At 31.9% G+C, this 144,179-nt stretch overlaps 13 protein-coding genes across 15 annotated transcripts; 4 read left to right on the top strand and 9 right to left on the bottom strand.

The window, feature by feature from the left end:
• The first annotated feature begins 4,257 nt into the window (after positions 1 to 4,257).
• LOC148575548 (uncharacterized) lies at positions 4,258 to 4,947 on the top strand. Its single transcript, XM_088502348.1, has 2 exons — positions 4,258 to 4,401; positions 4,453 to 4,947. Exons 1-2 carry the CDS (start codon positions 4,258 to 4,260, stop codon positions 4,945 to 4,947), a joined length of 639 nt encoding a protein of 212 aa, XP_088358474.1.
• Positions 4,948 to 9,475: 4,528 nt separating this feature from the next.
• On the bottom strand, positions 9,476 to 17,158 carry LOC107635198 (trans-cinnamate 4-monooxygenase). Its single transcript, XM_016338632.3, has 5 exons — positions 16,616 to 17,158; positions 14,525 to 14,886; positions 13,536 to 13,669; positions 11,250 to 11,637; positions 9,476 to 9,857 (listed from the first exon to the last, which is right to left on the bottom strand). Exons 1-5 carry the CDS (start codon positions 17,036 to 17,038, stop codon positions 9,647 to 9,649), a joined length of 1,518 nt encoding a protein of 505 aa, XP_016194118.1. The 5' UTR covers positions 17,039 to 17,158; the 3' UTR covers positions 9,476 to 9,646.
• Positions 17,159 to 22,222: 5,064 nt separating this feature from the next.
• LOC107615976 (ubiquitin-like protein 5) lies at positions 22,223 to 23,036 on the bottom strand. The gene is made up of 2 exons (XM_021115624.2): positions 22,649 to 23,036; positions 22,223 to 22,419 (listed from the first exon to the last, which is right to left on the bottom strand). Exon 1 carries the CDS (start codon positions 22,883 to 22,885, stop codon positions 22,664 to 22,666), a length of 222 nt encoding a protein of 73 aa, XP_020971283.1. The 5' UTR covers positions 22,886 to 23,036; the 3' UTR covers positions 22,223 to 22,419; positions 22,649 to 22,663.
• Positions 23,037 to 36,256: 13,220 nt separating this feature from the next.
• On the top strand, positions 36,257 to 37,108 carry LOC148575547 (uncharacterized). The gene is given in 1 exon segment (XM_088502347.1): positions 36,257 to 37,108. A coding segment is annotated over 1 exon segment (852 nt).
• A 7,173-nt stretch (positions 37,109 to 44,281) lies between these two features.
• LOC107635283 (DEAD-box ATP-dependent RNA helicase 20) lies at positions 44,282 to 52,341 on the top strand. 2 transcript variants are annotated; one of them, XM_016338751.3, is made up of 15 exons: positions 44,282 to 44,760; positions 45,913 to 46,005; positions 46,128 to 46,292; positions 46,410 to 46,505; positions 47,049 to 47,123; positions 47,521 to 47,682; positions 48,053 to 48,133; positions 48,543 to 48,641; positions 49,389 to 49,484; positions 49,920 to 50,051; positions 50,444 to 50,518; positions 50,742 to 50,831; positions 50,917 to 50,991; positions 51,191 to 51,419; positions 51,987 to 52,341. In XM_016338751.3, exons 1-14 carry the CDS (start codon positions 44,404 to 44,406, stop codon positions 51,365 to 51,367), a joined length of 1,773 nt encoding a protein of 590 aa, XP_016194237.1. In that variant the 5' UTR covers positions 44,282 to 44,403; the 3' UTR covers positions 51,368 to 51,419; positions 51,987 to 52,341. The 2 variants fall into 2 exon arrangements, with proteins under 2 accessions (XP_016194237.1, XP_020971279.1); XM_021115620.2 differs by having other exon boundaries at positions 44,295 to 44,760; positions 50,699 to 50,831.
• A 1,352-nt stretch (positions 52,342 to 53,693) lies between these two features.
• NET4B (Kinase interacting (KIP1-like) family protein) lies at positions 53,694 to 54,988 on the bottom strand. Its single transcript, XM_021115606.2, has one exon. The coding sequence runs from the start codon at positions 54,986 to 54,988 to the stop codon at positions 53,834 to 53,836; it is 1,155 nt and encodes a 384-aa protein (XP_020971265.1). The 3' UTR covers positions 53,694 to 53,833.
• A 5,726-nt stretch (positions 54,989 to 60,714) lies between these two features.
• On the bottom strand, positions 60,715 to 64,404 carry LOC107635596 (eukaryotic translation initiation factor 2 subunit beta). Its single transcript, XM_016339149.3, has 10 exons — positions 64,256 to 64,404; positions 63,751 to 63,800; positions 63,448 to 63,553; positions 63,310 to 63,365; positions 63,175 to 63,229; positions 62,996 to 63,084; positions 62,012 to 62,157; positions 61,718 to 61,860; positions 61,433 to 61,518; positions 60,715 to 60,982 (listed from the first exon to the last, which is right to left on the bottom strand). Exons 2-10 carry the CDS (start codon positions 63,793 to 63,795, stop codon positions 60,905 to 60,907), a joined length of 804 nt encoding a protein of 267 aa, XP_016194635.1. The 5' UTR covers positions 63,796 to 63,800; positions 64,256 to 64,404; the 3' UTR covers positions 60,715 to 60,904.
• An 8,784-nt stretch (positions 64,405 to 73,188) lies between these two features.
• Positions 73,189 to 75,003, top strand: LOC110263602 (uncharacterized). Its single transcript, XM_088502346.1, has 4 exons — positions 73,189 to 73,459; positions 73,545 to 73,857; positions 74,115 to 74,364; positions 74,605 to 75,003. Exons 1-4 carry the CDS (start codon positions 73,189 to 73,191, stop codon positions 75,001 to 75,003), a joined length of 1,233 nt encoding a protein of 410 aa, XP_088358472.1.
• Positions 75,004 to 108,602: 33,599 nt separating this feature from the next.
• Positions 108,603 to 110,410, bottom strand: LOC107635685 (pathogenesis-related genes transcriptional activator PTI6). Its single transcript, XM_021106078.2, has one exon. It carries the CDS (start codon positions 109,803 to 109,805, stop codon positions 108,957 to 108,959), a length of 849 nt encoding a protein of 282 aa, XP_020961737.1. The 5' UTR covers positions 109,806 to 110,410; the 3' UTR covers positions 108,603 to 108,956.
• An 8,345-nt stretch (positions 110,411 to 118,755) lies between these two features.
• LOC107635868 (ubiquitin-conjugating enzyme E2-17 kDa) lies at positions 118,756 to 121,686 on the bottom strand. Its single transcript, XM_016339503.3, has 5 exons — positions 121,496 to 121,686; positions 121,336 to 121,415; positions 120,828 to 120,955; positions 119,508 to 119,612; positions 118,756 to 119,100 (listed from the first exon to the last, which is right to left on the bottom strand). The coding sequence occupies exons 2-5, from the start codon at positions 121,403 to 121,405 to the stop codon at positions 118,957 to 118,959; spliced, it is 447 nt and encodes a 148-aa protein (XP_016194989.1). The 5' UTR covers positions 121,406 to 121,415; positions 121,496 to 121,686; the 3' UTR covers positions 118,756 to 118,956.
• A 2,509-nt stretch (positions 121,687 to 124,195) lies between these two features.
• LOC107635777 (ubiquitin-conjugating enzyme E2-17 kDa) lies at positions 124,196 to 127,386 on the bottom strand. Of its 2 annotated transcripts, none has more exons than XM_016339375.3 (5): positions 127,165 to 127,386; positions 126,991 to 127,070; positions 126,396 to 126,523; positions 125,168 to 125,272; positions 124,196 to 124,645 (listed from the first exon to the last, which is right to left on the bottom strand). In XM_016339375.3, exons 2-5 carry the CDS (start codon positions 127,058 to 127,060, stop codon positions 124,502 to 124,504), a joined length of 447 nt encoding a protein of 148 aa, XP_016194861.1. In that variant the 5' UTR covers positions 127,061 to 127,070; positions 127,165 to 127,386; the 3' UTR covers positions 124,196 to 124,501. The 2 variants fall into 2 exon arrangements, with proteins under 2 accessions (XP_016194861.1, XP_020971259.1); XM_021115600.2 differs by having other exon boundaries at positions 126,991 to 127,085; positions 127,165 to 127,302.
• Positions 127,387 to 133,693: 6,307 nt separating this feature from the next.
• LOC107644109 (uncharacterized) lies at positions 133,694 to 137,276 on the bottom strand. The gene is made up of 6 exons (XM_088502345.1): positions 137,130 to 137,276; positions 134,461 to 134,540; positions 134,224 to 134,299; positions 134,073 to 134,145; positions 133,913 to 133,977; positions 133,694 to 133,822 (listed from the first exon to the last, which is right to left on the bottom strand). Exons 1-6 carry the CDS (start codon positions 137,274 to 137,276, stop codon positions 133,694 to 133,696), a joined length of 570 nt encoding a protein of 189 aa, XP_088358471.1.
• Positions 137,277 to 141,571: 4,295 nt separating this feature from the next.
• On the bottom strand, positions 141,572 to 143,359 carry LOC107644116 (Late embryogenesis abundant (LEA) hydroxyproline-rich glycoprotein family). Its single transcript, XM_021105990.2, has 2 exons — positions 142,529 to 143,359; positions 141,572 to 141,798 (listed from the first exon to the last, which is right to left on the bottom strand). Exons 1-2 carry the CDS (start codon positions 143,278 to 143,280, stop codon positions 141,783 to 141,785), a joined length of 768 nt encoding a protein of 255 aa, XP_020961649.2. The 5' UTR covers positions 143,281 to 143,359; the 3' UTR covers positions 141,572 to 141,782.
• Between the last annotated feature and the right edge of the window lie 820 nt (positions 143,360 to 144,179).

The following is a 144,179-nucleotide window of genomic DNA, read 5'->3' as shown; positions in this document are numbered from 1 at the left end:
CTAATACTACTCATAGGTAAATTTTCTAACAATACAAGCACAAGAAGAAATTGAAGTATATCCAATGAAGATCCGTAAAGGCAGGTTGGTCCACAAAAAACCTCAGCTTATAAGCTTCCTCTTCTAGAAAAATACAAATTTTAATTCTTTTAGCAAAGTATACCACTTTGTCCTCTTTAATTCTTTTAGCAAAGTATACCACTTCGTCCTCTCTTTTTGTATTTTTACTGCAAAGATTATGAATTCACTTTTAAAAAGACTAGTGAAGTTTTATTGGTCTTTAATTTCTAGTTTTTACCATCACATTTGGTCAATGTGTATTCTAAAAAAGTTCTATTTGTTTGAAAATATTGAAAATAAATACAAAAAAGATCCAGATTGAAATATACACGAGAACTAAAGTCGTTGAAATAGATCCAAAATAGACATATTTATTGTCCACACACAAACAAATCATCAAACACTTTGAACGCATATATGTAAAATGGGAAAAATAATATAGAACAAGTTCCAAGAACATACAATTGTGATGAATCAACTATGAGAACCAATGTAAAATTGTTACCCTTGTAACTAATTCACTTCCATAATATTAAGATATCATCATATGCTTTATACAAAGTAACCAAAAAACATTGATATTAACATATATGGTCTTCTTAATTCTAAATCGATGGATGAGCATGGCTTATTTTTATCTTTTTAATTATTACTCTTTTAATTTTTAATCCACACTTCTATAACACCTGCAGTTTTCAGTTTCATTCATCACTACTTAGTTAAACGGTTAAACTTATGAAATCGGGGATATAAACCATTAAAGTTATGAACTTGGTTTGTAGCAACTACATATATTAAGCACCCTATTTCTTTTAGGTTGGGACATTTTTGTAATGTTTTTAAATATTTACAAGGTATTTTTGTTAAAAAATAATGGTAACTTTTTACGGCATTTTGATAATTGGATGGCGAAATTAGTAGTTTATTCTTTTTCATGGAATTAAAATATTACTAGTCAACAATACTTAATCAGCGACTTTGTAGCAGATTAAATATTAGAATGGTAGATACTTCCCTTGTAAATCAATTTGGATTAGTCGAGTGGTCAGTTCATGCGTTATTTAAATAAGTGTTACGTGTTCGAATTCCGCCTTATACATGCAGTAACCCATTGCCAAACGACAAACCCTTAAATAAAGTTCAGATCCACAACAGATTAATCCTTGGTTATGATTGGATTATAAAATTTTTATTTATTACATCAATAATTGGACACAATAAAAAAGGATTTTTTTCGTATATAAAATAAAATAATTAATTATTTTTTCAAAAAAGATTTTTCAGTTTTATTTTCAAGGATACGATTTTTTTTGGAATAACAGCAAATTTGCCGTACCCCCATCAAGTCTGTGCATGTCGTCAATGTTTAGTGGCCTAGTCGAAATGGGCTGCAGGCCACCAAACTGACATACTACCCGATCCACCTGATGCCACTCGACGATAGCGAAGCAAAGCAGTGGACATAGAACCGCCGCTGAGGCCTCCGCCTCAGCTATCGCTGGTGGAACAAGCCCACTAAAAATTATAAAGTTTGCCGGGGGTTCGGTGAACTTGCTGTTATTCCAAAAAAAAAATCATATCCTTAAAAATAAAGTTGAAAAATCTTTTATAGAAAAATAATTAATTATTTTATTTTATATACAAAAAAAATCCTAATAAAAAATAACAGGAGTTATAAGGCTCAGTTTTGTATATATTATAAACTAACGTGCGTTATTCAATGATATTTGGTTGGTATTGTGTATTACTCTGCTATGGGCCTGCTTCAAATTTTTGAAAGAAACAAAACGTTTTTAACGTTTTGTGGGAGGGTGACTTTTTTTTTAATAAACAAAGCAAAACAGCGTCGACAAATTGAATAAATTTTTTTTGAAATTTTGCATGAAGAAAACGTTAGCGACGTATTGTGTGAATTTTTTTATTTTATTATAGGCAAAACGTCAGCAACATATTGTATATGGATTTATTTTTTAATTGTCATAAAAGAAAACGTCAGTGACGTTTTGCTAGAAGATATATTTTTAAAATATTTTTGGTCAAAATGTCGTTGACGTATTGCTAAAAAAGTAAAAACGTTAGTGACGTTTTGTAAAAACGTCAGCGCCGTTTTGTGCTGGGGGAAATAAAAAAATATAAAAGTAACTATAAAAGAAGTTCTGGATTGTGTTAAAACATAAAAATTGAGTATGAGACTAAAGTTTAAATGAAGTAACAAGAGTTTTGTTCTACAAAATGTTCTCAGTTTGAGAGAGTGAAAAAAATTTGTGAGTGAGTGTGATTAGTGTATAAAATGGAGGGTTATATTAATTTAAAAATATATTACAATGGTCAAATTTTATCTCATACACATGAAGGTGTGTGTTTTTATGTGAGAATCCATGTGTTATTGTTGTTCCTCTTTCAATAACATATGAAGAACTTAAGAGTATACTTTCTCAAAGTGTAGATCATCAAGTGCAAAAAAGAGTCATAAATATTCTGTATAGGCAGCCAGTGCTAGTATTTGGTGGTTTCGGCCAATTTTAAAGAATGCATGTGATTGATGAAGCTAGTATGCAAAGAATATTTTTTACCTATCATCAAACTAGAGCACAGGCCTCACTTATCGAGTTGTATGTTGAGTTCGAAGAAATCGATAATGTTGACTTTCCAGAACCCAACATAGACTGGGTGGGTTATAATACTGAAAGTGATGAAGAGTTTGAAGGTAATTATGAAGTTGTTGGTCCAACTGAAGATGTAGAGGAAGATGAGATAATGGTTGAAAGAGATGTGGCTGATGTTGCAAATGCACTAACCGGACAACATCCATATGGAGAGTCATCTTTTATACATGCTTTGAATCTTGATGCTATGCATGCACCAGAATTTCCTGAATACGTCAATACAGGTAATTTTGTTGTTGTTGTTGTTATTTACTTTTTTAATATTAGTAATATTATTATTTGTTTTGCTTTTATGTTAGTATTATTTTTATTTTTTAAATTGTTATTACTATTTATTGTTCTCATTATTATTATTAATAGAATATTATTTAGATTTATTTTTGTTTTATTATTGGTGTAGCCCCAGCTGTTGTAGCTGCCGGTGAATTTGCCGTTGGAATGGAGTATAACTCTAGAGAGGTTGTTATTGCATCAGTTAAAGAGTATACCATTCGAAGAGCTCGATTACAGGGTATATGAATCGGAACCAACAATATTCTATGCTAAATGCATACAGTACGGAACAAGTTGTGATTGGCTTATCAGAGTTAGTCTTATGAAAAGACAGTATTGTTGGGTGATAAGGAGGTACAATGGTAGTCACACGTGCACCAGAAGTACCATATCTCAAGATCATGCTAAACTGGATTCTGAAACAATTGCAGAAGCAATAGAGCCATTAGTTGAAGCTAATCCATCCATAAAGGTGAAATCTGTCATTGCTGAAGTACAATTGAAGTTCAACTACACGATAAGTTATCGCAAAGCATGGTTGGCCAAGCAAAAGACAGTGGAGAAAATATTTGGTGGGTGGGAATCTTCATATGAAGCTTTGCCCACATGGTTTGAAGCAATGGTTGCAAAAGAACTATCAGTAGCTGTTGAGTATGAAACTGCATATGGCTATCGAGGGGATGAGTTAGTTGAAGATCTCCGGATTCTAACACAAGTCTTCTGGACTTTCTACCCATGCATTAAAGCATTCAGAAGTTGCAAGCCAGTGGTTCAGATTGACGGCACACATTTGTATGGAAAGTATAAAGGAGCTCTTTTAGTTGCAGTATCACAAGATGGCAATGGAAATATCGTGCCTCTTGCATTTGCCATAGTTGAAGGTGAGACTGCCGATACCTGGCACTTTTTTCTTAGTCATTTGCGAACACAAGTAGTTAATCGGGATGGTGTTGCCCTTATCTCTGATCGACACGAGTCAATCTTCTCAGCTGTGGGTCGTAGTAATGGAGCATGGGAATATCCAAGAGCTATTCACATGTTTTGCATCCGACATATAACATCCAACTTTTTGAGGAGCTTTAAGGCACCACTCCTGCAGAGGCTAATTGTCAACATTGGCTATTCTAGAATAATGCGTGAATTCGATATGGGTTTCCAGAGATTATGTGAGCGGGAGGAGGCTTACAAGCAGTGGTTAGACCGGATCCCTCGATAGCAGTATGCCTTGGCATATGATGGTGGACATCGTTGGGGCCATATGACAACTAACCTAGTGGAGTGCATTAATGGAGTATTGAAAGGGGCACACAATCTTCCGGTTACAGCCCTTGTTAAGGCAACTTTTTACAGGCTAAATGCATTGTTCACAAGGAAGAGAGCTGAGCCTGAGGCTCGTATAAGTGTAGGACAACTATTCTCTGAATATGCAACTTAGAAAATTCTGTCAAATCAGTGTTCAGCGGGAAACATCCAAGTTAACATATTTGATAGGCAGAACGAGGTTTTTGAAGTGCGCAAGATGCCAAGTGGGTTGGAGTTTGCAGTAAACTTGCGCCTTCGGCATTGTGATTGTGGTGAGTTTCAGGTGGATCGAATTCTATGTCGCCATGTATTTTCCTGTTGTGCAAACCAGTGCCTAGATTGGAAACAGTATGTGCACGAGGTTTATACGATGGGTGAGATCCGAAAGGTATACAAGACCCGATTCAGGCCAATAGGAAACCCAACAATATGGCCTGTGCATCAAGGACCAAGACTCGTACCCAATCCCCACCTCAAGCGAGTGACCAAAGGTCATCCTAAGAAAACTTGCTTCTTGAATGAGATGGATATTTGTGACCTACGTGGTCCTAGGCGTTGTAGGCTTTGTGGCAGTGAGGGTCATAGCCGAAGCAGATGCCCGCGCCATGGTGAAATCAGTGCTAGTGGATTAGCTCCAAATTCGTAGTCTATGACCTTAGTTGTTTCCAACATCTTATTTAGTATGATATTCAGTTGTAGTTTGTGATCTTAGTCATTTCTGTCATTATATGTTGTATTATGTTCAATTGTAGTTTGTCATTTGAGGTGCATCCAACACTTTATCTAACCTTATGTTTGTATTGAGTCATGTGACACTTACTTTGCTTAAGCTAATTTACAAGTTTGCTTTGATTAGAGAATTAAATAAAATAATTAAATAAAATAACACAATGGGTACTGAATTAAAACAATAACATAAAATTACATTCTCTGACCCTAAACCATAAACAACCGAGCTAACTCATTTAAATATACTTTTCTTAACGGTTTCGGCCACCTTAGAGCATCCCTTTTTTACCCTCTTCTTGATCAATAACGGGCTCCATCTAGATCGACTCTTACGGGCCGGATCAACCCTAAGGTTGTAACCTTTACTTTTACCTTGGACATCTATAGGATAACACAAATATAGTCATGCTCAATACACGCCAACACAAATACTGATATAGATCAATGATAAATACAATTCTAGTCAACAATAACAATTAAATTACCTGAACCAGAATCGTCACCCACAACATCATCACCTGTACCAGGTTGATCAACCTCATCCTCATCTGCAAGAGTCTCATCAACCATATCCTCACCTCCAGGAGTCTCATCAACTGCATCCTCATTCTCCGCCTCGTCACTCTCTGACATAGAAATTCGTGCCGGACTTTGGCGACATCCAATCCCTCTATGGACACTCCTAACTGAATCAATAGAAGTTCTTTTTGGTGTAAGTGTCTCATGTGCAAATTTTTTGAACCCTGAAAACAAAAATTAATCATTAATAGTAAATTACTATAACCAGTTCATGACTACTATTATATTCAACACTTACTAAATCACTACATATTCTAATAATTGATTATTACTAAATAAACTACTAATTATTAACTACTACAGTAAACATAAAAATTATTTACATATACAGGATGTCGAAGATATTTTACAATATGATCTTCAGCACGTATGATGTCACGTTTTCCCATCTTCCTTTTTTTAAATTCTGTATTAGAAAGAACATATTTGAATAATTAAAATATTTTTTTTAAAATATTTGAAATGAATGAAAATTTATTATTAATATATCTTTAATAATTCTATTTTCTTTTATTAAAAACACATTCCAAAATAAAACCAAGATTAAATCTATCCTAAAAATTAATAGTAATAAAAGTAACGTAACTATATAATTAATTCTATTTTCTAATAAGAAAAAGTATATGGAACCAAGAGGTTACCCGCCAAAAACTAAACAAAATCACATTAATTTATATTAATAATTAATTTTAAATTTTTTAAATTCAAAATTTAAAAAATTTAAAATTGATTAAGTAAACCTAATTAAAACCTATAAAAATCTTCATCTTCTCTCTCACGTTAACCTACCCACCTCCAACAATCACACACACAGACCTCTCTCTCTCACCGTCAGGCCCTCTCCGCCTCCCCACCACGACCCACTCCTCTTCTATTACCGACATCTGGCTCGTCGGATTCGCCACCGTCGACAAGAACCGCTTCCCTTTCGTGAATCAGATGTGTTATCGAAGCCGCCGTTGCAGTTGGAGTTGAACTTGAGCTCGATCCCTAAGGCGGGAGCGATTTCGAGGGCGGGAGACAGCCGAAAAAGCCATGGCACTCCAACAAACAATATCCCTCTCAACCATTCCATCAAAAACCTGCCGCGCCTTCTCCATGCTCCCGCACTTGGCATACATGTCAACCAAAGAAGTCAACACAAACACATTCCTATGGAAACCACTCTCAGTTATATACTTATCAATTCACTGTCCACTGGCCAAGTCCCCTAACTGAGAACACGAATACAAAATCCGAACAAGAGTGAAATTATCCGGCTTCACGCCCACCTCTAACAACTCTCTAAATAAACCAACTGCTTCCTCGTGAAGGCCACACCCAATATACCCACAAAAATATTAGGTGTCGTTTTGATGATTAAAGAGACTGCAAACTACACAATTACAGAAATATAAAAAAAACATTTATTTAATATGAAAAAAAATATCCTAATACTTAACAAAAGAAATATTCAGTTATATTTTAATAAAAATAATTAAATAGCTATAAAATTTAAAAAAAAATATGAAATTCTTAAAAAAATAGAGACATTCACATTTGCAATACAAAAAAATTTTAAAAATATATAAAAGAACATCAATTTAGTATGAAAAAGAAACATTCTGATACTTAGCAGAAAAAACATCCATATATATTAACTTGTAGAGATTTTGAATTCACCAAAAAGTATTTGGCTGATTTTTTGCTAATACCGTTTTGGTTCCCTAACATTGTTCTTTAATTAAATATTTCAAGCAAAACTAAAATATAAATTAATAATTGCTGAAACTAATTTTTACGTAAGTTAAAAAAATTTCTGAAAATTATTAACTAATTATTTTTTAATTCTGTTTTTTAAATTAATAAAGTCATAAATCAATTATAAAGTAAAAAAATTTCTTAGAGAAAAAAAAAAGAGCAAACATATATCAATAATAATCAATTATTAATACATAAATAATTATGTTTTTCAAAATAGCTATTTCAAATTTTAAATAACACTAACCTAACCTAACGCTAACAGTAATCAAGTCACTAACGATAATTAATTTACTAAAACTAATCCTAACACTAACTAACACCTATAGTCCTATACTAACGCCGATACTACTACTACTAACAATTAATTAACTTACTATTAATTAATAGTAAAATAACAAAAAAAATACAAAATCTTAGTCTATTTTTTAAAAATTTTTGTTCATACTTTCAGTTAAAAAAAAAAAAAACAATCACTAAATTATTTACCTGAATGACTTTGGTTTAGTTATGGTGACTGATATGGATGTTGCCGTTTTACTTTGTAGGTTTCTTTATTTTTGGTGGGGTAAGTTTGATAAGGATGAAAGCTAGCTATTTTGTAGTGGAACTGAGAAGAGAAGATGGAAAAAATAGAAAAGAGAATGGATTACTAAAGTTAAAAATTTTCACGCCGGAATGAGGGAGAACTTTTCATCCACGTGTTAATTATGCACATACAAAACGTCACCGACGTTTTGTTGAAGATGAAAGTGACAAGGTTGAGAAAACGGCGATGACGTTTTCTGTAGCAGTCAGTGATCCCCCACAACGGCGTTAAACACATATTTTTAGGCATTTCAGTAGATTATACCAACCTAGGCCCAATATTAAAAATAAAAAATTCGAGTTATAACACTAGATCGTTTTTCTTTTAATAAAAATAAATAAAAAGTATATTTATTCTTGACATATGCATGGGCTGAAAGGTGGCTAAAAATGGACATCACCCATTTCGCATGAGGGATCAGTTATCACACACAAAATGGGCCATTTCACACACTAGGCCCGTGAAATGGTTTCATTTCTCAAACGACAATCACGAATTGGGCTGGTCTAACGTATCTTTTGTGCTTGGAAGTTGGGCAGTTCTAAAACTATTTCCTCTTGCAAAATGAGACATCAATACCAATGTAGTACACACGAATTGGTCTGTATTTAAAAAAAATATACTAGAAGACATCAAAATTTAATATTTTTAGTTATTAATATTTTTTAACATTTTTTTTAAATGAATAGTAAATGGTCAAATTATTATTTATTCTCTAAATTGGTATTCAAAATTTTTTTTAATTAAATTCGTTCTTTAAATATTTTAAATTGGTCATGTTAGTCCTTTAGTTACTTTCATCGTTAACAACGTCAGAATTTGTTAATATGGTACGTTAAGTAACATTATAATACACACCTAATAGTTTTAATTGACAATAACATGATTTATTTATAAAATTAGATCAAATTAATCCTGAATTGAGAAATTTTAATGCCTCAAGTTCTCTTCTCATTTAAATTTTAATTTGATCTAATTTTATGAATTTATTATGTTAATAGTCAATTAAAATTCTTAAGTATGTGTTACGGTGTCACTTAATGTGTCACATTAATAAATTTTGACACTATCAACAACAAAAATTAGAAAAAGATTACTATAACTAATTTAAAATTTTTAAAAGATAAATTTAATTAAAAAAAATTTAATAAATAATTTGAAGAACGAATAATTTATCAAAAACTAATTTTACCATTTACTCATAAAAAAAATCGTACGCAAAATGTCAAAGATATTTAGAATGGGTAGAAATTGTGGCTCAAACAGTGTATGAGTGCCAAACATGCTTTGTCTTGTAGTTGTAAGTAGCCACGTCAAGAACCAAGGTTCGATTCCCATTATAGCTGGGTTGTAGTAGAAAAGAACCTTTAGTTGAAAAGAGAAAGTCTAGAGGCCAGCAGATTTTGTAGTTTTTAGTCATCAATGATGTTTTTAATAGTGTGAGATTGCATTTAAAGATGTAGAATTATTCAATTTTTTTTTTATGATTAAGTGCTGGCCAGAATTTAACAAAAGTGATGGCCCTCTAACACTCCTAAGTGGAAAATCATCATTTGAAGCTCATGATTTACAATAAGAGGTGCAAAGAATAACAATACACCCTTATATATAACAAATTAACAACATATCCCCATTTTTCAAACAAACCGATCAGTGTAATACATGAATAAGTTGGATCATTAAAAGAATACAAAGAAACTAACAGGAATCAAAATGATCTGGGCTTGGCAACAATGGTGGAATGCTTGAGAATGTGAAGACTAAACTGCCCTCCTTTCTCAGTGGTGTCAAGCTTGGACTGTCCAGGTGGAGGTAAAAGCTCAAAGTTTTGCACCAAACGTCCCAATGTGATGCCAAGTATAGGCAATGCAAGAATGATCCCCGGGCAACTCCTTCTCCCCACACCAAAGGGTAGGTACCTGTATTTTTGTATATACACAAATACGAGTATTAAATACAATACAATACATAATTAAATATGATTATTTTATCCTAAATGAAAGTTCGTGCACAAGATTAAAACATTTTGTTTTAATTACTATGTTGGTCCTATAGTTTTGTGAAATTTTCAATTAGATCTTTATATTTTTTTTTTATTAATTGGGTCCTGCACCAAAAATTTTTTTTTAATTAAGTCTTTTTTAGTAGTAATTGGCTTAATTTTACAGGGATCCAACTAATAAAAATTGGTACAAAGACCTAAATAAAAGAAAAAAAAGTGTAGGGACCCAATTTAAAAAAATTAATTTGGTGCAAGGACTCTATTAAAAGAAAAAAAAGTATAAGAATCTAATTGAAAATTTTGCGAAACTATAGAGACCAATGGAGTAATTAAACCAAAAATTTGTAGTGCGACAGAAGTTTAGTCAAATCATTATTGACTTATAAACTAATAAGGTCTCCTTTTTTTCTAAAAAAATTTATGATTTTTGAACTAGATCTTATATGTGACGGAGAATTTGATGTAGAGATTAATTTGTTTAGAATAAATATTATTTTTTATCTCTAATTATTTTGTTTGTTGTAATTCAAAAATTCTTATTCTGTCTCTAATTATTAAAATAATTTATCTAAATAGTCTCTGTAAATAATAATCTACTGATGTGTTAAGAGTCATTTAGACTCGTAATAAGATCTACTTATACTAATTTTTTTTATTGTTGGAGACCGTTTAGAGATTTTTAAATAATAAACGAGCGTTTTGTCCTTTAGATAAATAATCAGTAATCAAAAAAGATATTTACTCATTTGCTTAACTATTGGATTGGAACTAAATTACTAATTTGACTAAAAGTTTCTTAAAGAACTTATTTGAAATATTATTTAAAGAAAAAAACTTGTAGTGGTATAAAAAAATAGAGTATAAACAATTGAGTAAAACATTGAAACAAATTAAATCCTAACAAATATAAATGCAGCATTAAAATATAGAAAAAATTTTAAGTGAACCGGAAATACCGGTGTTCCAATTGTTTTAATCGTTGATTTTAATTAATATATATTATAAGAAAAATTTCAAGTATACCGAGAATACCGGTATTGCATTTGTTTTAACCGTTGATTTTAATTAATATATATTATATATTTTTTATAATTCAGATCAACAGTTAAAACAACTGAAACACTGATGTTTTCGATACACTTGAAACTCTTTCTATATTATATATATTTTTTAAAATTTAGATCAACGGTTAAAATAATTAGAACACCGGTATTCTCGGTACACTTAAAACTCTTTCTAAAATATATACTAGTATTGATATGAGATGGTAAGATGGTAATTTAGGGTTATAGGTAGTAGAAAAAATTACCTGAAATCATTTCCGTTAGCTTCAACCTTGGACTCTTCTTCCAAGAACCTCTCAGGCCTAAACTCTTGAGGGTTGTTCCACTTAGCAGGGTTGTTAGCAAGCCACCATGCATTGACCAAGATCTTGCTCTCAGCAGGGATATCATAGCCACCAAGCTTTGCATCATGGAGGTTCATGTGTGGAACAAGGAGTGGAATTGCCATTCTTAGCCTTAGTGTTTCCTTGATCACTGCTTGAAGGTATGGGAGTTTGTGTGTGTCTGGCTCAGTTATTTGGTGTCCTGCTCCTAAAACTCTATCAATTTCATCTCTTACTTTCTTTTGGATTTCTGGGTGGTTCACTAGCTCAGCTATTCCCCACTCAATTGACCATAGTGTTGTCTCTATTGCTGTTTCAAAACCAAAAAAAAAAAAAGTTTTTAGTTAGAAATATATAAGAATTGAATTTCATTAATAAAAATGGCATAAATACAAGTGATCACAATCAACATCACAACAATGCATTGCAAAATATGACCAACAATTGCACCAAATAACATACAAACAAATACTAAAATGCCCAATTGTGTATCCCAAATTATATTGTCGGTGGAAACTCATGCATTGTTTTTATAAAAAGTTGATTATTTAATAATTTTTAATTATTAACTTTATATAAAAATAAATATATTTGAATATCAACTCAACTTTCATTATTACTACTACTACTACTACATCTAGATCCTTAAATTTCAAAATTAGCTCCCTAAATTCTTTAGTTTTATACATTAGTCCCAAAACATCACGTGTATTCTAATCAAACCCTAAGATTAACTCTAATTATAGATCAAAACCTAGCTACCACCCCATTTAGGGGTATTTATGGATCGGATCCGATCTGCATATTCACGGTGTTTATTCGAATTCGATTCGAATATTGCGAATATGGATCCGATTTGCAAGGCTATCGGATCAGATCCGCACACTAATCGGATCGAATTGCGGATTTTGTGTTGGTATCCGCATATCCGCAAAAATAAAGAAATAAATAAGTAAATATTCTTTTTATGTTTTATTTCAACTAATAATTATCATATATGTTATATTATTTTAATTTATTATTTAAGAAAAGTATGTTTAATATTATTTTAAGAGTAAACATATTTAAAAAAAATAGAAAAAATAAATTTTATTGATATTTTTTAATAAAAATAAGCTTTTAAAAATATTTTTGTATTTTGCGGATATATCCGATATCCGATATCCGATCCGATCTGCAAATGTGTGAATCGGATTGGATCCAAACTAAAAAAATTGCGGATATTGAATCCGATCCGATCCAATAATTTTAGTGCGAATCGGATCAAAATTTTAGCCATATCCGATCCGCGTTCACCCCTAACTCCACCCAAAAAAATGAAACATATACACCATAATTAATTGCTTTTAAAAAATGTTGGACATTTGTTTTAATGTGCACTAGGGGGTTGGTAGTGATGAGAATGCTAAATGAACAAAAAAAAATAATAATAATCACAAACAAAAATAGAAAATATTTTTCCACTATGGTGGAGGTAGGTAGACCAACTAAATGATCACTTTCATAGTTTTATAGTATATATATGGTCACCAATATTTGAAGTCAGAGTTGCTTTTTCAAATAATTGTACAACAAGAAAAAAAAATTTCAATGAATTGTAGGTTAGCCTGAAAGATAAGTTTTTTTTATCAATACATTCTCTAAAAAATACTATAATTAGATATTTGTAATAATTTTTCTTCTAAATTAAATATATTAAAAATTAAATTCAAAGCTTAATATTAAAATAAAATTATTCCCGAACGTGCTAATATGGTCAAGTGGGACCAAAAAAAATTACCATGGTCACATGCATGTGCATCCCAAAAACCTTGTTCATTACATGTTTAAATCTTAGATACAGAAAACAAAACACTCCTAATAATTATTGTTCTGATCATTTTACCTACCGTTCTGATTAACTTTATATAAACGTGATTAGGTAGGTAAGAAAAAGGCATTGGTATGAATTATATATATATATATATATATATATATATATATATATATATATATATATATATATATATGTATTATTCGTATACTAAAATTTGTTACTAAAATATTTGTATATAAATACATGTATAAATTAATTTATTTTTAATGTATATTTATATTTTAATATATATTTTATATTAATAATTAATTTTGATAATTGATTTTAGTGTACACTTAACATAATAATTTGCAAAAATTAAAAAAAGAAAAAGGAAAGTTGATTATTATTACCAGCAACGTTAATATTCTCAACAATGTAAAGAACGTTGTCCTCATTGATTTCGCCTTTTTTCTGTGCATCCAAAATGTGATCCATTGCGCACTTTAGGCCTTCGTTGTGGGTTCTCTTTGTGCTCTCTAGTTTCCTGTTGTTAATTCCAAAATCATAATAAATAATAATCCACAGCACTTTTTGAATCCTAGTACTAAAAACATTATTACTCATCATTGACATGCACATGTAGTAAATTAAAAGGAAAAGAAAAGCATAATTAAAATTCCACAATAATTATGATAATCTAAATAGTAAAATTCTACTTAAATAAAATAATAGAAATAATTATAACAATTTCATTACCTAAAATAATATTTAGAAAGAATACTATAGAATTAGCACTTTTAGTTGAAAAAATAGAAAAATTTATTAATATTGACTCAAATATATATAAGTCAAATATAAAGAAGAAATATTGATCCATCTTCTAACATTCTTCTAAACATAAAAAAAATGAAATAATAAGGACTAATTTACTTTTAATTTTATTTAAGAAATCACTATAATTAAGTTTCATTGATTAAAAAATTATGATAAATCAACCAAAATGATAACAAGAGTGTGAAAATAATTATATAAATTTTTAACACTAATACATTTTACAGTGAACTAAAAAAATCCCCGAGTAATAATTTTAAGTAAGATCTTGAATTTTATGGCAAAAAACACCTATTTATTGTTGATATTTAATAATAAAAAAATAATAACTCAAAATTGTCTTATTTAATTTAGATTTAGGTTTATATTTTATGGTGAAAGTTCATGTAGAATCAACTTTATGTAAAATTGATAATTAACAACTGTTAAATAAAAATTTAGTCAAATTAATCAAATTATTTAACTCAACAATCAATTTTACGTGAGATTGACTGCACTTAAGTTTTCACTTTATAAAGTGCATTATGGATATGAAAGAGAAAGGGAAATTACGAAATAGGACACATACTTTCTCTCCTCAACGAAATGGTCCTTGAAGAGCTTCAACCTAGTGTCCTTAACCTCCTTGCATATTTTCAAGTACCCTCTCAATAATGGCCTCAAAATGGGAATGAAGTCACCGTAGTTATACTCAAAGCTCTGAGCCAACCTACTCCTTTCTCCGTTCAGCAGCCGAAGCTTCTGGAACACTGGATCCTTCTCGCTCTCGAACCTTCTGTCGAACATTATCCTGAACATATTGTTGTACATCATCAGCTGCAGCCTCCGCCGCAGAACCGTCCCGCTTGTCGCCGCTTCCGGGTTGTTCTTAACATCCTCCACCACTTTTGCCGCCTCATCCTCCCATCCATAACGGTACTGCTGCACCACCTGTTCGTTATAAAATAAAAAGTGTTGTCCAAATTATGAGTAATTGCCTAGATTAGTTCCAACGATTTTAAAGTCTCATTAAAAATTAGGGAAATGCTAGGGGACAATGATTTTATCGAACAATATGAACAACTACCAATCAAATAAAAATACATTACATTTTCAATTTAACCTTCTAAATTTTAATATTAAAATAACCATCCGTACACTAATAAAATGAATATCCGATATATCTATTGTTTACATTGTTTAATATTTTCATTGTTTATCTATACTTTTTCTAAAAATTAATAGACAGATTAATTCAAAATTTTATTCTAATATATAAATCAGTTCCAATTCAAGATTTTACTCTAAAAATTTTAAAAACAAATATTTTAATTTCTAAAAAATATTAATACACAGATTTTTAATATTTTATTTAAAAATTAATTTTTTTAATAATTAAAATATCCAATTTTTTATTATCTTCATAGAAAGAATTTAACTCTTTGAAAACACCACAACTATGAAACTTTTGTATTATCATCTAGAAAATTTTTCATATGTTATCGATACTCATGTGCTAGTAATTTTAATTATTGATTTTAATTAATATTATATATATATAACTTTTAATCGAGATAAAAAATTAAAACTAAAATATTAGTATTCTAAAAATATTTAAATTTTTCTTATCAAATAAAAAAAAGACAAAACGATAACATAAAATTATTTTATTTAATTTTAAATTTATAATGTTATATATGTTATATTTATATTTATATATTTATTATATTTAAAATTATTTATGGTTTTCAGATATTTTTTATATGAAAAGATGATATAATTATTATTTGATAGAAGTTTTTAATTGAACATTTGTTAAGGTTAAATATTTATACCAAAACTTTAATTTTTTATTATAAATTATTTAAATAGTTTTAAGAACAATTATTACCTTTTTAATAGTTATTAATATATTAACTATTAAATGCGCAAACTTTTAATGATAAAAAGTTAAAAACGAGTCAACTAGCCAAAAAGAAAATAGTATAAATAACACGATTTCTGCAACAAATTTGTGAAAAAGCACGTGAGATCTATATTAATTGGTCCCACAGAATTTAAGAAAAAAAGAAACAACGTGAGAATTGAGGGGAAAACATTGAAAATATTGTTTTGGACTCCCTATATAATAATAGTATTTTTTTAAAAATAAAAATTCACGTGTAATTATTATTTAAAAATTGTTAAATAATAATTTTATAACTGCATTTATTTATAGATATAGAATGAGACGGGATATAAAAATATAAAATTATATTTAATAAATAAAATATAAATAAAAATATTATATTTAAATATATTAAATTAATATATTTTATGTTTATTTAAATAAAAATAATACAAAGACTAACAAAAAAATTTTTATTTTTTATTATTTTTAATATTTTTTATAATTATATATTTTTTTATTATATTTTTTTCAATTTAAAAAAAAATAAATTTTTATAATTTGTATTAATTTATCACTTGTTTTTAATGTCTTATTTTATTCGGTTTTTCATAACCAAAACAGCGCATATGTTGAAAGTCGCAGGTGAATCTCCACCTTTTTTAAAACAAAAATGTTCTTATATACATTTAATTTCGGATTAATTACTCTTGTTTAATAACAAAGAAGATTAACGTAAAAATCATATAACTCAAGTAATTTCAGTAACGTAAATCTGTTATAACATCTAACCTTATTGGTGAAGAATGGTACGGTCATGATTCGGCGCATCTTGCGCCAATGTTCACCGTAGACGGTGAAGACCATGTCTTGGCCTTTACCGGTGAAGATGTCGAACACAACATTTCGGGTTCGTGACCCGAATTCAACGCCTTGTGTGTGTAGAACCTCTTTCGCCAGCTCCGGCGACGAAACCACCACCAGGTTTCGCTGCCCCATGCGGAGGAGGAAGATGTCGCCGAATTTCTTCGCCAGTTCCGTCAGGTTCCGGTGGTTCAGATCGTCGCCGACTTGCAGCCAGTTGCCGAAGATCGGTACCGGGAGTGGTCCCGGCGGGAGCTTGAATTTCCTCCCTCGGAGTTTGGAGACGGCGATGGAGACGACGGCGGCGAGGAAGAGTGCCAAGAGGACCTTCTCTAAGAAAAGGAGGTCCATGTTGATTGTGAATGTCAGTGGCAAAATGGTAATTTTATGGGAGTTTGATGTTTCGGTTTGGTGTAGTAGAGTGCGGGTGGGTTGAGTGGGATTTATAGGAGGTTAGAGACTTGGAGTAGTGATTTATTTTATTTATTTTTTCTCTTTATATTTTGCTAGTGACATGTTTATTAACTTATTTTTTATTACTGTTTATGAAAAAACTGGTATCAGAGTTGAGCTAAAGGAAAAATATTACGTTAAATATTAAATATTAAAATAATAATAATTATAATATAATCTTTTAACTAAAAAATTAAAATCTAAATGATAGAAATAATAAAATTTAATTTTTATAAATGTATATATAATGAAAGATATTTAATATATTAATGTCTATTAATACACTATTAACTATAAATTTATGATTATGATATGTGTATATTAAAATCAACTATTAAAATTAGTCTAATTAATATAAAATATATGTTAAAATATAAATATATATTAAAAATAAATTAAACTATATATATTAATTAGTGTACGAATAATATTTTTGATAAATTTATTAAGGAGAAAAACTACGGTTGGATTGGTGATGTGAATTTAAAAACATTAATAAGTGACACATAATATTAATGCAATGGATAAAATTTTTAGTAAAACCCTTCTTCGGGCCTTGATTTTTTTTAATTTAGATAATTTATACTTTAATGATTAAAAAATAATAATTTATTTTTTATTTTTTATGTTAGATGTATGAGTTTTTTTATGGAAATTTAAAAAAAAATAAAAAAAATATTTATATATAATATTAATTTATATTATCTGACATTTATCTGTTTTACATAGATAATAATTATTTGATTAAAATTATTTATTGTCTATATAATCATTAAAATAATATTATAGAGAGATGATAACCATCTAATTTAAGTATTTTTTTTAATAATTATGTAAGAGTTAAATAGTCACAAATAAATAGTCATTATTAATGTAAAACTGATGAAAGCAGATCACAAATTATGTCACAGGTATTTTTTGTCATAATTATTTTTTGTCAAAAATTCTCACACAGAAATTCATACGTCTAATAAAAAGAAAAGATAACGAATAAATTATTATTTTTCAATCATTAATATGTGTATTGTTTAAACTATAAAAAACTAGAAATCCAAAAAGAATTTTACTCGAAATTTTTTATGATTGTGGTGTGTGAGTGAGGGAATATGGGGAAGTTATTGAGAGAGAGGAATCAAGAATGGAGGGTGAGGGTGGCTAAGCGTGTGTGTATGTGTTTGGGGGTAGGTGAGGACTGAAGGGGGGTTGGTGGCTAATAATTATTAAATTTTAGGAAATTAAAAAAAATGTAAACAAACATTCTTTTTAATAAGTTATAAAAAAAAAAACACTTTTGATAGAAATCCAACAAAACTTTTAAAAAATGTGAAAAATTCCCTCTCCCTTTTCAACGTCACGTGACTAACATGGAGGTAACGAAATTTATTATTTAAAGAAACAGTAGTGTGATTTGGATTTCTATACGGAAAAAATATGAAGAGTCAATGAAATATTTGTATAATATGAATAATGAAAGTTTAGAGAGTATTAGAGATATAACAATTAGTGCTATTTTTTTCCATTAGAGTAAGCTTCTGGGATGAGTAGTATCATGACATGGTATTAAATCTTTAGATCCGAGAAATCAATAATTCGATTCTTGGTGAAGCCCAAAATCATTCTGAATATTATGGGTAAGGTTCATTTTGTAACTCATATAACTCATTGTACACATTATACAAATAACTCATATATATAATAGTATAGAAAACTTATCACATATTCCTTTGTACTTGAATGAAATATTTTACTCTATTTTTTTAACCATTCATATTTAATTTAAAAATATAAAAGGTGAAGATTCAATCTAACTTTCTTTTGTTGATTTAAACTAAAAATAAGGCTCATAACGTTTCTTATGGAGTGTTACACTTTTTATTAATTTGTTAAATTTTAATTTTTTATTTATTATATTTTATATGAATGGTCTAAATTTAAAAAAATAATCTATTAATAAAATTAATTATTTTTTTATAAATTTTAATTTTTTTTTCAAGTTTTAGATATTAGATTAAAATCCAAAATATAATATATATATATATATATATATATATATATATATATATATATTAAAAGCAATGTGTCTATCTAAAAGAAAGCAGTTAGATTTTGGAATTGAAATAAATAATGCATAAAAAATGAATTGAAAATTCATATACCAAACTCAAAAGAATCATGTTCATACAATTGCTAAAATTTTATCACTTCCAACATCCACAATTAGCAATTCAATATGAAAAGAAGCTTTATCAAACTTATTTGAAGAATGTTGCCACTATAGTCCTTTAGTCTTGAAGATGGGATGCCATCTTTAACAAAAGAGGCCGAGGTAGAGATGAATCGAAGGAGCCGTGTTGTTTCACACAGAATGAGAGAATACATGACGGCAAGGGTTGATGAAGGAAGATGTTAAAGACTTTGGGTTGGCATCAATATAATGGAGGAGCACCATCACATTGAAAATGAGCTGCTAGTTAGGAAAGGGTGGAGATGTTTAAAGACATTAGATCCGCAACTATGGAGTAATGGAGGAATTCCATCAAGTTCCGGCTGAGTACTTCGCTGGCGTAATAGTCGTTCTATCTCGGTCTGTGTCAGCTTGTTCGTTTAGACCATGACAAAATATAAAAACCCAAAAGAGTCAGAAATATAAAAAAAATTACTTACAAGAAACAAGTTGATACAGATATTTTTTATGGTTAAAAGCCTGATGACACGGGAAACAAGTACTCATAAATGGTAGGATGCATGGCATGCTCTTCGAAAAGCTGGTTTAGTTAGCCTAGGGATGGCAAAATTTCCCGAGACGCGGGGATCCCTACGAAGACTGCTCCGAATGGGGATTCGACTGTGGAGAATTTTTTTCGCGGGGATGGGATTGGAGGACGGGGACGGGGGACACAATTCCCCCGAGGCAAGCGTGGGGACCCAAGCGGGGATCCCCATCCCGTCCCCATTAATCCCCAAAATTCATAAATTTATTGAATTGTCCTTAATAGTTGAATTATTCTAATCATCATTTGCATAACCCTTCTTCAATTCAAAGATCCATAATGCTGTCCATACTTCATATCCAACCTCTCTACAACCACCCCTCGCCACTCTCTCTTCTCGCCGCATTGTCACACCTCACCGTGTCATCATCTTCACTGCGTCGTGCCCTCTATTTGCGGTGTTCTTTTTCGTAACTCTGTCGTCGTGTCCATTCTCCTCTCTATTCACGCGTCTCCCACCTCGTCCATTGCTTTGTCCTCTGACTCATCGTTGCGTCCCCCCACTGCCTCATTTCGAACGAAGTCACTATCTTGTCGTTTAGACTTTTTGTATAAAATCTTGTTGTTTTTGTATAAGATACTTGCAGCTCTATTCATATGAAAATTAATAATTAGTTAGAAATATCAGATAGATGGAGAATGGGATTCTTGCAGAGGATAGGACTCTGTGGAGAATAGAGATGGATAGCAATATTCTTCTACGGTAGAAAATAAAGACAAAAACAGAAAGCAAATCTGGGGATGCGGATAGAGAGCAGGGAGGCATCCCCCGCTCCGCCCTCGTCCTCGCCCTGTCCATCCTAAGTTAGCCTTACCCAAATATTTATAATGTAATGAGATTCTGTCTTGTTATGCTACTTAACGGAATTAGAGTGAATTAGACAAGTCTCTCACCGTTGTTTTATTTCAAAGGAAAGCATAATGTATAATTGATATCCAGCATGAAGCAAAAAAAAAAAATAATAATAATAATTAATAAGATTTTTTATTTTTAAATGTAAATATAAAAAAACATTCTCAAACCTATCATAGTAATATCAAAGAATTAATGATAAATATTTGGAGAATAATATTAAATATGTATGTATGTGGGGACAGTTGCCTTATTGAATTTTAAAAAAGAATATATAAGAATCTTAGAAAAAAATAATATTAAAAATATATATTATGTATATAATATTAAAATTTAAATAAATTTTATTACGTGTAAAACAAAATTATAATATTAAATATAAATATAATAATAAAAAAATTTGTATTATATAAATTTAATTAAAAAATATGTATACTCAAGTAAAAAACAAACAACAACAACAACAACAATAATAATAATAATAATAATAATAATAATAATAATAATAATAATAATAAATGAAGCTAGCTGGATAAATGAGTTTTCAAAGATCTAAAGAATAATTTTTGTTTTTACACCAGTTGATTATATTGAAGAACTCTACCATTATCACAATTCGTTTTGTACATTGTAAAAATACCATTTCGTTTCAACAAAAATATTGCAAGGCACACTAAAAATCAACTACATTGGCCATATTGTATTATACGTATTGAACAAATCAACTACATTAGTCATATTGTATTATACATATTTCAATACGTATTCATATTAACGGATTCCATATAAATAATTCATTAGTTTAAATGTGTTTTTAGTGAACAAGGTAAAAAATATCAATATCCGTCCGATTGGAGGATACTAAACGGGGATGAAAAAGAAAAAAGAAAAAGCCAAACAAAAAGGGCTAATTTTTTTAGTTATGAAAATTTAAAATGTGTTATGTTTAATTATGAAAAAATGGTGTGTTTTTTATAGATATAGAGATCAATTTTTTTTAATTAAAATTTATAAATCAGAGGCTCAGTTTTGTTTTGAAACAAAACTTATGATCTGATTTGAGATAATAGAAAAATCTGAGCCTCAAATTTATATGGACTAAAGACTTTTTTTTAACGGATAAACAAATCTATAAACCACAAATCTAACCTTGGGATTTGTGGTATCAACAAAAAAATAAAATTAAACACCACAAATCTGACAATCTTAAAAATACAAAAAAACGTACTTTTGTTAAATGAAACGTTAACCCAAACGCACAAAATTTAAAAGCAATGATAGTTCTAGAACAAAAATACTACTTATCTTTTTAAATTTAGTCATTGATCAATTTTTTTAAAAATTTATTATTATTTAATTAATTTAAATATCTATTTTTATATACTGATTATTTAAAAAATAAAACATTATTATTTTTTTATTTTTTTAAAAACTAAATAAAGAATAATATTTAAAAGATACCTAAAAATTATTCCATATTCATGACCAAAAACACGTTAAATTACAACAGATTGTTCCAACAGCAAATTAAACCCAATATCATTGGGTATGGGCATTATTCCAATCAAAGGAGTCTTTTCTTTTACAAGTCAAAAATTACATTGGACACATTTATCCAGTTCTCAGCACATACTATCTTACGCCATTAATAGCACCTGAAACAAACAACAGCATAAGATCAGTCTTAAGGAAGCAGCATGCACAAAAACAATAACATGAGCGCATAAATTGTGCAATTCCTTAAAGAAATAACCTTTACTAGTGATGAACAAAATTATGAATCCACAATGTTCAGCAAAGATAAATTCCAACAAGTCAATTGTTAAATAAACGCAAAATCATGAGGAACCCTAAAATAAACAATATAGAGAAGAAAGAAGAGACCTTTGAAGAGGGATTTTAGTTGTAGTAGAGCTCGAGGCCCATGCCGTCGTGGATCTCGTAATCTTTGAGGGTGATATGATCCTTGTAGATGGTGTACCACTTCTGGATGCGAATCTTGTCGGCCCTCGTTCCTGTCTGAGCTGCAACCAGCTTCTTCAGGTCTCCGATGGTGTCGTCATCGTTGCATTTCACGCGAACCTTCTTCCCCAATCGATCGTTTAGAACCACCTCGATCATCTTCTCTTCTTAGTTAATCGTTCCCTGAAACTTGAAACCGAAACCCTAATCCCCCAATTCCTTCTCTTCTTTAGCCTAACCTTTGTAAGTTTGGGAAAAGAATGGTTTATGAGGAAGATGCGTGATTGCGTGGATCCTTGGAGCGCTTGACGCCTGGGTTTTGACACGCGAGACTTAGAAGGAACAGAGGAGAGTGAATTAATTAGAGGTGTTAGATTATGAGTTAATGAAGATGAATAATATGTTGGGCTTTTTGGTAATGTTGGACGTTATGTTTTTGGTAACGGTTGGTTATGTGTAGTCCTATTGATCAATATAAAAGAAAGATAAGAAGTTTTTTTATTTGTTGGCTAGAATTGAATCTATGTTTTTGTAGATGGATAGTCCTTATATACAGGGATTGACAAAAAAAAATGTGTTTAGGATTGTAGACTAAAAATTTTGAGAATATAAATTTTTTGGATAATATTATATATATATATATATATATATATATATATATATATATATATATATATATATATATATATAAGAATATAAATTAAAAGATAAGTTTAATAGTATTATTAGTGTGAAATTATAAAATTTGAAATAAACAAAAGTAGTAGAATGAATTTTAAAATTTGAAATGATTAAAAATTAAAATTTACAATTTTTTAAATTTAAAATTATTGATAATTAACATTGTAGAATAAATTTTAAAATAAGTATTTTTAATTAAACAACTTAAACAAATGTACTACTATAAAAGTTATTTATTTAGTATTTTTATTTTGAATTAAGTATTTAGAATTTGTAATTTAGGGTTTATAGTTTACGATTAGGTTAGGATTGGAGTATTTTGGATTTGGAATTTGGGTTTAGGATATGTTTTTGAGGGTTTAGTGTTTAGAGTTTAGTATTTAAGGATTTAAAATTTAGAATTTAGTGCTAGAGTTTAAAATTTGGTGATGTATATTTAATTTTTTTGTTTTTAAATTAGGTTATAAATTTTAAATTAGTGAATATTAATTTAAAATTGACAAATATTTAGTATAAATTAAATGACTTGAAAATAAATACTCTAAAAAATTTGATATTATAATTTAAATATATGATAAATTAAATTGTGTTTAGTTAATTAAAATATATGCAGACATTATTGTTTAGTTAATTTTTAACTATTTTATAATGATAAACTAATAAATGGTTAATTTTATTTTATCCAAATTAATATATTTTAGAATAATTTATTTAATTTAAAATAATGCAAGGATATTTAATATTAAATTGAAAATTAACATAGGCAGACATTTTTTTATTTTTAAAATTGATCGTTGGGTGAAGTAGCATAGCATCTAATACCCTACCAATTTATTGTTCTTATTATAATTCCGCATATGCATATCTATATTATTATTGTTCATTTTTTTCTGGTCAGAATTCTTGTTCCTTTGTTTTCGCCAGGCCTAACAATATAAGATGTTTTAGACCAAAAAACTCATACCCGACCCAATTAGCATCACAACTCCATATGGTAGCAAAATCTGCATTCTTCTTTTTTGATCTACTGTAGTATCACATTATCTGAATTCTATTATGTAGAAGAGAGATTTCTTTTATATGTATAAAAATTTATTGTCACTCTTCTAGTAGAATAAGTATGTAGAGAAAGAGTGCAATTAAATTTACAGTAAAAGATAAAAGCTGATATTGGTGCAGGATGTGAATCTCACTGCAGTAGCTGAATTAAAATATTTAATGATGTAAAATTGTTAAACATGTGATTAATTATTAATTATGAATGATAATGATAGGCTAGTTTTTATTTTTTTTCTTCAATGGAGATAAATTTTCAAGTTTTTTTTTCCTAGATTTGGGTCTTAATTGAAATTTATTTATAAAAAACGAAAATAATAAACATAATATCTTGTGTGTTTGGGGGTTATTTGATTTTTTTTTTGGAGGCCATTCAGATAAAGACGCCTAAAACATCTTTTTTTAAAGATGTTTTCATGTTGTGTTTTAATTGGTTTCTGTATAATTTATTCGGTGTTCCTCATCACATATTATTAAATTTCTCAAAAGATTTTCTTTCCAGAAACAATAAAAAATATTTAATTTGGACTAAAACAAAAAAGGTAATAAATTAACTATTAGATTTTTTTTAAAGATTATTTACATAAAAAAATATATATCACTTCATCAAAAAAAAATAATATATATATAACAAGTTCTTAAAATTTTTATAAATAAAAAAATAATTAATTTATATTTGTACAATATATAAAATAATTACTATATTATTATTATATTATATATTAAGATTCACTAATTTAAATTTTATTTTTATTTTTAATATACGCATTAGAAATAAATAAAATTTTTATAACTAAATGTACAAAATATATATAATATTAATTAGTTCTTAAAAAAATCTAAAAAAATAGTTTCTTTCATTTTAGTAAAATAACTATTTATTAAAGTAGACAAATTAATTATTTTCTTCTCATATACAATTTTTTTAAGACATAAAAATAATTAATTAGGACATTGGTTAAGATAATTAAAGTCACTATTTCATTAAACTTTTAATTTAAAGAAAAATCCTAGTTAATTTTGGTATAGAAATTTCGAATTTAAAAACATTGATAAAAATTATGTTGAATTTTGATTTATTTGATTCTCATTTAAATTAATCACTACATAAGTTAAAATTCTGTTTTGAAGTTATATTCGAACTTTAATCTGATTTTTAAAGTTTCAATTTACTTAGTTTGATTTTTTAACTTAAGTATCCGTGACTCATATTAGGGTTTTAAGTGTTTAGTTGAAAAAAAAATAAGGTAAAAAAATTTCAATTGTCATATCAAACAGTTGCTAGAATGTATAATGTAACAGTCGTTAGTCCATCTCAGCATGTTATTAACGATTTTGTGAGACAGTGACAAAAATAAGATTAGGAACCAATGTGAGTCATAACTATTAAGTTGGGAGACTAAATTGAGTAAATCGAAATTTTTGAAATTAGATTAAAACATAGTTGTTTGAACCGAACCAGTGATCGAACCGGTCAAACTACTGGTTCACTGATTTATTGGTTCAACCGATAAATTACTGGTTGAACCGATAAAACTGGTCTCACGTAAATATAAAATATAAAATAGTTAAAAACTTAAAATTAAAATTTGAAATACATATCTTCACTAACATTTTATGAAGAATCAAGTCTCAACTTCTAAAAATAACTAATATAAAAAAATTATAAAATTTTAATACTACAATAGTATCTTATTTTGACACAATAAAAAAATAATTAATTCACAAAGCCTATTATCTAACTATAATATCAGTAGATTTTAACACTAACATCAAAACAAATAACCTTAATCACAATACTAGTAATAAAATAGATCAAGTAAATTAATAAATTTTTAGTGAAATTTATATTTATATTAATAATGGTATATAATTAAAATATAATTATTTTTAAAAATAAAAAAAAAACAAAAATTAAATTAAATTAGATATTTATGTATACTATATAATTAGTATTTGTCAAATATAATACTTAGAAGTGCAATGGCTAAGTGGCAAGTAGAGGTTGCTTTTACTCTAAGGTTCTTGATTCGGACCTTGTGGAGACATTTTAAAAATTTTTTCAAGCAAACCAGTTCGGTTAGACTGGTTTGTACCGGTTCTTACCGGTTCACACCGGTTTTATTCCTTAAACGGTCTAAAGAGTAAACCGAACCGAACTAGGATTCGGTTCTAGTCCGGTTCACTAGTTTTTCGGTCGAACCAGCCGATCCAGTTTGGTTTTTACAACTATGGATTCAAATACGAACATAATTTCAGAGACCAATAAGTATTATCTCTTTGTTGACAATTAAGTTGTTTTAATGGTAATTAAGATCTAATAATGGTTTATAATAAAAGAAGCATTCTTTTGCAACAATGAACCTATAGTAGTAGTTAGGGGTGTTCATAGATTAGATCATATCCATATAAATCCACAGTATTGAGGATATGATCTGATATGTAAGATGATCGGATTGGATCGAATCGGATCCACACTCTAATCAGATAGAAGTAAATATGTTAACAAAAGTAAACAAAAAAAATTATTGACCTTTTTTATAAAAATAAAATTTTTTTATATTTTTTATTTTATTATTATATTTGATATCTGATCCAAACATAAAAAGTGCGAATATCGAATTGATCTAATGAGTTTAGTGCGGATTAGATCGAAATTTCAGCCATATCCCATCTGTAAACACCCCTAGCAATAATAACTAAAAAATTATAATGATTATATTCTTAACTAAGAGGAAGTGCAAAAAAAAAAAATACTAAATACAAGAACATTTAATCAAATATTAAAAGAAAAATTTACTTTAAAACAGTTGGACTTTTTTGCTCATACATATAATAATAATAATAATAATAATAATAATAATAATAATAATAATAATAATAATAATAATAATAATAATAATAATAATAATTGTTTTATATATCACACAAATATAAACGTTTTTTTTCTATGATCTTAAGAAAGGTTTTGTAAGTCCCTAACCTTGTTATCGATTTTTGTAGTGTTAGCCCTCATATTATCAATTTGATTCATATATAATTCGGATGATAAATTATTTGGTGACGTGTTTCTTTTTTATCGTGATATATATACTTGTTTTATTTTTATTATTATTATTATTATTATTATTATTATTATTATTATTATTATTATTATTATTAAAAAATAACAGGCCAAATTATTGCCATAACATAATAGAAGTATGGAAGTTTATCATTCTTCTCTAATGGAGGAAACAAAATTCTTTTCAATAGTTTATTTAACGTTTAGTAGAATAAAAATAAATTTGATTAGACTAAATTTTAGTACGAGTTTAATATTTTTATTCATCATAAAATATTTATAGAATTACTCGTAGCTAAATTTTGGAAAAAAGAAAAAAACCATGATTTTTAATTTTATTTTTAAATAAACTTTATTTTTAATTTTAAAATAAATTTTATTTTTATTTTTTAATAATATTAATTTTTTTACCTTATATAATTATTCAATTATTTTTTAATCATATATAAATAAATTACTCTTAATAAGACTTTTTTGTGTTATTCAATTATCTTTTTTAAAAAATAATTAATTATTAAAATAATTAAACTTTTCACAACAAAAATAATAAAAAAAATTATGAACAAAAAAATTAACTATCCTGATAATTTTTTGTATTTTTATTCATATTTTAATTATAAACATAAATATAATTTAATTATATTATTTATGAAATGTGACTATAGATGTAGATAAAATTTAGTTATATTATTTATATATAGTTTTATTGTATTGTATTACTTATAAAGTTAGATTATAATTATGACAATAGAATTGTTCTTGTATTTTTATATGTGTGACTAATTGGTGGTGTTAAAACATTACTCTTAATTATAAATAAGGTCTATAATTTAAAAAATCAAAGACTCAATTAAAAAGATACGAAAAAAATGATGTTAAAATATTCTAACTCTTTAAAATAAAAATATTCGAAATTCAACTAAAAATTATTTAAAATTTAAAATCAATAAAAATTTATATTCAATGTGTTTTGTATTAAATATATTTAAGAACCTATTATATCATATTGGTTGAAATTAGTTTTTATAATGTTAATTTTTTAATAACACTTTATTAGAAAAAATCATCTTTTCAGAATTTTTTAAAAACTAACTAATATTATATATATTTTGTTACATTACATCTTGTTATAAAAAATTTATTTATTTATAATGTTTATATTAAAAATAAAAATAAAATTTAAATTAATAAATTTTAATCTATAATATAATAATAATATAGTAATTATTTTATATATTATATAAAAATTAAATTATTTTTTTATTTATAAAAATTTTAAGAGCTTGTTATATATATATATATATATATATATATATATATATATATATATATATTTGATGAATGTGATATATTTTTTTATGTAAATAATATTTTAAAAAAAATCTAATAGTTAATCTATTACCTTTTTTGTTTTCTAAATTAAATGTTTTTTATTATTTTTGGAAAGAAAATCTTTTGAGAAATTTAATAATATGTGATGAAGAACACCGAATAAATTATACAGAAACCAATTAAAACACAACATGGAAACATCTTTAAAAAAAGACGTTTTAAGCGTCTTTATCTGAGTGGCCTCCTTTTTTTTTTGTCTTAATTGATTTGTTTTATATAGATGTAGGTGTTAATTGATTTTTTTTTATGAAAATTGGACATTTTTTTGTTATGAAAAATGTGTTTTTGTATTTTTGAAAATATTAGTTTAGTTTATTTTTACATGTTATTTTTATTCTAATACTCTTAATAATTTTATTCTTAATAATGTTTTAGACTATAATCATCCATTAGTTATGATTTTATTATTAGTTAAGGTTAATTTTTGTAATAGGATGAATAATTTATGTTATAAAAAAATTATAATAGTGCACAAAAATAAAATGCTTTAGCATTTAGAATTTAATTTTGGTTTGTTTATGGTTTATTTTGATAATAATTTTTTTGGTATGTGATAAAATTTTTGTATTGTAACGATTTTAAATCGATGATAGAATTTAGTGTTTAATTATAATTATTTTCGTAGAATATTGGTAGAAATTTTGAATATATTTAATTAATATAGTTGTTAGAATTTCAAAATATAATTTATAATTTTTACGAAAAAATGAAATATGTATGCTTTTTTCATAAGTATTTTACTAAATGGCATCATGTTATTTAACAAGTTATATTCATGCTTGATAATAAATAATTTATTGATAAAAAAATAATCACAAAAAAAATGTGTTAGATGGATGCTAATTTAGAGTGATTCTTGTATATATATGTGTATGTGTCACCAAAAGGATTAAGACGAGGGTAAATCACATAAATAAACTGAATAAGTTCTAAATTTATATGAATGTCTAAAATGCAAAGAGGTTATATGAATTTATTGCAAATTTTTTAAGGATTAAAATTTTTTTGTAAGTATTTTTTGAATTTATTGTAAATGGCTTAGAAGATGTTATGAGCACTATAAAAATGTGTAATGCACTCGTCAAAATCATTAAATCGAAACCCATGAATTTGATTTACCTTGAGTGTGGTTTGATTTCTTATAGTTTCGATTTATCTCCATGGAAGCTGCTCCTACTGAATCGAAGCTATTAGCTTCGTTTTACATAAATTGAATCCAATAAATTCGATTTACATGAAATAGTTTTCACTGGAATGTTTTTTTATAAAAAAATTGATTCCAATGAATTCGATTAACTAATACACCTACTAATTCGAATCATATATAATTGAGATATTCATATAATCGGTTTGCATGTAGGACATTTATGTAAATTTAAAAGTCATTCAATTTATTTATGTGATTTACCTTTGAAATAAATATGGCCACTTTTATACATTCAATTTGTTAATATAGAGATTAAGTAGAGTATTATCTATTTTCGGATATGATCTGAAATCATTTATTCATGATTCATTTAGGTGAATTTTATTGTTTTTTTTTTTTAACTCTTTCTTTAATTTTTATATTTAATTCATTCTAAAACTATGAAATGATAAGTATTGTTATAAAAATGGATCCTTTTAAAAATGAGTCTTATAAAAATTTCTAAAAAAATAATTATTTACTTTGTATTCCTGATATTTAAATAAAGTCTAACTTATTAAAATTGAATTAAAAGTCATTTAAATTCTTTTTGTTGTTTAATTTATTTTTAAACTCGTGAATAAAATGGTTTAGTTATTCAAATTTATTGTTATTTGATTTAAGGTTTAGTGTAAGATGCTTTAGGATTTAGATTTTAGTGTAAAAACTTTAAAATTTAGAGTTTAGAAATATATTGTTTAGGATTTATGATTGGGTGGTTTAGAGTTTATGATTGAATAGTTTATGTTTCATGATTAAGGAATTATAATTTGTGATTTATTGTTTAGAGATTAAAATTAGATGGTTTAAATTTTTCATTTTAAAATTGAATTGCTAAGAATTTTAAGATTTAATGATAAGGGGTTTAGAGTTTAGGATTGACATTTTGGTTAAAACTTAAAAAATAGATACATTGTTAATGACCAAATTTTTTATACTTGACAATGTTAATTTAGTTGTTATTTCATTTATGTGTAGGTTAATTTAATGATAACGTAAATTATGTGTAGGTCAATGGTTGATGTGAACAAAAATATTTAAGTAATTATTATTTAAATTTTTACTTACTAGTAAATTATTTTTAAAATAAAGATATGGTGAATAACTGAATTTGTAAAAATTATTGTTTCATGGATCAAAATGGTTATTTGAATTTGGAATTTAATTTAATGTGTAAGGTAAATTTAAAGCAGTTAACAGGTGATGCTTAGGTCAAAATTTTATCTTTGCGTTGATAGAAGATTGCTGTTGGGACGTGACAAATTATGATGGTAGTAATATGTTGAATGTTGTTGACGAAAAAATACTCAAAGTGATTCTCGTTAGGTAGGATTATCGACGCTTGAATTAATAAAAGAAAATATGTTTTAATCAATAATTTATATTTGATACATACAAGATTAATTTAATAACGTATAAATATTTTAGTATTTAACTATATATAATTATGTAGGTATTTATTTTGGTGTCTAAAATTTTTGGTCAAATTGTCAAAAACAAATTAAATGGTTTATTTTAGATTTAAAAGGATAAAAGTAAAATAATTATAATAATTTAAAAATTATTAGCAAAAATAAATCAAGCGAAATTAGACATCAATTAAAAAAATATCATATAAGTGGCTAAATTATGTATATATTAAAAATTCAGACAAAAAAAAGTTGGCTTGGCCTAAAAACTTACTTCCATTAAAGAAATAAAACAAAAACAAACTCAAATTAACTGATTCAGCTACATTCTCTTCTAGGGAGCTCTTCTTCTCTCAACAGGAGAGTCTTCTAAGAACTCCGGGTTCTTCTCCAAAAAAAGGGAGTTATTTTCAATCTTACTTCAGTATCCATATTCACTTTCTCACCTAACCCTTGCTCAAATCGAACCTCCAATACCATTGGGAAACCAGAATACACAACAACACGGCTTCAGCAACCTACAACATGAACAATATCGAAGGTAAAGTCATCAAGCTCAACAAGCCTGGAGAATTGGGATATAAGAAAGAATGCCTAAATGTGGTGGGTAAATTAATAAGTGACAAGGAGATAAACTTCAAAACATGTAAAATACTTTGCTGGGAATGTGGGAAAACCCTCAAGGTGTTGTAGTTACAGACATTAGATGGAAGAAGATGTTATTCAGTTTCAAAGACATGAAGAAGGGGCTGCAGATCATGCAGAACGGTCCATAGAATGTCAAAGGAAACATGGTCAATCTCAGGTTATGGAGGGAGGGTGAATCAGTTTTTGAAGTTGATCATGACTTCATAGAATTTTGGATTCAAGTGCACGGCATTCCACATGACTACATGGACAAAGAGACAGAGATTCTTATTGGTAAAATGCTAGGAGTCTTGACAGAGGCTGAAGATCCGAAAGTAGATGGAGTCCTTAGGAGACCATATATGAGAATCAGGGTTAGCATCAACATCACCAAGGCTCTACCTACAGGATTCTGGTTAGACAGAAAGAAGTTGCCACCATTGTGGGTCTTTTTCAAGTATGAGAGGCTGCCGGATAGCTATTGTTTTAACTATGGTATATTGGGGCATGAGAAGAAAACATGCAAGAATCCAATGGCCATGGCATGCTGGGATCCAACAAAGAAGAAATACTCATTGGGATTGGGAGTAAGCCAGGGACGACAAGGTCCAACCATGGGAGAAGGCAGCTCAGAACAACAAGGATGGAGAGACAAAGGGGAGGAGCAGGCGCGTGAGCAACAAAACCCTGATAGAGAGAGTGGTGAGGAACAAAGCTCTGAGGAGAGTAGGATTAGGGCTGAGCGAGCACTGCAGCAAAAAATCCGGGAGGAAAGCGTCCGGAAAAACCAAATGAGGAGAGAAGAAGAGATGGCAGATGCCGAAGAGCAAGTAGAAGAAGTACCAAAAATTCCTGATTTTCAGGAAGAGAGAGATACGCAATGTGACCTTGGAGCAGCCTATAAGCTCAGCAACCTAATTAAAGAGATAAGAGAGAGGAAATATGAATGGGCCAATAACAAAAAGGCCCAGAAGGGAGAAAGAAGGTATGAGGCACAAAAATCAAGTGAAAACGGACAAACAAGGAATTTTGGGCCCAACACAGGGGATTTACATCAACAAGGAAGAAATATTGAAGGAAGTGGGCTGAATAATTATATAACTAAAGAAGAAGAAGTGAACAGCTATAAAATGAAAGATGGGAAGATGGGCCAGGGAAAAAAAGAAAGAGAAACCATAGGCCAGGAATTAAAGAGACTTATGCTAGCAAGAATGATGGACAAACAAACGTGTGAAGCCAGAACAAATGAAAGGGAAAATCAAGAACTATTGAAGGATGGAAAGGAGGAGAATACTTTAAGAAAGTTATCCAAGGAAGCTCAGAATGGAGAACACGAATTTGTGGGTCAGCATGTCAAGCAAGGTGAGAACGCCTACTATGTAGAGTTAGCAAGTGATGAAGAAGAAGATAAAGGAACGGAAGCTCAGACAGATTAGGAAACGCGACTAGCTAAGAAGCTGGAATTAAAGCTGAACTTGAAAAGGAAACGAGAGAACAAACAGGTCCCACTGCTAACATACACAGAATGGAAGGAGGAGCAAGATGATAGGGAACCCAAGAAAGGAAGGACCAGCATCACTGCCTTGGACACAGGGGAGTATCAGTTAGCTAAGCATGTCTCTAGTCAGATTAAGGGAATACAAATGGCTGAGGAGGCGGGCCTTAACATGCCCCAACCTCAGCCATGAGTATAATTTGTTGGAATTGTCGGGGAATAGCGGCTGCCCCGACAATTTCGGAATTGTATAATCTATGTAAAAAAGTAAAGCCGCTTATAGTGTTTTTAATGGAAACTAGGGCCAGTCAAGAAAAAATGAATAGAATAAGAAGAAGGCTAAATTTTGACAAGATATTTTGCGTAGAACTCCGGGGCTTGTCCGGTGGGCTATGTCTGTTATGGAAATCTAATACTAATATCGATGTTTATAAGTGGTGTGCCAACTATATTAAAGCTAGTATTAACATAAATAATGTTCTGAAATGGCAGGGTGTTTTTGTGTATGGTAACCCAGTTTTCCAAAAGCGAAGGAAACTATGGCAGGAGCTTACGGTAAGTAATAGGTGCTGGGAAGAACCTCAAGCTTATTTGGGGTACTTCAATGATATTCTAAGTCAAGACGAAAAGGTAGGCATTCATCCACAACCAAGAATTTATTTATATACTTTTAGAAGGTTTGTAGATGATAATGATTTAATGGATATTGATCTTAAAGGAAGTAAATATACATGGTGCAGCAATCTTAGAAACAACTTTATCACTAGGGAAAGACTAGATAGGGTGTTAGTAAATTGGAAATGGCTGCATATACATCAAAATGTTATTCTTAAAGCGGCTCTGGCAATTAGTTCAACCCATTGTGCCTTAATTTTGGAAACACAACCGCGAGATCAGATAAAAAGAGAATTCAGGTTTGAGGCCTTTTGGACAGAGCATGAAGAGTGTGAAGAGGTTATTAGGAGGAGTTGGCAGCAGGATGATGGAAACATAAATTGTTGGAATCAGTTTATTAGAAAGAGAAGCAGATGCAAAAGGAAGTTGATGGAGTGGAGCAGAAGAAAATTTAAAAGAGCAGATAAAGAAATAGAAAAAAAGAAAAGTGAGCTACAACAAATACAAGAGTGCGATATGACGGATGGAGATCAAAGAAGGGAGAAAGAGCTGAAGAATCAGATTTCAGATCTTTGGAAACAAGAAGAAAAATATTGGGGACAAAGATCAAGGTTGAAATGGTTAAAATGGAGCGACAAAAACACAGCTTTCTTTCATGCAATAACCATACAGAGAAGAATGAGGAATAGAATTGAAAAATTGAAAGATGAGGCAAGACATTGGATACAAGGAGAAGTAGACATAATGAGGTTAGTAGAAATACATTTTACTAAGCTGTTTACTTCTGAAGGGGATAGGAACCTGGAAGAATGCACAAGAGAGATACCAATGAGAGTCACTAGAGAGATGAATGAAGAGCTTATGGCAAAGATCAATGATGAGGACATTAAGGAAGCAGTCTTTAGTATGAGAAGCTTAAAAGCTCTGGGGCCAGATGGTTTAAACAGAATTTTCTTCCAAAAGCATTGGGATATTCTGAGTAAAGAAGTGTGTGGTTTGGTGAAACAGATTTTTGAAGACAGCAACTTACCGGAGGACTTAGGAGAGACAACCGTTGTTTTGATTCCTAAAGTGAGTCAACCGGAAAGCCTGAATCATCTCAGACCCATCAGCTGCTGTAATTTTATATATAAGATTGTAATAAGGGTCTTGGTTGAAAGGTTAAGGAAAGTGTTAGATCTTATCATATCTTCGGTTCAGAGCGCTTTTATAAAAGGAAGACTCATACAAGACAATATAGTAGTAGTACAGGAAGTGTTTCATAAATTAAACAGGAAAGAAAATTATGGAAGCAATGACATAGCTATCAAATTGGATATGAATAAGACATACGATAGATTGGAATGGAATTTTCTACAAAAGGTCATGGAAAAGTTCGGTTTTAGTGAAAAATGGGTGAAGTTGATGATGAGCTGCGTGAAAAGTGCTACTTATAGATTTAAAATTAATGGAAAACTATTAACCAAGATCTATCCTCAAAGAGGGCTTAGACAGGGAGATCCTCTGTTGCCCTATCTCTTTATCTTGGCAGCGAAAAGTTTTACTGTTCTCATGGAGAAGGCGTTGAGAGATAATCTTATTTCAGGAATAAGATTAGCTCCAACTGCACCAGTTATAACTCACCTATTATTCGATGATGATTGTATTATTTTTGCAGGTGCGCAAGAAGAAGAGATATATCAACTAATTCAGATCATAAACAAATACACCGAGGCATCAGGACAAAGAATTAATACAGAGAAATCCGGTCTAATTTTTGGAAGTTAGGTATCCATCTAGAGGAGGGTGAGCATTGAAGAGATCATCGGAATGGCGTCATGGGAAGATCTGGGAAGATACTTAGGGCTACCAGCGATATGGGAAAGATCCAAGAACAAGGTGCTGGAGTGGATACAAGAGAAGATTCTAGATAAAATGCAAGGATGGAAGGAGAATTACCTGGAAGCCTCTGCCACACAATAGGACGAAAGTGAACACAGACGCATCTTTTCACAGGGAAACTAGCATGGCAGCATCCGCAGCGGTGGTCAGAGACTGGCAAGAAAAAATCATCATTGGGACAACATCAACATTCAAGACAACATCAGCTTTAGCAGCAGAAGCGCAAGCATATAGAGAGGCTCTAATTCTCATTAAAAATCTACAGATAAGAAATTGCATAATTGAAACAGATTGCTTACCTTTGGTTCAAGCGATTAAGGCAAGAACGCCCTTAGCTAAAGCAGACGCAATCATCAGAGATATTCTCCTACTGCTGGAAGAGGCTCCGGATGTGGGAGCTACTTGGACTCCACGAGAAGGCAACAATCTAGCTCACCAACTGGCAGCGATGACAGCGGGAAATCAGTTACAGAGGCAATGGTCAATTATTCCACCTGTACAGGTTAGGAATACAATCATAACAGAAGCAGGATTCTCAATTCTTCAGCATAATCAATACAATCGAAATCAAGACAATCAGGTTTCAGTTTCAACCAGCTTTCAAGGAGGCCAAAATGAAGAGAGATTACCTGGGAGGGTGGAAACAGAAACCTGTCACAGGCACGCAGCTAAAGGGGAAGAGCGATCTCAACCCATGATTCCACAATGGCCGATTAATAGAATCAGCAACAGCACCTTCAACATAGTGAGAAGGGTCAACACAGGGGAGGCTGACAGACTTACTACTTTGGAGGAGGTTGCGCAGCAGAGGAGCAGCAGCGGCTGTGTCATGGCCCTGAGACCAGGAATTTCAAGGCGGAACCAAGGTTACAACTAGGAAAGCCATTAAGGCAGGTCTGCGACGCCGGGGGAATACGGCAGTACCGGGGCAGAAATACGGCAATTTCGGGCGGGTGTCTTCGTTGAGGATGATTGACCTCGTCATCGGCTCCATGCATCAAGTTCCCGAGCTTTTGACGGATGTGGCGATGACAAAGGCGGAGCGGTGAGACAGTGCCATCGACGAAGAAGAGAGGAGCTTCGTTAGGTCGGGTTCGGGGTGTTAGAGGGTTGGGTTGCTTGGCGAATTCGGGTTCTGGGTGTTTGGTCGGGTCAGTTCTCTAGCCCAGAACCAAGTCCAAAAAAAAAAAAAAACAAAAACCAACTCATCATTGTTATTCATAATTAATAACATACGTTTAACAATTCTACATCATTAAATATTTTAATTCACTCACTGCAATGAGATCCACACTCTACATCAAGATTAGCTTTTATTTTTTATTATAGATTTAATTACACTCTCTCTAAACTAGACATTTGTTCTATTAAAAGAGTGAAATAAATTTTTACACATATAAAAAGAATCTCTTTTTACATAATAAAATTCACCATCATATTATGCATGAAACATGCCAAGCTAACATAACTCACTCGCAAAACGTTGTCAACTCCAACTGTATTACAAATGTTGTTGATTATTGGCTTAAAACTTAAAAAGTTAAAACTACTCAAACAAGAGGAGAAATAATCACATACACAAGCAACTTTTTTTTTCCCAAAACTTGGAAGTTGTTACGATAAGAACAATAATGAATGACTATGGGTGGCTAACATTTTCCATACTGAAGTTCATTATTACCAAAGCCTTTGTATTTAATAACAGTGGAATAAGGTGGCCTCTTTACTTGTATAAATAGAGGCTAAACCTCAGTACGTGATACAACACAAGCAAGTAATAATAAAATCACTTCTCTCTTTATGTTGCAATCAAATACTCTTCTCTTTATATTTTTACTACAATTTTTTCTCTTCTTTTATTTTATCAGTATTCTAAATTCTCTTTTCTATTACTCTTTACATATAATATTAATAGCAATACTAATCATCTTTATTATATTGAGATAGTAACAATAAACATATGCAATTCTCTCTCTCTTTATTTTTAATACTTCTTTCTATCTTTGTATATATATATATATATATACATTACAACATATAATATTATTATATATATATAAATTATTATTGAGCTAATTATTTTAATACTAGAGTCTTCTATTTATACATATATATATATATATATATATATATCTTTTATTTCACAACACGTTATCAGCACGAGACTCTGATAAAATTTTTAGGAAGATTCAGGTAACAAATTTTCATTATGTCGAAGCTCTCTCATCTTGAATTCAATGCTCTTGATATATCTGGAAATAATTATTTATCATGGATACTAGATGCTGAAATCTATCTTGATTCAATGGATCTTGGAGATACCATTAAGGCTGAAAATAATGCATCCCAGAAGGATAAAGCTAAAGCCATGATTTTTCTCCGTCGTCATCTTGACGAAGGATTGAAAAATGAATATCTTACATTAAAAGATCCTGCAGATCTTTGGAAAGACCTTGAAGAAAGGTATAATCATCAGAAAACGGTGATACTTCCTCAGGCCCGATATGAATGGACGCATTTGCGTTTACAAGATTTTAAATCTATAAATGAATATAATTCTGCAATGTTTCGAATCACCTCACGAATGAAATTGTGTGGAGAAAAAATAACTGATCATGATATGTTGGAGAAAACTTTCTCAACCTTCCATGCCTCGAATGTGCTCCTGCAGCAGCAGTATCGAGAGAAAGGGTTTAAGAAATATTCTGAGTTAATTTCTTACCTTCTTGTTGCCGAACGCAACAATGAGTTGTTATTGAAAAATCATGAAGCGCGCCCAGCTGGCGCCGCGCCATTTCCTGAAGTAAATGCGGCAAATCGTTACCCCAGAAGAGGTAAATGGCAAGCTTTTAATAACAAGAAAAATTATGGAAGGAAAAAGAATTATGTTCAAAAGAGAGGATCTCACCAGAAGTAGGACAAAGAAAGGAATATCGGGCAGAATAAATCAACCGAGGAGAAGTGTTTCCGCTGTGGTGGAAAGGGCCATTGGTCACGTATCTGTCGTACCCCAAGGCACCTAGTCGATCTTTACCAGGCATCTTTGAAAAAGAACGACAAAGGAAAGGAAACAAATTTTGTTTCAAATGATGCTGAGAACTCCACCACTCATTATGATGTATCTGATTTCTTTGAGGACCCTGAAGGAAATATTGGTCATTTGATCAATGATGGAATAGTTTAATATGTGGGATTGTGAAGTATATATGTAAATAAATAATGTAAAGAACTTATTGTTAAGTTTTATTTTCTATGTATTTAAGTTTCAAATGTGATGTACATAAATAATGAAATATTAATATGAATTTTGAAATTATTAAATGTGTCAAATTTTAAAATAAAATTTTAGTATATGACATTATTTTATGTACAGTGTTTCTTAGAAAAATAATTCTAATCAAGTATTCAATTTAACTGTGCATACTACTCATTTTATTATTATTTGTTTTTGAAGAATGGCAAGGATATGTAATGAAGATGTATACCTTGCGGATAGTGCAAGTTCGCACACTATTCTCAAAAGTGATATATATTTTACCCATCTTGTGCCAAAAGAGGAATATGTTAACACTATTATTGGCTCAGGCAATGTGATAGAAGGCTCCGGAAGAGCTATAATTTTGTTTCCTGGAGGAACAAAATTTATAATAAATAATGCACTATTATCTACCAAGTCTCTGAGGAACTTGTTGAGTTTCAAAGATATTCGCCGAAATGGATATCATGTTGAGACGATGAATGAGGAAAATCATGAGTATTTATGTATCACAACTCATGATTCAAATAAGAAAGTTATATTAGAAAAATTACCCTCACTTTCATCTGGGTTGTATTATACCAAGATTAGTGCAATTGAATCACATGCCACTGTAAACCAGAAGTTTATTAGCCCAACTGAATTCATAACTTGGCACGACCGATTGGGTCATCCGGGAACAACCATGATGAGAAGAATTATTGAAAATTCTCATGGACATTCACTAAAGAACCAGAAGATTCTTAAAACTAGTGAATTTTGTTGTGCTGCATGTTCTCAAGGAAAGTTAATTTTAAGGCCATCACCAGTAAAGATTGGATTTGAGTCTCCTGAATTCCTGGAAAGAATTCAAGGTGATATATGTGGACCTATTCATCCACCATGTGGATCTTTTAGATATTTTATGGTCCTAATAGACGCATCTTCGAGATGGTCACATGTGTGCTTATTATCTTCTCGCAACCTGGCGTTTGCGAGATTATTGGCTCAAATTATTCGATTAAAAGCACAATTTCTAGAAAATCCAATCAAAGCAATTCGTCTTGATAATGCTGGTGAATTTACTTCCCAAGCTTTTGATGCTTATTGTATGGCTAATGGAATAAGTGTTGAACATCCAGTAGCTTATGTTCACACGCAAAATGGATTAGCAGAATCACTTATTAAGCGCCTCCAATTAATTTCTAGACCCTTACTTATGAGAACAAATCTCCCAACCTCGGTTTGGGGGCATGCTATTTTACATGCCGCAGCACTTATTCGTTTGAGGCCAACGAGTTATCATCAATTCTCTCCTATGCAATTAGCTTTTGGCCAGCAGCCAAATGTTTCCCATTTAAGAATATTTGGGTGTGCGATATATGTTCCTATTGCACCACCTAATCGCACCAAAATGGGACCCCAAAGAAAATTGGGAATATATGTTGGATATGATTCTCCCTCTATAGTGAGGTATCTTGAGATACAAACTGGAGATGTATTTAAAGCCCGGTTTGCGGATTGTCATTTTGATGAATCAAAATTTTCAACATTAGGGGGAGAGGATAAGCTTCTTGAAAAGGAGCTTAACTGGAATGCATCATCATTGATGCATTTAGATCCTTGATCAGGGCAATGTGAACTGGAAGTTCAAAAGATTATACATTTGCAAAGAATAGCAAATGAATTGCCTGATGCATTTTCCGATACAAAGAGGATAACCAAATCTTACATACCAGCGGAAAATGCCTCAATTCGAATTGACGTCCCAGTAGGACAAGTAGCCACTGAAGCAAATTCACGCCAGAAGCGTGGCAGGGCGGAAAATGCCCCAATTCGAATTGATGTCCCAGTAGGGCAAATAGCCACGGAAGCAAATACACGCCAGAAGCGTGGCAGGCCTGTCGGTTCCAAAGACAAAAATCCTCGAAAGAGAAAAGAGGTAAATAATATTCCTGTTAAAAAAGACATAGTAAAGACACCTGCAGTTGTCCAAAATTCTGATATAACGCCAGAAGACGTTCAGGTACCTGAAAATTGTGAAAATGACGAGATCTCAATAAATTATGTCTTTACAGGAGAGAAATGAGACCGAAATAAGACAATTGTCAATGAAATATTTGCATATAATGTGGCATTAAATATCATGCATGAAAGTAAGGATATTGAGCCAAGATCAGTTGAAGAATGTCGACAAAGAAATGATTGGCCAAAATGGGAAGCAGCCATGAAGGCTGAATTAGACTCACTTGCAAAACGTGAAGTCTTTGGACCTGTAGTCCGTACACCTGAAGATGTAAAACCTGTTGGATATAAGTGGGTATTTGTGAGAAAACGAAATGAGAAAAATGAAGTTGTGCGCTATAAAGCCCGACTTGTGGCACAAGGTTTTTCACAAAGGCCCGGTATAGATTATGAAGAAACGTATTCCCCTGTAGTGGATGCGATAACATTGCGTTATTTGGTCAGTTTATCTGCATATAATAAACTGCATATGCATTTAATGGATGTGGTAACAGCCTACTTATACGGCTCATTAGATCGAGATATCTATATGAAAGTCCCTGAAGGACTAAAGATATCTAAACCATCCAATGAATATTCGCAAGGGTTATACTCAGTCAAATTGCAAAGATCTTTATATGGTCTAAAGCAATCTGGACGAATGTGGTATAATCGTCTTACTGAGTATCTGGCCAAAAACAGATTCAAGAATGATGATATCTGTCCATGTATTTTTATAAAGAAATCTGCATCTGGATTCGTTATAATTGCTGTGTACGTTGATGATTTAAATATCATTGGGACTCTTGAAGAGATTCCAACAATTATAAAAACTCTAAAAGAAGAGTTTGAGATGAAAGATCTTGGAAAGACTAAGTTTTGTCTCGGCCTGCAGATCGAGCATATAAAAGGTGGGATATTTATTCATCAAACAACATACACAGAAAAGATCTTGAAAAGATTTTATATGGATAAGTCACATCCATTAAGTATCCCATCGTAAGATCTTTGGATGTGAAAAAGGATCCATTCCGTCCTAAAGAAGAAAATGAAGATATCCTTGGTCCTGAAGTACCATATCTTAGTGCCATTGGAGCGCTAATGTATCTTGTTAATAATACGCGACCTGACATATCATTCGCGGTGAATTTACTAGCAAGGTATAGTTCCTCTCCAACCAGAAGACATTGGAGTGGAATCAAACAAATTTTTCGATATCTTCATGGAACGGTTGATATGGGATTGTTTTATTCCTATGGATCCAAGTCACAACTAGTTGGCTATGCAGATGCTGGATACTTGTCTGATCCACATAAAGGGAGATCTCAAACAGGATATCTGTTTACATATGGTGGAACAGCTATATCATGGAGGTCCACGAAATAAACGATAGCAGCAACCTCCTCTAATCATGCTGAAATACTGGCGATTCATGAAGCTAGTCGCGAGTGTTTTTGGCTGAGAAGTCTAATTCAATATATTCTGTCATCATGTGGACTAATTGATCATAAGATAGCTCCAACTGTCCTGTTTGAAGATAATACAGCATGCATTGCTCAACTTAAGGGTGGATACATCAAGGGTGATAGAACAAAGCATATTTCTCCCAAATTCTTCTTCACTCATGATCTTCAAAATCAAGGGACAATTGATGTCCAACAGATCCGCTCAAGTGACAATCTGGCAGATTTATTTACAAAGTCACTCCCAAAATCCTCCTTTGAAAGATTAGTACATGAGATTGGGATGCGCCGATTTCGAGACATTAAATGATGTCGGCAAGAGGGGGAGACTGTACTCTTTTTTCCTTGGTCAGGTTTTTTTTCCCATTGGGTTTTTCTTGACAAGGTTTTTAATGAGGCAGTCCCCATCACAAAGGATATTATACTCTTTTTCCTTCACTAAAGTTTTTTCCCATTGGGTTTTCTTTAGTAAGGTTTTAACGAGGCATATCCTAAATGGTCATTCAAGGGGGAGTGTTACGATAAGAACAACAATGAATGACCATGGGTGGCTAACATTTTTCATACTGAAGTTCATTATTACCAAAGCCTTTGTATTTAATAACAGTGGAATAAGGTGGCCTCTTTACTTGTATAAATAGAGGCTAAACCTCAGTACGTGATACAACACAAGCAAGTAATAATAAAATCACTTCTCTCTTTATGTTGCAATCAAATACTATTCTCTTTATATTTCTACTACAATTCTTTCTCTTCTTTTATTTTATCAGTATTCTAAATTCTCTTTTCTATTACTCTTTACATATAATATTAATAGCAATATTAATCATCTTTATTATATTGAGATAGTAACAATAAACATATGCAATTCTTTCTCTCTTTATTTTTAATACTTCTTTCTATCTTTGTATATATATATACATTACAACATATAATATTATTATATATATATATATAAATTATTATTGAGCTAATTATTTTAATACTAGAGTCTTCTATTTATACATCTCTATTATATATATATCTTTTATTTCACAACAGAAGTCACCGAATTTTTGTTTTTTACCCATATGAATATCTCTTCACATAAAAATAGTATTTTAATATATATTAAATAAAATAATTGTTTTTGGACAAGAATTGCTTTTTTTTTGTTATCTACAGTCTTTTTCAGCCTGACAAATTATGAATTAGTCTGTCGTGAATGAGTTTCATTTAATGGTCTGCCGTTGACTAATAGATTGTTGTATGTACAAGAAAAAATTTGAGTCCCACTTGGTTTACGTACTTTTTTTTTTGTCAGAACTTTGATTCTTTTATTTTTGGATCTTCATGTATTGGGCCTAAAGAAGAGCTCTCAATCCCAAAAGTGGTTGATGAGACGAAAAAAGCCCAAAACAGAAAGGGAAAAAAAAAAGGATAGTGATGATGACTGATGAGTAAGTCTATCACCTCATCAACACAGCCACCTCTCACTCTCACACACACTTTTCAGTTTCACTCACTTCCTCGCTTCCCTTTTTCTTCTTCTATCTGCTTTTCTTTCTCAACGCGAGGAACCTCGAAACGATGTCGTATGTGCCTCCACACCTCAGAAACTCAACCACCACAACAACAACCACTACCACCACCACCACGACGGCGAAAACCTCCTCCGTAACCCAAGAAAACAACAACGACAATATCAGCAACAATGTTAACCATCAAACTAAGCTCGCATTCCCTTCTTATTCAAACTCACACTCTCACTCTCACTCCAACGGCACCAATGGAACCAATGGCAACGCCAACAACCACAATTCTGTGTCCCATGGTTCTCGCCGCCCCACCGCCACTCCGCAGCCGTCACGGATTTTCGCAGCTCCCGAGCCAGTTTTCCCTCACTGGCAGCCATCCGAGCGCGTTTCACGCATGAGCCCCGACCAGGTCCATTTTTCTCCATTTTTTATGTTTATTTTTTCATTTTCATTGTCACAATCTTAACCGTTTCCTTCTTTCTTGAGTTTTAATCTTTGAGCTGAAATATTTTGATTTCGACGTTTTCATACATTTTGTTGTGTTGTTTTGTTCAATTCCTGTGCTTAGGGTTTTCGGAGTAATTTATTTATTTATCGTCGCGGTTCGGTGGTGTTAATTTGGTGCATTTCTTTGTATGAGAGTTTTCGGAATTGGAGGGTTTCTGTTATAAGATTTGGTGCGTCTTTGGTAACAACTTAATTTTTGGGATATAATTGCCGTATACATAAGATTTTGATTCTGAACTGTTTTGAACTTAATATCAGCTTACTCTACGAAACACTTAAAATCAAAAGCTTTCTAGAAAGTATTGTATCCACAAAATGTTGTTTTTCTAAACATGCCAATGCAGGAGAGTGGTGTTTGAATTGAATTTGAAGTGTCATGTATTGAGGGTATAGATTACGGTATAGGGGCAGTTGTCATTCGTTTTCAGGTGGCTTTATTGGAATTGGGAATATGGTTCTGGGCAATGTGCTGATAGTGAATGTGAGCATGTGAAATTGTGAATTGTGACTTGCAACAATGAGCATGAGAGGAATGGTGGGTGGCTTTTATTTTGCTGGATGTTGTAGACTTTAGATTTTGTAAAAGTGAGTGGAATTGTGAGTTTTGGCTTAAGCATTAAGACAAGGCCTTAGGTTTCCCGTTTCACTTGAGTTTTTATCAAGTTGTGAGAGTTGGCTTGAACTCTGTTTTATCCAAGGCTGTGTAGATTTATTTATGTTTACGCCAATATCCTCATCCCTGATTTCCCTCGTTTCATTTTCAGTTGTTCTAAGTGATCTCTGCGTCATTTAATAATATTTTTAAAAACTGAAGGTGCAATTTCTCTAGGTCATGGTTCCATGAGTTTAAATGGCTACATTGATTGTTCAACCAAGCTATTACACCAAAATAATGGCCAGTTCATTGTATGAGTGATTGAACTGGGTACTCCAGTCCAGTTTTTAAAACATCATCTTTAATATAGCTATCATTATTTCATTTCCTTTTTTCATTACAGAGGCTTTCAAACTCTCTAGTTTTGTTGCTTAACTCTAGGGTGCTTGTTACATGCAGATTGAAGAGGTCCGCCTCCGACTTAACCTTGATGTCACTATTGCATCAGACTCTCCAGCTGCTCCTGCACCAATTGAATCATTTAGTGATATGGTTCTCTCTCTCTCTCTCTCTCTATATATATATATATATATATATATATATATATATTAAATGGCTAGTTAATTTTGAGCAACTATTACACGTGTGTTAAATTTTGATCCCCTTTATTTCAGTGTGTCCATCCAAGTATCATGAAGGATATTGCATATCATGAATACACCAGGCCAACTTCTATCCAGGCACAGGCCATGCCAATTGCTCTCAGTGGAAGGGATCTACTTGGCTGTGCTGAAACTGGTAGTGGGAAAACTGCAGCTTTCACAATTCCTATGATACAGGTCCGAAATTATTATAGCTTGCATGTTTGACTTAACCATGTAATGTTTTCTTAGATATTATGTTCTGAAAAACCAACCTATTTTAATCATCCTTTTTTTCTCCTTTCAAATTTACAGCATTGCATGGCTCAATCTCCTATTCGGCGTGGTGATGGTCCTCTGGCATTAGTTTTGGCTCCTACTAGAGAACTTGCTCAACAAATAGAGAAAGAGGTGTTATACATAATTTTATTTGGGTTATGACTTATATGGGAAGAGTTTCTTCTTAATTTCTTCAATTAGAGTTGATAATTCTCTGTTGGATCATATATATTATTTGGATTGTCTCCAAATTTTTTATACAGCTTAGTTCACATAGTTCTTGAGTTATGATTCACATGAAGTTTTTTACTTTTTCATTTCCTTTTGAGAAGAATTATTCTATACTCGATAGTGTTAGAGAGAGAGTTCATGCTTAAGTTAGTTATGAGGCCTATTCTAGACTCTTACTTAGCTCCCTCTATTAATGCTTTTTCCATTGAAGGGAATGGTCTATTACTTTCCCTTTATGTCCATTCTTGTTCAAATGATTTCTACTATTTATTTTGTACTTCAAAGCTATTTGCTGCCATCTGCCTTTTTTTTTTAATATTGAATTTTTGTTATCATGTTTCTGTTTAGAGTAAGGATCCTTACAAAAATAATTGTCTCCATGAATAGAAGAATCTTTCTATCATATTATTAAGTATCTCTGTTGGTGTTCTGAATCTCGGGCAGGTTAAAGCTTTTAGCAGATCTCTCGAGTCATTGAAAACTGCCATAGTTGTGGGTGGAACTAACATTGAAAAGCAGGTAACTAAAGACATATTTCTGGTCTGAAGCCCCTTTTGGGAAGTTTAATTATCAAGGAATGCTGGTTATCACTTATCTGGTTTGCATTTAAAAATTCTTTTGGTGTATCATACAAGTGCTTTTGTCTGAAATTGGTATTACATGTTGCTTGATGATCATTTTTATTTGTATTGGATAGGAGTTAAAACTTCTATTTTAATATAAATAGTCCCATTGGTTGGTTCATGTTAAGATGCATGCTTTATGTATGCCTAGTTTGGAAAGAGTTGCCCAGCATTGTCTTATTGTTTTAACAAACTATATCTTTTGGGACACAAGGATCAATAAAGCTTTTTCATTGTAAGTTTATAGTTCCAGGATTCCAGCAAGTTTGCTTAGTTTCTGTTGTGTACGACAGAGGTCTGAGCTAAGAGCAGGAGTTGAAATTGCTGTTGCAACCCCTGGAAGATTTATTGATCATTTACAACAAGGCAATACTTCCCTTTCTAGAATTTCTTTTGTTGTTCTAGATGAAGCAGATAGAATGCTTGATATGGGTTTTGAACTACAGATACGAGAGGTTAGTAGTATTGGTGTTTTACTTCTGTATATGAAGTATCCTTTTATATATTTCATGGAGACTCACTTCCCTAATGTAGATAACTAGTAGGATCTTTACTGTAGCTTTTATGCTCTCTTTCACAGTTTTCCAAATTAGATTGTTCCATGCTCCCTCCTGTTTTTCTCTTTTGTAGCTTGTAGCAGTTTCATTTGTCTGCTGCTTATACGAGTTGGGTTTTGTCATATAACTGTGCAATACTTGAATATCTTATTCTTGATTATTGCACACATATGATCTCTGGAGAATAAATTCAGCATTAAATAACCTTTGATGGAATCCAATTATGTAGAAACTGAAGGAATTACACATCTTCAAATTTTGTTTCCAGATAATGAGAAATCTTCCAGAGAAGCATCAAACACTGCTGTTTAGTGCCACTATGCCTGTGGAGATTGAAGCATTATCAAAGGTCAGGTTCCTTTTGATTTCAATACCTCAGTTTCTTTGGCTTGGTTATTTTCTCCACTGTCCCATACCAAAATACAATGTTATTCTGTTATTTTGAAGTGATTTTTTTGTGCTAATGCTTGGCCAAATAACAAAATCTACTTCATTCTCTATTTGCTTCTCATATTTACTGGTAGCTTCCTAACTACTGCTTGATCATCCATGTTAAATTTTATATACATCTTTTGTGATTCAAGTGTCATTCTTTGTTATTTGGCTCTTATTTAGCTATTTATCTTTTTACATACTGTTTTCTTCTTTACAATTAAAACAATTAACTGATATCGCTAGTAATATTTTAAATTTTGTTGTAAGCTTAGTAATTGAAAGAATTTTTTTGAAGTTCACCAATCTATTCTCTCAAATTTCAGGAATACTTGGCTAATCCTGTACAAGTGAAAGTTGGAAAAGTCAGTAGCCCAACAACAAATGTTTCACAAACACTTGTGAAGGTCTCTGAAAATGAGAAGGTACATCTACGCAGATGACAAATTAATTATAGTTTTGTTCAGATCTGGATTAGTAAATAGCAATATACTGTAGTTTCCTGTTCCCAAGAATATTTGTTATCATTAATTTTTCTGAATTTTTTATTCCTATGTTTTGGAGGAGTGTTTTCGAGAAATGTTATATGCAGTTATACACCACCTTACGTGCAACACTTTCCACTTCTGGTATTAAAGTGATTGATAAGAAGTGAGGAAAGATTAAAAAATTGTCTTTTACACCATAAAGGGAAGGTGTATACAACTTAGTGGTGTACCAAAGAGTGATGTAAATATAATTTCTCTAAAATAATTAAGGAGTGGTGATCGAATGGACTTTTTTTTTATCAGAGGGAACAAATGTAATATAGATAAGAGTGAACTAAAATGAGAATAACAAATAAAGTGGAATATAATTTTTTTTAACTTAGATTAGTTCCCTTTTAGAGCCTTGGAGCAACAGTTGAGCTGTTTCCGTATGACCTCAAGGTCACGGGTTCAAGCCGTGGAAACAAACATTGATATAATTATCAGGTTACGTTGCGTACATTACATCCTTTGGGTGTGGCCCTTTCTTGGACCCTATGTTAATGCAGGATGCTTTTGCACCAGGTTGCCCTTTTATTTAGATTAGTTCCCGTTTGACCGTATGTTTTTTGAAGCTTGCATCGTCTAAAGTTTCTGTTCTTCTGTCGTTTGATTTCTGTTCTGAAATCTTGTCTCATGTTGTAGATTGATCGACTTCTAGATTTGCTTGTAGAAGAGGCGTCACAGGCTGAAAAATGTGGTCATCCATTTCCACTAACAATAGTGTTTGTTGAAAGAAAGGTATGCTTTGTTCTGTGCTCATGCCATATATTAATATCACATCTAAATTTTTGTTAGTTGTATACAAGAAATCAAGAGTTAAAAAATCTTGCATGTTTAATGTTCGATGCACATAATGATCTTGCATGCTTGACATTTTATGTCTTCACATTCTTTGCTAAGTCTTCTCAATTTTTATTGCAACCTAACCTAATTACACCCCAACCCCTCCCACCCCCTGTGCCCATCTTCCCCCCTTAGTATTTTAATATTGTAAAGTGAATGATTACAATTTATTTGACTTGTGTGCCTAACTACCTATTAGTATTGGAATTTGGAAACCCTAAGTACTTTGAAATTGTAACGTATTTCTATTGTAGCATAAAATTATATAAGTGACCTCTCTGAAGATTTGAATTTACATCTTTCTCATTAATTCTTTTGGGGTAACTGTAGACGAGATGTGATGAAATTGCTGAAGCACTTGTAGCTCAAGGATTATCTGCAGTTTCTCTTCATGGTGGCCGCAGTCAAAGTGAAAGAGAGGCTGCCCTGCATGACTTTCGGAGTAGCACCACCAACATTTTGGTAATATCTCTCGTACATTGCTAGAGCATATGTTAGTAGCTGCGCAAATATTGTTGAGAAATATAGTGAAGCTTCCTGTGGCTTTCTAATTGCAGTGAAGCCATTGTATTCCTTGGTGTGTTGTATTCCCTTGTTCCTTAAATGTCAAATGGAAAAAAAAGTATTGTATGGTCCCAAATGATTGTATTTATATCCTAAAGATTCTCAGTAAGTTAATACCATTCTTGATACTAATGTCGGCTAGACACTTAAATATCTTGTATTCATGTATGTTGTACATCTGTTTTTCCTTCTTGTAGTTCTAGTTCAAATTTCAATTTTGTTTTATTGTTTGCAAAGTTAACTTTTTTTCACCCACTAGCTATCTTATTCATTGATATTGTATCACACAGGTTGCCACTGATGTTGCATCTCGTGGCTTGGATGTCACAGGAGTGTCGCATGTCATCAATCTAGATCTTCCAAAGGTACTTTGTGGCCAATCATAAACTAATTGATCACCGTATTTTATCTGTTATACACTAGGAAATGGGTTATCTGGAACTGTGCGGGGATTTTCCACAATTAGTGGAGATAGGCCATTCTGCTACAGCTACTTTGGCATCTCATTAGCCTGGTATTTTTTGTTCAAATTTTATTTCATTGAGGAATGCATAATTGAAGCTTCAGTTCTGGCTGCCTCAATTATAGACCATGGAAGATTATGTACATCGGATTGGAAGGACAGGGCGTGCAGGAACAACAGGCCTATCGACTTCATTCTACACTGATCGTGACATGGTGATTGCTATGTTACTTTATTTCAACATGTGTATATATTGAACTATGCTTTTTGTTGATTTTAACATATGGTTCTGCACTTTAGTTCCTCGTTGCAAATATAAGGAAAGCAATTGCTGATGCTGAATCTGGGAACACAGTGGCATTTGCAACTGGAAAGGTAAAATATATTTTTTCTGCTTGAAAAATGTTATAATTTGATATACCATCAACAATGAGTCAAAGCTATGGTGAGTCTTTGTTTTTCAATGAATTCCATGTGAGTCTCACTTATGACTTTTTATATATACAGACAACCGGTGTTTATCCACGAAATTCAACAGGTTTCATTTTATTCTTTTTTTTCGCTTGACTTCTAGGTTGCTAGAAGGAAGGAGAAAGAAGCAGCAGCTGCACAAAAAGAGGCAAATATTGCTTTATCCAAACACTTTGGATTGGGACCTGCTTCAATTAACATCGAAGATAAATATAGATTTATGATTACTACCTCAAACATTAAAAAGGTAGGCGCAGCTGATAGTGCTTGGGATGATTAGTGGAGTGCCAGGTGCTTCCTGAAGATTCATGGCAAATGTCAGATCCTCAAAGGTTGTTAACATAACATATTCTCCCTTCCTATCACTTTCCATTTTCCTTTTTTCAAGCTTAATGTTTTTTAGAAAATATTGCATATGTTGGTTTTGGTCCTTGTAAATTTGTTTTGTTGGTATAGGATATATCAATCTGGGTAATGATTGGGAGTCCTAATCCTCCTATATTTAAATAAGTAAAAAATTCACATATATGTTATATTTTGAAACTATCAAAAATAAAAAAATAAAAAAATCAAAATTTTCTTTATTTAGAAATTAGGAAGATAAATAATTAATTAAGACTCAATTATTTTTCTATCAATCCGTACCATGGTTTGTTTTGCTAAAAATTATGATAATTTTGTTTGTCTTTTCAAATAAGTATTTTTCCCAAACCAATTTATCATAATCTTTCAAGGACTAAAGCTAGATGTTTTGAGAAATGTTTGGATATCAAACTTAAATATTTGCCATTTTTGAAATGTTTGGACTAAACAGTTATGTCTAATTGTTCTTCTTACAACTAGCGACACCATCTTCCCTCACCATCCAATTCTGTTGGTTTTCCTTGTCTATTTTGTAGGTGTTCTGGTTCTTATACTTGGACTGAGTAGATCTGCAGAGTTGTTGCTTCTATGATGTTGGAGATGGACATGTTTCTACGTTTTTAAGTGGACAATTCTACCCATTGTTTTTCACAACAAAGTTGTAGTTTACGCACTTGAAACAAGGTAGCTTGCTAGAATGCTAGATGCTTTGTAGAGGTACCTAACCCGCCTTCAAATGTATATATCCACACATCCTTTGTGTATTCCACCCAGATTTTAGTTTTTTTTTTTCAGTGTCGACTTTATTTAGCATTTGTAGAAAGTCGAGAATTACTTTTATGGAATTTCTTGCACATTTGATGATTTGAAAGGTTATTTGCCGTTTGTCTTGATGACATCTCTATATGTGAGGAGTATATCTGTAAAATGGTAAAGGCCTAAACTTCAAGAGTTATTCAAGAATTTGGTCATCTTGTTGATTATCTCTATTACAATGACGAGAATATAGAAATATTATGATATATTAATATGAGCAATTGTAGCCTGATAGGTGAGATTGCAAATAAAATTCGAAGTGAAGGAAATCCGTCTTCTATTTTTTTTTCTCTTTTTCTTTGTTTTATTTTGACAATTTTTATTGACTCTTAGTTATTATTGGCAGTAAAAATAAGTGTCAATAAAAGTATTATCAATAAAATAAAGGTTCTTTTGATAATTAAATGGTCCCTGACAATACTAAATATTGGGTTGACTGTTAAAATTATTCTATTCAAAATTACTTATTTTTCTTTTAGGGTGGCAGTATCTAAGGTATTGCTATTCCAGCAATGATATTTTTTTGGTATGATGGCTCTTATGGGAATACAATAGATTAGATCCAAAGACTTGACTAGTAGTTGTAGTAGTTTCATCTAAGGTTATAGTCACTTGCTAGAACATAAAAATTCTTATATTGTTATTTTAATCACAACATATATAAGATTTTATTTTATTTCTACAGGTTGAAATGGGTATCAAATATAAATGAAGTTTGATTATTATGAATTATATTGAAAATGATTTGATATGGGAATAAAATTGTGTATATAAACCCTGGTTTTAATTCTTTTGAAATTCTACTCTTTGTATTTAAAATATCAAAACTAAAAGTTTCTGATGGAAAATAATTTAATTATTCATAGTTCAAATATAAATTCTTGGAATAGCACTATAGTCTACAACTTATTAGCTACAAACTCTCTCATAAATTCACCATTTGTTTTACTCTCTACTCACAATTCAACATTGTTGCTATCAAAGGTTATATATATACTTACTAAAAGTGAATCAAATTCAAGATAATAATCTTCATATATAGAAGAAGCGAGAACATACATAAATTTAGATAAAACAAAGATAGAGATAAAAGGGAGACTCAACATAAATTAAACGTTGCAATAATAATATTTCACCAACCCTTAACGTCAAACACAAGATGGAGACACAAACATCTCCATTTTTTTTCTTTATTCCCTATTTTTTGATACATTTTAAATGGCTCCAAATATACAGCAGCCAGCAGGTCCCAAAGACCAGACCAAGCAAAGTTCCCAGTCTCTTCTATTCATCATTGGAACCCCCTCTAAACAAAAGGGTGGTCCCATACACACAACCTTCTCCTAACCTGAATCGGATGACACGTGGCATAAACATATGCACAGGAAAAACACATATCCACCTTCTTATCCTGGGGTCATGTTTATTACAATTATACCCCCTAAGTATAAGAAAGTCACACATCTCAGATACAGAATTAGAAGGAAAAAAATTACAAGAAGATTATGCTAGTATTTTACAATAATCAATGATGCATAATTATTCATCATTAATTATTAATCATGATTTATGAAGCCAAAACTGGGAACCTCTTGTGGCGTATGAAAGCTTGCCTAAGATCATTGTAACCATTCCTGTAATGTTCAAGTGAGAAGCATAATTGTCTTATTGCTTCTCTTTTCTCTTCACCCCCTTCAATTATTTCATCTTTCAACCTTTCATTCTCTTCCACCATCTTCTTAATTTCAACATCTTTTGAAACCACCAATTCTTTTAGGGCACAAATTTCACCATTCAGTTCCTCTATGTTCCTTTCTCTCCCCTTAATTTCTCCATTCAATAACTCCATTTCGCATTCCATCTTCTTAATTTCTTCCTCCAACTGAATCTGTTCATCCAAAACCCTTCTCAACTCCGATTCCAATTGCGATTTCTCCGCCATCTTTTCTTTCAGCTTCACGCGCTCTCTTTTCTCGGAGTTGAATTTCACTTTCCAAAACTCGGATTCCTTCGTGGCCACGCTAATCTGATCCTTCAACAAAGAAATTTGCAGTGTCGGTGATAATGATTCATTAACATTATTGTTATTATTATGCAAATTATTCATCAATTCCATTGATCTATATTTCTCAAGCTCAACCTTGAGCTTGTAAATTTCTTCCTCATAAACCCTAAATCTCTCATTCACATTCCTCAATTCTTGTTCATCCCGAGGAAGATCCATTTCCACTTCCAAGATCCTCCTATTCATACCGCTATCACTGCCACTACCACTGTAGAATCCAGAATTAAAACTCTGGACAGAAGAATTATCCGAAGATTCATCGTCGGAATCCGTCAGAGTCGAAGATCCGTCTCCATCTTTGTGAATTGCATCGTAGAAACAATTGCTGTTATTCACAGCATTGGAAGAACCAAGGAAGAAATCAAACCCTGGGGCTCTATAGCTGGAACCGCGGCGAGGATTCATTGGTGCGTGTGATTCAGAACCGTTATCTGAATGACATGATTGAACATCATGATCGTAGCGTTCTGCTAAAGATTTGTATCCTCGATAGAATTCTTCAACAAGTGCAATCAACTCTGGCCTTTTCTGGTAATACATCTCAGCCTTTTGTGCAAATGAATCTCCACCATCTTCAATTAGCTGCAGCATTCGCTTCACATTGTGTTCCATCTCCGAGGTTAGAGTACATCGCTTCTTCAGCTTCTTGAAAGTCATTTTTTATTTTATATATATAAATAATTAATATCTTAGCGTCGCACTGCGTTCGAAAGATTCAGATTCAAAGATAAAAGTTTCCGCAGAAAAAAAAAATGGTGGAATGTTGAGTTTTTAAAAACCTTCCCCCAACAGATTTTATTTTTTTTTGTTCAGGTGTTGGGGGAAAGAGGAAGGGGAATCAAGTGTTGTTTGTATGAGGATTAGGAGAAAAAATGATGATTTTTATATGAAGAAAAGAAAAAAAAGAAACAATGTGAATGGTCTTCTTTTACTTTTTTAACATTATTTCTATGTTTAGAATGTGGTAACAATAACAAACACGGTCATAATGATGGTATGTTAAACTTAACTTTGTTAAAAGCAGGAATGGATTTCCGTTATAAGAGGAAAAGATAGGGTTTTGTTAGAGACTTTTGGTTTTCTTTTTACTAAAGAATTGAATTTTCTTGCATGGATACAAAAGTTAATATTTTCACGTAAAATTTGATGTTTGTTAGATATAAGTAAAGCTATGTAGTATGGAAATTATTATTTGGTAAGCACAATTAATTCGTTAATGTTGGTACGTTAAACTATTAGTTCTATTAAGCAAGATGAACTATGTGTCATGTAGATTTACATAAGATTATTGGTGAAATTAAAAGTTTAAAGATTAGATTTAATCAAAATTCCTTTATTATATATAAAATATAATAAAAAATTCAGTTCCAATTGAGTTAAATATAATAAAATAATATATTATATATTTTTTTAAATTCCTTTATTTTTTAAATCGTTTTTTATTAAAAAAAAAATATATGTTCAAACAGTTAAGTAGTTTTTGACCAATATTTTTAACATATTTTTTTTGTTTAAACTAAATTTCCAAGTTGACCGATTCTGTTAGTTCAGTTTTTGACCAAATTTTAATGGATTTTTTGTTTAAACTAGATTTGCTAAATGACTGATTCTGTTAATCTGATTAAATTGATCAGTTGGATATTTCGTTACAATTGTAATAATATTCTCTCAGCTTAAATTAAAATGTATGAATAAAATTAGTTAAAATTTTTATCGTGCCGAAACAATCTAATTTTATGTAGGATATCATCATTAGTATCATTGTATGAAGGAAAGAGCTTTGTCGATCGCTCAAGTGGTTCTATATAGCTCGAGCATGTGATTACTTCCGATAGAAGAATATCTATGTTTTGAAAATGATACTAATAAAAAATCACTCAGACAAATTTAATTTAAATTAGGTTCGTTCCTTTTAGTTGCAAAAAAAAAAAGCCTCAAAGCAAACTAATTATATCGAATATGTTTGCAAAAATGAGCAGATTTATTTGTAGGAAAGTGGTTAATATATTTCAGACATTATCCTTTTGTCCAAGTAATGCGACACAATCATTGTATTCCACGTCTTAATTTCGGACAAAATGTTCTTTCCTCATTGTTTTCATATTGTCCTTGATCAACGCTTCCATCTTGTTTTGTTCATAAAGCACAATAATATGTATCCTTGTTTATATCAATTATCAAATGTTTTATTCCATATTCTTAGCATATGCGTAATAGAACAACTTTTCACCTAGTTTTGAACATCAAGAACCTACTATGTTCCATATACATATATAAATATACCTTCCCAACAGCTTTGTTTCTTCAATGCCAAAACTCAAACCAAACAAATAGTCAACAAATTATATTGTTCACATAATAATTTGATTAAGCAATAATGGAACATGGCAAGAGCAAATTCCTTCTTTCCTTTTCCCTTGCAATATGTTTGATGTTCTTGCTTAGTCCCACTAATGCTGAGAGTTAGTAATCCTTAATTATCACAAGATTATATAGTGTGTTTCTGAGTTGAGATGTTGGAGAAAATTTTTTATTTTATTTGATTCTTTTCTTTTTCTTCTTTGCCTCCAAAATATTATCTCACAAACACATCCTTAAAGAAAAATATCATCATATGTCATTTTTAGTATTTTAATTAGTTGATGAGCTTTATTAGATTGAAACAAACAATAATTACTTAATTATCCCTTCCATGTGTATTTTTCCTTTGCAGACAAAACTGAACCAAGGAGAAATGCCAATCTGAGCCCCTTTGAGAGTTGGAGGAGCGCATACTTCTGTATTATGAATAATGTAATGAGCTATGATTTTTCTCATCTTATTTTATGAATTGCAATGCATTGGTCCACTTTAAAGATTTCACTTCATAAATAATTTTATTTAAAATTCGTGTGACAATAATTAATCCCCCCCCCCCCTCATAAATATACCGCTATTTATTAACAAAATGACTGAAAGAAAATTGAACGACAAAGATATTAATATTAGTAAAACAACAATAAAGGCAGAGATATTAGTAGAGTGATATAAAAACTAGTTAATAAGGACAAGTCTATAAAATTAATTTATGTATATATTTAAAAGTAGATAATAATTATTTAAAAAACAGAGAAAATATTACTAGTTATAAAAAAGAGAACAAATATAAGGAAAAAGATTGAAAAAACAATTTTGTAAATTATTTATTTATTTTTGGGGTAAACTACCAAACTTTAAAAATAACAAGTCAAAAAAATTTTCAAAATTAGTATTATTTTGAGAAAAATAAAAAAATATGATTCATTTATTGTCAAAAAGCTCTAGAGAGTAGAGGCCGAATCTCCAAAGCAGCCTTTTGCATGTAAGTATGTCTAAAAAATAAATTCATGCTTAAAATTTGGTAATTTTAAAGGTTGGTAATTTTTTCTATACTAATAATAACAAAAAAGGAAAGAAAATGAACAAAAAAAAAATCTAAAATCGAACTTTCAATTAGATTTTGCATGATTTTTAAAATAGTTATTTAAATATTCTTTTTATTTATATAAAAAAAACTAGCGTTGTTTAGAATTTTGAAGGTGATGTATATGAAATTGTGCAGCATTCAGAAGCTTGCGCTCAACATAACACGTTGACATTCAACGGTACAGTATTTGTGAACCAAAATGAAATCGTTGACTACTGCATTGGTGGATGTGCTCAACACACCCTTGACGTCATCAGCTGCGTCCGTGACGTCAAGCCTCATGGCTTCAAATTTGAGACCGGTGCTTCCCTCTCCTTCGTTCAAAACGCCATTCAAACTGCTTGCAATCAACATACAGGTTACTTGTTAGATATTATGATGCCTTTGGATTCTCTATAATATTTTGTTCTTAATTTTATGAATGTAAACAAAATTTTAATTGTTAGATAGATAAATATTGTATGTGTGTCATTTTTTTCCATAACCAAGTTTATTGTATATCTTAAGGTGGAAACTCAGGTGCAGTCGACTTCACGCGAAGTTGATACCTGAGAGCCGTTAGATAATTTGACTGATTTGACTAAATTTTTATCTAACGGCTCTCAAATATCAACTTCACGTGAAGTAAACTTCACATGAGTTTTCACCGTATCTTAAAGCAGTTATCAAAATGTATTTTATGTACAAACTATATGTATATCTCATAAATTTTAACTCTTATATTCTATTCATTGTAATCGCTAGTTATATCACTTATATCGCTTATTTTTTTTTAAGAAAAAATTGTTTTCAATCAATCAAAAGACTGAATGAAATTATTTTGATTATAGCATCTCATGTTTTCAATATTTATGCAGCTTTGAATACATCTTACACTAAACCCAACGGTGCCACAAGTTTGTATGGGAGATTATACATGCCACTTGTTTCAGCACTAACAACATTGGCCTTCATTTCCACCTTCAATATGTGATACTCTTTTCAAAGCCATATCTAGAGTGGAGTAAAAGGGGCAGAATATGAAATGCAAAGAAGCTACGTAAAAAAATAATAAAATAAGCTTCCACATAGATATTGCAGGGTGCCAAGAGTCTTGATTAATGTTATTCTATAAATATAGAAATGAATAAGCAGTTTCATTTTTATTTTTCCTTTTCCTATTACCAGTATATAGGGTATATAATTTCTGTAGCCTATATATTTTCTATTGAGTAGTAGAACTATATTTGTGTTAATTTCAATTTTTTTATGAGTTTAATTTTGATATTTGTGTAAACTATTTTATATAGCTGTCTAATTATATCTACTTTTTGGATGACTATTTACGTAATAAAAGATATCTATTTTTATCGATATAATATTACGTAATTATATATATATATATATATAATTGTTTACACTGAATTAAAATTAAATTTTTTTAATATAATTTCTTTTTTTTTTTTGAAGGCGTATTAATTGCATCGTGATGTTTCAATTTGTAAGGAAGACTGCAAAGGCAAAATTTGCTATAATCCTCAACCACAAATGCAGAATTCAAAATTATTAAACCTTGTAATGAAATTCATTATCACTAATCCTACATCGTTTCAGCAATTTTATTTTATTTTAAACAAAAAATAAATGAAATCAAGCTTGCAACTGTAAAAATCAGACGAACAATTTTGATTGATATCTTTAAACTATCGAGATGTTGGCCAAATCCGACCTGAACCGACTTGCCTCTCCCCGAATGGGACGGATTTTTCAAAAGTTAACTAGTTTTGAAACAGATATGAATAATATCAAACTATAATTGTTTGAATATGAAGCGGATATGAATAGTGGTCACTCTACTTCATACCTGTTCGAAATATATACAAATAATAGTTTGAGATAGATTATTCAATTTGATAAATTTAATTTAATAAATTTAAACTTCTTTAAGATTGCTTATAATTTTTAATTTGATGACTTTAATTATATTTGGAATTTACCTAATCTTTTTAATACTTTATATTTTGTTTTCATAGTATATATGTAACATTTTATAAAAAACGAATGTTATATAGAAAAACAGAATATATTTGAAGCACGATACAACAGATATGAGTCTATAAAATATCTGTGAATATGAGTTTAAGATGACAAATAAAATACATGTTAATAATAGAACAAAGCAAGTAATTAAGGTTTAGAGTACTAAAAGATCAATTTGGATAGGTCCATAAGTAATTTTTTTTAACTTTTAACTTAAGAAAAGTTATAACATTAATATCTGATATAATTTTCAAAATCAAATTGTAATTTTTTAAAAAATTATTAAGTACTTATAAAAGAATTAAAAAAAAAGAACTTTTTATAATAAAATTTTTATCATTCTTCTTTTAAAATAAACACTTTTAAAATTAAAAAATTAAATTATTTATAATTTACTTTTAATATAAATTTATATTTATTTTTAAAAATAACTTAATTAAACTATTTATCAAACTCGACCTAAATATTAAAAATCCCGCCCGTCCTGCCCCATTGTGATCTACATATTTTCCGGTCGAAAAAGTCTAGGGGGCCAGCAATTTTGGTGAATTTTAGCCAGCATGTAACCAGCAGAAAAATGTGAGTCATTGGATGAAATCTCACACCAATCTCACACAATTAGATCATTATTGATGGCTATTTAATGACTATCAATCACAAAAGTTGCTGGCCCCTTAGTATTGCTCTTTCCGGTCAATAGAAGTTGAACATCTTAAATACCCGTTTTACGATTTTACCAAAAGTTGGATAGCATTATTATACAATGGCTCCAATTGTGACAAGTAAATAGGTGCCAATGTTATCGATACTTAAATTTACACGATTGTGATATACTACATACCACATAAATGCTTCGTACTTCTCGCTCAGATGTGATTTTCGTTTAATCGGCAAAAATAAGTAGTCCAAGCTCAAAACAAGAGACAAGACTAGTTTATGTATCATTCTCTAAAGATCATGATATAACGTTTAAACCCCGGAAAGAGAAACAACCCTACAATGTAGTATAGCAACCTCAACGGAAGTAACGAATCCATCATACATAGCCAAAAAATTTTGGGACAACGTATCATTTTCCCGGCCAGTCTACATATATGTATCAGGTCAAATCATGTGCCCGCATTCCTACGGCCAACACGAGCCACGAAACCAGCCTTGATCGGAGCAACTGATCTTCCGGATCCACACTGCAAGACAACAAGAATTATAAGATATCCAGTGCAATGCCTATTCTGTACATATAAGTCTGCAACTAATTCCTCAGCAGATAATATGGTTCACCTATCTAATTTGTAAGACAAACAACCAAAGACATGGATGATAAAGATAAGGGAGAATATTTTTTTAAATAGCAATGGAAATCTGTATGCAAGGTTCTTATGTATCTAACAAAAAATTGTGTATTTAGTTGTCAAAACCCAACCCCACCAAAACGAAAAGAACTGATTAAGCATTATGAACACCAAAAACATGTTCACTGATCCTAATTTGAATTTTGAACAAGCAAATTACCAAAATACATTGAATTCAATAGAGATCACCTTTGGCAACATCATTGACCACAAATTGAATGAAAACAAGATATCAGAAAGAAGAAACACTAATGTCATTTGATGATTTGCACATGGGAATTTTACCTTCTCACATCGAAGGAAGAACAGACGATTCTCCTTAGAAAGTATTGTGTCAGGACTTTTACACCCAAGGCAAATGACATATTCATCTAGAAAAAACAGAAAAATAGGTTAACCTTTGACCCCAAAACCAGAAACACAGAAATGCAATAACCAAAAGATACATTAGGACTATTGGAGATGCAAGGAGGCATCAAACAAAATGTAGTCAGTTGAATTTATTATAGAAATAATACTAGAAAGTAGGAGTGATATAATACAGCATCATATATTCTAACAAATACTTACTGATATATCGTCGCAGAATTCCTTCAAAGTTCTTTGGTGCAAATCTTCCCTTCACAACCAGTCTTTGCTGTCCATCCAAAGAGCCACTTGTACCCAGTTCAGCAAGCAAGAAAGCCATAACATGGTCTGGCTGTCGATGCATCCTACAAGATTGGGGAGCAACAAAACATTAAGAGAAGAAGAGAATGGATAGTGTAAAGATTAGTTGTTGATGCAATGAAGAAATAAAAGAATAAAGAAATAGTTGGCCAACTGGCCATAAGAGATATCCAACAGATGAGTAAAATAACATACGTTTTGCATAGGTCCATAAAATTCACGAACACAGTTTTCTTTGTCCCCTCACGAAGAACCTGTGGAGGTCTCATAACAGTTCTCCGCCTGTCTCCAGCAAGTTCCGGATTATTCTCGCGTAGAATGTTGAACACCCTGCCAAGAAGCTGCACAAAAATATTCGAATAACAAAAGGATTACAATAGGACATATGAAATTAGAAGACATTTGTAAAACTCATCAAACAAGAAGCAGCAAACCATTTTAAAAAAAAAAGGCTTCAGGGACAAAAGTACAATGACACTATTTGATCACACAAAAAACGGCACACCTTGATCCAATAAGGATAAAGCACCCTTAAAACATAATTTGATGACAGGAGTCAAGGGAAATAGAAAAGGAAATAAATCCCCTTGTTTGAATGATAACTAAGCCTTATCCAAGTAGGTGGGAATAGAATGTGCAAGAACTCAAGGGAAACTAAGATTAGAGTGGAAAAGAGTAAAGTAAAAACTATAATCTCCAAGCAATATTAATGCTTCCTTTTGTTCATTTATAATTACTTCCACATAAGATTAACAAAATTTCATTTCATTCCTTCATTAGTATCCCAAACATGGGTTAGATGCAGAACTTATGACACCTGAACATTGCATAGGCATGTGCAACTAAATGGTCAACATGCTTATGAGTTGAAAAATCTGCAGCAAATATACCATTCCTAAAAAATAACCCATTTTAAAACCTCAAAGCCAAACCACAGCCTATGAAACTAATGTCATATAGAAAAGGGATCCACAACCACCAATAACTTGTTCCGTTACTATTAGATGAGGCAACATGAATTAGGCAATACCATAGTATTATATCATGAATGATACGTAGTTTTAACCATTTATTAATGCTTTTGCCTAATGGTTTTTCAAGGTCTTCATCTACCTCTAGCTATTTGAGCTGTTAAGTCATATTTGTAGTATAGCAGAAAACATATAAAATATCATATACCTCCTCATATTGATAATCACGGTCACTCCCTTCCCAAGGATAACGAGGCTGCAAGGAAATTGGGTCTCCTTCATCTTGTTCAGCAACATCTAGGCAAAGAATATATCAAATATTCAGCATCCAATTAGCTTTCTTTAAGACTTGTATGTAGAACTAAGATGAACAGACCAACTACTTACCATCCAAATCTTCAACTGCATCTCCAACCTCTTCATTTAAGTTGCTGATTTCAACCTATAAACAAGACATTACAGAATTGTTTCCAACCATAATTGTTCATTAATATAAGCACACAAAAAGTCAGTATGACTTACAGGCTTCTTCTTCTTCTTTTTCAAACCAGCAAATGTACTCTCAACCCCTTCAGCCACTATAAGTGAAAGGCTAGAAATCAGCCATATATAACCACAATTATAAACTAGATACCTGACAGCTTTTTCCAATTGAGGTACCTGTTAAATTTTCAGTCTTCTCAGCCAACTTGTCCAGATCATCTGCAGGATCTATGATTGTGGTTTTCTTTTTCTTCTTCTTCTTATTAGGATCAAATGGGGTAATCTGCCACAGATCAAACTACCAATTAAACCAGATTCCTAGCAGAACCAGACATGGCATTTAACCGTCTAAAGCTTGAAATATGTTTGCAACTTTGAATAGACCTCCACACATAATCAAGTGAAAAATATATAGTAAATCCTAGCATACATAAATCTACAAAGGAAAAAAAAAAGAAGTTGAAGGGAACATAGATTTACCTCTGCAACCTCCTCCTTCATATCATTTTGTGGTTCATCAGCCATGGTTACTGAATCCCAAGTAAAATAGAATTAGCAAAGTAATTATTATGGGGAATATCAGCAAAATAAGTTGATAACCAAATTAAGATAAGGCAGTAAAAGAATCCCTAACTCCAAACCCACAAGATTCCTGTTCTTCTAAGAAGAATCCTCAAGTATACCACCAACAAAAGAATTAAATAATGGTAAAACCTCAACAAAGGATTTATCGATTCAACGATAAACAAATTATTAATATAAACATTTTTAAGCATGTAAATGAGAAATCACTAGAAACTACTTTCATACAACAAATGAACAAGCATAACAAGAAATTGCACAAATCGAAGATCCATACCCATTAACAACAAACAAATATCGAATCGTAAAACTCAAAAAGGGGGAAATCGACGGAAATGAAAAAAAAAATGAGGTAAACTGAATGCAAAACAAAGGGGGCGAAAAAGTAAATGAAGAAACGAACCTGCGAGAATGAGTATGAGTATGAATTTGAGAAATGTGAGCGGAAGAGTGAGACCTCTTTGGTTTGCGGTTATCGTTTCTCTCTTTCTCTCTCTGTCTCTCTGCTGATGGAATCAAAAACCCTTTTATTTCTTGTTTCTTCAAAACGCTGCGTTTAGTTTTCACGTGGGTTTTAGATTTCTTCTTCTTTCTTTTTTTGTTTTGAAGTATTGGGCTCAACTATTGGGCTTCGGCCAATTTCCCAAAAAAGAGAACCATTAGTTGAGCGATTAACCAAGTTGGGTTGGTGCAAATGAGCCTTGACTCTAATGGTATTTCTCCTCCCTCCCCACCTCAAGGTCTAGGGTTCAAATCCTAGAGAATGCAATTGAGGAAAAATATGATAAAATATGTGAGAAGTCTGTGGGTGTATTGTGTACCTAGGATTGGGGGTTGTCCAATCCATTGAGATACCTAGGATTGGGGGTTGTCCAATCCACCGACCAAAAAAAAAAAAGTTGGGTTGGTCTAGTGATTAACTCACTAGTCCGCTTAAACAAGTGTCGAGAGTTCGAATCTCGTTTTGTGCATACAACAAACCATTGACCAGCAGCAAATCCTTAAATGGAACTCAGTACTGCCGGATTAGTCATTGGCCTGCCGGACTGACGGGCCGAGAGATACCATTGAAAACAAATAAAAAAAACTCACTCGTTCGTTTATTTAAACAAGTGTTAAATATTTAAATTTGTATACAATAATTTATTGACAAATGATAAACCTTAAACATAGCTCAAATTTAGATTAGTCCTTCACTAGCTGGACTATGAGATATTATTAGAAACAAATAATAATAATAATAATAATAATAATAATAATAAAACTGTACAAATAGATTAAAGGCTGCATTAAAAAGATGTAAATTCGAGAAATTTTAATGGGTGGCATCTATTTCTTAGATTTTGACTCTAATTATTTTTTTATTTATTTTGTATGTTTAATAAATTGTCTCCAAATATTATATAAAATCATTATTATTGTTCTAGCCTCCTTAATATAAAACAATTTTTAAGCATAGAAATGAGTAAATGACAATAATTTTGCTAAGGTGCATGCTATGATGAAGAAATAAGGATTCTCTTAATAGAATAATTAGATATTTATATAAAAAAAAGTGTGTCATTTTATTTTTATTAATTTTTAAAAATAAATTATACAGTTTTATTTATTTTCTTGCACAAAAAACTTGTGAAAGATGGAAGTTGGAAAAAGGTTGCAGAGTTTAAACGATAGAGAAGAATGGAAGGGAGAGTAGAGAGAGAGGATTCTGAAATCTGTTTTTGCAGAGAGAGAAAGTGATATGGATAAAATGGCAAGCTAACAAAATCAGTTAGTAAATCCTGCTTTATATACCAACTTACATGATAAATATCTTAGACTAATTGAATATGCTAACTAGTAACTAACTATCAATTACAAATGCTAATTAAGCTAAGTATGCCAATCTGCTATAGCTAATACATTCAGGTAACATGTCCCCTCAAGCTGGCAGTGCTTGGTTGATGAAAATCAAGCATGCCAAGCTTGGACACACAAGAATAAAAAGGAGCAGGAGATAGAGGTTTGGTGAACAGGTCCGCCACTTGATCTGTAGTGGTGATTTGTAGGAGATGAAGCAAGCCGCTGAGAAGTTTGTCTCGAACAACGTGACAGTCGATTTTGATATGCATGGTACGTTCGTGAAATATAGGGTTAACTGCAATATGCCTGGCTGACTGACTATCACGGTATAGGGAGATTGGGAGTTTGTGATCTATGCCGAGGTCCTTCAACAAGTAGCCGAGCCATTGAGCCTCACAGGTGGCCACGACTAGTGACCTATATTCAGCCTCAGAAGACGATCTGGAAATAGTAGATTGCTTCTTACTCTTCCGTGAAATGAGTGAAGGGCCCAAGAAGAAACAAAAATCAGTAATGGAGTGTCACGTGTCGGGGCATTGTGCACAATCCGAGTCAGCAAAGTCAGAAATGCGAAGCTCAGAATTTGCTGCAAAGAATAGCCCCGAGGCCGGAGCTGTTTTGATATAACGAAGGACACGATGTACTGCTTGGAGGTGAATATTAGATGGTTTGCTAAGAAATTCACTAAGTTTACCCACTGCAAAACTGATATCTGGACGCGTGTTAGTGAGGTACACTAATCTACCAACCAATCTGCGGTATTGTGATACGTCAGAGAGTGGCGTTTCTGAGTCCTTAGAAAGCTTAAGACTACATTCCATTGGTGTGCTCGCTAGTCTTGTGCCCAATAGGCCACACTCATCCAAGAGATCTAGAGCATACTTCCTCTGATAAAGAGCAATTCCTTTGGCAGTTCTTGTAACCTCAAAGCCAAGAAAATATTTCAAATTTTCTAAGTTCTTAATCTTGAATTGGAGATCAAGGATGGTCTTGATGGATTGAATCTCAGCGAGATCATTTCCAGCAAGGACAAGATCATCAACATAAGCAAGTATCACAATGAAGGAGATCTCGGATTTGTGTTTTGTGAATAAAGAATAATCATTCTTCGATTGTTGGTAGCCATGAGCACAGAGAACAGAGCAAAGCTTAAGATTCCATTGCCTACTAACTTGCTTGAGTCCATATAGGGACTTGTCAAGTTTGCAAACCAAATCAGGAGAGGAGAGCGGTAATCCCAGGGGAGGCTTCATATATACTGTTTCCTTCAACTCACCATGAAGGAATGCGGTGCTTATGTCCAATTGGTGGCAGTGCCAACCCTTGATTGTGGTGAGAGCAAGTACCAATCATACAATAGTGATCTTAACCGCTGGACTGAAAGTGTCCATGTAGTCTAAACCATATTGTTGTGTATAGCCCTTTGCAACTAGGCGTGCTTTGTGCCTCTCCACTGATCCATTAGGATTAAACTTGACTTTGAACACCCAACGACAACCAATAGTTTTCTTCCCTGGTGGTAAAGGGGTGAGAGTCCAAGTTTTAGTTTGCTCAGGTGCCAAAAGTTCTGCATTAATGGCATCTTTCCAATAGTCTTCTTTGACGACTTCTTTATAGGTTTTTGGCTCATTGTGTGTGGAAATAGCAAGAAAAAAATTCAATTGGTTAGTGGACAGAAAAGAGTAAGACACTGAATCTGAAAATGGATATTTGCATTTTAAAATTGGCATAACTTGTTGAACAGTGGTATTATTTGCACAATAAAAATTATTTAGATATACTGGTGCTTGCCTAGTCCTACTAAACTTCCTAAGAGGTGCAGGGTGAGCTGATGCATAAGTGTCCATGTGAGTATGTGAATGAGACAAGGATGAGGTTTGTGCATTAGAAATTGAGCTTGCAGTGTTATGAGAAATAGAATCAGTGACGAAGGTCGGTTGATGCTGATGCAAAATTGGAGTTGAATGCATATGTTGGTAAAACGAAAGATGATCATGATATACAAAAGGGTCTGTTCATGGGACATGTGATGTGGTTGTGACAGCAGCAGGGTTAACATCTAAAGAGGCAAGGTTGGTTTTGAATGGAAACTCAAATTCGTAAAATATGACATTTCTAGAAAGGAAAGTTTGCCTTGTTTTTAGATCATAAAGAAAAAATCCTTTGATCCCTTCTTTATATCCGAAAAAACAACATTTTTGAGCTCGTGCATCTAACTTTTTCCTATTTTGAGTGAAAGTGGATGCAAAGGCAAGACAACTAAAAACTTTGATGTGGTTTAGATCAGGTAATTTGCCATGTAATTTTTGAAAGGGTAAAGATTTTGTAAAATGAGACTAGGGACTCTATTGATAAGATGCACAGCGTGTGCCACTGCTAGATCCCAAAAATTTTTTGGAACCTTTGATTGAAAAAGTAGAGTTCTAGTCACCATAAGAATGTGTTGGTGCTTCCTCTCAGCTATCCCATTTTGGTTAGGGGTTTCCACACGACTTTTGCTGTAAAATTCCTTTAGGAGCAAAGAAATTATGCAAGCTGAATTCCGGACCATTATCTGATCTGACAGATTTGACGGTTTTTGAAAATTGGGTTTCAACCATTTTAATTAAGTTGGGCAGAATTAATGAAACCTAAGATTTATTTTTCATGAACTTAATCCAAGTAAAACGGCTATTGTCATCGACGATAATAAGAAAGTACTTAAAACCAGAGGTAGATACAATTGATAGAGGACCCCAAATATCAACATGTATTAAATCGAAAGACGAGTCAGCTACTAAACTACTGATAGAAAAATGAATTTTCTTCTGTTTTGCAAAATGACAAAGTTCACAAGCTAAAGCATTATTGTTATATTTAATAAAAGAAAAATATTTTTGTAGTGTTTGCAAAGCTGAATTATTCAAGTGTCCTAGTCTGCTGTGCCACAGTTGTGACGGTTGTATAAACGAGACTGTGTTCTCACATGTGTTATGTAGTGTTTGTGATGAATGTTGTGCAATGCAGTGAGCTACAGTGTGATCATTTGAGTGATCCAGTACATATAAACCAGTGCTGCTTTTAGCTGTGCCAATCATCTTTAATAGATGGTGATCCCAAATCTGGCACCATGTATGTGAAAACAAAAATAGACAATTCAATGCCTTTGTAACTCGTGAAACTGACCCCAAATTGAATTTAAAAATAGGGATGTAGAGAACATTCTCTAAGTAAAAATTTGTATTAAAAATCCCTGTACCAGCAATGGTAGTAGTAGCAATGGAGTCATCAGGCATGTGCGCAGTAACAGGTTCAATATTTTTGAAAGATTGAAAAATATTTAGAGAAAAACAAACGTGATCAGTAGCACCTGTGTCCACAACCCAAGTATCTGATCTAAGAAATTTTTTATTGACAGATAATGATGCAGCTAAAAGGGTACTTTTGGTGATCTGTAAGTCTTTTGGCTCAGTTGATGTAGTGATTTGGTTGATGGTTTGATTAGATTGGGTTGACTGCTGTAGGATGGACATTAAAGCAATCCGTTGATCATTGGTCAAGCTATAACTTGGATTCTCACCATTTTTAACAGCAGTTGAAGGTAATGTACTGATTTCATCATTCTCATCAGTGAAAGTGTTATTAGTGCTTCCACGTTTCTACAAATGCGGGGGAAGGCCATGCTTCTTGTAGCATGTATCAAAAATGTGTCCCGTTCTGCCACAAAAGGAGCAATGTTTTGTGCTATGAGACCTGCCTGGACTTCTTCCTTTACCATTCACACCTCCTCTACCTCTGCCTCTGCCTCTGGTGGAATTGTGACCAAAATTAGCAGCGTATAGAATTTGTCAATCTGAAGTGTCAATTGAAGGACTGAGCTGGCATTCTTGTTGGGTTAGCATTGCAAACACGGTATCCATGTCAAGGAGGGATTTTAAGAGCATAATTTGTGTTTTGGCAGTTGCAAATTGATCATTGAAGCTGCGCAAATATCTTGCAATGTAGTCGTCATTGCGGTACTGTTGCATTTCTTCCAAACCATAGATACATTTGTTAGTACAGGTAATACACATGGGAATCGGCCTGAAGTTATCAATTTCTTCCCAAATTCCTTGCATCTTGGTAAAATAGGAAGTGATTGAAAGATCACCTTGTTTTGCACTATACAGCTCCTCATATAATTCAGAGACATGGTACAGATCTCCCTGATAATAGAATTTCTTTAAATCATTTCACAGATCTAAAGCCACATTTCTTCAGATGACACTCTGAAGAATATCGTGTGAGAGAGATAAGTGTAGCCAAGAGAGGACATAGGTGTTGCAACGGCCCCAAGCCACATACATTGGATCGGTAACCTCCGGTCGAGGGAGAGAGCCATCAATGAAGGAAATTTTGTTCTTGGACTCGAGCACCAATGAAATCGAGTGGGACCAATTGGTGTAATTTTGAGAATTAAGGCAAAGAGAAATTAAGGGATTACCAGGACTTTCAGCTGGGTGCAAGAAGTATAGACTGTTCTGATCGATAGGAGGATGCACTGTTCCTGAACTCGTGCGGTTCTGGAGTTGAGTGAGTTGAAGAAGAAGCTACGAGAGGGTGTTGATATCGACATTGGAAGCTGTAGTGGAGCTAACGTCACTGTGAGTAGAATCCATTGAAGAGAAAAGAAAAGAATGTGAGAAAAATCCAAGAGATGAAGATTGGAGGTGATTCGGTACAAAACAGACCGTGATTAATGAACAAATTCTGTCGAATGAGTTCAAGAGAAGGGAAAAGAAAGAAGAAGAAAGCAATTCCAAGACACGACTCCCTAACTCGCTGGTCGGAACATTGTTACCGAAACCCTAGAGATTCGATGAACAGCTCTCATTAATCTCTACTGTGTGAGTCTGGGAAAGATGTTGGATCCGGAGGTAGATGAAGAAGCTTAGAACATCAAAGATGGCCGGGATTATTTCCAGCGATGATACCATATGAAAGACGAAAGCTGGAAAAGAGTTGCAGAGTTTGAATAATAGAAAAAAATGAAAAGGAAAGTAGAGAGAGAGGACTCTGAAATCTGTTTTAATAGAGAGAGAAAGTGATATGGATAAAATGACAAGCTAATAGAATCAATTAACAAATCCTACTTTATATACCAATTTACATGATAAATATCTTAGACTAGTTGAATATACTAACTAGTAACTAACTATCAATTACAAATGTTAACTAAACTAAGTATGCTAATTTGTTATAGCTAATACATTCAAGTAACAAAACTCTTCTTCATAAAATTGTTCTTCTGCTAATATTTGGGGTCAGTTTGCTATATAAGAAATAACAAAAAAAAAATTGGTACCAAAATATAAGGAATAGATGTCACATATTAAGAGTCGTTGTATTCTCTTAATTCAGTCTTAAAATATCTTTGTGCACCACTGTTAGTACAAAATGTATCTTTCACCATTTTATATGTATCTTTTCGTTGAGTTTTTTTTTTCACAATATAGGGTTGTTATATACTTATATCATTATTTATAGGCAAATAGTTCCATTTAGTTTTTATCCTTTGATTTATCAATTTATTTTCACATTTTAAGCTGATTTTAAAATTATCCAAAGACACCCCTATCATATTTCATATCATCGCAAATATAAAGATACAAAATAAATATAAATATATACAAAAATATAATGACTTTAATAGTTAATATTTAGTATTTATAAAAGGGTAATACCCCAAATAGGTTCCCAAGGATTTGCCCGTACGACAGATTTGTCCCCCAGAAAAATTAACTAAGTCTCCAGTCCCCGAAATTATTAAATATGTGCCATATATGTCCCTGCTCCAGGTTTAGTCGGTTAACTGAACACTCTCTTTCCTACGTGGAGGTGATGAGTGTGACGTGTCATGTTAAAGGCTTCCAGGACACGTTGGTCCCTGCACACGTGGCCAAAACGACGTCGTTTAAGACATTTTTAAAACGACGTTGTTTTGAGTGGGACAGATTAGTCCCCAAGCTTTATGAAATGAATGTGTTAAAACGGCAGCGTTGTGAATAGGGACCCAGGATAAAAATGCATGTCCTTCTCCCTTGGCTCTGTTAAATGACCTGAAACCCCAAACCCTTACCCAAATTTTACAAGGCAACCTTTCATCTTCCTCAAGTCCGTTAATATTGACTGTAGTCTGTAATAGTGGTTTGACGAAGCTAACGGTGACTGGGTGGTGGCGGTGGTGTGTCGTGCATATCGCCATTGTTGGAGGTAAGTCTTCTAATTTCTTTTCTGAATTAATTCAGAGGCGAAGATTCATGTATGATGAACATGCATGTCATGTGTAGGGTAGATTAAAGATATTATTTTGCTAGTGTTGGTTAAGTCAGAGTTGTAAAGTGATTTAGTTTGTGACGTTTCATACTAACATTACCGATGTGGGTGTTAAAAAATTAAATTATGTTTTAATGTTCTTGTAATGTCTTCATTGCTTGTTTAAGTTGTGATAGATTTTTATTTTGTTAGTTTAGATGAGTGAAGACGTGATACCTGTATTTCACCATGGTGAAAGCTTTGTGAGAGACAACAAGGGAGTACTTGTGTACATCAATGGAGAAGTCAAGAAGTTTTTCCCAATGGACATTGATCTGATATGTTTCTTTGACCTGAAGAAACTTTTTTTGGACTTAGGTTACCATGACTAAAAGGCAATGTTTTGGTATGATCCGACTGCTACTGACTTGGAGTCTGGTCTTCACCCAGTTCATAGAGACAAAGAGATCAGAGATCTTCAAAAGAATAAAATGCTAAATGAGGACACTAATGAATTTTACATCTACTTTGACCATCCAATCATGGAAGATACAGAGTTCATTGATGATGATGGTGTTAGTGTTGAGGAGGTGGATGTGCAAGAGGCTAGTGCTGAGGATGATGGTGTTGACAATGATGCAGATGTTGAGAGTTCAGATAGTGATGATGGGTATGAGTCAACAGAAGATGCATTATACATGCCCCCACCTTCAGGATATGGTTTTTCGGATTCAAGTTCAGAGGAAGAGTCAGTTGGAGCTAGTAAGAAAGGAAAGAATAATGGGAAGAAAAAATCCAAAGTTAGTAAGCCTGTTAATGGGCCAGTTGGCAAGGGCAACGGCAAGCCAAAAAGGGCAGCCATTGGAAGAGAAGAGGTAGCTGGAGCATCTTCAGAGAAAGAGTCATGGTGGGCCTGGCAGGCCCAGTAAGAGTGATTATAGGCCTGCTGAAAAAGACAAAGTAGTTAATGGGCCTTCTAGTAGCAACAAAAACAATGCTACACCTGCTAGTGCCAATGAGACTGCATCAAAGTCTAAAAAACCTGCTACACTTGATGAAGAACTTGGTGTGGAGTTGTTACTTGAGTCAGATATTGAATTTGAGTATGAGTCTGAACAATTTTTGATCCCGGAAGACTCAAGTGATGATGGAAGAAATGGGTTTTATTGGCCTCAATTTAATCCGAGTGCAGAATTTGGGGAGGTCCAATTTTAGCTGAACATGGAGTTTGAGTCACTTGAACAATTTAAGCAGGCTCTGAAGGACTTTACCATATCAGAGGGTAGGAGGATAATTTACATGAAGAATGATAAGAGAAGGGTTAGAGCTGCTTGTATACATGGAGGCTTCATGCCTGGAAAAGAAGTGCAAAAAGCCAAGGCAAAGGCAAGAAAAGCAGCTAAGGAAAAGGCAAAGTTAGAGGCTGCTAAAGAAGCTAATGAAAGCGACAAAGCTAAAGGGGTGGTGGCAACGAATGAGGCTCTTCCTGAAGGTGAGAAAAACAATGAGGGAGCTACAACCAATGAGGTAGAAGCACAAGCTAATGCAGCAGACAATGAAAAAATGTGGAAATGAAGGTGAGAAAAATGGTGAAACAGAGAAGCATGACTGTCCCTGGCTTATATACTGTGCAAAGAACTCACGGTCAGGTGGATACCAAATAAAGACCTACAACCCCACTCACAACTATGGAAGAGAGTTTGGCAGCAATATGGCAGATCAACATTGGGTAGCAAAGAAGCTAGAAAAGAGATTGTTGAGTCAGCCACGGTTAACACATGCAGAGGCATGGGATCACATGAAGGTTGATTACAATGTGATACTCAGTGATAAAATGCTGTACAGAGGACTTCGGATGGCCAGGGAAAAGTATGTTGGTAACGAGAAGGCGTAATATGGCAAGCTGCGTGACTATCTGAATGAGATACATAGGTATGAGGTTATTTCAAAGTGTAACATTTCCTGAGATTTCAATAATTTGATAACATGGACATATGAAGAATAATATTTTTTACATTTTATGTTAATTCTTGTTTGAGAAAAATAACTTGCTGTGATATCATAATACATTAGAATATTGTTAGTGATCTTAGTGAATTCTGGTTTAATATTGCTGTGATATCATACTAAGATATATGTTTACACAGGAGCAATGAAGGTTCATCTGCACTATTGGCAGTGGATCCTATACCTCAATCTCCTCCATTATTTGATAAATTGTATATTTGCTTAGACGCCTGTAAAAGGGGGTTCAAGGCTGGATGTCGCCCCTTGATAGGTTTAAATGGATGCTTCCTGAAGGGTTTTTATGGGGGACAATTATTGTCAGCTGTAGGACAAGACGCGAACAATCATTTTTATGTGATTGTGTATGCAGTAGTTGACAGTGAGACAAAGGCAAGTTGGAAATGGTTTCTGGAGTTGTTACAAGATGATCTTGGGCAATGCACTGCCGATGGTTGAAACTTCATCAGCGATCAACAGAAGGTATCCCTGAATATGTCTTAGTGTTTGTTATGTTAACTAACTAAATGCATTGTATTCTTGATGATTTAATGGCTGTTAACTATGTTTTTTATTATCATAACAAGCATTTTAATGCTTATTATTTTCTGGTCTATTTGAACTGTAATGCAGGGTCTTTTGCCAGCACTAAAGGAGGTTATGCCTAACGCCCATCACAGAAACTGCGTTAGGCACATTTGGAAGAATTTCACAAACAAATACAAGGATACACAGCTTAAGAATGTGGTCTGGGCTTGTGCCAAAAGTTCAACCGTTGCAAAGTTTAATGATAACATGCAAAGGCTGAAGAGAATGAATGAGGACGCATGGGCTTACCTTGCAAAATTGGATCCAGGATGCTTGACTAAGTCAAAATTCAGCCACTACCCTAAGCTGGACAATATCACCAATAACATGACAGAGGTGTGGAATGCCAAGATAGTACACTATAGAGGAAAACCTATCCTCACAATGCTAGAGGAGCTCAGATGTTACATTATGCGAGGATGGCACAACACAAAAAGGCCCTAAGCATGTACACTGGTGTAGTTGCTCCTGTACAACAAAAAAGGATGAAAGCCATTATGAAGGACACCAAGCACTGGACTGCTCAATGGACTGGCGACGATGCTAGACAGGTATTTGAGGTGCAAATGCACATGAAGAAGCTGGGGGTGCGCTTAGGTAATAGCACATGTACATGTAACATGTGGCAACTTACAGGTATAACACTCCAACTTATGCATTTAGTTATTATTCTTACAAACTATATATCTAATTGTTGTTTATAATCACTTATAGGAATTTCATGTGTGCATGCCATGGCTGCTATTGCTAAGAGGGGAGACAGAGCAGACACATTTGTGCACAAGTGACTGAAGATGGATGCCTTCAGAGCAACATATGGTCATTTCATTAGCCCCGTCAATAGTGAAGAGTATTGAGAGAAGTCTGGAGAAATAAGCTCAATCCCTCCCAAGATTAAGAGGCCAATAGGGCATCCAGTAAAGAGAAGGAGACCAGATCCAGTAGAAGATAGACCAGAGGGTACTAAGGCAAAAAAGACCTTCCGAGTCACATGCAAAAAATGTGGAGATACTGGCCATAATGCTAAGACCTGCAAGGGAGCTCCTAAGGCTGGAACTAATCCTAAAGGAAAGGTCAAGGGAAAATCCAGGGAAAAGTCAACTACAACACAAGAAGAGGTTCAGGTTTCTCAATCGGCACCCGTAACTCAGGTATACATGAATGACACTTACCTTCTTCTGCTAAATGTGTTACATTATGCATCTTGATATGTGTCATAACATGCTAGGATTTAGGTTTTTGACATGAATTAGTTGTTGTGTTATAGAGACCAACTTGACATATAAATTTAGTAATTAGGGACCTATTTGACTTATAGTAGCATTTCTAAAGGACCTATTTGACTTATAAAATACATCGTGAAAGGGTTTAATAATAGTCCCTAATAAATTTGCTTACGTATGAGGTTACCCAGCCTGAGGCACCAACAAATGCTACTATACCAGACGTTGGAATGAATGTGAATGCTGCAACTGTAAGTATGCTTGATAATATGTTTCACTATTAATTCCTAAACATTACTTACTAATATCTTATTTTAGAATACTCATAATTGTTTACAATTCAATCAGGGAAGACAAACTCAGCCTCAGCAGCCTTTTAGACGTCCAAAGCAGACAATAATTAGGCCCAAGAGACAGAAAAGTGTGAGTGTTGAGACAATGGCAACTGCAAGTAGTGGCACAACCTCCAGAATGTTCAAATTCATTCCAATGCCCGGACTGAACCTCTCTAAGAAGAAATGATGCTTTGAAAGAAATTTATTGTGAAATGAACAAGATATTGTTTACTCTTGTTATTTTGAAGAAAATAGACCTCCACTTTTAATACCTTTTGTGCACCACTTTACATCAGTATGTGTAGAAAGAAATAGACCTTCTTTATTTTGCTAACATTTTGATACAACTTATGTACATCCTCTATGTTGATGCTATTTTATGTTAACATTCTAATGCATGTTACTTGAATATTCTGGTTTGGATTATATACTATTTTTGGTTTAATCTACTTTGCCAAATTAATTTGCATACTCTGATTTCGATATAGACTAGCTTCAAGTTAGCATCATTATCAACTTCTAATATTCATTTAACTAAAATGAGTCATTCAAATACAATATTTTTCCAACAAAGATACAATGCCAATTGCTTAAATAACCACCACATAGATACAAAACAGAATCACAACTACAAGTGCACCTATTATTACACTACTAAACAACCTTAGAACACTGTCCTTCTTGAGTTTCGAACTATCTTCATTCCTCTTTATTAACATCTCCTCCAATTGTTTCACTCTCTCCTCCAAGCAATAATCCAAACCTGCACCAAATTCTTCACCCACGCATGTATCCACAGAGGCCAATCTACGGCTTTCAACTACATCATCCATCAAATTCCCAAAAATCTCATCAAACCATACAAAAAATCACAATATTCTTGCTTTTCCCGCAATCAGAATAACAGAACATAAATCATCACATTATTCTTAGTCCCCAATTATCAAAACTACAGCACCACAAAAATCTACCACTCTAAAGTACCTTGAAGTGAGGACAGCCAAAGAACAGCCTATTTGGATTTTCTGCTCTGCGAGACCTGGTTATTACGGCATATGTCCTGCACTTGCACTTAAGATGTTCTCCTCTTCTAAGTCGCCCCCTTCGGACGCCAGTCGAACCACTGTCAACACTGAAGACATCATCCATAGTTCTCCGACTTGAAACTGACGTGCTGCCTCCACTCGCCATCATCTTCTTTGAAGGAAAAAACTCTCTCCCACATACTAACATACATGGGTTGGAGGCACAAAGGGTAAAAAGTGAAGCCCTAATTTCATGTTCATCCCCTTTAAAACAACGATGTGTTGTCCCTATTCACAACGCTGCCGTTTTAACACATTCATTTCATAAAACTTGGGACTAATCTGTCCCACTCAAAACGACATGTTTTGAAAAGGCCTTAAACGACGTCGTTTTGGCCACGTGTGCAGGGACCAACGTGTCCTGGAAGCCTTTAACCTGACACGTCATACTCATCACCTCCACGTAGGAGAGAAAGTGTTCAGTTAACTGGCTAAACCTGGAGCAGGGACGTATATGGAACATATTTAACAATTTCGGAGACTGGAGACTTAGTTAATTTTTTTGGGAGACAAATCTATCGTACGGGCAAATCCTTAGGGACCTATTTGGGATATTACTCTTTATAAAAATGCATAAAAATGTAGTGATTTATTTCTTACCTTCATAAAGCATTATCCTTACTTAATTTTATTATGTATTCATTTTTAAAACTAAATATTTTCTAATACCATTTAAAAAATATTGACTAAAAGAAAACCTCAGTCCTCATCATAAGAGAAAATAAAAATAAAAATAAAAATAAAAATTCGGACAATTATAAAATTCATAAAGAAAGTAAAAAGCACTGTGGAAATGGATAGAATTTCTCTATAGTCTTCTACGGATGGATTTTTGCATATATGGATGGTGATTGTTGCGATTCGACTTCACGAATGAAAATTGAAAATTTGAAAAAAAATATGATAATGATAAAATAAAAGAAGAAGATATTAATTAAAAAAATTTAATAAAAAGACAACACTTAATTAATTTGTTATTTATTTTGTGTATACTTATTATAATAAAAATTAAAATTTTTTTAATAACAAGTTACCTAAATTTTTTAAAATAATAAACTTAAAAATATCTATATAAAGCATTGTGATGGGATTAAACTTAAAAAAAACAAATTTCAAAATCAAATAGCGAGATATATGAGAGATTAATTATTGATATAAAAAATTAATTATTAAATCAGTTATTATATATTTATATTCTCTTATTATTCTATTATATCAAAATTTCCTTTCATGTTTATTGGACATCCATTCTAGCTAATCAGTAACTACACATCTTTTTTATTTATTTTCTTTAATTTAATTTCATTATCAGTCAATCCCTTCAGTGCAAATAATTAAAGCTTTTTTTCTTTATAAATAGTAGTTTCCAATAATCTAATTATCTAAATATATATACACTACTAATGTTTGGACAATGACATGCTTGCTAGCTCATTCCATAATTGCCTTTTGTTTTATACTCTTTTTATTTTTTAATGCAACAACAAATTAAAGAGACATAAAGAGTTGCGATTATAGCTGAATGAGCTGAAATCAGCCCTACAATTTAATTTAAGAAATTGAATGAGAGTTGATAAACACTTACAAATATTCCCATGAATATTTTAAAAAAATATTATTTATATATTAAAATCAGTTATTAATATATTTGTGTATAAATTAAATATATATATAATTTAATTTATTTTTAATGTATATTTATATTCTAACATATATTTTATACTAATAACTGATTTTACGTAGTATATTCTATATTTCTAAGTACTATGTAATAATTTCTATATATTAGTTACGTGGTCAACAAGGAAGAAAAATCAACTTCACGTATTAACCACGAGCTTTTAACTTAGAAAATCTAGATTCTAAAATCTAGGTTCAATAGAATCTAGTGTTACTAGGCCTATCTTATAACGACGACACACTCACCAGTTTTACTTATGGACCAAACTTTTTGTCTGTTTTTTATGTGAATTATTGAGTAGTCAATAATCAAACATATAATTTTCTTAGCTTTAAATTTGACTGGTGATGAGCCTAACAAAAACTGTGCACTCAATTAATCAATAATAATAACAATAATAATAATAATAATAGAATTTAATTTTAATGTATTATATATCAGTATAAAATAATTTTATATGTGTATTTAATAATATAATAACACATCAATAATTATTTTTTATATTAATCATATAAATTATTATCCAAAAAATAGATATAATTAAATAATTATATAAAATATTTTATATGGTTAGTATATCTGTTAGAGAATCAATTAGAATCATTAGAATCAATTTAGATCAATTAGCATCGTCTATATTTATATAGCATATCTGTACATTAATTGTAGGATTCTATGTCTTTATTACTTTGATTTATTTAGCACCTATAAATACCCCTTGTATATTGTACCTGAGACACAACTGAATAATACACTTTTCACATCATTCTCTCAGTCTCTTGTTTCTAACATGGTATCAAGAGCTTAGGTTTTTCCCATGAAAATTAGTTCATAGTCCTTTTTTTTCCTCTTCCGGCAGTGTTCTTTGGTCTCTCTTTTGCTCCCTTTTCAGACGCTTTGGTTCGTCACCGCCCTTACCACCGCCTTTGTCTCGTCGTTGCGAGTTCAACGAGTCCAGCCTCGTCACCGGAAACCACCGCACGCGCCGCCACCCTCCGTCTGAAGTTCGCCGTTCGTCTGTCTCCGGGCAGTACTTTGTGCTCCGTTTTCAACCCTTTCCTGACGTTTAGGTTCCTCACCGCCGCCACCGTCGCCTTCAACTCGTTGCAACGTTTTCAACGCCACCGGAATCATCGCCAGACTCGGCCAGACGCGCCGCCACGCGCCACTTGAAGTAGGCTGTCCGGTTGCAGGTGTTCTTCTTCCAGAAGCTTTCGTCGCCGTTGGATCAGCGCTCCAGATCAACGGCTCAGCAACGCCCACGTGTCAGCCAGACGAGAGACGGACCGCATCCGATCCACGCGCCCGACCCGACCCGGTTCTCTAACCCGCGCGCCACGTCGCGCCCAGTAAGCCGCTGACGTGTCTTGCCTCTCCAATCACCCCGTGCCACGTGTCATTACTTGTTGACGTGGCTGCTGACGTGGAATCTGATGTGGCTGCTGACGTGGCAGACAGTGGGACCCTTCCTAAGGTTTTTTGGTGAGCTCTTTCCGATTCCGCGCTCTGTTTTCTCGTTTTCTGCCCCGAATTTGCAGTTTTCTTCTTCCTTTGCTATTTCTTCTATTACTATGGAAAAATCGGATGTCTTTCAGCCTATTCCTGTTATTCTTAATGGCTCCAACTATGCACATTGGGTTGAAGCCATGCGAGGATTTCTTAAAGGGAGAAAATTATGGCGATATGTGACTGGTGATATTGCTTGTCCTGTTAAGCCAACTGTATCCAAAGATGGTGCCTCCAAATCCAAGGAGGATGCTGAGAAGGAGAAGGACTATGCAGAGAAATTGGAAGATTGGGATAGTAAAAATCATCAGATTATCACTTGGTTCCGCAACACTTCTACTCCTGGCATTCACTTACAATTTGGGCGTTTTAAAACTGCTAAAGAGGTATGGGATCATTTGGCGAAACGTTACACTATCTCTGATCTCTCTCATCAGTACCAACTGCTTAAGGAACTTCATAGCCTTAAGCAAGAATGTGGCCAAGCAGTTTTTGATTTTCTTGCTCAGATGGAGATTATTTGGGATCAGTTGACCTCCTGTGAGCCTGTTCTTAAAGATCCCACTGATGCTAAGGCATATGAGGATTATTGGAACCGGACACGTCTCATCCAATTTCTGATGGCACTTACTGATGACTATGAGCCGGTCAGGGCTTCTCTTCTTCATCAGAATCCCTTGCCTAGTCTTGAAGATGCTCTTCCTCGTCTTAAGTCTGAAGAAACGCGCTTGGGATTGCTTCGTTCTAAAAGTGAAACTGTCTTTGCTGCCACCGACAGAAAGGGAAAAATCTGTCGCAATTGTAATCGGCCTGGGCATTCCTTCTCCGACTGTCCTTCTATTGAATGTCGTAAGTGCAAACAAAAAGGCCACATTGGCTCCAATTGCCCGAAACTGTTCTGCCATTATTGTAAGCTCTCGGGTCACTTGATTGCTACCTGTCCTACTCGACCACCACGCTCAGATCAGAACAAGTATCAACCTCGTCCCAACCACTCTTCGCATGTGCCTGCCTCTGCTGCTGCTGCTACTGAGTCCACCTCTTCCACATCTCTCAACACACCTTCTGTCTCTCCATCAGATATTGAAACCCTTCTTCGGCAACTTCTCTCTTTCTCTGGTAATACCCCCGCTACTCTTTCCACCCCTCCAGGTAATTCTAAATGGTATTTTGATTCTGGTTGTTTCAATCATATGTCTCCTTTGCGTCATCTTTTTTCGTCGTTGTCTCCCACTACAAATGCACCTTCTGTTAACACTGCTAATGGTTCCCTCTTGCATGCAACACATCACGGGGTTATTTCACAGTCCAATATTCATCTTTCTGATACTTATTTTATTCCAAAATTGAATTTTAATCTTATCTCTGTCGGTCAGCTTGTTGAACTTGGTTTTGATGTCATTTTTTCAAATTCTGGATGTCGTGTGCAGGATCGTCGGACGGGAAAGATCATCGGGACTGGATGTAAGGTTGGACGCTTATTTGAGCTCGAGAACCTTCATGTTCCCTCTACCCATATCTGTGCTGCTTCCTCTCCATCTACTCTTCACTTGTGGCACCGACGTCTTGCCCATAGCTCCTTAGGCAAATTACGTCCTCTTATATCTACGGGTGTTTTAGGTCAAGTTCAAAATGAGTCTTTAGTTTGCATTTCTTGTCACACTGCAAAACAACCTGCCTTATCCTTTAATAATAATTCCTCTATTGCATGCTCTCCTTTTGATCTTATTCATTCTGATGTTTGGGGACCCGCTCCCACCGCTTCTATGGGAGGGGCTCGATATTTTGTCCTCTTTATTGATGATTATTCCCGTTTTACTTGGGTTTATTTGATGACTAATCGTTGTGAGTTGCCTCAGATTTATATTAACTTTGCCACTATGGTTCGAACTCAGTTTTCAAAGGTCATTAAAATTTTCAGACGTGATAATGCTATGGAATATCGTGACTCCAAACTTTTAAATTTTCTCGCTGAACAGGGTACTTTGTCCGAGTTTTCTTGTCCTGGTACCTCTCAACAAAATGGCAGAGCTGAGCGTAAACACCGTCATATTCTTGACTCTGTCCGTGCGATGCTTATTTCCTCTTCCTGTCCTGAGCGTGCTTGGGGTGAAGCTGTCCTCACTGCTGTTCATGCTATCAATAGACTCCCTTCTTCTGTTCTTGGTAACACTACTCCCTTTGAGCGTCTTTATCGTACTTCTCCCGATTACAGTTCTCTCCGTGTTTTTGGTTGTGTCTGTTTTGTCCTTCTTCAGCCTCATGAACATAATAAGCTTGAACCTCGGGCTCGCATGTGTTGTTTTCTTGGGTATGCTTCTGAACATAAGGGTTATCGTTGTTGGGATCCTATCTCTCGCCGTATTCGTATATCTCGTCATGTTGTCTTCTGGGAACATCACATGTTCTCTAGTTTCTCCTCCTTTGAGTCCATTCCTTCTACTCCATCACCGTTTTTTACTAAGCCAAATGTTGATCTCTTTCCTAGTGATGATACTACAGGGTCTACCCCAAGTCCACCACTCGAGGCTCCTGATCCTCCACCTTCTCCATCTCCCGATGATTCCAGTCCGGACGGCGATCCCACTCCTAGCGTCATGCCTCCTCCTCCCACTCGTTCTTCTAGAGTAAGGAATCCCCCTCCTCATCTTCTTGATTATCATTGCTTTTCTACTATTCTTCATCAACATGAACCTAAGTCATTCAGAGAAGCCTCCACAAATCCAAATTGGCAACAAGCAATGCAGGAAGAAATACAGGCACTTGAAAAAGCACACAGTTGGGATTTGGTTGATCCTCCTTCTGATCAGGAAGTTGTGGGCAGTAGATGGGTATACAAGATCAAGACTCGCTCTGATGGCTCTATTGACCGTTATAAGGCACGATTGGTTGCTCAAGGTTGTACGCAAGAGTATGGTATTGATTATGAAGAGACTTTTGCTCCTGTGGCTCGCCTTACGTCTGTTAGAGCTCTCCTTGCCATTGCTGCGGTTAAAAGATGGTCTCTCAGTCAGATGGATGTGAAGAATGCATTTCTTAATGGGGATTTGAAACAGAGAGTCTATATGAAACCACCTCCAGGATATCCTTGTCCTTCCAGTAAGGTTTGTCTCCTTCGCAAGGCACTTTATGGACTTAAGCAAGCTCCTCGTGAATGGTTTGACAAGTTCAGCACTACCATATGCAGTCTTGGCTTTATTTCTAGTCCTCATGAGAATGCGCTTTTCATTCGTAAAAGCGACCGTGGAGTTGTTCTTCTACTTTTGTATGTTGATGACATGATTATTACTGGAGATGATGTTGATGGTATCTCTGATCTCAAGACCTCACTTCAGCGTACCTTTGAGATGAAGGATCTTGGTTCTCTCAGCTATTTTCTTGGTCTCGAGGTCATCTCCACAGATGATGGCATTTATCTCTCTCAGGCTAAGTATGCTTCAGATCTCCTTGCCCGCGCTGGGATTACAGATAGTCGCACCGAGTCTACTCCTCTTGAGCCTAATGTTCGATTTACCCCTATGGATGGCACTGTTTTGGATAATCCAACACTTTATCGTCAGTTAGTTGGCGGTCTCGTCTACTTGACTGTCACCCGACCAGACATTGCCTATCCAGTTCATGTCCTCAGCCAGTTCTTGTCTGCTCCCTGTACTACTCACTATGCGGCAGTTCTTCGCATTCTTCGGTATGTCAAAGGCACTCTTTTTCATGGCCTTTATTTTTCTACCCATTCCTCTTTGACCCTTCAGGCATACTCTGATGCTGATTGGGCTGGTGATCCCACTGATCGTCGTTCTACTACTGGTTATTGTTTGTTTCTTGGCGACGCTCTCATCTCTTGGCGTGCTAAGAAGCAAACGTTCACTGCTCGCTCAAGCACAGAAGCTGAGTACCGTGCCCTTGCTGACACCACTGCTGAGGTTATCTCGGTTCGTTGGCTTCTCGAAGATCTGGGTGCTCCTCAGTCGTCCCCTACTGATGTCTTTTGTGATAACCGCAGTGCTATTCAGATTGCCCATAATGATGTGTTTCATGAACGCACCAAACACATTGAGATTGATTGTCATTTTGTTCGGCAACGAATTCTTATTGATGCTGTTCGTCTCATTGCTGTTGGAACACTGGATCAGACTGCTGATATCTTCACGAAAGCTCATCACCCGACTCGCTTTCGGATTTTGTTATCCAAACTCAAGTTGGTATCCTTAGCTCCCACTTGAGTTTGAGGGGGGATGTTAGAGAATCAATTAGAATCATTAGAATCAATTTAGATCAATTAGCATCGTCTATATTTATATAGCATATCTGTACATTAATTGTAGGATTCTATGTCTTTATTACTTTGATTTATTTAGCACCTATAAATACCCCTTGTATATTGTACCTGAGACACAACTGAATAATACACTTTTCACATCATTCTCTCAATCTCTTGTTTCTAACAATATCAAAGTTTAACTAATAATAATAATAATAACAATAATAATAATTGAAAATTTTTTGGGAGGTTTCTTTGAAGCAAAGCTAGTGTAATAATGGGGCTTTAATTTCTATTAAGAAATCACTGACAACTTTTTGCAAAGGTTGTGTCTCTTTCAGAATATTATGGTGGCAATATTATTTATTGATTGAGTTTTAGTGAATTGGGGTTACCATGTTGTGCGGAAGTTTCCTGCTTGTATATAAAGTTATGAACATATATGGTGCATTTTTTAACATTTTGTCATTTAGTATTTGCTGCATACATTTGCTTTATATAGGTTAAAGGGTCGGTTATTATTAGGGGTGCACAAGATCCAGTCCGGTCCGAAGACTCGGACCGGGCTCGAAGATTTTAGGGCTAATTTGGCCCGGTTTTATTATGGTTCGATCAGACTCGAAGTTTTAATAGATGACCTCGGTTATTTATTAAATCGGGTTCGGGTCAAGTCTCGGGTCACTCGGTCTCGGTCCGTTGGACCCATGTAATTGTTTGCTACTTAATATTTTGTTGTTATTGGTTGGTATGACAGTATAAATTATTATTATTATGTTAATCTTGTGCTGGTTGTTAACTTTGTTTTAATTGTCTTTTGAACTTTAAATGTTTAATGTGTAATTGATATAATTGTTATTATGAAACTTTAAATTATTATTATTAGATTCTAAATTATTATTATGTGAATGTTGCAATGTTATGAAATAATTATTTTCCAAAATTTAGAGGTTCAAAAGATGTAGAATCTAATTTTTGGTGATGTCGTGATAAAGTTTATCAAGACCCGAACTTCACCCGGTTTAGACCTGGCTTAAGTGTGACCCGAAAATAACACGATTTCATCGGGTTTAGGGTCGGATAAGGATCTCATAAATAGACTCGGTCATTATTTAGGGTCAGGTTCGGGTCACGACGAACCCAGTTTCACCCGGCCCCATGTGCACCCCTAATTATTATTAAGCATCTAAAAAGATAGTAACACAATTAATTATAAGAAGTTTTAATTAAAAATAACCAGTCCTACCCCCCCCCCCCCCCAAAAATCCTTGATCATCTATCCATCTTCTTGTTAAAGCCATTTTATGACATATAATTTTTCTTTTGTTACTTTTATATAATAATACTTAGCAAGAGGTTGATTAAATGCCATATATATGATGCTAGTATAGAAACATATATACTTGAAGCAAAAATATAAACAATTTCTTTAGCTTAAAAAGAATTGTAAAAAGGAATTGGAATATAGACGCAACACTTTTAATGAATTAAATTGTAAGTTTAATTATTTTATTAGCTTTTATAATTTTATTAAATTTTTAATTAGTTGAGATTTTACTATTCTAAAGCAATCTAAAGCCAGTATTTATGTCCATAGAAGTATTTTTTTTTATAGAAGAAAAATTTTTGTTTAAAGAAATAACCAAACGATATTTATAAATAGCAGAAAAAACGTTACATCTAAATCTAAAAAAGAAAATAGATCATCTTTATGTTATACTATAAATTGGAAGGAGACATACATAATATTCGATTACAAAAAATATTATAAAATATAAACAAAGATAAATCTGAATCTCTTTTTGTTTTTAATTCTATAGAAAAAAGTGTTACAACATAAAAAAAATACACTTTCTTCTTCTCTAAATATATATATGAAAATATTTCTATGGACGAAAATTTTGGCTAATTTTTTTTTATATGACACCAAGTTTGGTGTAATGCTGGGTTATAAAACTATGGAGAGTTTTACACTGGTATGACGGCGTTCAGGTGAAAGAAAGTAATCGGATGGTCCGATTTATTGCAGCTGAAAGGGGACACAAATCGGACCGTTCGATTTGTGGGTCATAGAGGGTAGTGCATAGAAATCGGACCCACCGATTTCATGCTTAACGTTCAAATTTTTTTTGGCCCAAGAAAATCGGATCTAGCGATTTCTGGGTTGCCATTTTTTTTGCGCGGGCCGTTCACTAATCGGGCCGTTCTCCTGATTATCATAGGATCACCGTTCTGATTCTCTTGCGGTTCGAGATCTGACAAATGCAAGTGGTCACCATATGTACCTCGGTACCAATGCAAGTAGATATCTACATGATGCTGTGAGGGCACCATGTACTCGACAAGAACATGACTATACCGATTCGTCCAATGTATAACCCAGAATGCGTGGGTTCCAGACCAATCTTGATTATTCGGACCTGTCAAAACTTCGCCGTGTGCTTCACCTAGATCCCGCTCTTGATGAGGAACGCCCTGAGTCAAGCCAAATTACCTCCTTAGTCTATCAGATGCATGCCACTCAATGCATTCAAAAGATATAAGCGGAACTGTGGCACTCCAAATAGCCGAATGCTGACGGATGTCAGGAAGAATTACGTCTGGATCGATCTGACCAATTGCATAAGCCTCCCAAACAAACTGCACATATTGTGCAAGTAAAAGATGATTACACACTGAATAATAATACGGCTAAACGAAAACAACTACTTATTTATTACAACAAACCTGTCCTTCTTGCAGATCATCCAGTTTTCTCCTAAAGTGAGCAAGGATACGAAATTTGTAAGGCCGATTTTCACGCTCCCAGTTACGCCACCTGACATCAGACAATTCTTTAATTTATATTTATCAATACAATTTAAAATACACTATTTCAAAGCATTTAGTAATAAAATTTACCTATTTGCAATCGGAAAGCAAGATTCGAGGATTGCTAGGAATCGGCGCAATGAATGGTAGACGGATCCAAGCCCAGGTAAGCAAAAGTGTCAGCGGACCATCAATCTTCTTACAGTCGACTCGAGTTGCCCTATACAACGCTCTATACAAGTATGCCAGGCATGTCGATCCCCAAATGAACTGTATGATCCCGACAAAGTTACAAAGTAACAGCAGAAACTTTCAGTGCACCCCTGCCCCGGACTTATCTCCAAACACGACGGTCCCAAACAATAGCATTATGTGGCACTTCACGTACCTCTGAATCTGAATATCATCAACCAACACTAAATGATCTTTCAATCCTCGAAATTACGTCAACTTGATGAAACTTCCCCTACAGTCTGCCTTCCTAGGTGCAACACCAAACTGATCCAAGCATTCACCCTCTAATGCCTCATAACTACTGAGTGTCGATCCTGTAACTGGCAGACCATTCGTCGGAAGACCAAGAATTAACGCCACGTCCTCCAACATCACGGCACACTCACCAACCGAAAAATAAAATGTGTGGGTCTCAGGGCGCTATCTCTCGATCAGAGCATTAATCAATACCGACTGACATTGGACAACTCCAATCTGTGAAACATGATAAAAGCCGGTGTCCCGTAAATACCCCTCCACTATTGATTGTACCGATCCGACGGCATGTAGTGGTCACATTGCAACATTCTAGAATCCTAAACACAAACATAATATTAATTAATTAACAAATTAAATTTAACAGAATAAAATTTTCATTATCAAATAACTAGTAAAACATATCCACAGTCAATAATAATAATAATAATAATAATAATAATAATAATAATAATACTTTATATAAATAACTATTAATATTATACTAATACTCAAATAACTATTTTATTCTATTCTATTCAAACAACATACAAACAATAATAAATCAATCATTAATATTTTATTAAATATTTATATTATACTCATAACAAAAATAATTAATTCAATAATTTTTAATTCATAACATTTATTTTACTATTGTACGAAAGCTTAATAATAAGAGGGCTGCTATACAGACAAATCTTTTTGGCTTACAAGTCTTACAAGTTGGCACAAGTCCAACAAAACACGCGCATTACACTCCCACATTCAAGAGTAAATAAATGCACGTTATTCAACCACTTCCTGTTTCCAAAGCGCACTACTCACCATGCATTATGAACGACTCTTCTTCTTCTTCCTCCATGAAAACGAGTTTCTTGCCAAATTTGAAGATAATGGAACTTCAGAAATACACCCAAATGATTACAGAAATACACCCAAAGGATTACAGAAATACACCCAAACGGTTATAGGAATTCACCCAAACGATTATAGAAATACACCCAAAGGATTACAGAAATACACCCAAAAGATTACAAAACTACACCCAAATGATTTAAGAAATACACCCAAAATTCGTTGAAGTACACCTTATGCATAATTCAAAACTCTTTCTCTTTCTCCTCCTCGTCTTCTACTGCTTCTTCTTCTTCAAAAACGATTTCAGAGCTTGATGTCAAAAAATAATGGAAATCGAGAATAACGAAGAAAGAAAACAGAGAGAAAAGCACGTAAATGAAGAAGGAGAAAGAGAAGGTAAGAAACGAAAGAAAAGAAGAAGAAGAAGAGGAAGAGGAAGAAGAATGTGCAGCAAGAAGAAGAAGAAGGTGCAGTGAAAAAAACTATGGAAATTGAGAATAACGAAGAAAGAAAATAGAGAGAAAAGCACGTAAATGAAGAAGGAGAAAGAGAAGGCAAGAAACGAAAGAAAAGAAGAAGAAGAAGAAGAGGAAGAGGAAGAAGAACGTGCAGCAAGAAGAAGAAGAAGAAGGTACAGTGAAAACGTGCAGAACGGTTCGAAGCACGTGACTTATATAAAAAAAACGCTTGTATATGGAGAATTATTCTAATAATAAACATTATTACCACAAAAAAATTATTTATTACTAACAATTAATACTAATTAATTTATTTATTATCACACGTAGAACAATCTTAATATTAGTACTATATTCTAATATTAATTAAACCATGAGATGTGTAGTAGTAATAACAATTATTATTATTATTATTATTACAATAAATTTATTAATAACAATTAATATTAATTATTTTATTTATCATATTTCCATTTTTAATAACAGTATTATTATTATTATTATTGTTGTTGTAATTATTCTATTAATAACAATAATTAATTTATTATTATCATAATGTACTATAATCCTTCCTTCTAAACAATATTATTACACTAATCCCTAATTTCTAACATTAGCATTATAATTTATTATTACTAATCCCTAAAATTATTTTAATTAAATTAAAATATTTAAAAATGATTACTACACTAATTTCTAACATTATCATTATAATAAACTACTAATCTCTAACATTATAATTAGTATTTTAATTAAAATAAAATTTTTTGAAATAAAAACTTACATAGTTAGGATGATCAAGATAATTAGCAATGTAGAGTTTCAGACGATTGACATCTTTTATTTTTCTTCTTCTAGGCATTGCTAAAAATGAGTGGTCCAATTTTTTTTTTATTCAAAACTTCATCAATGGAGGAGAATGAATGAATGAAGCTGGTGGGGTTGGAGGAGAAGAGGATTTGTGTTGCTGCTTCGAAAGTGAAAGGGAATGAGGGCATTGAATCAGCTTTAGAGTGTATACATCCTGGTGGTCCTATCAACCTGCATGCGTGACATGTGGACCTTCCCAGCCCCTAATCAGACCGTCCGATTACTGGCATCAAATCGGACAGTCTGATTTCTTCATCGCAGCCGTCACATCTGCGTGAAGCACCATGGATACCCATAACCGTGTCATACTCCATCTTCTTCCCAATATGAAAAATAAAAAAGTGAAAAATTTTTCTCATTATATATTTATCCCAGACGTGTAATAACATATCCAAAACAATCATAAAAAAAAGACTAATACGCTATAAAGAGGAGACAATAACTACAAAAAATTATTTTGAGAAGATCTATATCTAGATCTCTAAAAGAGAAAAAAAATAAGAACAAAAGTTAGAAAGGAGGAAGAGAGAAGAGGAGAAAAATGATTAAAAAAAAGAAAAGGGAGAGAGAGGACTGATAAGATAGTAACAGAAAAATGGTGGGGAAGACAGAAGGAGGGACAAAAGGGAAGAAAAGATAGAGGTAAAAGCTAAGAGTAGGGCTGCACAAGGATCGGATCGGATATGAACAAAATTTCGGCCTGATCCGCACAAAGATCATCGGATCGGATCCAATATCCGCATTTTTTAGTTCGGATCCGATCTGCAAAGTTGGCATCAGATATCAGATATATCCGATTGAAAAAATTTGTTTTAAAATTTGAAAATAATAAAAAATTAAATTTGCATTTAAAAAAATTCAAATTTAAAAAAATAGACAAGAATCAAATTTGCATTCAAAAAGAAAAACATCAACAAAATTTAAAAAATATTGAAACCCTAAATTAAAACTAAACATCAATGTTTACCCCCAAAATAAATCAATTACAGCCACCATAATACATTCCAAAAAAAAAATCAATACATCAGCATAGAGAAAAATGTTGTGAAGAATAGAAGCAAATCAAATAGAGGATGAGAGCCAGCGGGAAGAATAGAGGATGATAAAGGTGAGAATAGAAGCGGAGAGGCGGCGAAATGACCACCAGGCTGAGTGACGAGGAAGAGAAGAGAAAACGGCAAGGCGACGCGGCTGCGAGATGGCAAGGCGATGTGGCTGCGAGACGGCGAGGCAATGAGGCTAAGAGATTGGCAACGAGACGCGGCTACGAGACTGCGAGTGGATGAAGAAGCGGTGGACGCCGATGATGGTCATTGATGAGATGAAGAGCGGATGAAGAGTAGAGGAAGGGAGACGAATGAAAGAGATGCACGCCAAAATGAAATGTCTAGAGAATTAGGGTAGGGTTTCTGATTTTTTAAGTTAGCTATGTATTATTGAATTATATATTTATTTATTTATTAAAAGTGTGGACTTACAGATCTGCGGATCGGATCTGTAGGTATCACTCTAGTATTCGTCATCCGATCCTACAAGAGTACAGATCATATCTAATCTGATTTGATGATTCTGCAGATTGAATATGGATAATTATCACGAATATGCGGATTTTATTCGATCTATGTGCAACTCTAACTAAGAGAGAAATAAAGATAAGGGAGAAGAGAGAAAGGAAGATCACTTCTTTAGAAGTTGAGTGGCAATGACTCTCCACGTATGGTTAAAAAGTTTCATCGAAGGCGAACGAAAAAGAGAGAAAACTCGATTGTTTTTTAGTTTTTTTTTTTTTCGTTATTATATTCCCATATAAATTAAAGGCTAAAAACCTTGTTATTTTTATCATGGAAAGTAATACTTGTCCATAAATTTGTCGAGTTTTAATAAAATGACGAATATGTCTTTAAATTTTTTATTTGGCAATTGATATGATACCATATATGAGTTACATATTATGGATATGGAGACTTAATTACATAAGCCTTTGATAATTTTAACGTTTATTTGTGATAAATAACTATTGAAAAAGGGCTTTGATAAAATTAGGTGCATGCATTAGTTTTTAAGTGTGATGATGAAGTCCTACATTAGTTGCACTTAATTAGTTTGAGTGAAAACCATACGACTTAAGAGACAATGCCTAACTCAAAAAATCATTTCTTACAAATAAATAAATACAATTTTGAGAGATTTTAGATAAAACAATATCTAATTCAAGAGCTTTAAGGAATGAAAAGGAAATACCGAAATTAAAATTTTAATATGAAAGATTTTCTTAAGAACAAAAAAAAAATGTGTCTTATTAATATCTCTTCTATGTGTGGCACATTGATCTTCTGATATTGCAAATGATAACATGGGATATTCATCAACAAGAAGAATAGAAGATGATCATCAAGGGCTACTAGACTAGATAATTGAAGTAGGGAAAAATGCAATATATGGCTAATTGTAACATGCTTATATTTACGGTGTTACGATAATTATAAAGTATTATTAAAATTAAAGTTATATTTTTTATATTTAGTAATATTTTTATTTTGAAATAATTTTTAAAAAATATTGTTAAATAATAAAAAATTATTATTTTAATTTTAATAACATTTTTTAAAACATTATCATTCACTACAAGAAAAATATTGAATACCATCAGATTTACTGTTGAATTTATCAAATAAATTCGACAAAAACTATGGTACCATCGGATTTATTGTCAAAAAATATTAGCCGGTATAAATCTCGCTGATAAACGTTTACCGCCGGATTTATTACGTCTAACGGTAATTACCGTCGGATTTTTTGACGGAATATAATAAAACGAAAACAGATGATCTTTCGTTGACGTTACCGTCGGAATAATCCAATGGTAACATTTGGCACCACTTCGTACGATTTTTCGCCATATTACCAACGGATTTATTCGATGCTGATACCGATGGAAATGTTATTTAAACTTTTTAAAATAATAATGGTACCGTCGGAATATTTTGACAGTAATTCTGATGGTAGTATTTTTTAAAAAATTTAAATTATCTTTTCCCGTCCATTTCTAGCATACCCTGATAATTAACAATTGAAATAGTGCTTCAAACCTGATGTGAAGTACGAAAAATTTAAATTACAAATACCGAATGATGGTAACTGACATATCTAAAACAATGCTAACTATATTACATTCACAGAACTATGTTTACATCACTGAAACATATATTACGAATACGCAAAGTTTCTTAAAGAAGTACATATCACAAAACTATGTTTACATCAACCCTAGTCAGATTCATCATCTTCTTCCTCTGGTTCACCATCCTTGTATTCCGATGTAATTTTCTGATTATCATCGAACTCGTCTTTCTTTTCTTTGTCGCCATCGATCCCGTCTTCTTCTTTAAGATCGTCATCCTCTGCTGGAAGTGCATTGGCATCTAGTCCAAGGTTAATGATGTAATCATCCATAACAGCAGACTGAAAGGAGATCGGCTCATCGGTATCAATCACCGTTCTAAGGAGTTGGGTCGTCAATTTAGTAAAAGTTCCTGACCCTCTGTCATATCAACAGACTCAATGCGGCCTCTTGGCTTAGTCTTAACCACAACCACCCAACTAGACTTGCATGAACCCGGATAAGATAAATAGTATACCTGACGTGCATTTTGAGGTAGAATAAAAGGATCGTAGTACCTATATTTCCTGGTTACATTTACTTCAGTGATATCATAATTCTTGTGCTTTTGTGTTCTTTGTTGCGAACTTGGATTATACCATTCACATTTAAACACACACCTGGTATGTGGTGCGACAGAAATATTGTAATTCAATTATATTGTGCAACACACTAAACAAATCAGAATGGACCTCGCCTGAATCCCCACAAATCCAAACTCTGGTATTATCTGTTTTCTTTTCAATCAACCATTGTAAGGTATGGAACCGATATCCATTAACATTGTAGATCGGATAGCTAGTTGCCTTATTCAATGGGCCCCAACTAAGTGCAACTAGTTCCGAATCTGTTGTGTCAGTTAGCTGTACGCTAATGTATTCTCGAAACCAACATGGAAAATTGGTCAATGATGTCTTTAGATTTGCCTCTCCAAATAACCTGTATGATAGAATAGGACAACGAAGTTTTAATTAGATTAGGAAGCTAGTATGTTAGTGATTGCAATATTTACGAAAACTTATAAAACTCATATGAGGTAGGCGACACTTGGTCACAGTTAAGCAACACATGCAGATGTGTGGTGTCGATCTCCTTCTTCTCTAACCAGTAGTCACTACCCGCACCCATTGCAACTCCTTCCGACAAAAAGTTGGGTATGTTATTTCACATGACGAGGATTCTCCCCTTTCATTATTCCTTGCAACCCTTGTTCTACGTGACTCAACATGAGACTGAAAATAGAATGAGTAAAATGCGAAAGTTTCCTTAGCCAGAAATGCTTCACATATGGTGCCCTTAATCCGAGCTCTATTCTTCATGGTGAACTTGAATAGACCAATTATCCTCTCAAATGGATACATCCATCGAAATTAGACCGGCCTACATAGCATTGCTTCGTACGGTAGGTGGACTGCTAAATGTTTCATGGTGTTAAAAAAGGATGGAAGAAATATCCTCTCTAGCTTACAAAGTATGATGGGAATGTTCTTGTCCATCACTGTGAGGTCATTCTTGCTCAGTTTCGGAGTACATAACTTCCTAAAGAACTCACTTATTTCTGTCAGGAGTTTTCAGATGTTGGTTGGAAGTTCTCTAAATGCGACCGAAAGCAAAGACTCCACGAATACATGACAATCAAGACTCTTCAATCCAGCAAGCCTACCATGTGACACATTTGCACACCTGCCCAAGTTAGAGGTATAATCATCAGGAAACCTTAATCCTCTAATCCACTTACAAATATTTTACATCTGCTCCTTCGTTAGAGAGAGCATCGCCTTTAGTTTAGCCCACCGTCTGTTACCAAGTCTCTTTAAGTTCAGATCTGTCCGCCTGCAAATGTCCATCAAGTTTAACCTAGCCTTATCATTGTCATTTGTTCGCTTATTGTCCATTACTGTGTGCATGATGTTATCAAACACATTTTTAATGTGCTTCACATCAAGACAATGTCGAACCAAGTTGTCTTTCTAATAAGGTAACTCCCAAAATATACTATGTTTAGTCCAATTATGCTCCCTATCATATCCCGGATGTCTCACCCCTGCCCCGTTGTCGGCGATCTTTAGGATTCTTCTGACACGCTGCCAAACTTGCCTACCACCCAACCTCTTGGGTTCCTCTTTGTGTTCAACCTTAATCTTTTTGAAGGAGTCCTTATTACGCCGAAAAGGATGATCCATGTTGACAAATCGTCGATGACAATCAAACCATGAATTCTTACCGTCATTCGTAATCCAAAACACCTTTGTATCCTCCATACAAATGGGACACGCCATTCTATCCTACATGGACCAACCGGACAACATGCCATATGCAGAAAATTTGTTAATGGTCCACATTAACGCAACCCGCAGTTGGAAGTTTGTCTTCGTCGAAATATCATACGTTTGTACACCATGGATTCACAACTCCTGTAAATCATCCATCAAGGGCTACAAGAAGACATCTATTTTAGCTTTTGGATTGCTAGGAACAGATACGATGCAAGTTAGGAATATGTACGGGTCCTTTATACACATTTCAGGATTCAGGTAATAAGGTGTCACGACTACGGCCAACAAGAGTACGCGTTACCAAAATTAGAATTGGGTGCGAACCCGTCAAAGCACAAGCTAGTCTAACATTCCTGGGCTCGCTTGCAAATGTAGGATAGACCCGGTCAAAGTGCTTCCAAACTTCTCTATGTAACAAATGCGTCATGATCCTATCATCTCTCTTGTTGCTACCATGCCAGATCATGTGCGGGGCCAAACTCATCGATACATACAATAGTTTCAACCTCGGGATTAAGGGCAAGTAGTGCATCCATTTCACAGGAATTCTCTTTAACCGACGTATACTAATCTGTTCTCTCTCAATTTGGAACCTCGGTGATCTATAGAATCTGCATTTGTTAATTTCTGAATCCATCTTGCAGTATAGCATACAACCATTCAAACAATAATCAATTTTTACTACATTTGAGCAAATTTTAAAATTAGCTTCTTTTTCTTCGTAGTGATTTTGGGGGATGCCAGATGACCCTATAGGTACCAGTTCGCTGTAAAGGGTGGCCCACTTATCAAAAGACTCTTGGATATGATTTGACTCCGACTTAATACCCATTATTCTAACACACGCAGACAACTCCGAATGAACGGACCCATCGTACAAAGGTTAGTGCAGCAACTTTTAACAGATGATAAAACCTCTTCACTTTCGGGTTAGGCTCTTCTTCAGGCTATTCCAATTCATTAACACCTGTTGCATCACATACCATTTCGTTGTATCTCGCTTGGTTAGTCTCCCAAGTTATTTCATCCATATTTAAGTCTCTTACCACCCAAACCTCGTTGATTGACAACTGGATCTATTCAAATTAAAGGCAGACCAGTTAATTTCCTGCTTGTTCACTTCTCCGTGTGCCATCCACTTCCAATACCCATATTTGAGCTCATTACAATAGAGGTGAAGCGTTATGTCCATAGGTCCTAACCACTTAGTCAGCCGACACTTTTAGCACAGACCTAAAAAACCCTTCGAACATATAGGGTTCCATGTTGAAAACATGCACGACAAAACGCGTCAACCCTCTCAAAGAATTCGGGTTTTACACCCCCGGCCATCGTTATCCCTCTTATACATCCATAGACGATGACTTGGAATCATATTGAAACACACACCCCAGAATTCAACGAACAACAACAATTAGAAGCTCCCATCGCGTACAATTATTATTTTCTGACAAACCAAACACGTTTTAAACAATTTAAACGATAATTTGGCAGAGCTTCTGCTTAATTCAGCGATATCCATAAAATAAATACAACATTTTTCATATAAGAAACAGTTGCAGGCATAAATCATTAACATACAGACATTCAATAAAATATCAAATTCCAATCATTCTAAAGTACAACCACTTATAACTCCACAATTTTTCACCAAACAAGGGTTTCTAGAAGCCGCCACTACGCGACCTTCTCCCACTTCCGTCCTAAAATTCTATCCTAGGAAAACGCCACTACGCGTATCCTTATTGATGCTATTCATCTCATTGCTGTTGGCACACTAGATCAGACTGCTGATATCTTCACAAAAGCTCATCACCCGACTCGTTTCCGGACTTTGTTATCCAAACTCAAGTTGGTATCCTTAGCTCCCACTTGAGTTTGAGGGGGGATGTTAGAGAATCATTAGCATCAATTTACATCAATTAGTATCGTCTATATTTATATAGTATATCTGTATATTAATTATAGGATTCTATGCCTTTATTACTCTGATTCATTTAGCACCTATAAATACCTCTTGTATATTGTACCTTTTCACACAATTGAATAATACACTTTTCAGATTACTCTCTCAGTCTCTTGTTTCTAACACATTATATTCAGAGATAGAAAACCAATCTCGAATATTACTGCACAGATAACAAAAGAAGGAAACTCCAATTGAGCTCAGAGAAAGTAGCACACTCCTAATAAAAATGATTACTTATTAAATTCACAAGGTGAAACTAATTCGAAAGCTAACTTAAAAGAATAGGTAAAACTCATTACTCTAATTAATTAAACCCTAATTCTTAATTCAACCAAACTAATAAGAGGCATCACAAATTTAATTTTTACTTACATTAAAGTAACACAACAATCCCAAATAATATACTTCATTAAGCAAATTTAACCACCGATTTAGCAACAACTCTAACAAAATATTAAACTCACAAGAAAAACTAATTTAAAAGAATAGATAAAACTCGTTACTCTAATTAATTAAAATCTAATTCTTAATTCAACAAAACTAACAAAATTTAATAACAACAACTCTAACAAAATATTAAAGTCACAAAATAATATGAAAAAACATAATAACCATACCAACAAACCAATCTGATGATAGTAGTGGTGACTTGTGGTGACAGAAGCGATGGTAATGGTGACGTGAATAGCAACAAATTTAACGAGCACGTACAGCGACGATAACAGCGGGTGCTCCAGGCGCGATGGCAACGTTGGCAGGAAGCTTCGGTGGTGGCTACGGTGATTGTTGCCGTCGGAGGAGTGACCAAACGAGGAGATATTTTCAATATTATATATATATATCGTGTTTTCGTGTCTTATAAGAATTTTAAATTCGTATATCCGCATGCCTCATGTCGTATTTCGTGTCTATATCAGTGGCTTAGTATAATAGGACTCGAACCTACAATCTCTAAGTAAATATAAAGAGACTATATGTCATTTGAGTTATAACTCATTAGTACATAATTTTGTAGCTTAGAGCAATAATTATCATGATGAGTACTTTAGCAGATTATGTTATGTCTCCTTAATTCCTTCGCATCTTTAGCAGATTGTGTTGAAATTAAAATAGTACTAGCTAATTAATTAAAATGTTTAACCCTTCGACGCTATAACATTTATTTATTCTACATATAGCATCAATAAGTTTATTCTAAACTAAGCTTAAAATAAACACCAACCACAAAAATGTTAATCGTATTACACCTGAGAAGAGATTTAATTAACCGGAATAGGTGACCTCTCAAAAAAGAAAATGTGGTGTCTTTTAGGTGCATGTTATTATATGCATTGTATGCATTTTTTGAATTCTTTTATTTTATGTATTAAAAGTAATTAATAAAAAATAATAGAAAAAATAAAAATTTAATCTTTTATATCGTAAAAAAATTACAAAAAATATATGTAAAAAAAAGTCAAACATAATCTCTGTAAAAGATCAACAATCTCAAATTAATGGTAATTATTATTATTAATATAGAGTTGGATTGAAACTACTAATTTAACTTTTTTTCTAGATATAGAACTAATGTTTTATTATATGTAATCTGTAGGTGTCAATTGACTATTGCTAGGAATGAAATTTTTTTTTTTTGCGAAAAAAAAAAAAGGTGTGATTCGTATAATCAAGAAATATGAAAACATTATTTCAAAGATAAGATTTAATTTTGTAAATGCAAACTACACAACTTTTCCTAAGAAATCAATTAACAAATAAAAAAGCATGGTTTATGTTAGAAAACTAGCAAAACTAAAAAAATAATTGTCAATATATTGTTAAACATAGAATTTAAAAAAAAAATTAAGCTATCCCTAGTCCTTATCAACCACGCACCAAACACTTTATTTTAGATCCTTAATTATATTCTTATTTTTCACCCTTCAATTTTGTTTGATGTGTTTTTTTATTAATAATAAATTATTAAATGTAGAAATAATATTACTAAATTAAGAAATGAAAAAAAAAGGGGGGGGGGGTAAGTGGGGTTAGCTAGTATCCCATTATGATGAACATTGTGAAGTGAATCACAATTATATATATCCATGTGAATGTAACAGACTATATATATGTGCTACTAACATTATTATGGCCACTCCGATCCATCAATATGTACCTCACTTTTAAATGCAATATATATAACAAACATCTATCTATCTATATATGTTTTCCTTTTTTTGCTTTCCATTCATTGCATTATGTGACACTAGCTATTCCACTATTCTTGGCTTTAATTTCTTTTGGATTAGGGATCTACCTAGTACTACATTGATATCATTGCTAAATCCAAATTTGGCCTCTATAAATCTAGCAAATTAAAGCTACACATTCATCAAAATTATTGTACTAATTATTATTAATTAATTATCTATGTTGTGGGGATTCCCCATCATCATTAGTTGATGTATTATTATGTCGTACATATTTATATATACACATGTGATTTGTGCTTAATTATTTTCTTCCTTATTATGACCAATAATAATAGTGCATGAATTAGTAATAATAATTTGAGATATGGTCTATTTCCCACCACTCTCTTAATAATTCTTTTAAGTTCATCATGAGAATACAAGAAGTGTTCTTACCAACTTATTAATAAGTTTCATTTTCGTGTATAAGAAGATATTGAGGTATGACATTGTACTTTTTGTGGGTATTATATTTGACTAAATAGTTATTTGTCCTCTAAAAGATATAGATTTTGATAAAATAATCTTCAAAAAATTAGAACTACAATATAAATTCTAAAATATGTGGATATATGAATGGATAGAATAGTTATATGAATTGAAGAGGTATAGATTCTTAAGTAGTTCAACAAGTTGATAGGTAAATATATGAGTTAAGCTCCATTTTGGTCCTAGAGATTGGTGAGTTGCATTGATTTGGTCTAAGACTTCTTAATTGTTACAATTTGGTTATCGAGATTAAAAAAAGTGCACCAATGTAGTTCCTTGTGTACCTTCCGTCGCCGGAATTTAACATTGTTAGTGACGTAGCTCAAACTTTGTCACGCTAGACATATTAAAAGGACGTCGTATGCGTTTTGCCGCTAAAGAAGGCACTAAATGATGTCGTTTGGGGGTTTGAACAATACTAAAACGTTATACCCCTCCCTTTTAGTATTGTTCAAATCCTGAAATGACATCATTTAGTGCTCTTTTAATTTAGCGCCAAAATGTGTACAATGTCGTTTTAATATGTCCAATATGATAAGACTTAAGCTATCAAACTAATGACATTGAAGAGGAACTATATTGGTGCACTTTTTTAAATCTAAGAGACCAAATTGTAATAATCAAAAAGTCAAGGACCAAATCAGTGCAACTCGTCAATTTCAAAGACCAAAGTGGAGTTTAACTCGTAAATATATATATGACATGTTTTATCTAAGATATTTACTAACTTAAGTATCAGAATATCTTTGTAGATTGTCCTCCCAATTTAATTTTTGGTATTGTTAGAAAATAAGAAGTAAGTTTTCCATCAACTTCTCAGTTCAAAAAATCCACAATTAATCCGAACACATATAAATATGTAAATGGTGATTGATTTTTAATATTTATAAAATAATTATTAAAATTTATACTAACAAATTAAAATTTGAAACTCATACCTTTACATAAGATAGAGAAACTACCTAAAAGTTACGGGTCATATATATGGTCGATGAACATATATATATGTATAATAAGAAGAAATTGGTTGGTGGTTAAAAAATAAAAGAAGGCATTAAAAACAATTTTTTACTTGAAAATAAAATGATGCTATTGATGATCACTTGAATTTATTTGTCTTTTAGCATGTAATGCATCGAATACAAAAAGAGTGAATGAAGAAACAAACAAAATTGCCGAATGAGGCAACGACACTCTTTCCTTTTCAAGTACCTTAATAACCTTATCTGCAACTCCAAGCTGTGCAAAAGAGCCAGCAAATTAATCAATATTCATATGGACTTTGGAACCATATATATATTGTGTCAACTTTCATAATGGAAAATTATTGTAGTAACATATTATACATTTCTCACGTTTATTTGGTTTATGTAACACAATTGCTTTTACTAGTGCAATTGTAAAAGTTGCAAGTTAAATAATATGTAGTTGCTTTCTTAACAAATTCTTTTTATTATTATATTTTATAGGTGAAAATATTTTTTATACATATAATTAACATAAAATATTTCAAACTATATCAAAAAATTTACATTTTATAAAATAATACCATATAGCAGAATTATCACCAACATAAATTTTGGATTTTGAATGCGTAGTTATTGAGTTTTTAGACTTTTAATTTGAATATGGAAGTAAAAATGGTGTTGAATTTAAACATGGGGAATACAGGTGCTTCACAACCATACGATGTTAGTAGAACAATTTAGAGGGTCCGAGTTACGTTGGATATTCCATTTTATGAAAAAATTGACAATAACAAACAACTCGGAGAGTCTGTTTTCTAGCTTCCGAAATTCGTATTTGTCCAACCACAGGTCGAACCATGCGATTTCTTAAGCAAAATTTTAAAATCAAACAACTCGTATGGTCCGATTTATGTACTCTGAGTTTTTCAATTTTTTTAACACAAATCGGACCCTCCGATTTGTGTACTCTGAATTTTTCTCGCTTTTTAAAACACAAATCGGAGAGTCCGAAATTTGTGTACTTCCACAATTTTAAAAAACACAAAAAATTACTATGTTAAAGTATATCACTTATTTTATTTCCATATCAAAATTTTTTAAGCGGCAATTCTACACTACTACTACTACTATTATTATTATTATTATTATTATTATTATTATTATTATTAACATAAAGGGTTTGTTTAGGTGGGTAAGCTTTAAAAAAAATTTAGTTATATTTTTTAAGAAATTTTATGAAAAAATAAAAGTAATTTTATATTTAAATATTTTATATAAAAATATCTTTTTATTTATCAATTATGTTTAGGTATAATAATATAGAAGTAATTTTTTGTTTATTTATTATGTGAAAAATATCTTTTTTTTAAGAAAAAAGATGTAAGTTGTAGTTTTTTAAATAATTTTTTTATTTTTTAATATTTTTACTTTTATTATTAAAAATTTAATAAACACGTTAAAAAATATAAAAAAATTATTTTTTATTAACTTAACAACACTCAAACAAATATAAAAAATATTTGATTTTCTGTCTACTTTCAGCTAATTTTGTCGTTCACTGAAAAGAGAAAATTGTGTTTGATTAATGTTTCTGTTGGGTGACAAAAAACATTAATGGCCTAATTGAATTGATTATTAAGAATAAAGAAAAGATTAAGAGTTGATTAGAAATAGTTGATGGCGGCTGTGATGTATAATAATAAGGTGGTGGTGGGTCGTCACATTTTTGAGCTCTTTCTAAGCTTCATATCTGTTTGGTTACCCACCTTTGGATACATCCAATGTCCTTTCAACATCTTTATTTTAACCCCAATAATTTCGGGGATTCTTCAATTCTTCTTTCTTTTTCTTTTTAGTTTTTACCTTGATTGATTCAAAAGACTCTTCCTCATAACCACAATTTACATGCTTTTCTTTTGATTTTTTATATAGGCTAGGCAAATTATATATAAGCCTCCAAAGCCTCAAATAGTGATATTTTGTATAAGATATTTTTTGTTTGCTTTTTACTGTATTTTTAAATTTGATAAGTTAATGATTAATTTATCACATATCTGAATTTTATTTAAAAATTTATTATTAATCAATAAATTTATGCATATATAAAACGAGATTTAAAATTTCAATATTTACTTAAACGAACAAATAAAGTGACACTTATAATTATAAATTCGGACTAGACCAGCTAATTCGATCGAAAAACTGATGAACCGAATTTTAAACCGATCTAAATTAACCATACAAGTAAACGAATCAGTTAAACTCAAAAAATTTGATCAGACTCAGCCTAAACCGAGGATCGAATCGGACCGGTTACCCGCTGACCTCAACATGCGCATCACTCAAATTTCAAAAAATTCAAGAATATTCTAGGCGCTGGTTCGAACTTGAGACCTTCAACATCTTTGTAATATATAGTGCCTTTTTATAAATATATTACAAATTATTAGACATGTCCTAATTAATTTTATTATTAACTCTTTTAGTCATGCAAATTTAAGATATTTTTTATTTTTTTATTCTAATGAATAGTGTTCATATTAATATAATTTATTTTTTATTTTATATTTACTCTATTTTTAAATTAATTATTTTTTAATTATATATAATTATTAAAATAAAAATTAAACTTTGTTAAATATCTATAAATTAAAAAAGATAAACAAAAATTTTTTATTAATCATAACATATTTTTGTTATTGATAATTATATGACATTTATTAATATTAATATTTTTTAACATATATTTAAATAATGTAATAAATACTAATTAATTAATAAATTAAAAAATAAATTAATTTAATATAAAATTAAATTTTATATAATTATTTAATTATGACCGAATCAACCGATTTAATTTATAATCTACCAGTTAAACTAATAATTTAATGACCTAATAATATGACCGAATCGATTTTCGATTCAATTCTTATAACTATAGTGACACCTATCAACTTAAGATTTGAAGCCACCAACTCAGCAAATAAAATAGGCCTATAGTTGAACATATTTCTATGAAGTTAACTCCCATTTAATTCCATTAGCTAATTCGGCAGTAATTTAATATTGCTGAGGGATTTAAGTAGAAAACATGCATTATGATTTTGCCATTTAAAAGTTCAATAGTCTACCTAACTCATAATACAATAGACTTCATTATAGTAGCTTAGTTATTAGTATGAGCGTTAATAATTGTAAAATTCATGAAAGTAAACTGTGAAAAATACTCTTGAATTTCCTGTTTTTGAGATATATATTCCCCTTCTAATTATTGATTTTGAATTTCATTTTTGATAGAAATTACATTCTATATTATTGATATGGTTTATGCAAACCTACAAGTATGGGAATTTATTGGGAAATTTTTTTATATACTTATTTTTGCTCAATTTGAATTCTAAAAAATACATATAACACAACTATTCATAAAAAGTTTACTTTTATTCTTCTGTTTTTATCTGAGCAATTTCACTCATAAAAAATTTATATAGAAAATTGATAATTAACTCATTATTAGATAGATGATGATTACATTATAGGATCTGATAGTGACAGGGTGCGATGTTGTAAGGACGGGGTCGGAGGAAAATCCACAAAGTGAGATATTTTTATTTATATATGTTATAAATAAAAATTATTGATAACAATTTTTGTGAAGAATTTCTTCAATTAAGTAACACTATGCATCATGATCAAGTTTAAAATGTAAAAGATATGGAAGCAAAGAATAATTTTTACATTGAACCATTTAAAAAAAAAAGTAATCATTAAATTAGAAGTTCATATGTTTGTCTTTAAAAAATTTTACATTGAACCATTTTAAATTAAAACCTTGGCATACTTTTTTAAAAGACAAGCATATAAAATTGCGGTAGTTTTAAATCACTGCAAATTTTTTAAAATCCTATTAAACAAAATAGAGATAATTTTAAACCATCTCAAATTAATTCACCCGTCTAGTTACAGTTATACGAGCAGTTGTTTGAAATTTTAGGGATGAGCACGGGTCGATTTGGTTTGTATTTGTATTTTTTTGTACATGTATCCGAACCAAACCAAACCGACTAAGAACGGATTGGTTCGGTTCAAATAATTGGGTACCCGATAACTTTGAAATTTATAAAAAAACCAAATTTTTATCTTAAAAATTCAACAAGTATAATAAACATGTAATATCAATAAAAATAATCCAAACATGTTAAACACCAAATACATTAAAAACTAAATTTATTAAAATCCAAACATATTAATAGTGAATAATCTTTGTCTAATGAAAAAGTCATATATATTTTTTATTTTTTTATTTAATTAATATATGATCGGGTTCGCGGGTTGGTTCGGATTCCACACTCCCAAAACCGATATCCGAACCAATCACTAACAAAGACTATCGGTTTGGTTCAGGTTGAACCCGATTACTCGTTGGTTCTAGAACCAATTTAATTGGTTTGGTTCAGATTCAGATGGGTAATCGAGTTCCCACTACCCGTGCTCATCCCTAAAAAATTGCGAAAATTCATTTTTCTATACCTTAAAGGACGACGATTTATAAGGAGCCACTAATAATACTTTACGCGATTTGAAACCACCACAAAATTCATAAAAGAATTTCAATTTTAATTTGATATAAATGATTTTCTATTATATATTTTATCAATATTATCATTTAATAGTTAAATTGACAAAATATACATCTTATTAAAAATTATATATAAATATAATATAACATAATTTAAATTGACACTGATATTATTTGTTCCTAACTCATACATGCGTTGTGACTTGTGACACCCAAGAAAGCATGGTTCATACATATCTAAATTTGTGTTGTGAGCCGCCGGCAGCTACTTTATATGGTTGGGGGAGGGTCATAGGCCATTTGAAATGCCATTATGAAGGAGCATGAATTAGTATTATGGACCCACCATTATTATTCTTAACTTGTTATCAACCACTAGCATCCATCTCTTTGTGCTTTCATAGGGTCCCACTTCCTTGTTTTGTTGCATATATGTACTACTATTACGTTCAATTGTACCACATTTGATTATTATAGTAAAAAAATCAATGTAAAATTTAACTCAAATTAATTAAATTTTTATTCAAAAAAAATATTTGTGTAAAAATCATACCCCAAATTAAAAGTCTAAAATAAGATTCGAAATTAAAAATAACAAAAAAATTATTCATCTATACATATTTAATTATTTATTTTTTATTTTTACTAGTACCTGATTTTAGTATCAATTTAATAAAGTCATTATTGTCTAGAGTTTGTGATTATATAAAAAGTATATTAACATTTCTTATTGTTAAACAGATAGCATTTTGCAGTGGTTAATAACCGCTGTCATTTTTCCAAGCAGTCCTAATTACGATTTCGTAGCGGATAGAACCGCCGTAAAACTATGCCGCTGCAAAGTACCATTTAGCAGCGGTTACTATTAACCGCTACTAAAAGTTTAGCCGCACGCTATCTTTCAGCGAATTATCAACCGCTGCTAATCGACTGTATAACCGCTGCTATTTGTTAGATGTGGTGTAGTGATCTAAGGAGTATGCTAACATATCATTTTATTGACACAAGGAAACTCCGATTTTTTTAACCATGATATATAATTGATATAGTTGTCTTTTATAGTGTCAAATTTTCAACAAAAAATATTATACATACACAAAATATCAGTCGCTAATTTAATTATCACATATTTATGTATGTATAAATAGATGTATTATTTCATATATTTTTAATATATATTTTAGAATTAACATATATTTACGCAAATAACTAATTTAATACTAATTTTTAGTATACATTATTATACACCAAAAATAGTTAAATATATTTTAATTATTGTTAAGGTTGTAACTCACAATCATTCCTTCTCTCATAACCATCATCTATCTATGTTTTTAAATAAATGATAAACATAGTTTAGTTAATTTTGATCCATCACCATATCGTTTTAATCATATTGATTATCGTCACTATCAATTCCTCAATAATTATCAATTTTGCTAGTTAATATTCGTTAAAATTTTTATCTATTGGAATATTAATATATGTTAAAGGATATTTGAGGAAAAAGAAAAGTCCATCCTCATAGTCATACAAAGTTGCAGGGTGATTTTCTTAGTAATTAATTGGTGTTGCATCATAAATCATAAGACTCAGACACCAGTTAATTGTGTTACATACATTGAATGCTTAACGTGTAGGTAGCAAACGAACAAAACGTGACATAATAAATGATCAAAATCTACATAGTCATGTTTTCTAACAAACAAAAATCCTATCTATGTATTACTGTTTTTCACATTTTTATATAAAAAAGGAGTTTACAAGAATAATTATTATGTTAACAAAATCCTACCTGTTTTGGAAGTCAACATTACTATTTCTAAATTAATAATATCACTTATAAATTATCACACTTATTAAATTAGGAGTAATAATCTCACTATAGAAACTAGTGCATTGTTGGACTGTCAAACCATATTTTATGTTATAAAAATACAAATTCATGAATAAATAAAATTAGTTTTACGGTAGGTCATTTATGATCAAAATAATAGTTTATTTATTTTTTAAGTATAAAGTTAATTTCATTTAATTATAAATAAATTTATTAATATTCTAAATTTTATGAATAAAAATAATAGTTTAATCTAATACGTAAGTATGAATATGAAAAATAATATAAGGATATAAAACATTAAGTAATCTCCCTAATTTTTCATGTACTAATTTGTATTTTAAGAAAAATCAAAAGTCTATGTCACTCACAAAAATAACTTCAACAAATAAATAGATACCACAAATAATCACTCAAAAGACTTAAACAAAACAACAATAATAATAAAAAGTTATATTCTTTGTAAATGACACTTTTGCATTTTGCAAACAACTTATCATTTAATTTGAATTTTTGAAAAAAAATAGATAATTATTTTAAAATTTTATTTAAATAATTCTCTAAACCTTTTTTTCATTTTTAAAGAATTTTTCTGTCATTTAAAAAAAATCAATTGACATAATAAAATTAATAAATTTTAATAACATTTTTTAATAATACTCGAAAAATTCAAATTAAAATATAATATCTAAAGCCTCTTAAAAAATCTAATATCTAATTTCTTTTAAAAAAATATTTAATATTTAACTATACCTAAGAAAATTTATTAATGATGTTACAGAATTAGCATCTTAATTAAAAAGGGAACAATAGCTCTTAAACATTTCACACATATCTTTGTTGGAATAATAATAATAATATTAGGCCAAAAAAACAAATGTTAAAAGGTACCCTCCAAGTACCTATAGAATCCCATGAGAAGAATCTTGATACAAGCATCTTATAAATAGAAAGAAAAAAAAAAAACAGGCAATATTCAAATATCATATAACTTTGTCCCTTGCCAACTTGGATCAGCATGTAACATAATAATATATGCCAAAATTAATAGAACAATTATATAATTTTTTACACTAGAATTCTTACTCAAACTATATATATCTTGCATAGTCCCTTACTCACTCACTTGATTACATATTTTTCTTTTCCTTCTATTCACTTAACTCATTTTCCTTTACACAATAATAATTAAATTAATTACAAATTAACATTAGGACAAAAATAGTTTCTTCTTCTAGTCATCTATTGCTCTGCGAGGGGCAGTTTCGGAATTCCAACAAGCACAAGCATAACGCGATAGAAACCACAATCCCTTCAAAAAGACGAAAAAGCCCCCTATTCAGGCCACGTCAGGAAATCTTCCGGGTCTAACTCGCCGAACTCTTCCTTCCCAAAGCGCTGAGTCAATACCGAGTTAACGCCCATCAAACTTAACGGCACGTCAATGTCAAAACCGAAAGCATCCACATCGCCGTAACGGAGACCCTCAAACGGCGTCGTCTCGCAACCACCAACAACGCCGTCATCGTAAGCAAGGACCGAAGTCGGAGAGGCAAAACCCTCTCTGCTCCCAGAAACCGCCACAAAACCCTCACCGGAAACCACCGCAAAACTCTCGCCGGAAACTTCCGAATCGCCACGGGGAAAGTTAATAGCTGCGCCGGGACCCTTGAACTTAACTGCCGCGGCGTCGTAAACAGCGGCAGCCTCCTCCGCGGTGTCAAAAGTGCCCAACCAAACCCGTTTTCTTCGGTTCGGGTCACGAATCTCTGCCGTCCACCGCCCCCACGGTCTCTGACGAACGCCACGGAACCTTCCAGAACCAGAAATGGTGCGTTTTATTTTCCTCTTGAACCGGTTCCGGTCAACATGGTTTTGACCCGAACCGATTGAAGGAGAAGAAGGTGATGAAGATGCGGTTGGAGAAGAAGAATGCGAAGAGTGAAGCCGAGGGGTCATTATGTGAGTGATAATTTCCCTTTTTACCCTCGGTGATGGGTTTTGCTCTTCTGCTTCATCGTTGGAAGATTCTGAATCGGTGGCGTCGGGATCGGTGAGTATGATTCGAAGGAGCTTCTTCGATCGAAGCCTTTTTGCTGTTTTGCATGGTGGGTCGCCTTCAAAATCGAAGCTTGAGCTTCTTATGGCGAGAGTCTGAAGCTTCAGGGTGGATTGTGCGGACATGAGAGTGAGAGAGAGTAAAAAAATAAGAGAAGAAACGGTTTTAAGCTTTTCTTTGTGAAGGTTGTAGAAATGATAAGAAATAAATTGAAGATGTTTTGGTAGTTGTGTTGTTTGGGAGCATGAAGAAGTAGAAAGAAGAAATGATTTTTGGTGTTAATTTTACCAAAGACGTTTAGTATTTGGGTGTTGATGGAGAAGAAAAAGAAGGGAAAAAAAGGAGAGAGAAACAAAAAAAAAAAAAAAACAATCTTGGTATTTTGTATAATCTCAACACACCACCACCCTTGTGAGGGGTGGTTTAGTGAGAGAAAAAGAGGTGAGGTTGGAAGCTTGTGATCAGAATTGGCGGGAAGGTAGAGGTGGTAGTTTAGTAATTAGTAGTTAGGAGTGTAGAGTGAAGGGAAGAGAAGGAAAAGAGAAAGGGAAATGAAGAGGAGGCACAAAAGAGAAGGAAGAAAAAAAAAATAAGAAATGAATGGAAAGAAAGAGAAGAGTAAGGTCATAAAAGTAGAGAGGAGAGGGTATTTATGGTAGCAGGAGGAGGTGTGCTCCCATTGGAGGAGAGAGAAAAAAGGAGGGAAAATGGGTGAGTGATGGAGGGAAAAGAGAGTGATCTCATGACTGATGACTCACTACTATTACTACCACTAATCTACCACAGCATTGTCTACTGTGTAATTAGAAAGATAGGAAAAAAAAAAAGGGGAGAAATATGAATATCCTAATATAGTGGGGGTGGTTTATTAGTTTAATAGATGACACTTCTCCTAATTAAATTGTAGATATTTGAACGGTGGAAACTCAGGTGTAATCGACTTCACGTGAAGTTGATATCTAAGAATCGTTAAATAATTTGACTGATTTGACTAAATTTTCATCTAATAGTTCTCAATATAAACTTCACGTGAAGTCGACTTGACCTGAGTTTTCACCTATTTGAATACTTCATCTTTCATTTTTTTTGTTGTTGATATTGTATTTATGGTCAGTTATGTATCTTTTGATTTATTTAAAAAAAAAAACTAAAAAGGGAAATACAAATATTTTTTTTTCAATATATCATTAAAAACAAAAGTACTATATACACATCAAAATTAATCATTAATTCAATCATTATATATTATTTGTGTATAAAGTATTTTTTTATTTATTTTTAATATATATTTTATAAAATAAATAATTTAATAGCTGATTTTTAATATACATATGATAAAAAATTATTTTTAAATGCAATTCATGTAAAAAAAATTACAGACAACTAATTGAATATTTTTATCTTAATTTTAAGTAAATTATATTTTTCTTATTTAAAACTATATATAAGAAGGTGAGTATGTGTGTGGTTGTCGGTAGCAAAGGGAGAAAGAAAAATCCGCAGGTTCCAGCTGCCTCTATATATTGAAGTCTTCATCAAATCAACCTTTTCTTATCCTCATTAATTTTAAATTTTCATTTTTGTGTTTGCAAAAATTTTATGTAAGTTTGATATTAGTAATCTTATTTAGGTTAAATTAGTGTAATAGAATTACATAAAATAATAAATATCTCAATTATTTAAATTAAAATTTTGAGTTCAAATTTTAAAGTTCGTTCTTAAATTTTTTTTACTAAGTAAGGATTATAATAAATTTTTTATTAATTAAATAAATTTTAATTCTTTATTTATTATATTTTATATTAATGACTTAAATATAGAATTTAAAATTTAAGATTCAAGTTTATTATTTACAATTTAGAATTTAAAAATTTAAAAATTTTAAATTTTAAATTTAAAGTTCAAAGAGTCTTACACCTTTTATTTTTTTTTAATGTATTAGCATTAGCCAAATTTTGAAAATAGCAGTCAATTTTGTTTTTTAACAATAAAACTTAGTATCATTGGAAGAAATAAAAGTAAAATTTTATTATTTAAAAGATTTAATTACTTTATTAGTTCTTATAATTTCACTAAATTTATAATTAGATTTTTTTAGTTAGATTCCTACGTTACTTTTCATTTTGTAATTTAGGTAACTTTTTAGTGTAAAAAATATCAAAATTAACCGAATATTTTTCTACAAATTAAAGGTATCCACAATTAATAATCAAATTAGATTTTTAACTACATTATATTTTTTAGAAGAAATAGTATAGAGATCTAATTAAAAAAAAGGTAAAGTATATTTTTTGTCCTTGAAGTTTGATAAAAGTTTCAAAAATATTCTTAAGTTTTATTTTGTTTCAATTTTGTCTCAAAAGTTTTCGATTTGCATCAAATATACCCTTGACGATCAATTTTTCAAAAAATTTAAGACCAACTCAACAATAATTTTATAAGAACAGTCTTCAATACAAGCAAATTAAGTATAATTTTTATGCATTATTGTTAGATTAGTCTTAAATTTTTTGAAAACTTAGCCGTCAAGGGTATATTTTTTTGGTGTCTTTTCTTTGTAAAGAGAGGTATTTTGCGTCAAGGTATATTTGATGCAAATAGAAAATTTTTGGGACAAAATTAAAACAAAATAAAATTTAGGGATATTTTTAAAACTTTTACCAAATTTTAAAGACAAAAAATATACTTTACCCTAAAAAAAATATATAAAAACTTAATTAAAAATTTAGTAAAACTATAAAGATAAATTGAATAATTAAACCTATTTAGAATAATAATTCATCACGCCTAATAGTTAAGGCAAAAACAAAAACATTCAATATTTTCAAAGAAAAGGCCCATTCATTTTCTTGTTCTACCTAAACATAATGTTTAAGAAAGTTCAAAGGAAGCCATGTTGTTTTGTGTATTAGACAAAATTCAATTGAAACCCGAGTAGATAGCAATAAGAGGGAGCACAAACAATTTATTAATATTAATAAAGAGACAAAGAAAGTAAGCAAGGGTGGAGTCCAAAGAAGGTACCAACTTAATTAACTTTCCACGTTCATGAATCTAAGACCACGCAAATTGACTACTTGTTAATTACAATTTCTTATTTCTTTATGAAATATTAGTGTAACAATAACGTTGAAGTTGGGCTATTGACGTGGCTTTGTAATATGTTTACAAGACAAATTCTTAGGTATGTAGTAGTTAGTAGATTTTGTTAATATTTGTATATAGGACATTTGTTAAAAAAAATAAGATATTGAAATTTTTAATACTAGTAAATATATTAAAATTTTCTTTTCTTATGAATAATATCTATTTTTAACAAATAACAAAATTATAATTTTTTTACAATAATTCTAAACTTGACAAAGTAAAGATTAATTAATTACAGATCTAAATTCTATTTATATAAAAGTGTATTGTTGTCTAACAAATTATAAAGTAAGATTTAAATTTATAACACATTTAAATAAATGAATAAACTAATTATTAGAATGACTCAATAACAAGTAACAAAATTTATAATTAAACCAAACTCGAAAAAACACTTGTTGATTGTTTTTTTTTTTTTTAAATATTAAGCCGTTTTATTTTTTGTTGACCTAAACGGATTTTTTTTTCGTTAATAATTATCTTTCATGTTATAAATTTTTAAGTGTTAAGTATTATGATTTTGAATAATGGGGCAAAGTAATTCAAATATGGTGATCATGATGAATACTTTATAAGGAGGTAAAACAACAACTTTTATAGTAAAGACTTTTTTTTTTTTTTGGTGTCACATATTAAAGACATTTGAATATTAACATTGCTATGTCAAGAATTTTTATTTTTAATATTGGAGTGGTAGTGATGTTTTTTTAAAATGTGAATTGTTGGGGTGTTATACTCAAATGTGGAATCGCTTAACTAGAGAAGCAAAAATTGGACCGTCCAATTTGTGTTAAAAAAAAATTAAAGTAAAGAAATCGAACCTTTCGATTTATGTACTTTCCATAGTTTTAAAAAACACCAAAAATTACAATGTTAAGGTATATCACTGTTTCTACTTCTATAACAAGAAAAATTAGCCCTATTTCAACCATATATATTTAAAAAAGCAAATACAAATAAAATAAAGGTACAAAAAGATATATATCGAACTGAATTATGAAAAAAAAAAAAAGTTACCTCGAATAATGGAATGTAAAATTTTCTTTTTCTGTAAGAATGGCTAAGGATGTTTCATTGTGTTGGCGTATAAAGTGGTAGAATATAAATAATTGAGTAAAATCACCATTAATTGTGGAAAAAGAAGAGAAAACAAAAAGAGGTAAAAAAAGGAAAGGGAAATGTGTCTATGACAATGTTCAATGCTGGCCCAGTTCCAACCAATGATGATGAAATGTAAACTCTTTTCAGTACAATCTGCAGAGTTTGTCTATCAACACTGCTCAGCTGGATACCTTAATTAATTTAACTTAAATTATTTTATTAATTTTTATAGCTTGATTAAATTTTATATTTAAAAATTTTTTTAATTAATTTTTTATATTAATTTTACATTTATAATCATATTATTATCTTTCAAAAAATATTTAACTTAACATAATGTATTGAGGTATATTTACTCATAGTGTCAGACAGATTAAAAAAATAGTTTTTTAATGTTTATTGTTAAAAAATATCTAATTATAAATTTAAAATTAGCGTAAAAATTCAATTAAAATTTTTTAAAATATAGAGACCAAATTATAAATTTAAAAAAATTATAAAAATTAACAGAATAATTTAACTATTAATTAAAAAATGTATAGAAAATCAATTTATATCTGTAAATTTCTACTTAAAGTAAGTTTGTACTCTATTTTTCGAAAAAAAAAGCACTCTATTTGATAATAGTAATAAAAATAAATTATTATGATATTTTACTACGTGTAACACAATTCTTGTAAAAAAATTGCCAAATTTATTTTTCTAAATTTTTTTCTCTCTTTCTTTTTTGAATTGACATACAAGGATCAAATTCATGTGTGATCAAAGTGTAACCAACAAAGTAATTTACTTGTATTTTTTAAAAAGAAGCTTTGATGATCTCAATAATAAAAAGATAATTAAAATTTATTAATTATTATAATAATTAATAAATATTAAACAAGACAAATTTTAATTATTTTTTATATTTTTTTAACATTATCGGAATAATTATTAGTTCTCAAATGGCACTATCATGAACTTAGAAAAGGAAACTTCATTTGAATAGTGACAAAAACATAGAAAAATCTAGGAGATCACACTAGATTTGATAAGCGTTATTTATTACTATGTGACCATCATTTTCGGAAAGTGCCAAAGATCAATGTCCAAGGTTGAACTAATTCCAAAAAAATAAAAGAAAAGGTTAACACGTCCTAAAAAGCATTAAAAAAGAAAAACAAAAATATTATGTATGCTAAAAATCAATCATTAAAGTAGTTAATGTATATTTAATATTATATTTTATGTGTTAATAGAGAATTTAATTTTCATGCACTGTTAGTGTAAAGTAATTTACATGTGCATTCAATTATGTAATATAATAACAATAAAAAAATATCAAATCCGACCTTGACAATTATCTCGAAAGGACAAGGTCCCAAAAAAAAAAAAATTCAATCCGACCCCTAATCTTTTTTTTTGGGACTGATTAGTCCTGTGTAAAAAAAAATATTGAAATATTTTTTTTTGCACACGACCCTCATTATCCTTTTGAGCTAATTGTTAGGGACTGAGTTGGATTTTTTTTGTCAAGAGCCTCGTTATCTTTCGAGATAATTGTCAGGAGCTATTTTGTGTTTTTCTCTAAAAATAATTATTTATATTAACTACATGAATAGTCATCTAAAAAAACAAATGTGATTGTATGATTATGTAAAATATTTTACAATGTTGTGCATGATTATACAAAAAAAAAAAAAATTATTATAGGCAAATTGGTGAAAAAGATTTAGTTAGGTTATGGCTTGGGGAAGAAGCAAAGGCAAATAAGCATGCTAGCAAGTCAAGCACGTGTCTGCTATTTTCTATGTTATAGGGAGTTAACACATTTCATAAGGGTGACCACTTTCATTCCGTACACATTGCTTGTGAATCAAGTTATTAGTCTCACTATTTTTCATTTTTTATTTTTATTTTTTTAGGCCAAACTAGATTAAGTTTCTTTAATCATTTTAATTAATCTTTTGTAATTAACTTTCCTTACAAGGTTATATATTGGCATTCCATTGCAGTTTCTCCAAGTAATATTATACTTAATCTGCTTTTATGTCTTATAAATTGTGACACTAATAATATTCGAATAATATATTCTATCACAAAAATAATAATAATAAAAAAGTTATTTATTGGAGACAATTTCATTTAAATATTAAAAACCTTGTAACGAGTATCTCCCTACCAACACTACTTAAAAAAGAACGAAATTTCTACCACAAATTCCTTAGCCAAACATATCATGTGTTATTTTATCAGGTATATCATCTTCAAATTTCTTTTCATTTCTTTTTTTTTTCTTTTTGATAACTTTTTTCCTCAGCCACTATTATTATTTTTCTTTGCGGTTACACAGAATTAATGTCGTTAACCAATGGCATGTATTGTAAGAATTGTTATCTTAATACCAAATGATATTATGAATTATATTTCATATATTTTTTTTAATTTTGTATAAAGTAATTAACAAAAAATAAAAAAAAATTTATATTATAAAAAAAAATATATTTTTTTTTATAAATTCTGGTTAGTTATAGGCCACACTGACCTCAAACGTGTCTTTTCAGGGTGGCAGTGCTAGTGCTTTCCAGCCAGCATCTTTGAGGCTACAACATCATATTAAATTCTCATAAATTCTAAAGGTCAACTCAATTCCTCAAATGTGCTATCAAGATTTTTCCTTCCATTTCATCACTTGCCCCCATAAGGGCATTTAGTTGCTTCATGTAATTTACCTTCTTTATTTTATTTTATTTTTATTTTTTAAAAAATTAAATTAAATTTGTCTAGTGGTTAGTTTATTTAGATTTTGATTTTTTAAAGTTTGAATTTTATTTTAGAGAGTAAAGTGTGATCTCTTACCATTTATTTTATAGGTAGGACCAAAAATAAATATGAGAGAGAAACCATTCAAGGGTAGAATATCACACTTTACCCTCTAAAGTACAAATTTAAAATTTAGAGGATCCAAATTCAGTTTACTAATCCGTTTAAACTAGTGTTGAAGGTTCAAATCCCGCCTAGTGCATTAAGCAATCCATTAACCAGCAACAAACTCTTAAATAAAACTCCGATCCGCGACAAATTAGTGCTTGTCATGCCAAGTTAGGAGATACTGTGAAAAACAAAAAATAAAATCCTTTTTTCCCAACCGAACAAAATATTTTTAATTCAAGTCTTGCAAATATTATTTTAGAGATTAATTTTGAGATAATGACAATGTAAAAACGTTTTATACAATCGTCTAATTATATGTGATTTTGGATAATTATTCACAATTTCACATGATAAATGTGAAATGTAATTAAACGTGTATTTAAAATATATTTTTTTTTTGAAAAGTTTACGCTCTATTTATGTAATGGCAACTACATATATTAGGAAGAGTTTCAAGTGTATCGGAAACACCGGTATTCCAATTGTTTTAACCGTTGATCTGAATTATAAAAAATATATATTAATTGAAATCAATGGTTAAAATAACTAGAACACCGGTATTCTCCGGGACACTTGAAATTTTTTCCATATATTAAACCTTATATACTAGTCTCTAGTGGTAAAAAAGTGAAAAAAAAAAAAGATAATTAAACATGTGATAATATTTCCCTCGGAATATCTCTGTAGTGATAACTTTGGCAAAATGTGCTATATAATACCCCATGACTAAGTGTCTAAGTAGATTATAGAAACTCTGTATCAAAACTTATCAATGGCAATCATAACAATCTTTTTGACATAAATATGTTTAGGATACTCACTTTAGTCGTATACATTTACTTGATTTAACTTTCTTCTACCATTGAAAAAGATTTTATATCTCATTCAATGATAAAAGAAAGTTATTCAAACAAAGACAGATACATATAAATAATACAACTCTGGTGATGTTATAAAACCTAACAAATTCAGAAGTCAATAGAAAAAAAGTGAGAGAAAACGGGGGAAAAGGAAAACTTTGTCAATTTGTAGCAAAAATTTAAATGAAAAAAGAAAAGGATTTTCCAAGAAATCATATGAAAGTTCTTATTGTTGAAAGTTGCCTAACATAATTGACTTGTCATTATGCTTCCATTTTCCAAGTAACTTAGGCTCTGGCATTTTTTTTTGACATATGTTTTAATGAGAGGCATGCATAAAACATGAGTTGAACCAAGATGGTGAGATTTCACTTTCTCAAAGGACAACTTCTGAATTTCATTTCATCACCACTATGATCAAATTGAGGTTGCACTGTCTCATTTCAAATAGTACTCAATGGCACATAGTGGATATATTTAGCATAAATAAAATGATGGAGATTTTATAGAGAACTTGAATGCAGCCTGGGCCCAAAAACAGTGTCACGAGAACTTTCACACTACCATAAATTCACAAACATTATCATGCTGTCTATCTATGATGTTAAAAGATCTCTCATAATAATAATAAAGAAAATCAAAGGATACATGAGGCATCATGGTGGCATAATAAACTTTTAAATCATGGTTTGAACATTATAGACACAATATTTTCAAGCATTTTTTACAAGGTTTAAACATCCTCAAAATAATTCTTACCAAATAATACAGTTGCAGCTTATTAAGCCAAATCTTTGTGATCCCAGTAAGTTTTTCTTTTCCGAGGAACGCATCTAAGTGAGAAGAGTAGGAGGGGTAACCTGAATTGTTGAAGCAAAACTTGCATGGTAATTTTTAAAGTCGTCATTTGATCACATGATAAAACTACATGACATTATATCTTAATCTTAACCATTGATACAAAATCATTACTCCACTTACTCATAAAACTAGTTTAAAATTTTAACAGCTATATTACTTTATCACAGGTTTGGGAAAGGTCAACAGAAAAGGATGTCTGCAAACGAATACATTACAACTTCCATCACCATCGTCTTACAAAGAAATATTCACAAATGATAACCAACCAATTCCCTTACCATGGCTTAGTTCCACTGATAAGAGAAGATAGAACATTCATTCAAAATATCATTTTGTTTTGACATAATTCGTGATTACGCAGCTACATTAAACAGCAAAGCAAGAGTATTTATAATCATCCCATGGCATACTTCTGTGTCCAGCTGCGTGCGGTGGCTTCATACTTAGCCCTGTCAGTCTTGTACATGTGCGCAATTTCAGGCACAAGAGGATCATCGGGGTTGGGATCCGTCAACAAGGAGCAAATTGACAAAAGAACCTGAAATAGCACAAGACAAGAACTTATGTTTCCCAACATTCAAAACAGGAACAGCATTGGTGAGGCGTCTACATCACATAGAGCTCCATTCAAAAAATGTAAAACAGTTCGTCAGTTCCAGTTGTTATTTTCAACAATTTATGTTTCGGGCTGAGCACATAGTGAATTATCAAGTTTGCATTAGAACTATATATGACACTCAAAAGGTCAACATTGACCAGATACTCATAGAGAAGTACACAAGACATGCAATCTTATATTTCCAGATAACATTTATTAGTCCAGCATTACCTAATGAGAACTGTCTCCAAGATGAAATGCCAAAATATATCTAAAGACCACACACCGGAAAATACGAAATTCCATCTGGCGGCAATCAGCTAGATAAGTAAGCAAGAAAATCAAACCTTGGAAATCGTTAGTGCAGGGCTCCATTGCTCTTTAAGAATGTCAAGGCATATACTTCCATTACTATTGATATTTGGGTGGAATACCTTGGTCCTAAATGCAACCTGATAAAATTTAAAAAGCCACATAACATCCATATATTAGAGAAAATTAAACTAGGAAATTCTCCAGTAATTGAGCACATAAAGATTGCACAAGAATAAAAGACCACAATAGGATGGATACAAAAGTAAAGGATATATGACTGATATTCATAGAACATAATACATGACCATATCGAAACCTATCAACAGTTACATCTAAGCATCTAGTTGCAAGTCTGCAACACATCTTTCTTTCTAATACTGTTGTAATCCTTACTCATTGGTTTTTTGTGCATATGCACACAAGTGAAATGGGCGGCTGGGATGGTGAAACAAGAACTCATAAACAAAAAGAGCTGTAGTTATGCTACACTATTACATAAGCTACACAACGGACAAAATATTCTTTTCAAACTCCACAGTCCGATGCTATTCAATCTTTCCTGTTAACAGACAGATGGCTAGGAAGCATCAAACCAGAGGAAGCAAATCACTGAAAGACAGTTACAAATCAGAAAACAGTGTTATCAAAAGGTACTCGCGCTTAAGCCACCTCAGCAAGCAAGGCATGTTTCCAGCCTTGAAAGTCACATGGCAATAGGTGCCATATGCAAACCTTTTATGAAGAATCCAACAAAATCATAGCATACAATGATAATAAGACAAGCAGAATGAGTAGCAAACACTTTGGCTACATTTTAATCCAGCCATTCGATTCCGTACCAAATGACCAAAAATCTCGATTGAACCTGTGGCGGAGGCTAACTGCCAAGACGTCACCTGACTTGAACTCTTTGCAATCCTCTATTCCTCTTACACAAATACATCTTGTGTAATACAAATGTAAAATGATAAACATAAATACAAGTGCAAGGTCAAGCAGTTCAAGCAGGCCAAGCTGAACAAAAGATTAGTTGCAAACTTGGCTACAAGCAATACGAACAACCCAAGGTTGTCAAATATCTGGTATATCGGGGCCATAGCACTATTGCATAGTGGAAATTTAGCAAAATGCAACGAGCAACAAGCCATGATCCACTATTGATACCTTGATCTCCCCTAAAGGTTGTCAAATATTCGCTATTTGGCGCAATAGCACTATTGTGTAGTGGGAATTTTGACTGCTATCCATTATTAATAACCTTGGAACAACCACCAAGGAAGCAACATTAATTCGTCGTAAGTAGGACCGACTAAAAATTACCAATGCAAGGAACAAAATACATGATAGATTACCTTCGGCGGCTTGAATGGATAGTCCGGAGGAAAATGAATCGAAACAAGGAATACACCACCCGTATACGGGCTATCAGCTGGTCCCATGATTGTTGCTTGCCAGTGAAACATGTCCTCAGCCACAGGACCTAATACAGCACAGAGCTAGCAAACTTCATAAAACAGATAACTAAAATCCAAGAGATGAATACAGACTTCAATGGTGAAAATTGGGAAAAACCCTTGAAGCCTCACATAGTAGTCAACTCCAATCACTATATCATAAAAAATTGACTTTTATTTGTATTTTTGCTATAGAATTCTTCCCTCTTAACCACAATACCTAGATACAGAAAACAATACCCCTCTAAAAATTAGATCACTTCGGCTATGAAAACATAACGAAAGGGGTTGAATAACCAAGAATCAATTAACTATTAGGGGTCCTAAAAGTAAAAAAATTTTAAGCGTTCAATTTCTTTAATATAGCTAAGGTATGAAATTGAAAAGGGATCACAAGGTGGATTACCGGCGCTGCATGACGTAGGAGGGTCCTTCTGCAAATCTTTGAGCTCCTTCAAGATGCGTTTCGATGCCATGCCTACAAAACTACAGTAAACAAAATTAGTTAATTAATTAATTAATTAAAATTGCAAACGAGAAAATGAAAGAAGATGAAGGAAAAAAACCTGAAAGGGTTGAAAATATCGAGAAGGGTTTGGTTTATAGCTGATTACCGGAAAAACGAGAGGAAAAGAGAAATTTGTAATGAGGAAAATGATAGAGAAGGGTAGGTTTTCTAGAACGTTCGGTAATTCGGATTCGCGTGTTCCATGACAGCGTAAGATCAACGTCAAATACCAAACACGGAACACGCCAATTTTATTTGGGTTTAATTAACTTAAGATTTCGATCCTCTAAATCTTAATTTTACTTTAGATAATAAAATATAATTTTTTATTATTTATTTTATAAATAAGACAAAAAAAATAAAAGAATAAAAAATTATATTTTACTTTCTAAAATAAAAATTTAAAATTTACTAATTTAGAGATCTAAATTATTAACTCTAACGTGTCTTAAAGTTATATACTTAGAAAATTTTTATTAAGAATATAAAATTTAAAATTTTAATGTATTTATTAAAAAATTTTAAAATTTTATTAATAATAATTTTAATATACGTTTTAAAGACATATATTAACTAATTTTTTTTTTTAACAAAACCCCATTCATAATTGACTATTTTCATGAAAGACGTTACAATTTTTGACAAAAGAAAAAAAATAGAATAATTATCTAAATTAGTCCCAAAAATTTTAAAAACAAATATTTTAATCTTAAAAAAAATTAATACACAAATTAATCTCTAAAATTTTATAATTTTCAGTTCATTTTTTGGCAGAGTAATTACCAGATCAATTTTCAAGAATTTTAAAACGAACATTTTAATCCCAAAAAAAAATTAATACACAGATCAATTCCTAACATTTTTCTCCGTCAGACATAACAGTCCTCTATAAAAAAAATAAAATTATTATTATTATTAATTGCACAATAATATTATATCATAATTTTTATATTTTTGGACAAAAATAATAATAAATTTATTCATTAAATTTTTATGTATATATTTATAATATAAAAAGTATATATACATATATACATATAGTCACTCAATAATAATAATAATAATAATAATAATAATAATAATAATAATAATAATCAATAAAATTATTAAAGATTACTCTATAAAAATTCAAAGTTAAAATCATTTGATATTTTTGTATTTAATATATTCAAAAGATGTCCTATTTTAAAAAATATATTTGTATTAAAAGAAAATGTTTTAATTTGAATTTCAAAACATCATTATTAATCTTACTTGTGTCTAACAAAAGGAGTGTATTAATATGCTAGTGTCATTAGCCACATGCACAAAGTTAACACATGCATAAAGTTAAATTAATAATAATAAAAATCGATATATAGTAAAAGTAAAATGGACAGGAAGCTGTTATGTTTGACAGATAAAAACGTTGGGGATTAATCTATATATTAATTTCTTTAGGAACAAAAATGTCCGTTTTAAAATCTTTGAAGATTAATTTGAGTAATTATTCTGCCGGAAAATAAATTGAGAACTAATTTGTCTACCTTGAAGATTGATCTATGTATTAATTTTTCTTGAAAACTAAAATGTCGACTTTTAAAATCTTTCGTCTGATTTGGATAATTACTCAAAATAAAATAATTTGGTCATCTTATTCTTTGTGAGACAATATGGTCTTTCAGTCATTTTTACTTATAACTCGCAATATAAAATACACAGCTGTCAAATTAAGATGATAAGGTGATCGTTATTAAGATTGGTCATAATTCATAAATCAGTTTATCTCTCTTCACCATGATCTTTACTTTCTTCTCATTCTCTCTCTTAAGATCTCATCATCCTTGTCAAATAAGCATCACAAAAAATAAACAACTGTATTGGTGATCATGGCTATGGTACTGCAAATGACGATGATGATGATAATTACAAGAATGGTGGCGGCAATGGTAGGTGGTAGCAGTCTAGCAGAGGTGAGGCACATTGTGTTTTGTGTTGAATGGAGAAGAATGAAGATAATTAGTTAGATGATCTTAGTATACATGAGAACGGAATTAGAAATCTGGTCATTTTTTGTCTGCCTTTGATTTTAGACTAAAACAAAAGATAAATTTTCATTAGAATTGAAATCTACATTCTTTAGCTTAGAAAATAATTTTAACTCTTGAACGAATTAAAATCACAGGTTTTAAACACACCTGAACAATTATTTTCCAATGAGTGATTTTATGTAATAATGGCTATTTCTTCAAGTGTTAGTGTTTTCTCTTTTTTGTCTTTTGAATGTTATGCTTACTCTCTCTATGTTGAGAAAAGAAGAATGAAAGAAAGGAAAAATTAGTAAGGATAAAGAATAAAAGTGTCTTTACTGATAAACGAATCAGCCAAACACATAATTATCAAAACCAAATCAATAATCAAACTGGTCAAACTATTAGATCATCAAATTACTGATTCAAACGGTAAATCACTAATTGAACCAATTAAGCCAACCATCGTTAAATAATTATATAAAATTTAATTTTACTTTGTGATCTACCATTTGTGATCCAATTAAGGCCAAATCTAATTGTTTCTCATCCCAGTAAGGGCAGGTTATTATACCAAATCTAATTATTTGTGAACCAGTAAGTCCTTTTTTTCCCTTGGAATGCAACTAGTGAGGAGTGAAAGGAGTAATTGTTGAACCAAATATGCATGGTGATGAAAAAAATATATATACTTGACCACTTAAAACTACATGACATTATAATTTAATCTTAACCATTGATACAAAATCTAATAGCTCAAAATACTCCACTTATATAAGTAGTTTTCACAACTATATATTACTTCATCACAGGTTTAGAATAGAAGGTCAATTTAAAAAAAAAAAAGGAAATCTGCATGCCAATACATTACAACTTCCATCACCATTGTCTCACAAAGAAATATTCACAAATGATAAAAACCAATTCCCTTACCATGGCTTAGTTCCCCTGATAAGAAAAGATAGAACATTCATTCAAAATATCATTTTGTTTGACATAAGTCGTAGTCGTGATTACGCAGCTCAATTTAAACAGCAAACCAAAAGTATTTATAATCATCCCATAGCATACTTCTGTGTCCAGCTGCGTGCGGTAGCTTCATACTTAGCCCTGTCAGTCTTGTACATGTGCGCAATTTCAGGGACAAGAGGATCATCAGGGTTGGGATCCGTCAACAATGAGCAAATTGACAAAAGAACCTGAAATAGAACAAGACTAAAAACTTTATGTTTTCCAACATTCAAAACAGGATCAGCATAAATTAGGTGTTTTCATTCACATAGGATTCCATTTAGAAAATTTAAAAAAGAACAGATCCACTTCTTATTAAGTATCTGCAGACCACATAGTGAATTATCAAGTTGGAACTAAAACTATAATTCAAGTTAGGATTAATGGATGTCTATTTTTAAGTGCAGCTTAGCAACAAGCAAAGCTTCAATTGATAGAAAATCAGAAAACTGAGACTTGAAGTTAATATCGACCAGAAGCTTTAAACAGGTACATAAGACTTGCATTTTTAAATTTGACATAACATTTAGTAGTCCAGTATTACTTAATGAAAATTGTCTCCAAGTATGACAGGTACTAACATCTAGATGTGTATTAAGGAGATCAAACCAAAGATAAGATGAAATGACAAAACATGTCTAAAGACCACACACAGGAAAATATGAAATTCAATTGATGATCAACTAGATGAGTAAGTAGGAAAATCAAACCTTCGAAATTGTTAGTGCAGGGCTCCATTGCTCTTTAAGAATGTCAAGGCATATACTTCCATTACTGTTGATATTTGGGTGGAATACCTTGGTCCTAAATGCAACCTGATATAATTTAAAGATAACATCCATATATTAGAGAAAATTAAACTAGGCAATTCTTCGGTAATAGAGGAAATAAGATTGCACAAGAATAAAAGAGAACAATGAGACGGTTATAAAAGTAAAGGATATATGATATCTCATAGAACATAAGAGATGACCATATGGACAACTAGCACAAATTACAATGTAGCATCTAATTTTGCTAGCTGCAACACCTCGTTTTAATACTGTTGTCATCTTTACTCACTGTTTTTTGTGCATGTGCAAACAAGTGAAAAGGGTGGCTGGGGTAGTAAAACAAGAACACAAAAGATAAGACCTGTAGTTATGTTACGTAACACATAAACTACACAGCTGATGCAATATTCTTTCCAAACTCCACATTCCAATACTAATCAATCTCCCCCGTTAACAGATATATGGCTAGGAAGCACCAAACCATGGAAAGTGAATTACTGAGCAACGTTTACAAGTGAAGTCAGAAACAGATCAGAGTTATCAAAAAGGTTATCACCCTTAAGCTGCCTCAGCAAGTCAAGTCACACATGACACTAGGTGCCTTATGCAAACCATTTATGAAAAATCCAACAAAATCATAACAACAACAACAACAACAAAGCCTTGTCTCACTAGGTGGGGTCGGCTACATAAATCAAACGACGCCATTGAGCTCTGTCATGTACCATGTCTACAAAGTAGTAAACAAGCATAACAAAATCCAACAAAATCATAACATATAATGATAATAAAAGCAAGCATAACAAGTAGTAAACACTTTGGAAAATTTTTAATAAAGCCAATTGATTCAATAACAAATGACCAAAGAATCTCTCCATTGAACCTGTGCTACAATAGGAGATTTCAGGAGGGTGGTAGGCTGACGAGCAAGCCATAATTCCACTTGAGCTTTGTCCAGAATCTCCTTACACAAACGCATTTTATGTAATGCAAATGTAAAATGATAAACATAGATGCAAGTGTAAGTGCAAGTTCAAGCAGGCCAAAACTGGTTTGCAAACTTGCGGCAAGAAATATGAGCAACCACCAAAGAAGCAACATGTCATCATGAGAAGCACCAACCTAAAAGCTACGAATGCAGGCAACAAAGTACATGATAGATTACCTTTGGTGGCTTGAATGGATAGTCCGGAGGAAAATGAATCGAAACAAGGAAAACACCGCCAGTATATGGGCTATCAGCTGGTCCCATGATTGTTGCTTGCCAGTGAAACATGTCCTCAGCCACAGGACCTAATAGAGAACAGAAACTAACATTTTTTACCAAACTTCATGAACAGCTAGCTCAGAAACAACAGATGGGAAAAATCATGAAGCCTCAAGCCTCACATAGTAGTCAGCTCCATATCCAACCCCCCCCCCTTCCCCCCCAAAAAAAAACCCAACAAATAAAATAATAAAATAAACACAATAAAAACATTGGGTTTGATTTTGAATTTTGCTCTATAATCCTTCTTTCTTCCTTCTTAACTAGAACATAACAGGCAACAAGGGCTGAATCTTAACATACCTAGATAATAAAAACAATAGAATCAACATGGCAATAATTAACCCCCAAAAATTAGATCCCTTCAGCTATGAAAACATTAAACGAGAGGGGTTGAATAACCAAAAATCAATTAACTTTTACGGTCCTAAAAATTAAACAATTTCCTTAATATGCTAAGATATCAAATTGAAAGGGGATCAAGGTGGGTTACCAGCGCTGCATGACGTAGGAGGGTCCTTCTGCAAATCTTTGAGCTCCTTCAAGATGCGTTTCGATGCCATGCTTAAAAAACTGCGACAAAAAACCCTAAATAGAATAAGTTGAAATTGTAAACGAATAACTGAAGAGGCACGAATATGATAGAAGCGAAGAAGAAGAGAAAAACCTGAAAGGGAAAAGCTAAAGAAAGGGTTGAAAATTTTGGTAAGGGTTTGGTTTGTTGCGTTGATTGGGAAATCAAGAGAGAGAGAAAGAGAAGAAATGGAAATTGGGGGAAATTATAGAAGGCTAGGTTTTCTAGAATGTTCGGTTTTCCGGATTCGCGTGCTCCATATTGATAGCGTAGGATCAACGTCAAATACTCTCTCCGTCTTAAATTAACGACCACATATTAGTTGAGTTAATACTGATGGCTTGAAATTTGATTTCTAACTCAATTTAGTTTTTTAATTTTTAATTAATTTAAATTGTATCTTAAATTAATGATCACATATTAGTTATTAGTTATTATTAGTGTATATTTTCATATTTTATATGGGATAATATATAAAATTATATAAATTATTTTATTAAAAAATTAAATAAAAAATATATATAATAGTTATTATTATAAATATTTTATAATTAAAAAATATTAAAAATAATTAATATTTATCTTAATTAATTTAGATTATTTGAATAGTCATATTTATCTATTTAAATAAATATTTGATGTTCAAAATTCATTTTGTATATCTAACAATTCATTAGTTAGCGATAGATCTTTAATAAATAGAGCATTAATATGTAGTACATTAGTTATTGGCTTATCGAGTTAAGAAATTCGTAGAAAAAAAAATTGTATTTGTCTTTAAAATAGAACAATTTCTCATTAATAGATAATGCTTATGGAGTTTTATCTTTGTTAAAATTTATTTAATGGGTTAAGTACTGAAATCGTCCCTAAAGTAAGGGGTGAAAATCAAATTCGTCTCCGACCTTTTTTGTTATTAAAATCATCCTCAACGTTACAAAATGTTTTAAAATCGTCCTTCCCCGAATTCTTGGACCAAAATACCTCATCATCATCATTCTTCTCTTCACCTTTCTCACCCCAGCACCTCCACTGCCACCACTGTCACCACCGCCACAAACACCACCACCAACACCAACCAACACAACACCAAGAACATAAAGCAACAGCAACAACATAATACCATCAACACCACCACCACCACCACCACCACCACAAACACCACAAACACCACCAACCAACACCAACACCAAAACACCAAGAACCCCAAACAACAGCAACAACACAAAACAACACCAAACCAAAAAACAGAAACAGAAAGCAAAAAAATAAGAAAGCAAGAAAGCAGATGCAGATGGCGGAGGCGGAGGCAGCGAGGAACGGCGACGAAGGCGCGGCGGTCTCCCTCCCCTGTGCACACTCTGTTCCTGATGGCAATGTGGCGTGGTGCGGCGCGATGGACGGTGGCTGTGGCAAGGCGACGATCCTGAGTAACGCGGCGGTGACTGGCGCGATGGCTGCGACAGGACGCGGCTCCTCCAACGGCGGCGATCCCCTCCCCCCTTTCCCCTTCCCACTCCTCCTCCCCCACACCCCTTCCCCCACCCTCCCTCGCGTCCTTTCCCACCCTGCGTCTTTTCCCCTTTTCCCCTTCGCCAGCGCCATCCCCCCTCCCCCCTTCCCCTTCCCCTTCACCTTCCCCTCTTCCTTTTCCCTTCTCCCTTCTCCCCTCTCCCATGCCCCCTCCCGTCACAGAAGAAGAAAACAAATTCGCGGATCTGATGCCACCGACCAACGACAACTCGCGAACAGCGGCGGAGCTTGAGGCCCTCCCTTCCCTCTCCCCCGGATTCTCTTTCTCCCCCACCCCCTTCTCTTTCTCGCCCCCCCCCCCCCTTTCCCCTTCCCCATTCCCCTGATTCTCTTTCTCCCTCAGTCTTTCTTTTATTTTTTTTAATTTTATTTTATAATTTTTTAATGAAGGGTAATTTGGTAATAAAAAAAATTGGTAAAAATGATGATTTTATAACGTTTTGTAACGTTGAGGATGATTTTAATAACAAAAAAAGGTCGGGAATGATTTTGATTTTCACTCCAGACCTTAGGGATGATTTCAGTACTTAACCCTTTATTTAGTACAATTTTAATTGTTAAGAAATTTGGTTTGTAAAATCAGCAAAGTCATGTTTTTTTAGTGTAGTCATATTTTAATTGTGGATAATGAGATAAAAAAATGCATTGAATATTTGAACGTGATGATTCATAGTTTGAGACGAGTCTCTTCCTTTCTAATATGGTTGTTGGGGATTAAATTTTATTCAAAGTTGAAAAAAATGTCAAGCAATTTATCGCAAAATTTAGACATAGTTTTATGATAGGGTGTAATGTCACTATTTTATTCATGTAGCATACTCTCACTGGGTGGGGTATAGGATAATTATTATTTTTGTTGTTGCATTGTATAAAGGTAAGAAATCGGTAAGATGTATCTTTTCAACTTTCAAGTAATTTTTTTATTATGAATTCATTTATTCTCTCTTGCATGATCAAATAACCTTTATTCAATTTCATGTAACTTTTGGGATCTTGACTCCAAGACTCTAGACTCTACTTATTGAGTATTCTACACAGTGTAATCTACTTTTTTTTTTTAACTAAGCATTACTAGGTATCTACTTTGGATATTACTTTTATATTTATTACATTTACCGTTTACATACATATGTATAGGAGCAATTCTTTCATGACCTTACATTTTTTTTACTCCAATTAGTTTTGGTTATTTTCTTTAGACCGAGATTTGTTTCTTTGCAGGGCGATGTGATTTATATTGCTTATTGCTTTGTTGTTGTTACCAATAAGTCTACTATGCATGCTTGTGATTTTCATTGTAGGTAGTTGATTGCTCCATTGTAAGTGATAATTAGAACCATAAAGTAAAAGACTCAATTGTTGACGATACTCCCTCTTGCCAAGGATACAGGACCTATATGTGAACCTAGGCTGTGTTTGTTTATGGTGGACAAAGACGTGGACAATACATATGTAAAACATGTTTGGATAGAGAGACATAGATAGTGGACACAGTGTCTCTGAGACACTTTTTTTTCATTTTTGTGTCCACTTCTAAATGAAGGACACTGGTGGACACGGAAATAAGAAGGTGGACACGGGATTTTTAATGAAAAATTTTTCCCTTTTTGCCCATAGTAATTTTTCATTATTCCCCTATTACCCCCTTGTATTATCTTGTGAAAAACCTAACCTAAGCTTTCTGCTGTCGTTTCCAATACTCTCTCTTCTTCTTGCTCTCTCTTTCTGCTGATCTTCTTCTTGTGAAAAACCTAACCTAAACTTTTCTGCCGTCGTTTCCAGGTACTCTCTCTTCTTCTTGATCTCTCTTTCTACTGTTGATCTTCTTCTTGCTCTTTCTGTCGTGATTTTGTACTTTGTTCTGTTCTTCCTCTTCCTTCACTTCTTTCACAATAATATCTTCTTCTTGTTCTCTGTTTCTGTCTCTCTTTCTTCTTCTTCTTTTTCCTGATTCTGTATCTTCATTTTTGTTTTCGATTCTTGTCTTGGTTTTTTTTATCTTCTTCTCTTTTCTGATTTGTTATCTTCTTATCTCTTTTTTATTGATTTTTTTGTGCAGTTAATCTAATAACAATATTTCTAATAGCCAATTACCGCTTGTTCCTGTTCCAATTTTTGGAAGACTGTTCTTCTCTTTATCGGTCACATAACCAGGTACTACTTTGCATCTCTCCTTATTGCTTCTTATTTTTGTTTTTTTTTCTATTCAAAAGAATTTCGTTCTGCTTTATTTTCATTTTTTTCGTTTTTTATTTTTTTTATGTTTTTTCAATCTGAAAATTATATAAAAAATAAGAGCTACATTCTTTTCTTTGATAAAATCTCAAATGTTTACAATGATAGTGTGAATGAATGAAAAAATTATTTTGAATTTTAATATATAATATAATTAGTGAGTTTTGTTGTTGTTGCTCTTATGGCTGCTGTGTTTATTGTTGCTGATAATTTTTAGAATGTGTTAATTATATAAGTTATTTTTTATGTGTTATTTAGGGAAGAATGGAACCATCGAATCGCTCTGAGCAATTTAGACGATTTATTTTTTTATTTTATGATTCAGGCTGAGCTTGAAGTAGTAACGATATTAGTTTTGATGTTTGCATTTTTATATTTGAGAAAAAGGAGAAGGGGACATTTGTTGATTAGGAATAGAGAAATTAATACTAATCCCTTAAGACGGAATGTATTAAACCGCTTAATAGAAGGAGGCGATAGAAATTGTATTTGGGAATTAAGGATAAGCGTAGATGCATTAGGAAGATTGTGTGAGTTACTAAAAGTTCAAGGTGGATTAAGAGATGAATGTCGTGTAAGTATACCTGAACAAGTGATTACGTTTTTAATAATACTAGCTCATCATAAAAAGAATCGCACGCTTCAAGTTAGATTTTATAGGCCAGGAGAAACAATAAGTAGGTATTTCAACAAGGTGTTATCCTCAGTCATACGTGTCCAAAGTCTATTGTTTGCAAAAGCTGTTCCTATTCCAGATAACTGCATAGATCCCAGATGGAAATGATTTAAGATAAATGTAGTTAATAATTGAGGTAGTGGTTTTGTATGGGATGATGTGAAGTAATGTGTGGTTGTGGATAACAAAGAGATCCTAGCTGCATATTTGAAGGTTGGTTTACTAGTTTGAATTTACTAAATTATTTATATTTTCTGCAACATGTATTTTTGTCCTTTTATGATATTTTTGTAATTCCTTTTCCTAGAAACAAGGACAAAGGTTGTATACTCCAGGAAAGCCCTTTCCTCTGTATCCTCGTTTGGAGAAAATATTTTGCAAAGAAAGAGCAAGTGGAGTGGATGCTGTAAGTGGCAATGACGCTGAAGAAGAAGTCCAAAAAGATGGAGATGAAGAAATGGATGACGAAGAATTTTTTATGTTCAACTCAACTCAAGATTTCAGTGAATCTCTTCCCCAACAATCTAACTCTGTGGCTTCATCCTCTGAGAGGAAACAAGGAAAGAAGCCACATTCATCTAAGGCGATGAAGGACACTAACATGATGAAGGAACTAATTGAGACCCTAAAATATGTGTTTGATCAACATGGAAAACGTTTGGATGCATTTGCTCAGGCTATGATGAACACTCATGAAGAAAAAAAGGTTGGTGACATGCCTTAGCGAGCTTGGCTTCACAGATGATGAAATTATTTCGATTGCACTTAAGTTCTCCACAAATCCTCAACTGGAGAAAACCTTTTGGTCACTAGGACATACTCAGAAAGCTGGATTTGCCAGAGCTATATTGTATAGTCAGAGTTAGAGTTAATCTCTTCTCAATAAACAAATGACTGAAATTAGTATTATTTTTATGTTTAATTTGTGTGTTAGGATGTGACATGTGATACATTTATTAGTTATGTGGTTCTAATTTGAATTTTGCAATGAGTTTTTATTAGTGCAGATTTTTAATGCAGAATTTGACTTTATGTTAGTGCAGAATTCAGGATTTTGTTTCAATTTTGCATTGAGTTTATAGTGTAGAATGTTGATGCAGAGAGAGATTGATTTGTTATTGCATTGAGTTTTTATTAGTGCAGTTTTTTAATGCAGAATTTGACTTTATGTTAGTGCAGAATTTAGGATTTTGTATCCTTTTTGCATTGAGTTTATAGTGTATAATGTTGATGCAGAGAGAGATTGATTTGTTATTGCATTGAGTTTTTATTAGTGCAGTTTTTTAATGCAGAATTTGACTTTATGTTAGTGCAGAATTTAGGATTTTGTATCCTTTTTGCATTGAGTTTATAGTGTATAATGTTGATGCAGAGAGAGATTGATTTGTTATTGCATTGAGTTTTTATTAGTGCAATTTTTTAGAAATTTGTACTGAAACTTTTTAGATTTTGATCATTTGGCATAACCACTAAATATTTTTTAAAGTGTGTTGGAACCATGAATAATAATTATCCTGAAGGAAAAATTGAGACGCACTTGCCAAATACCTATATCATAAGGAGTATGTTTATTTCTTCCATAATAAATTTGAACCAAGAAGAAATGATTTGTGTTGTCCATAACATAAAATTTGACGAAACAAACCTTTTTTTTAATTTGCAGCATTGCTTAACATAGGAAAAAAAAGAATGCATTATAAATGTAATAATGAAAACAACAAAATAAGTATCTTAAGCAACTATCTCATGAAGGATGAGGAATATGAATAAATATTAAATAATGGTACAAAATTTCGACTGTGGTTTGTCATATCTGTATTGCTATTCTATTTTTTTTTTTTTTTCTAAAAAGCTGGCTTATTCAAAGCAATACTCCTAGCTGTAGCATCTTCAGTATCAAGCACAGTTTTGACTAAGAAATAGCAATAGCAATTCAAATAGGAAGTTTGTAAACTACAAATCCTTTAAATTTCAATACATTCGAAATCTTAACAGCAATGATAGTTCAACTTACAAATTAACCTTACAATACCCTACAGCACCATTGTGCATTTGTTCTTCAATGAATAATTATATCATTAAAAACCAAAAAGGACTATTGTGCATTCAAATTGACAAGACTTAAATAGCTACATTGGAGAATTGCCACAGAAATCATGATCATAGGTATTAAAAGTGCTAGAAAGAAGGAACAATCCCAATGAACAAGGTGGTTGCGGCAGTGGCAGCACAAGTAGGAACACTGAGACCTCCAGGACCAACAATGTCTTTGATTTCGGAATGTTCTAGATTATGCTTGTGTTTCATCTGCCACACAGAAACATATGAAATAGACATATCCATTAGAATTACAATTAGAATTAAGAAGAAAAAAAAAAGAGATACAGAAAGACTCACAGCTTTTTCAATTGATTCAAGCCTTTGTTCAACCTTTTCATCATGGAAATGGCGCAATGAATACCCTGAAACAAGAAATCAACCAATCTTACAATCAATGAACCCAATCAAATAATCAAATCAGATGATATGAATGGAAAGCACTGAGAAATGAAGAGACCGATCCAAGCAGTGGCAACGGAGGCAATGGAAGTCCCAACAGTGAAGACCACGCGGTGCCTCTCGAACGCATCCTGAAAGAAACAAGAAACACAAAACGACAATTGAAGAAGCAAAAACAACAATCAAAATGAATATAGTGAAAAATTTACATTGGTGAGGAAGAAGGTGTCGTTAACGGCGGCCCAGGAATTATTCCTTTCCCAAATAAACTTTCCCCTGACATGTTTTGTTCAAGGTCAAGGGAAAAACATCAATTTACTTATCTTTTTTTTCTTTTTTTTTTAATCAAGGGTTTGGAAACTAATGAAAATCAAGTAAGATAGAACTTACAAAGAGAAGGTCCAGAACAACAGCCAAGAAGAGAAAGAAGAGAGATTGAGTTGGGAGAAACAGAAAACGAGTTAGAAGCGGCGTAAAAAACAGGCAACGTCGTGCAGGTGGAACAACATTCACTCCTCCACCGTTCCTGGAGAAGAGGAAGAGTTAGGGTAGCAGCCAAGGAGTGCAACACAGAGACAGAGACGGTGAGAGGTGGCTATGAAAATTAAAATTAGATGGGCCTATTTTAGTAATTTTACATTATATTTTAGTCTTGTTTATATGTATCCAAACAGAATACTAGACATTACATCAGTGTCTTGTCTATTGTATCCAAACACAATACACAAAGAGTAATTTTTAGTGTCTCTGTCTCAATGTCTCTGTCTCAGTGTCATGTCCTGTCCTGTTTACAAAAACAAACGCAGCCCTAGAGACACCAAACTACCTCACACGAAATTGTCGGATATCATGTGAAAAGCTTAGCCTAAATGTAGTTGTGATTGCACTGCTGTGCGCTTGTGCATGATTATGTCTTTAGTTATATTTTGAGATTTTTTTTTTAAGCTAACTAGTTGAGTTTTTGACGGTGTGGCACGACCTTTACAACGTTAAAATGATAAGTATAAATGTATAATGATTAATGAGTGGTTTTTCAGCGTTATAAGAGACAAGCTGGTATTTTCTGAAAGCAAATGTGTAATTTTGATTATAGCATTAGCTATATGACTTTTTTTAGTTTTTTCTATGTTTGACAAAAAACTTGAAAATTGAGCTGAAATCAGCTATAGTGGCAATTATATATGCGAGGATGTTGCACTTGCTTAGCTTGATTCACGTTTCTAGCTTCCTTAATCTTGGATTCGATATCAACGTTAGTTTAGATATCCAAAGAATTGAATCATGCCATCCACAATAGCTTGTTAAAAAAAACTATTAATGATTTCATCAACCAATTACTGCCTGTTAAAACACGAGTAAAAATTCTAAAGTTTAAAATGGACAGAAATTACAAAAGCTAATCGCCCTTAAATTATAAAAATCAATACAATAGAAATTACAAAAACTAAAAAAAAAGTTGAAAAAACATACATTATTCTGCAAAAGCACCGTGTTCCCATTTAGAATGAGCACATCTATCATAACCCAAATAATACATAAAAACTAAAAAACATAAGACAACTAAGTTTTTTAAATTAATGTTGATAACAAGCTATATATAAAATTCTCCAAGAACTAGTTTCTATCAAGTGCAAATAAAAATGTCAATAAAGTATAGGATATGTCCTTTATAAACCAACTAAAACCTTGGACCCAAGATTGGAACCTGTTAAAACTTTTACTTGTTTAAATGACAAAAGCAATAAGTTTTACTGTAATGTAATATTGTTAAAACTAGCAATCTTTGAACCATTGAGTATGCTTCTTCACAAATTCGTTCAGAAAATCAACAAACTTGTCCTTATTAAGGTTTGGTATCACTACCACATGTGCTTTGCTTTCTTAGTATACTCTAGTCTTGTTATCTGAACACACAAGGCATTGGGCACCCCACAAATTTGTGACCATTGAGCTTCTTAAAGAAATTTTTGGAGCCTGACATAATAGAATATAGAAAAATTAACTCCATGATTACTTATATAGAACAAACTCAAAAATAATTTGGCAAGTTGTACATCACTAAAGAAATTGGTCTTAAATCTTGTTTTGACAAGCAATTAATCTTGTTAAATTTTAAATGCAAGACAAATAACAAGCTACAATAGCATAGACAAAGTTTTGTGCTAGAACCAAAATGTTATAAAAAATAAAGAATTACAACAAAAGTACAATAATACATAGGAGTTCCAATTAGAAAAGAGAGAGAGAGAAAATAAATATACATTCAACAGCATCACGTTTATGAAATTTAAATATTTCTAAAGTTTAAACTAACAAAGTTTACAAAAGGCATCATAAGATAAAATCAACAAATCCCTTCACTCAGTCATCTTTCTTATTTTATTTTATTTTACTTAGCAAATCAATTAATTGTGTATTTAAATTATTTTTTAGTTAGCAAAACAAAAAAAAGAAATATCAAAATAATATTTATTAGGATTAAGTATTTTTTTCGTCCTTAACGTTTTGGGTCAAAATCAAAATTATCTTCAACATTTTTTATTAATATTATCTTCAAGTTATTAAACATTTTAAAATTATTATTTTTTAAATTTTTGGACTAAAATACTCTTCATCATCATCTCTCTCTTTTCCCTTTGCCCTCCTCCCTGCTCCACTCTATCCATCCAAATCTTCAACAACAACAACTATTTTTTTATAATTTCAAAAATTAAATAAAGCTAACACTGAATCAACAGCAACAATATATTCAGATTCCACCCAAATTTTCAACAACAACAACTATTTTTTTAAATTTCAAAAAAATCAAACAAAGCTAACACAGAATCAATAACAATAATATATTCAGATTTAAAAATTCATCAACAACAACAATACCATATTCAAATTCAAGACGAAAAATTCAAGAGAGAAGAACACATGAGAGAGAGAGGAGAAGAAGGAGGAGGAGGAAAACTCAAAGAAGAGGGGCGGTGTTGCTGCTGTCCGTCGCCGTCGCGATTGAGGGAAAGAGGAGGAAGAAGCGACGGCGCGGAAAGCTACTGTCGTCGCCATTGCACTATGGCTGAGGATAAAAACAGATCAAAAGAGGGGAAAGAGCAAAGCCCCTCATCACGAGAAGCTCGACGACGGTGATGGTGCTTGACACCGACAGAGCAGCTCCCACCTCATTCATGTCGCGATAGCGGCAGCCGCACTCTTTCACAACGCAACGGCCGCGACCACACTCTTTCCCGCCGTCACCTCCCCTTCTTCCTTTCATTTCCTTTTTTCTCCCTCTATTTCTCTCTTCTCTCGTTCTCTCTCTCATCTCCTCGTTTTGTCTTTCTCTACAGTCACGACACGACGTGACTGCATTCTTCCCCGTCGTCACCTCCCTCTTCTTCCTTTTCTTTTCTTTCTTCTCCCTTTCTGTTTCTCTCTTCTTTTACTCCGTGTCTTTTTGTTTTTCTATTTTAGGTGGGAGGGTGGGGGTAATGAGTGAGGTGGGGTAATGGTAGTAATAATAGAGAAGGGGTATTTGTGTCATTTAAAAAATTACTATGTTCAAAAGGATGATTTTAATACTAAATTTAACGTTGATGATGATATTAATTAAAAAAAGGTTGGGGACAATTTTAATTTTGATCCAAGACGTTAGGGACGAAAAAATATTTAATCTTATTTATTATAAAAGGTATAGATGTAGTGGAATTATATATTATTTATCAACTATGATACGTGTACACTAAAATTAACCACCAATATAAAATATATGTTGAAATATAATATACATTAAAAATAAATTAAATCACACATATATTTATATATAAATACATTAGTAACTTAATTTTAGTAACTAATTTTAATGTACAAATAATATTTTTAGACAAAAGTACTTTTCATCTTCTTCATTCTCACGTTGATATTTATGAAATATCTACTCTATAATATTCTTATGTACAAATTCTCTGCTCTCAAATTTTCCATTCAACCACATTTTGTTATTGTTAGAAAAGTCAGGTCTTGGATAAGAACAATGTGATTAAAAGAATTTCCCAAAAAATAAAATTAATTTGAAGCTGTCCTTAAGGTTGCGTCTGTTTATAAGAATAAATGTTGAGATAAAGACACAAAAATATAAAATCGTGTTTGACAGATGAGATATGAATAAAAACATTGTATCCAAAGACATTGAATTAGTGTATTTTGTGTCTATCCTGATAGGAAGAATATAGAGACACTAACAAAGGACACAACTTATTTTTCATTTTTTCTTTCATTATTCTTGTTAATTTTTTATAATTATATTTTTATTATTATATTTTTTTCGTCTCAAATTTTTTTAATGGAAAAAAATGAGCATAAATTGAATTTTCATAAGTTATTTTAATTTATCACCAAACAGAATACAAGAATATAAAATTTTGTGTCTCTGTCATTTATATCTTGTTCTCAGTATCTTGTCTTATCCTTTTCTCAAAATACAAACGCAGTCTAAGTAATTGAGGTGGACAATAAAAAAGGACTTGTATGTCTTGGGTGAGAAACTTAAAATATATAGGACCTTTAAGAAAAAAACTATCAAAAGTATCAATGAAGTTTACAAATACTTATCAATGTACCCATAAATTAAGAAAATTAATGCTATATTCATAAAAATGGATTTCGTACGACAAAAGTATTCAAACCCTAATTTTTTTATAAATTTTTAATAAAATTCTCAAACTATCCCACCCTCAATCTCAACTCACTTTTTCAATCCTCCATATAACTCAACCCACACCTTTAAAATCCTTGACATGAAGCTCGAAACTACTCTTACAACAAACGAGGCTGAAATCAATGATGGTGGTGGTGATGGAAGAGGACATCGAGCAATTTCTGGCAGAGAAATCCACAATGGTAAGCTTTTTCTCATTTTTTTCACCACATTCCTTCACACAAAGAAAGCCTCACAAATTAAGAAAAAAGGAGAAAATAACTGAAACAATTAAAAACTGTTCCTTTATAGTTCTTTCTCTGATTCTTCATCGGTATTGGTTGATTTTGTTGTTAATCTTCATCGGTGTCGGCACCGCAGCCGCTGCCGAAAAGAAGCTTCGTCGCCTGCTGCAGCCTGCTTGTCTTCGGCCATGTCTTGGAGCTCTTGTTTCTGTCTGACCCTGATGTTGCCATAGAGGAAACTTTCGATTGCTTTCGCTCTGTCACCGAGACCAAAGAGGAGGATGAAGAGGTTGGAGGCGGCGAGGGCAGCAGCGACACCGGCAATGCCGAGCCGGAAGAGGGTGCCAGCGAAGGAGGCTTAGCTTGCGTGAGAAGATGGGTGATGATCTGTAACGAATTGGAGGTATATATCTAGGGTGGTCGAGAAAGAACATGAAGGCGATGGAGCGGGAATAGAAAATGAAGACTGTGAATGTGATGGGGAAAGCCATGAGAATGAGGGATTTGAATGTGATAGGGAAGGTCAGGAGAAGGCTGATGGAACTGTGAGTAGAAAATGAGGAATTTGCGGTGATGGAATTGAGGTTGAAAATGGAATAATTTAAAAATTTTATTAAAAAATCAACAAAGAAATTAGAATTTGAATATTTTTATCGTACGAAATCTATTTTTTATAAGTATAGCGTTTAGTTTCTTTATTTATAGGTATTTTTGTTAACATTAATAAATTTTATGGGTATTTTGGATAATTTTTCTTACCTTTAATAAGGAATTAAAGATCACCCTTTAAATACTATGTGTGTATTTGGATTATATTTTGCAAACTGGAGTTTGCATAAAATTGATTTTGATGAAAAGTAAGTTTGGATTAACGTGATTTATGTTTGGCAATCTTTATATTAAAATTGATTGTAGTAAAATAAATGTTGTTTGGATTATACTACTCAAAATCACTGTTAGATGAAAAATTACTAAAAGAGACATCAATTTAAATAATTTTTTTATATATATGCAAAATCAGAATACTAACAAAAATAATATAAAAAAATATTTATCATATAAATAAAATAAATACAATAAAAAATAAAAATATGAAAGAGAGTACTATAAATTTTATAATGTCAAATAAAAAAAATATTCTATAATTTTTCTAGTACTGTTAGTACTCTTTAATTTAATTTTATTTTAGACTATATATTTTTATTATTTATGCCTTTATTGTTACTTATAATTAATTTTTTATTTATTTTATCCTTTTTTATAGGATCATAATTTATATTATACAAAATTTTGATAATAAATATAGTATATAATAATTACAATTACAAATTTTACAAGGTCAGAATAAAAAATAAAAAAAATTAATACAAAACAAAAATAGAGTACATCAAAGAATAGAAAAAAAATCATACAGATAAGAAATAATAAAAATTTCATAAAATCAACAACATATATCATATGAACAAAAAAATACAATAAAAAGTAAATAAAATTCGTATGAATAAAATCAAATAAAAAATAAAAAAATTTCATACACAACATACATACAATGCAGTCAAGGATAGAAAAAAAAAGAATTCATATGAACAAAAAATAATAAAAATATCATAAAAAAAGTTAATAACATTTGTCATATGAATAAAAGAAATACAATAAAATAAATAAAAAATCATATAAATAAAGCCAAACAAAAATAAAAAAAGATTTCATAAAAAATATACATATAAAAAATAGTATAGTAAATGATAAAAAAATTCATAAAAACATAACATGAACACAAATAATATAAAAATATTTATCATATAAATAAAAAATATAATAAAAAATATAAAAATAAATACTAAAAATAATAAAAAAATTAAAATATTCAATTTACTAGTAATTAAAATAAATCTAAAATATTTTAATGAAAAAAATTAGAACAAAGAACTATGAAAAACTATTTTAAAATAATTTCATCAAACATTATTGATGTAACTTATGTTTTTAAAGCCATTTTCATTTTGTTACACTAATATAAATAGTACAACTTTTAATTTAAAAAGTTATCGTCAAAAAGTTGATTTTATAGTGTATAAGTATTATTAAATTTATTCTATTACAAAATACTATGTCTATATAAAAAATTAGTTATTAAATTAAAATATATTATTTTAATTTATTTTTAATATATATTTTATATTTTAACATATATTTTATATAAATAACTAATTTTTTATATATACATCACATATTTCTCTAAATCTTCTCTTTAACTTTATACAAACATAACTAATATTTGTTTTAGGTTGCCACGCTGTAATTATATACACATCCTCACATTATGTTCCAATGAATCCTCTATGCTTCATCCCTTCTCCTCCTTCTCATGGTTTTTATTTTAAAATATATTTTTTTGGGTATAAGTGTTTCTTAAGCGCACTTATTATATATATAAAATGAGCCACACGTGTGTGTGAATCTAGCTAGGTAAATACTAATATACTATAGCATAATAAAATAAAAAGGTTAAAATTTATCTAGTTACTCTTTATTTAATAAAAAAAATATTTAAAGATGAATTATAATCTATGATATATTTGTATTTATATTCTAATTATTGTTGTATCCTACCTAATTATGTTGATGAAATCCCCATATAGATCAAATTATAGATGCCTACACTGAAAAACGAAACAAAATATATGTCTAGATTGGAAACTTGAAACATATACATTGTCTCTAATGGTTTAATTTGGCTATGCATAAACCCTTTTTTTTTTTTCTATGAATCTGTCAACTAGATGAATGTGAAGGGTGCAATGAATGAATATGAAATTGGTTGAGCAAAATTTGCATGTCATCAGTTATTTGAAGGCCTACAATAAAATTGTACAAAAACAAACTCATTAGTATATAATAGAATCCACATCATCATCATTTTTAGAGAGGAGTCATATTTTAAAAGAAACATAAATAAAAATAAAAAAATTGTTTATTTTTCAAAATTAATGTATACTTATCTATCTATATCTTATTTAAAATCTGACGATGAATTTAGATAGATAAATATACATTGAGAGATAAGAACAACCCAACACTTATCTCAAAATTATTTCTCATGTGTCCACCCTAATCATATATGGGAGTTTCAAATTCCATCAAACTATTACTTACCACATCCGTGCATCAAAAAATGGCATAATCATACCAAATAAAAAAAATTAAATTAAATTTTGTCACAAAATAAGAGGAAAGATATTGGTTGAAAATAAAATAATGATATATAAGGTAAAAACTCAGGTGCAGTTGACTTCATGTGAAATTGATAGCTGAGAGCCGTTAGATGAAAATTTTGTCAAATCAGTCAAATCATCTAACAGCTCTGAATTATCAACTTCACGTAAAGTTGACTGCACCTGAACTTCCACTGTTATATAAATATAAAGATAACTATTCGCGTAATTACAGATATTTTTATGTAAATATAATAATTTAGTTGCTAATGCATAATATATTAGGCAATTTAGTCAAACATGTTTAACAATCTGACGATATTTATCTACATCTTCATATTTTTCACACAAACTTCATAATTATTATATTTACCTGAAACCAAACATTCGGAGGTCACACTCAGGTCTTCTTCCCAAATTCACATCGGATTGTTTGATATGACGACAAGAAGCCAAGAATGGGACATTAGCCATTTCCAAACCCCCCAACTTTAAACCAATTTTTCCGCCAACAAATATATCATACATCACTTCCTTCGCTTGAATATCAGAGTTCAATTCTTCAACGGCATGTCTGTCCACGTCAGCATTCTTATTTTCCATTTTTATATGGTAATCTGTATCATTTTGAGGTTTCTGAGAGAACTTATCGATACGATCTTCGCCTAATTTGATGCCTTGGCTGTTGACAAGAACATCAAGAGGGCTATACAACAATGTAAGCTTCTCGTTTTTGTTTGAAATCCTCAAAAGCAAGAATACAGTTGTAGATAACTTGTCTTGATGGTCAAGTTGTAATTTCGTTATGTTAAGTTGCCTAATGCATATACTTGGCATTCCTGACTGGAGGAATGCCAAGTATGATATTCCAACAAAGAGGAGGACGATGAGTATTGTGAAAATAATGATGCATGTCCATGCACAAATCATAAACATACATGATCGCCCGGACTTGTCACGAAAATCCGGGGCCTCCAAATCTTTAACTTTTTCATTTTTGTTTTTGTTTTTGCTTTTGTTGGTGGATTCGTCGTCAAAGGAGACACGGCGGGTCCTGTGCGGCGGGGGCTTGTCAGCATCGGTCACCTGTTTGCTGGTGCTATCCTGCCGCGACAAGCCCGCCATATCTTCAAAATTTTACTTTGTAACCCACCCACCTTGATGTGAGTGAATTGAACAAAGGAATTGGTTAGGAAAATGTGAGTTTAGCATGGCAACATGAATAAAGATAGTTAATGGGTTATTTATATGTTTTTAGGGTGTAACGGTTTTCTCGTAGCCCTAAATGTATACGAATCTATATGTAGTAAATTATGGTTGTTGGAGGGTAAAAAAAGAGACATATATGTGTAAGAGGTTTGACGTTTAGAGACTTTATATAGTTTGGTCCAGTTGGTTGATGCATGTATTTTGGCAAAATATTTATTATAATAAATTGAATTAGGTTGAATGAACATAATTTGAAGAAGCAATAACCCATCAATAAATAAAGCGAGTGTGAAAAGTTGCATTGTAACCCTGGAAATAACAATATTGATTTGTGAACTTAACAACTTTATCAATGTAGGACTAGAACATAAAGAAAATAAAAAATGAAACCAATGCAACTAAAATCTAATATAAACGGAGTGAGACTGTTATATCCTTTTATGCACTATGAGTTGGCCATTGTTAAACCATATATATAGGGTGCGGATTGGTTGAATAGGGTTGAAACTCAATCCGCACCCTATTCGACCCGTACGAAAATCTAATCCGCACTCTTACTCTATCCGCGGATCGGGTTGGCAACCCTATTCGATCAGTTTGAATACCCGTGAGTAGGTTGCATATTATCACCCCTACTAGAAAATAGGTCACCGAAAAGTTGAGATTTGAGAGTTGAATGTGATAAAATCACGAAGGTTAGAGTTAGGATTTAAAGAAAACACATTATAAACAACGACAGGCAGAGTTTCATATTAGGCAAGGGACAATGCCCCCTAAATTTTATATTAATACTAAGAAAAAAATTATTTTATTTA

The sequence above is a fragment of the Arachis ipaensis genome, chromosome B1 (assembly GCF_059453495.1).
Source record: "Arachis ipaensis isolate K30076 ecotype BB chromosome B1, ASM5945349v1, whole genome shotgun sequence".
Lineage (NCBI taxonomy): Eukaryota > Viridiplantae > Streptophyta > Magnoliopsida > Fabales > Fabaceae > Arachis > Arachis ipaensis.
This window is presented reverse-complemented; position numbering and strand designations above follow the sequence as displayed.

Excerpts from the sequence above, each read along its gene's own strand:
- LOC148575548 (XM_088502348.1), top strand. The coding sequence starts at position 4,258 with ATGACAACTAACCTAGTGGAGTGCATTAATGGAGTATTGAAAGGGGCA. Across the intron at positions 4,402-4,452 it reads AGCCTGAGGCTCGTATAAGT|TGTTCAGCGGGAAACATCCA; the intron begins GTAGGACAACTA and ends CTGTCAAATCAG.
- LOC107635198 (XM_016338632.3), bottom strand. The coding sequence starts at position 17,038 with ATGGACCTCCTTTTCTTAGAGAAGGTCCTCTTGGCACTCTTCCTCGCC. Across the intron at positions 14,887-16,615 it reads TACCATTCTTCACCAATAAG|GTGGTGCAGCAGTACCGTTA; the intron begins GTTAGATGTTAT and ends TATAACGAACAG. Across the intron at positions 9,858-11,249 it reads GCTAACGGAAATGATTTCAG|GTACCTACCCTTTGGTGTGG; the intron begins GTAATTTTTTCT and ends ACAAAAATACAG.
- LOC107615976 (XM_021115624.2), bottom strand. The coding sequence starts at position 22,885 with ATGATCGAGGTGGTTCTAAACGATCGATTGGGGAAGAAGGTTCGCGTG.
- LOC107635283 (XM_016338751.3), top strand. The coding sequence starts at position 44,404 with ATGTCGTATGTGCCTCCACACCTCAGAAACTCAACCACCACAACAACA. Across the intron at positions 44,761-45,912 it reads CACGCATGAGCCCCGACCAG|ATTGAAGAGGTCCGCCTCCG; the intron begins GTCCATTTTTCT and ends TGTTACATGCAG. Across the intron at positions 47,124-47,520 it reads GAACTAACATTGAAAAGCAG|AGGTCTGAGCTAAGAGCAGG; the intron begins GTAACTAAAGAC and ends TGTGTACGACAG.
- NET4B (XM_021115606.2), bottom strand. The coding sequence starts at position 54,988 with ATGACTTTCAAGAAGCTGAAGAAGCGATGTACTCTAACCTCGGAGATG.
- LOC107635596 (XM_016339149.3), bottom strand. The coding sequence starts at position 63,795 with ATGGCTGATGAACCACAAAATGATATGAAGGAGGAGGTTGCAGAG. Across the intron at positions 63,554-63,750 it reads TGAAGGAGGAGGTTGCAGAG|ATTACCCCATTTGATCCTAA; the intron begins GTAAATCTATGT and ends GATCTGTGGCAG. Across the intron at positions 63,230-63,309 it reads AAAAGAAGAAGAAGAAGCCT|GTTGAAATCAGCAACTTAAA; the intron begins GTAAGTCATACT and ends TCTTGTTTATAG.
- LOC110263602 (XM_088502346.1), top strand. The coding sequence starts at position 73,189 with ATGGAGTTTGAGTCACTTGAACAATTTAAGCAGGCTCTGAAGGACTTT. Across the intron at positions 73,858-74,114 it reads TATGTTGGTAACGAGAAGGC|GAGCAATGAAGGTTCATCTG; the intron begins GTAATATGGCAA and ends ATGTTTACACAG. Across the intron at positions 74,365-74,604 it reads TAGTTGACAGTGAGACAAAG|GGTCTTTTGCCAGCACTAAA; the intron begins GCAAGTTGGAAA and ends ACTGTAATGCAG.
- LOC107635685 (XM_021106078.2), bottom strand. The coding sequence starts at position 109,805 with ATGTCCGCACAATCCACCCTGAAGCTTCAGACTCTCGCCATAAGAAGC.
- LOC107635868 (XM_016339503.3), bottom strand. The coding sequence starts at position 121,405 with ATGGCATCGAAACGCATCTTGAAGGAGCTCAAAGATTTGCAGAAGGAC. Across the intron at positions 120,956-121,335 it reads TCCTACGTCATGCAGCGCCG|GTCCTGTGGCTGAGGACATG; the intron begins GTAATCCACCTT and ends GTGCTGTATTAG. Across the intron at positions 119,101-119,507 it reads CTGCACTAACGATTTCCAAG|GTTCTTTTGTCAATTTGCTC; the intron begins GTTTGATTTTCT and ends GTGCTATTTCAG.
- LOC107635777 (XM_016339375.3), bottom strand. The coding sequence starts at position 127,060 with ATGGCATCGAAACGCATCTTGAAGGAGCTCAAAGATTTGCAGAAGGAC. Across the intron at positions 125,273-126,395 it reads ATCCATTCAAGCCACCAAAG|GTTGCATTTAGGACCAAGGT; the intron begins GTAATCTATCAT and ends AAATTATATCAG. Across the intron at positions 124,646-125,167 it reads CTGCACTAACAATTTCGAAG|GTTCTTTTGTCAATTTGCTC; the intron begins GTTTGATTTTCC and ends GTTCTATTTCAG.
- LOC107644109 (XM_088502345.1), bottom strand. The coding sequence starts at position 137,276 with ATGAAAGGAAGAAGGGGAGGTGACGGCGGGAAAGAGTGTGGTCGCGGC. Across the intron at positions 134,300-134,460 it reads TCTAACTCGTTTTCTGTTTC|ACATGTCAGGGGAAAGTTTA; the intron begins TCCCAACTCAAT and ends ACCTTGAACAAA. Across the intron at positions 133,823-133,912 it reads TTGAATCAATTGAAAAAGCT|ATGAAACACAAGCATAATCT; the intron begins GTGAGTCTTTCT and ends TCTGTGTGGCAG.
- LOC107644116 (XM_021105990.2), bottom strand. The coding sequence starts at position 143,280 with ATGGCGGGCTTGTCGCGGCAGGATAGCACCAGCAAACAGGTGACCGAT.